The sequence below is a fragment of the Ovis aries genome, chromosome 3 (assembly GCF_016772045.2).
Source record: "Ovis aries strain OAR_USU_Benz2616 breed Rambouillet chromosome 3, ARS-UI_Ramb_v3.0, whole genome shotgun sequence".
Classification (NCBI taxonomy): domain Eukaryota; kingdom Metazoa; phylum Chordata; class Mammalia; order Artiodactyla; family Bovidae; genus Ovis; species Ovis aries.
The window spans coordinates 129,613,908-129,727,267 of record NC_056056.1 but is presented as its reverse complement, the minus strand read 5'-3'; the positions used below and the strand labels follow the sequence as shown (position 1 = coordinate 129,727,267).

The window sequence follows — 113,360 nt, the reverse complement described above, 5'->3', positions numbered from 1 at the left end:
AGCTCAGGTTCCCTATTGTAGAATAACTAGCGCATTTCCATTTTATATATTCCTGATCCATACTCACCCACCATGTGACTTATTGAAGTAAATAGTTCATGATCTAGATTGTGGTTGTCTCTCAGGCACGTCTAACTCTTTGCGGCCCTGTGGACCCCAGGCATGCCAGGCTTCCCTGTCCCTCGCTATCTCCCGTAGTCTGCTCAAACTCATGTCCATTGAGTCGATGATGCCATCCAACCATCTCATAAAAATGGAACACTTCATGAACTTGCGTGTCATTAGTAAATTCCAGTAGCTCTCTAAGTTTCATTATAGTCTAGTAAGTTCACCAAGTATACTGGTTTATGTTCTAAGAGTAGACTACTCAAGAAGACTTGCTTAGATCTGTCAGGCAGCTTAGATGTGATAGGTTGGTTGCACCAGATTTCAAGTTGGTGCTCTTTTCCTTATATTTTGGCAGGAAGTATTAGAACTGTGAGTAACCAAAGGAGTAGGACCAAATGGTTGCAATCCGTGTTTTTCATTCTGAAGCAGTAAATATTTTGGGCTTTCCAGGCCATGGGTCTGTCTCAGTTACTCAGCTCTGCCAGTGTGGTGAGAAGACAGTTATAAACAAATGGGCATGCTGTTCTCTGTTCTGACAAAACTTTAGTTTTCATGTCAGAGTATTTTTTCCCCAACTACTGAAAATGTGAAAAGCATTCCAAGTTTGTGGAATATACAAAAACAGGCTGGGGTCTCCATTTGTCTTGTAGGAGAAGGAAATGGCAACCCACTCCAGTATTCTTGCTTCTTGCCTGGAAAATTCCATGGACAGAGGAGCCTGGCGAGCTAGTCCATAGGGTCACAAAGTCAGACACAACCGAGCACGCGGGCACCAGGCTGAGTTAACCCCTACCTACTTGACAGTGACTGATTACTTGCTCTTGTGTTATAAGCAAGATATGTCTCCCCCTCCCCTTTTAAAAAGTGATGTGTGTACGTTAAGTTGCTTCAGTCGTGTCCAGCTCTTTGTGACCCCGTGGACCATAGCCCGCCAGGCTCCTCTGTCCATAGGATTCTCCAGGCAAGAATACTGGGTGGGTTACCAGGGGATCTTCCCAACCCGGGGAGTGATCCTGCATATCTTAGGTCTCCTGCATTGGCAGGCAGGTTCTTCACCACCAGCTCCATCTGGGAAGCCTTTTAAAAGTGATACGTTAACTGTCACTCCAGTAACAGGAATGATGTGTGCAGGTTTCATTTTTCTGCTTTGACATTAATGTACTTTGACAAGTTATACAGATTGGGCACTTATCGAGCCCTGATTTTTTCATTTGTGATATATTTTCATGCCAAATTTCTCAATGTTCATAGGAATGAACATTGAACTCAGAATGTTCAAAATTATACAGGATTTGATTTTTAAAATCTGTACAGGCTTCTTTAAAAGTGACCTTTAACAGGAAATTCTGTGTAGTGTTTTTCAATTAGCAATTACTGAAAGGAACTCCATCTCTGGCAGCACATTTCTTTGCTATCTATCAAATAGATGACTAACAACCCCACCCAATTTGTACATTTAAGTTGATGTGAGTTTTATAAATAATGCAGTACACACCTTTGACCATATTTTGATTGTGCAACTTGAAGCATTTTTGTTGACTAGGTTCCCAGAAGTAGGTGAGTTATATGCGTTTTTTAAAAAATTTTTGGCTGTGTCAGGCCTTTGTTGATACACAGACTTTCTAATTGGGGAGAGCATGGGCCATCATTGTGGTGGCTTTTCATGTTGCTGAGCAGTCTTTATGGCACGTGGGCTTCAGAAGTTGCAGCCCCCAGGCTCTAAAGCACTGGCTCAGTGACTATACGTGCACTTAGCTGCTCCATGGCATGTGGGGAACTTCCTGGATCAGGGATCAAACCTGTGTCTCCTGCACTGGCAGGTGGATTCTTCACCACTGAGCCACCAGGGGGGCCTGCATTTAAAAATTTAATAGTGGTACTACATTGCCATACACAGTTTATTCTGGCATCTTTAACCTGAATACCATTTTTATGTCTGTATAATATTCCACCACGTGGACACATTCCTAGTTAACCATCACGCCTTTGGGCCTGGGCATTTTATTTCCATGCCTCACCAGTTTGGTTCCCTTACCTTGGTAGGTACATTTGTGTCTGCATTCCTAGAGATGAGATTCCTGGTGTAGTAACTTGATCAAAAGGTATGTTTAATTACACATACCTCGTTTTACAGTAATAGCCAAATAAAGTATTTCATGGACTAGGGAATGAATTTGAGTAAAAATTGAGAAAAGCAGGAAGATTTACAGTACTATGCCTGCACTAGTGTTTAGAACCAGATAACGTGATGTCCAGAGGGTAGTACTCCACATATTGGGAAGAGTAACTTTTCGGATCATAATCAGTTGAAATCAAAGTAGAGAAATATAAGACTGTTTCTGAGTAGATTAGGGTCTTTGCCATAATGCAGTGCCAAGATAGCACTTGGGGCCTTCCCATCGTACTGCTCGAATTTAGCCAAGGGAACTAGTCAAGTAAAAGTGGAAGTTGCTCAGTTGTGTCTGACTCTTTGCGAACCCATGGACTCTACAGACCGTGGAATTACAAAATACTGGAGTGGGCTGCCTTTCCCTTCTCCAGGGGATCTTGCCGGCTCAGGGATCAAACCCAGGTCTCCCACGTTGTAGGCGGACTCTTCACCAGTTGAGCCACAAGGGAATTTAGTCAGGAAGGTACTAAAAGTAAGGAGAGGAGCAGCACCAGGGATGAGGTCACTTTTCAACCTGAGTTTTGTCCTACAGTTCCATATAAAATGTATAAAAGTATTTGATGGGGAATCACATTTTCAAATAAGGATTTTGTTTTTGAAAATGGTACATGTCTTAAAAAATAGAGCTTACATCTTCAAGGACATTTTCTGATGTATAAATAACTCATCTCTGTGCCTCACTAGAATATAAGCTCCTTGAGGGTAGAAACTTTTCTATGCTGTTGCACTAATGCTGGGCATAAAGCAAATGCTGACCATTGTGTAGCTAACGGTGAATGCTGCATTAAGAATTTATGAAACAAGGGACTGTACTGGATGGAAACTTCATTTGAGGACAATCAGCTACAACATTCCAGCTGTAACATATCTGTCACAGATCATACTTTAATAAACTCAACTAACTAGTTCTATGTAAGAGATCTATAGAAGATTCTTGTATTCCAATGTGAAGACATTAGAAAATGCCAGCCTTTTTCTTTTCTTCCAATTTAACAATCTTAATCAAAACCAAATGAGATCTGAGTAGAACTTTTATGTGAGGATTCTAAAGTTCATCTTACGTAAACAATTATTTTGGGTAAATGGCCTCACCCGTCACCTTTTTAAACAGCTGTAATAATTAACGTGACCATAGTGTAGAAAGTGTCTGCAACATAGTACACCAAAGTACTCAGGATAAGCCAAGCCCCTTGAAAATTAACAATTATTTTAACACAAACTCCATTAGGAAAGGAGAACAGCAATAAATAAGACAACCACAGTGGCATGACTGATGTCCTGTATAAGGGAAAACATAAGAGTGGAGAGTAATGGCAACACCTTACCGGTGAGCCCTTCCTTTTACGTTAGTTAATTCCACTAGTAAGAATCATAAAAAGCAAGTGTATAAATAAACGACTAACAAAATTATATGGCCATCAATGGGAAGACAGTGAGTAAAGCTGTTACTGTGCAACGCCAGACAAGTTTTCACTTTGACAGTGCTAAGCTGTGTTAAAAAAAGTTCATTTCCATTTTTTATTTGATGTTTCCAAATATAAAAAAGTCAAGATTCTTACACCAATTATCTCAAATGAGACCATGCAAAGCAAAGTGTATACAACAATCATTTCCCCTTCAGTTCTGTGTGATTGACAGAAAATTGAATGGCATATGCCTGGTTGAAAAATTTCACCAGTTTACAAAAAAAAACCCAACAACCCAGCAACAAACATGCAAGGCAGTTGCTACTTTGTGTCTACAAGTTACTTTATAAACTTCTTTAATTAGGAGGCACAATGAACTGAAAATTCTAGCTGCCCAAATTTATCCTGCTACCCCACAGAAAGCACAAGTGACAGCCCCAGCGCTCTGTAAGCTCTGGAGAGTTGAGCTAGTAGACACTATTTGTTATCTGCAGTAGGTTCAGCTCTTGAGTCTGCAGAAGTCAGCTTTTTCTCTTAACAGAAATAAGTCTCCTTAGGGCCTTTCCTCTAAGAAATTTTGCTAGGCTGGGTTCCAAAAGAATAGTGAAGTGTGAAATTTAAAGTGTGACAACTGAAGTATTTTGATGCATTATACAAATTTTTCCTAGTTGCACAGACTAAAGACAGGTGGTTTGCTAAACAGCACTGAAGAAAATCCTGACCCAGTGGTTCTACTTACTCCAAATGTTTCTGACCAAAGAAAATTATACAACAATATTTATAGGCTCACTTTTAAGAAATGGCTGACATTAATACTGTACATATTTTACATGTCAAATACATAGTCCAAGAGTTTATAAAATAAGTTCATGCATTATTACCTCTAATAATATCATATACAAGATACCCAGCCTCCCTCCCCCAGTACTTCTGACATTTCAGGTGGACACAAGTCTTATATACAAAAACAATCCAGTTCTCTCTGCTGTGTGAAGTATATAATTTAAAGAAACTTCAGAGATTACTGAGAAAAAACTACAAAGTGTCAATCTGTGGGATTTAAAATGCTTCCTTTAAAAAAAAAAAAACAAACACCCAGAATACATAACCTCTGTACAAAGAAAAATATAAAAATTCTGGATGATCATGTTTGATCACATTACATAATTTAGGATGAAATGTCATTGGTTAAGTTTTTTTACTTTACTCGTTCCTTTGACAGCATTCATTTGTGAACTAGTATTTATATTTAGTTCAGCTGCATTTACGGCACAAGATCTCATTTTCAAAACAGTGGCACCAATTTTCCTTAAGTGTAACAGTATTCTATTTTTAGCAGCAATCATGTTTTAAAGGTTGACAATTTAGAGAACAAATGTGTAACTATGCTTACTTTCTACTTTATATTCACCAGTTATGATGTTTACATATAGAATCATCTTTCACTTTGCCCCACCTCATTTCTTGCTTGGTCAGCAAAGTACAGAAAAGGTATTCATGTGTTTCTGTTAGATGGGATTCTTGGATTTAAGTGAATATAAAGACAAGTGTAAGACAAATTCTTAGTCCAGGTATGTTCCAGAGCCCCAGTATTTATATAATACCTACTGACCAGCTATAAAAGATGAGATGTTCTAAGGTGCCTTAACAATCTACGTCTGTAACAGCTGAACGAGAAGGCCATTTCACTCAACTGTGATGCAATCAGCACCGACTGGCCTTTACCAGCAAGTTTAACCGATGTCACTAAATTAGAAAACAAAATGTTTTTAAAATTAGTTTACATTGAGGGACGTATTAGTTCTCTTGTATTCTGTGTGAAGAGAGAGTATGGATAAAGGGAACTGGCCATGGAGCATGTTAACGCAAATTCTAGGAGTACAGTTTTCATGATAAGATGTTATCTACTACATGCAATTTGCTTATAGTACCTGCCTAACAATCACTAGCTCTATAGAGTTAAACTTTGTCTTAAAGTGACTGTTGAGTCCCTTTACGGGAATTGGCCATATCAGGTGATGTAATACCACTTGGGAAAATTGACACAAGTTGACAAATTCCTGAAAATAGGGTCATATAGAAAAAACAGTCCAAATCTGGGATCTATGAATTAAAATTGTGATCCTATGAAACAAGTTTTGGGGTTGATGGACTGCTTTAATATCAAGAATTATTGTCATAAATTCCCACAACAGGATTTGTTGAATATGTGAAAATGATTTTGTGTCTATGTGTGTGTGTGTGCTTTGTTAAAACAATTTGAGGGGGGAAAATGTACCCACAAATAAGCTGATGTGACAAAACCCACAGACTGATAGCAAATGGACAAACACTGAAAAAAAATGCTGTGAAAATGCCAACCAAAATAACAAGGTGGGTGGGTGGACTGGAGTAAGGGGGGTACAGTTAAGGCATCTAAAAAAAATTCCACATGGCTTTGGCTTATTAAAATATTTTACACTATCTTTTTTTTTTTTTAAAGAAGATTTGAAAGCATCTGAAAAACATGCAAATTGTTTGAAAATCCTGCATGGCAAATTCAGACAGTTTGCAAGTGTCATTCAGATGTTTGTGAAGGATAATAAAGAAGCCTCTGCCCACAAGACTGCACAAGGTGGAAGAGGTCTTTCCAATTCTCTCTTATCTTACACTAGACGGCAGCCCAGAGGTCTGTGCAGCAGTTACAAACAAGGTGTTACTGTCTGGAAGGGACGGGACTGTAGAGTTTCCATTGGTGGGAGAACAGCCCAGCTTTAGTTTTTCCAGATACTCTGCATGGACAGGCTTGTGGCACTGGAGCACTTTGATGGCATCTTCCACTTTGAACCACTCTCTTTTCCTTCCTAAAAAAACACCAAATGAAATAAAAATAAATATATAATAAAAATAAATGAAGTTAACTTACAATTGTAAGATAACTCAAACTGGCAGATGTGTATTGATCTTCTCTAAAAAGCAGCTAGAAACTAATTTACGATGCAAACTGAATATACACATGTAGTATGAATTTAAAGAATTCAGATAGCAAAAGGAAAGGGAATTTACCTATATTAACAGAATCTTCCCAGTCTTCTAGTATTTCAGTGACAGTAAGAACATAAACGTATGTTCTGTGCTTGCGGTCTTGGTTCTGCTTGAATATAAAAAGAAAAGCATTTTAATCTACAAGAGCTAGTCATGCACATGTTTTGAGTGAAGAATTCAGTGCGGCCTACGTTAGCATAGTTTTCTTGCCAACACAGGCAAGTATACTCAGTCATACAACCCTCAGCACCAGAGTGAATTTATGTTAAGACAAAACATGAGCAGACTTCCTAACCTAGACCAGGGCCTCTCAACCTCGACCATCTATTTCATCACCCAGGATGCAGTTTGTTTCTTTTTTTTTTAAAGAGACGCTGATTCAGTTAGTCTGAGAGGAGGCCTAAGTATGTAAAAGCTTCCTGGTGAACACAGCAAAAGTTGAGAATAGTATGAGGACAGTCCATTTCTAGAATGCCATGTCCTATATGCTCCAACTCAGTTTTTACTCCTATTAAAACTGCCACCTAACCTTGTGTCTAGGTTCAAAATTAAACACAATTGGCCTTAAAGGAAGGGGCTCATCTTCACCTTGACTAAAGTTAACCTTGTTTGCCATAGTCTAAGACGTCAGACAACTGCCCTAATTTTTTTTTTTTTTTACCACAAATCACCCGAGTAATTCACTCAATCAGTATCTTATGTCTTTGGGAATGAAAGAGAACGGGAATAAAACAGAGGCCTCTCTCACTTAAAACATTATGTTTAAGGATCTGTCATCTTAACTCTATGCCTGGAAAATCAATACACTTATTTGCTATGTTCACAAATTAATCAAAATCACCATGGTGACTAGGCAGGAACATTCTAACTTTCCCTTATATTTTTCTAAGGGGAAAGGTACACTGATTACCATTTTCTGTTCAGATTCTATGAAATTTAAATAGTAATTATAAAGCACTTATTACTGTTGCCTTCCCATGTTACACAAACATGAGAAGTTTTCTTTAAAAATCTTGTCAGCATATTCACATATGCACTAATGTGTACCTTGGTTACTCAGTTACAGAAGACTCAGTGTTTTTCAGTTTAACCAGGAGATGGTGCTATTTAACTGGGTAAGGCAAGTGGTGAATTCTGGAAAATTATAGTACCTTAAGAACTTTACTCTTCCAGTGTTACTATATTCTGGGAGTCATCAATTTTACCAGGTGCTGTACAATCAGAATTTTTTCTGATTTCTGAAAAAGGCTAAAAGATAAAATCTTTAAGGACTGTATTTATAGTCCTATCAGCAGGACTAAGCTAACACTTAAAGGGTATCTTGAAAAAAAAAATCACAATGTGTCTGATATACCATGTATCTAGGTCTGAATCTTGTATGAAAATATATTTGAGAACAGCTTGGGTCTCCTGACCTGACCTCATTTCTCCCCACCTTCCATGGAATACTTGTCACTTTCAAATTTCCTCTGCACAAATTCCATTCTGCCTCAAGCAGTAACACATTATAGCAGAGAATTCTATCCTAGTGTCTAGTCTGCGCATCTGAGTTTTGCATCCTCACGGTGTCCTTTCAGGATAAAGTCGTTATGCATATCATCCAGTGTTACATGCTGAAGGCAAAGGGTTCATTTCCAGGCAGTATCCATGAGAGACCTAAGCCCTTAGGTGACACGGAGAATATTGTCGTAATAGTGTATGAAAGTCAAACAGCTTCCACTTCCCTCCCTTCTAAATCCTTATGACTTCCTTGCCTACTGGTAGCTTCAGAGGAATATCTAGTTCAGGCTGCTGCCGATTATCTGGCCTGTTAGGAAGGAAGAAGTCATTAATTCTATCAGCAAGATGAGGATTACTTTTGTAACTCACCTCAAATATGCCCAGGAGTCTGCCCAATTTTCCTTTTACTCCAGCCTATTAAAAAAAAGACGAAATATAAAATTTTTACGTAACAGAATTTATGTGCAAGTTATTTTCTCTGTGTTCCCCTTCCACTGCACAGTCCTGTTCCTTTTACCTGGTACTGTGACAGACTGGAACTTCAGTGTGTGCCACAAACCCAGAATGAAAACTAACAGACTGGCACGTGCCTTCTCTGAAATTGCTTATCCCTTAAGACCCGTCCCTAGAAAACCTTTCCAATTACACACCAACACCCAATGAGAGCCTTATCACTCACTTCTCATTATGCTCTAACTGCTGTTCAAGAAGTTTTTATGGCCCTTGATCTATGCTGTTTTGCTCCTGAGTAAAAGTAAGTTCCATCTCCTATCAGTTGTGAGAAGACAAGCAGGCCAAGTGTGCTTCTGTGCATGTATGTGCCCTCATTTTACTGAACTTTAAGACAAAGCCAGTAAAATAAAAGCAACTGGCTTCCTATATGTATGTCTGAAAATGAATTGTAGCACATGATGAATTTTCTCTCTGTACATTTTTGCTCAGTTAACACTAACCTTGATTTGGGGCAAGGCCATCATGTTATATATTGATCACTGATGAGACTAACTGTTATATAACTGTGTTATTCAGCTCTGGGGGATTTTCACATTGATCTTTAACTATTTTACCAGGTAGAAAAAAATAATCTGCTTACCAAAGTGCTAGCTGTAGTTACGTGCTTTAAAATGTTGAATCAGACAACCAAACAGCACTGTGTGGCCTGCCTGTCTTCATGCCTCTTCCTCGGTGTATTTAGCAAACTGCCTTGTTTGTGAACCTTACCCAGGATGCCCTACTCTCCATCTTACCTCTTCATAAACCTCCCTCACAGCAGCGCCATCAGGCTCTTCCTCAGGCTCCATTCCTCCTCCGGGGACAATCCATTGGTCTGGATACCGACTGCTGCTCACCAACAGGACCTGCAAGCCCGACCATAACTGTAAACCCCAGCCCCAGAAGTACTACGGACATTCACATTTATTTGTTCATGCTACAGCAGCAGAGCTGGGCAATTTCAACAGAAACTGTATGGCCCACAAAACCTAAAATACTGTTTGTCCTTTATAGGAAACTCTGCAAATCCAGGTCAAGAACGGCATTAAGCTTGAAATGTGTACACAGTTATAAAACAAACGAAAAACCCCATACACTATTAATACAGAGTAGTATCCTGCCAGTTCACTTTTTAACAGTATCTGAAACAAGAAGTAAACATCCATCCTGTAAGTGAAAATTTGTGCACTAGGTTAGGTTGGAATTCACCCAAGTTGAGAGGACGGAGGTGGGGAAAGACTATGATAAATAACCAAATGATGTTTATGACAGTAACAGGCAGGCGTCTTGACCAACTTGAACAGAAATGTCTGCAAAATTACCTTAGTATATTGCCTTCAAGCAAATGCAAACAGTTCTCTCCAGAAATTAATCAGCTGACAGCAAAGCTTGATCCTCAGTGCGGATTCTGGTTTTCTGACACTGTGCCAACTGTCTGCCCAGCTTTGTCCCTATTGCCAGATAAAGGGCTGGCCCTTGGGAATTTACAGCCAGCCCAGGATTCACCTACAAGAGTAAGCTCCAGAACCCAATCTGCCCAAATGGAAACTTCCAGGCTGACAGCAGTTTACAAGTCCCACCTTTCCCCCAAACCTCAAGAAAACTGGGTTGGGAGATGAGGGAAGGACTTCAAATGCACAACTCCCCTCGATCTGAGAAGCAGCAGCACGCCTCGGCCTACAGACACACCATCGCCACACAGTGGTGGATTGACTAACACTCAAGAATCCTGAGCAGTTTCTCTCAATTCTGATCTGGACAGGACTTTACTACATCACTCCTCCGAGTATGTAACAGGCAGAACGGAGGGCACGTCTAGAGAAAGCACTGTAAATTAACAACTGACAGAGCCTTAGCTAAAGTACTAACGGGGTTTCCCAGGTGGCTCACTGGTAAAGAATCCACCTGCCAATGCCGGAGACGCAGGTTTGCCCTCTGGGTCAGGAAGATCCCCTGGAGGAGGAAATGGCCACCCACTCCAATATTCTTATTGGGAAAATCCCATGGCCAGAGGAGCCTGGTGGGCTACAGTCCACGGAGTCACAAAGAAATCAGACATGACTGAGCACCCAACTGGCTGACATTGAGGGCACCACCAAGTCCAAACATAGAAATTTTGGTAAAGTGAAATGTAAGACAGCCTTAAATTTAAGCTTTCTTAGTTACAGCATCCTCCTCTGCAAAAAGAAGTAACTAGCCTTGCAAGACTGTTGAGTGTTAAGGAGTATAACATACCTCAGATCCTAGCCCACGTGAGTAGGCCAAGCACAATGGGCCTCATTGTACCCACTACCGTGAGTACTGTTGGCCATCACAGTTGGATCTTCTGCTTTCCCACCAACTGAGTTGGATTCATCTGTCAAGACAAGTTTGTTCCCCAGATTTTGCCAGTTGCACTTGTTTTTGTAATCACTGAACGTTAATGATAAAATGAGGGCAGGAAGTAGTTATCAAAAAGGCTCTGCAAAAATTCATTAAAGATGGATTGTTAAAAATTGCTATCAAATTAAGTATGGCTAAGATTACTTTAAAAAAAAAAAAAAAAAAAAACCCAGAAGAAGGAAATTTTAAAAATCTAGAAAGTTAAAATCCTACTTTATACCAAGTGGAACTGCAAATCAGATTTCACCTTTGGATTTTATTCAAAAAGTATACTTGCCAATTGTCTATGGTATTCAAAGGCTGTGACCCTATATCAAGACTGGCAAATGAATATGTTTTTAAATTAGAACAAAAAAGGTTTAAGGTACAAAAGTGTTATATCCTGTATCATAGAAAAAGCAAATGGTAACCACCAGTTCTGACCACAGAGCTGGAAGCTTCTTTTCCTGGTTCCTAGGCATGAGTTAGGGATAAACTGGTTTCTAGTATCTGGATAAAATTCTTACTGCCTAATTCTATGCTCTAAAAGCAACCTCCTTGATCACCTTCATAATGGAACAGGGTGGTGCAGGGAACTAGCCACCAGAAAAGTACATCTTCATTGAGTAAACAGGGAGTTTCAAAACCATCGATATTCATAATGTTCTGAAAAATAATGAAATTCAGCGTCATGTATCTAGGTCAATGACTAATATGTTCCTATTTGACCACAACAGTCTTTAAGAATTAATTTACATAAGGTTAATAATCTTGAAAAACCATTAGAACAGTCTGTGTCTGTTTCTGAACTAACACCTAAGCTTCCAATTTAAACCCAAATCTTTATATACAGGACATCACTGTCATATGACTGAACTTCTCTTCCAAATGATTTAGCTGAGAAACCAAGAAATTGTGCTGCAAGAGTCCCTTGACATTCTAAAGCGATTAAATTTTATCAAGCCATTAACTCCAAATGTATCTTTCCAAAAATGATCAATTTAAAATGAGTAATACCTAAGGTACAACATCCAAATGTTTAGATAATCAGTATCTAAACAACTAGATTAAGAGATCTGATAATGAGGCTTTGGTGATGGTACAGATTTGGAAACTGGTATGTTATTAAGTACTTGCCTGCTCATCTTGAGTACCTGGGAGTGCAGACGAGGTCAAGGCTATGTGGTAGGGGAAGGGGGTGGGTGGGATTAAGAAAAGAAATCTAAACAGTATAAGCAGAGATAAGGACAGTTAAAACCCCTACTATAGACTGGAAGAATCTAAACCCACACCACAGAATATTATTATTCAGTATCTCCCTCTCAATTCCTGCAAAGCCATCTTAACATTCTATAACATCCCCAGTGTACCAGATCTACAATGCAGCTTTAGGATGCAAACTAATGCTCTAAGAAAGGTGTTACTAAAAACAGAAACTTCTAGAGAGAAGGGTTCTCACACTATCCACCTCTATCCATACTTTTGTCTCAAAATAATGCTTATCACAATTTTTAAATTCTACAGCTGCATTAGAACATCCCTGGTGGCTCAGAGGTTAAAGAGTCTGCCCACAATGCGGAAGACCTGGGTCGATCCCTGGGTCGGGAAGTTCCCCTGGAGAAGGAAATGGCAACCCACTCCAGTATTCTTGCCTGGAGAATCCCAAGGACAGAGGAGCCTGGTGGGCTATAGTTCACAGGGTCACAGAGTCGGACACGACTGAGCGACTTCACTCACGACTTCACTCTCGCTGCATTAACCTTTACAGACTTCTTTCTACTCTCAGACAGCTAAAAAGTATTCATAATTTTACTGGCTTCACAATCCTAGGTTGGCTCTTAGATGTCTGTGATGCAAAATCTGAGAGAAAGTGGTGAAATTTGCTGGAAGTTGTGCAAGACAAAAGGTGTGCAGCTGCTATGAGGTAAGTCTATTGATATTTGCCACTAAATATATATATGTGAATGAATATATTTATGTATTAGGTTGGGAGAAAAGTTCTTTCAGATTTTTCCATAAGATGGTACGTAAAAATCCAAAGAAAATATTTTTGGTCAGTATTTGTTGTTGTTCAGTTGCTAAATCATGTCTGACTCTTTGCAACCTCAGGGACTGCAGAACACCGGGCTCCTCTGTCCTCCACTATCTCCCTGTTTGCTCAAATTCATGTCCATTGAGTCAGTGATGCTATCTACCCATCTCATCCTCTGCTGCCCCCTTCTCATTTTGCTTTCAATCTTTCCCATTATCAGAGTCTTTTCTAATGTGCTCTTCACATCAGGTGGACAAAGTATTGGAGCTTCAGCATCAGTTCTTCCAACGAATATTCAGGATTGGTTTCCTTTAGGATTGGCTGGTTTGATCTCCCTGTAGTCCAAGAGACTCTCCAGTATCTTCTCCAGAACCACAGTTTGAAAGTATCAATTCTTCGGCATTCAGCCTTCTTTAAGGTCCGAATTTCACATGTGTACATGACCACTGGAAAAAGCACGGCTTTAACTATATGGACCTTTGTCGGCAAAATGATGCCTCTGCTTTTTAATATGCTGTCTAGGTTTGTCATAGCTTTCCTTCCAACCCCAATATTACTGTTATTTATGAAAGAAATGACCAAAGCTTTAAAATAAATGGTATTACTGAGGTAACAAAGGATAGGTTACAAAAACTCTTTCAATAAGAGGATACACTAACAGCTGACAGGTCCATACATGGTCATTCATAGGTTTTAAATTCTCTTTCAACTACTTTTCTAGACCTATTAGATTTTGTGCGTCGGACAAGATGATAAAGACGAAAGTTGACACTTAACTTTCCAGATAAGCCAGAGCTGAGACCACAGGAAAGATTTATAAAAAGGAGGCTAGTCAACCCACCAAGTTGCAGGATTAGACTTGAATCACACTCAAACCCCAACGCCAATGGCATTAGAGTGGTGAAAAGTGAAGACACTTCTTCCCCAATTCGACCTGGCCACCTTCATATCAGCATTCCTCCCACTACACTATCAGATCTTATCCCTCTTTTCATGTATTGGTCAATTATCAGAATAAAATACTATTCACTTGGCATTGTTGAGAAGTTATTTTTCATATGTGTTTTTCTTAGATACCCAATGTTTCAAGATTTGGAACAGAGGTATCTCTCACTTTTAGTAGCAACAGTATAGTGATAATCAACTTGGAACCAGCCCTGAATCTTGCTGGACAAAGGTTTGTCTGTGAATTGGAATAATATTCCAATAATATTCTATAATATTACTCTATATCACCCAAGTCCTCCTCACTGAGGGATGTGTAAAAGCGTGTGAACTAGGATATGCTGTTCGATGTCTACCTAATACAGCCATGCCCTCAGAGGTGGAAGGTACATGGGACTGTTGGTTCCCTACACCAAGGGGCCCCAAATTGCCCTGTGGTTCAGCTTTTACCCTTACGATGGCTCTTGGTCACAGCCTGCCTCCAGGAACAAGCGAAAGTGAAAGCTGCTCAGTCCTGTCCGACTCTTTGCGATCCCATGGACTCTAGCATACCAGGCTCCTCTGTCCATGGAATTCTCCAGACCAGAATACTGGAGTGGTAGCTGTTCCTTTTTCCAGGGGATCTTCCCAATGCAGGGATGGAACTCAAGTCTCCCACATCGCAGGTGGATTCTTTACTATCTGAGCCACCAGGGAAGTGAACAAGTAGTCACTATAAATTACCACATCTTTCTCAGAAAACACAAAGCTATTCAGAGAACCCCTTAAGTGATCCCTAAATATAAGAATAAAGAATTTTACTTTGCAAATTGTATCTGTATATTTAGAAGCTGTTTTGGGGTTGTTGGTCTTTCTTTCCCACATTATCACAAAGAAGAACACGAATGGTTAAAACTATCTCTACTGTACTTAACGGTTTTATAGGCGTTTGGCCAAAATTAGGGCAGCAGTATATTAGGAACACCCACTATGCACATATACATTTTAAAAGGTAGTAAGTTACAATAATAGTTAATATATCCACTAGCCACTACCAAGTTCTATTACTCACAAACTAGTACTACTTTTTGGGCTACAGAGGCAGAGTGCTGTAAGATCAGAAATAAAGACACATTCTGTGAAAATGTATTTAACCCAGATTATATGGATTGGTAGATAATGCTAAGCTGTGTTGACCATGACTTTTTTCTCCCAGCATGTTAATGTTCTGAAGTGGGATAAACTTCCCACTGGGGATGGGATAAAGTTTCACAAAATTGGAGAAAGCCTTGGTGATACACCAAAATCCGTAAGAATAAATACGGATGCAAATCGTACATGAGGGCCTTCCCTTGAAGAAGTGGCTGACTGGGTAGGCTAAGCAGCCCTTCTCTAGGTCTAGGAAAGCTGCAGGCACAGATGAAGGAGGCTGGTGACATCTCCCGGCAGTTAGAAAAGGCCACCTTTGGATAGTTAATTCTGATGAAAGTGGTTTCCATCTGAAGTAAGAACCTTCAAGGACTCAACGCTCTTGATACATGTCTGAAAAGGCTTATTGATTCTAAGGGTTAAAGTACTAGTAGAGAGAGGCCGTAATATTTCTTAGTAGTAGTGTTTGTTGCTCAGTTGTGTCCAACTCTTTGCAACCCCATGGACTATAGCCTGTCAGGCTCCTCTGTCCATGGGATTCTCCAAGGAAGAATACTCGAGTTATTTACCACTCCCTTCTCCAGGGGATCTTCCTGACGAGGATGTAACCGGGTCTCCTGCATTGCAGACAGATTCTTTACCACCTGAGCTACAGGGACGGCTTAGTTTTTGTTTATTAGAGCTCTGGTTTAGAGTTCCACAGGTTTCAAGGCTACTGGCTCAGCGAGCTTACAAGCCAATTACAGCAAAAAGTCCAAATGCAAGTTCTTAAGACTGTATGTTTCTCACTTGCAACTGTGCCTGGATTCCACCCAGGATCAAGTCATTTCTGTTTCTCTCTTTAGAATTCTATCCTATTTTGCTGCCAGATAATCCCCAAACTTGAATAAATCTAAAACTGAAATACAGCAAGCAACTCCTTAATCTTACACTGAAGGTGCTCTTCATTTTTCAGCCACTATTTTTCCTCTGTTCTCCTAAGCTACAGTTCAATTAGACCACAGCCCCAAGTCTTGCTCTGTTTATGCTGTTTGGTCCTTCCTTACCCACTCACTGAAATCCAACTCCAAATGACTCATGCTGGATCTTAACTCTGGAGCTCCTCATGGTACTTTTGCCTGCATGCTAAGTCGCTCAGTCATGTCTGACTCTTTGCGACTCTGTGGACTGTAGTGCTCTTGGCTCCTCTGTTCATGGGATTCTCCAGGCAAGAATACTAGAGTACTAGTAATACTAGAATACTAATTTTGCCCTTTCCTACTCCAGTGGATGTTCCTGACCCAGGGATCTAATCCATGTCTCTTTTGTCCCCTGCACTGGCAGGTGGGTTCTTTACCGCTAGCACCAGATGGGAAGCCCGACAGTACTTCACCAGCACTTTATTGCCTTTTATAGGCTTCTCTGATGGGTCAAAGGGTAACGAGTCTGCCTGCAATGCAGGAGACCCGGGTTTGATCCCTGGGTCTGGAAGATCCCCTGGAAAAGGGAATAGCAGCATCCCACTCCAGTACTCTTGCCTGGAGAATTTTTTTATGGAGCCTGGAGGGCTACAATCCATGGGGTTGCAAAGTGTCGGATACGACTTTTTTTCTTTTCATATCAGTCATCTGTCTAACCTCCTGCTATACAGAGCATGTTCCTTAGGAGCCGACACTTTTCATCTTGCAACCTGGTTCCAACCATCATATATGCAAATACGTTCAATGGAATCCATTTCAGGTTTCCTTTCGTGAATGTACTGTCCACTTTCACAGCAAAGGCAGAGATCCCAGCTCCTCTATAGAATACTTATTTGTTGTCTTGACTGGAAGCCCAACTGTCAAAAGGGTGGTTCCCTATAGAAACAACTAGTTGGAGAGGATCAAATGAACAAGAGATTTAGAAATAAAGGGCCTGGGCTCAAAATGATCTGTCAGCTTCTGTGACCTTGAGACAAGTTACTTCCATTGCCTAATTTCTTCCTTTACAGATGCTAATGTTTATTATCTACCTCACAGGGAAGAAAGAGATGCAATGGGAAAATACATAAAACCACACCCCAAAGAATAAAAACTGCTGCGAGAACACCCTTCTGTCCTACAAAAACCTATTCTAAAGTCTACTTAGAACCCCTTTAAGTAGAGAGCCAGACTGGAACACTGCACAGCTTGAGGGTCAAAAAGCAATTACTATTTTATTTCACTTTAAACTCTATAAACACAACAAGAGAAACGAAGATCCTAAAGATCCAAACCAGACGTTAAAGCTGGCTGTGCATTATTTAAAGAATTCCAGAACCTTCCCTCAGAGCATATTCTCTAACAAACTGATTGACTTGGTTTCGCAACCTCCGGGTTATCACATTTACAAAGTTTTACGTAATAAGCTTATCTAATAAATTCTTCAAATCTTGCTCTTTATTTTATAATGGCACTGGTCTCTTGATTCCACTAGAGGCTAGGAATCTAGCATTTATTACAGTAGCTGCTACTGCTAAGTCACTTCAGTCGTGTCCGACTCTGTGCGACCCCATAGACGACAGCCCACCAGGCTCCCCCGTCCCTGGGATTCTCCAGGCAAGAACACTGGAGTGGGTTGCCGCCTCCTTCTCCAATGCATCAAAGTGAAAAGTGAAAGTGAAGTCGCTCAGTCGTCTCCGACCCTCAGCGACCCCATGGACTGCAGCCTTCCAGGCTCCTCCGTCCATGGGATTTTCCAGGCAAGAGTATTGGAGTGGGGTGCCATTGCCTTCTCTGTTATTACTGTAGAAATAATTTCAAAGCAGAAAACCAACTCATTTATCTGCTACGATCAACTTCTGATGCTCTCCTCAGACTCTTGCTTTACCATTCACACAATACAAGCCATTTCAATTTCCTCCCATTTCCCATATTTTCCCCTGGGAACCTTCGTTTTCACAAAGCCTGAATTCCATGTTCACATTATGGCAAGACTTCAAAGTCACTACTTTAAAGTCTTCCAAACTCAGCCTTGGATGATCTCACTCATTCAGCAAACCTTGTGCACCCAACTGCTCTGGGCCTAGCCCTGTGCTCAGAGCCCAGCATCAGCAGGGACCAGATGCTGAATTCCAACTCTACCATTTCCTAATTACCTCATTTGGGCAAAGTACTTCTGATTTGCAACTGTCTCCTCACCTATAAAGCTGCAGTTAAGAGGAGTAAATGTAACAAACTTAAATGTCTTCAGGCAGTGCCCAGCACCTAGTTAGCACTCAACTAAGAAAATAATTATACAATAGTGAGCCAATCAGATAAGATTCTTGACCTATCTTGATCACTTCTGGTAAGTATTATTTTATATTTAAAGTTTGCTTTGTGCTAACGTGGTCCTTCCCTCAAGGACCTTCTAATCTTTTTAACAGAATGCACTTAAAAAACCCGTTGACTTTGTAAATGCTAAAAGCCATTCTCTACTTTCTGGCTCTCCTAAACAGGCCCAGCCCCAAAACATCAACTTCTCTAGAAAACTCCTTTGGAATTTAAATTCCAATAGAGACCCTCAACTGAGCACGAGATCAACACTAAAAGGCTTGGTTTCTTTTAAAAAAATTAAAGAGTTTGAAGAGCACCATTCTGAGGTACTTTGATTTTTGTTAGCATAACAATATAAGCCACTGAGAGTACACTATGTCATACTCATCCTAACTACAGGGACTAGCAATAAGGAAGCCATTAAATTCCTGCCTCCAGCTTTAGCTTAATATTTTATTGGACATAATTGGATATGGAAACAGAACTCAATGTTAATGCTTTTCCTGTCTAACCATTTAGAAGTGGCAATGCTACAAGATTTTCATCAGCTACCAATCGACTTTATTGCTCCACGCAAAATAAAACTAGTAAACCATTTTTAAATTAAATATACGAAACCGAAGTAAGTATAAACTGTTCTCCAGAAAAACCTCAACGGCCTTACTATCAACCCAATGCTGATGAGTGAATTAACAGAAGACTGCTGCTTCCTCTTAGAACAAGAAAGACTGCTCCTCGCCAGATGTCAAGAAAAACATACCAAAGAAGCTCTGATAAATATGCAAAGGTAGAGATTACCGTCAGAAAATGGCAACTTTGCCCACCTCTAGTCCACCTTCTCCCTTCTGGTGATTCCACGGTTTTCACTACTCATCATTCTATAGTCAGAAAACTTTAAAAGAGGAGGCTTTTTTTGTTTTTTTAATCCAGTATAAATACGCCAAGTGCTTGTAAACTAAAGGATCCACCAAAAAGTGGAACTGATAGAACCAGACCGAATGGGTTTTTAAAGCACGGGGACTGTCTGGATATTCCATAATCATGCCTACATTCATCTGAAGCCGCAAACTGCTATTTCAGGGGAGAGGAAAATATAACAAGAGGCAGAAGGGCTGGGGCTGCAACATTCACGCCATTTCTACCCTCTGTTAGTACTCAGCGTTTTATTTGGTTTCACGCTCCATTTGCAGGTTAAAGTGGTGACTCCCGCTAGGCGGGAGCAAGACGGCCCGGGACCCTCCAGGGGGCCAGGAGGCGTCTCGGCCTCCCGTCCTAACCACGGCCCCGTGGGAGAGCGCAGGGCTGGGTGAGCCCCTTTGTTTCCACAATCAACCCAGAGAAAGGAAGGAAGGAGAGAGGGAGGGCGGGAGGGAAGGAGGGAGGGGGCTAATCCCTTCCAGCCCTGAGGCTAGGCGGAGGGTCTGCTGAGAAGGGGATGGAGAAAGGGAAGGGCAAGCGCAAAGACATCCCATCCCGGCCAGCCCGGACTCCCACACCAACCCCGCCCCGGCGCCCTAGCGGAGGGGACCAAGCGCGCCGGCCGCCCTCACCTCGTCCTCCTGCTCGCTCCGGAAGCAGAGGCACGCCGCCCGCTTCTTGAAGCCCTCGCGGTCATAGGTCCGCGTCTGGTTGGGCTTGAACTTCATCATAGAGGAGGGTTCTTGCTGCCGCTGCTGCCCCGGCCGCCGCCACCCCGCCGGGCAGTGGGGTCGAGGGCGAGTCGGGGCGCAGGGAAGCGAGGAGGCGGCGCGGGGAAGGGCAGCGAGGCCGGGTCAGTCCCGGAGCAGACGACCGCTCCGACGCGGGGCAGAGCGCGAGCGTCGGTCACTGGAGCCCGGGAACCGGGGTGGAAGCGCCGCCTCTGCCCGGGCGTCCGCCGCTCTCCATGGAGCCCGCCGCACGCTCGCCTCCGCTCTCTCCTGCTGCCGCCTTCGCTGCCGGAGAAAGCGAGGCTCCAGGCTCGCGCCACGAGGAGACAGTTGCCGGAACTGGCGCCTACTGGGCAGCAGCGCCGCGGCAGCTTCGCACCGCCCCCTTCGCCGTATTTAAGGGGCCGCGCACGCCCCGCCCCCCCTCGGCGCACCGCCCTGCGCGCCTGCGCGCCGGGAACCGTTGCGACGGGGGAGGGGCGCCGGGGGCGGGGCCTCAGCCTTCAGGCGGCAGGATTTCGGCGGGGCGGGCGGGCTGGTGCTCCGCCCCAGCGCGGGAGAACCGGCATTCTAGGTAGGTGCCCTCGAATGGAAAGAAGCAAAGAAGTCTCCCCCAGTGTTTATAAGTCTCGTAGTGTTACCTGCGAGGACCTTAAATAGCCTCTCCGCGAGCGGGGCCTAACCACATACCTCCTCGGCAAAATCGCTCCTGGTCAGAAAACGCCTGGAGGCCTCGTTGCGCTGGCAGCCTCTGTAGTGACTGTGTAGACGTCCAGAGAGCGCCCGTCAAGTGCAGGGCGGACGAGTGAGGCCTGGAAAGGTGAAGACGTTGATGAAGACGTTTTATTGTTTTTGTTTTGCAGGGGAAGGGAGAAAGCACATTTCCTTTTTATTTTTTAATCTTTGGTTGGGGGTAGCATTACTTGTATTCTTTCAAGAGTCAACTGAAGCTTAGACGTTTGTTAGAAGCCCTGGATAACGGCTCCCATTTTATCCCGCCTTCCAGAATGCACTCATTAATGCTGGCTACGGCTAATATCTTCTGAGTGTATTTCTTGCTAAGTAACAGACATGGCCAGGTGTTGGGGCAGCCATCACCAAATAGAATGGAATGTCTGCTATCTAGGGGCGCTCAGTCTCTCGGGGACTTGGGACAAACGATTTTTGTGTTTTCTCACAAGCGCCAGGATAGGAGCCAGGAGACCTACCTTAATGTGAAGGAAGTTGGTAAGGACGCCCAGGGGAGCCCCTCACCCCGCTCCATCCTGTCACCTCCACAGGGCCCGGGCCGCCTAGGTCCAGCCCCATCTAACAGTTCAGTTTTCATTCCTGGAGGGCCTCCTGAGTGCCAGGCCCTGGCATCTCAAACCAGCCCCTGCCCTGCCCGGAGCGTAGGCACCTGAGAGCCGACAAATATTAAGCAATCACCCAAGTACGTGTAAAACGACAAATGTGACAAGGTCTCAGGTGGTAGAGGGTATTATGGGGAGATCTGACCAGATCTGCAAGTCAGAAAAAAGCAGCAGCCCAAGAGCTGAGGCTGAAGGAGGAGGAGGAGCTAAGTTGACCGGGAGCATTTTCAAGGCGTAGGGAACTGGGACTTACGTGAAGCACAGAGAGGGAGGGAATGAGGAGAGTCCTCCGAAATGAAAGAAAAAGACTAGTGTGCCTGCAGACGGTTTCGGGGAGGTGGGTTCCCCTTCTGGCCCAGGGAACTGTGAGGATTGACCATTCAGAGGAGGGGGAAGGCTTTGGAGAGCTCAGAGTGTGCATTAGTCTTGATTTTCTAGGCCTTGACCTCCTTTAGTTTAAGAACTACTGCATGTAACTCATCTTGCCCTCAGAACCTAGCAGGTGCAAGATTGTACAATGACTTAATGTTGAATAAGGAGAAATTAGGTTTTACTAAGGCACAATTGGAAACCTTATCAAGGCTGTGCAGAGACATTTTCTAGGCCTTAACTTTCTTAGAGAAGCCACTTGAAGTTTATTTCCAGATTTACAAACAGGGACAGAGCACAGCTAGGTAGGGACCCCAGTACAGCTAACATGCAAATATTATTTTTAGATCATTGGTTCAAATTGATAAAGTGATTAATCTCACTGTAGTCTTTTTAAGTGACAAGAAAGACTAAGTTTCTCTCTGCTTAAAACTCTTCAAAGGTCTGGTTTCTAGGTGGCGTTCAATAAATGCTGGTTGGGTGAATGTTGGTTCCCTCAAGTCCTTCCTATGTAGTAATTATGTGAGGTGAAACACCAATCAGGATTAACTGGGGAGGAAAGAGGAAGATGCACGGAATCAGCTCACCAAAGGCAGGAAAGGCAGCAGCATAAAACTAGTGAGTGTGAGCACAGGGTTACATGCTTCTGCCTCCAGACTGTAGGACTTGGTTGAAAACTTCTTGAGTTCAAGTCTCACATGTGCCTAACTACCATAGGTAGCTTTTCCTCACCTCTCAAATGTGTAGTACTTATACTGTCTTGGACGAAGCTTAACTAAGCTACAACCATGGATCTAAAAGTCCTTTAAAACTAGAAAGCATTTAAAGAAACATAAGATTAAGGTATTCATAAGGAAATTTTCTTTGAAGATCTCTTTCTCCCTCCTTTCCTCAGGGATTTGAGGATTAATGGAGAAGGCCTTGGGAAGGACTGTGGGTTTTTGCATTTGAGGGAGGGAACTTCATTTAAAAGGAATTCTGCAACAAATCATTGAATGATACTATGAATAGCAACTACCACCCCTTTTTGTTAACTGATTAACTTTTACCTTATTGCAATTGAGAGAAACCTAACAGAAAAGGAAACTTGTGTGACTGAAATGAGGGAGTAGAGAAAGGCTGAATCACGTGTTAGGTCTTCATTTCCCTGTGTCGGTTCCTCACACCCCAGCTCAAAGCTCCCTCCTTAGTGTTGTCTAATGTGTATTGTCCACCTGAAAGGCACTGTTCAAAGCTTAGATCATATCTAGCCAGATCATAGTTGAGATAGATGCAAGCTTGTTTTTCCTCCTCAGGGCCAGTTAGAACTGGGCTACTCTGGCTGGTTCCCTTTGGGATCAGAGTCCGATTTCAAGTTAATCGCTGTTTAGTTCGCTTACCACAGTATTGTCTTACCTAGAACTTATTATACCCAGAGCCTCTTCTTGTACTGTTTTCAAATGTTTGGAACCCCAGAGAGGGAAACAGTTTAACACTGCCTGTATAGAATACTTCTTTGACCTGGGTTCTTTTAAAAATGTCTGTGCAGCGAGCTTGCTGCCTTCTGTGGTAACTGACTCACAATGTTACCATGAAGTAAACTTTTGTGATAAAACCAGTCATGACAAAAGGTCCTTTCCTGAGTCTTTCTCATCATAATAACAGCCAGTCTTTACTGAGTGTTAGCCAGTGCTGGGTGCTTCTCATGATCTCATGAAAGTGACCCCAGCAGCAGCTCTTCTATGAAGCAATTCTGTTTATTGTCCCCATTTTACAGGCAAAGAAACAGAGGGCAGTGTTCTGTCTTTGCAGTCCAGGTTCTTAACCCCTACACTATATTACTGTGTGCTTATCTTGCTTCTATTACATGATAATTATTTTGTGTGTGTTGTGTTCTAACACTGAAGTTTCTTTCTGTTTTAAAATGAAAAGGGAGCTTTGTTTAAGGTGGAATCTGGAACAGACAGTCTTAACAATGAAAGTGGAACTCTTGGATTAATTTCTTGTCACCTAAAGTGATTTTTTTTTTCTTTTACCAAAGACAGACTAGAATGGAGTGAGAAAAGTTTGAAAATGGAAAAGCCTTAATAGGTTCAAGCTTTAGGATTAAAAATCCTAAATAGGATTCATCAAGCCAACCCCCATTTGCAGAACTTTAAAAGTAGACTGTTTGGACCATTTAGAATCTTCTCTTTCACTGAAATAAAGGAATGGTTTCCAGATTTGCAATCCATTTTCTATTTCCTCAATTCCTGCTTACTGTAGAGCACTTTGTTTCATGAGCATCATGTTTGTAATGCAGTTCTCTGTGGCTAATAAAAAAGTTTACTGGGAAGCACACTTCCTCCTTTCCGTCTTTATCACTCAGAGAAAGGTATACGCTGAGTGTTTATCTCCTCGGCAAAGGCAATGACTTGACATTTTCACCGACTCCTCCAGGACAGCATTTTGAACTTCTGCTTCATTTGAAGAGGGTTGTTTTTGCTACCCAACAATTTTACATTTGCGTTTGGGAATAAAGGTGAAAAAAGGATGTCTGCTCATAAGAGAACCCATATTAATCAGTTGCAATGTACAGACCTTGTTTTGCTCTAGAGTCAAACAACAAGGCATTTAGAAGACAATTAGGAAATGTGAACACTGAATATTTTATGATATTAAATAATTATAGTTACTTTGGGGGGCGTGATCATGTTTAAAAAGGGGAGTCTTTACCTCTTTGATCAAAAGTGACAGCAGGACTAACACAACACAGAAAAGATCACAGAGGAATGGAGACAACAACAATGTATGAATGGTCGTGGTGACAGCTAGCATCCGCCGAGTGCTTCCTAGAGAGTCTGCTCTACACACTTTCCAGGTGCTCGTTTACAGATGAGAATACTGAAGTACAGATGAGTTAAGTAATTGATCTGGTTCACAAAACTGGAAGATGGCAGTGGACACAAGAGTAGAACTCAGGATTCCAGAACTATAATTATCATCACAGTGACAAACATTGATGCAGAGCTAATAAACAGAAGACACAATAGCAGTCTCTTATGGATGCCTAACCTTTAGCTAAAGACCATGCTTTGTTTAGATAAAGATAACTGGGAAGTGAATTTGCACTCACAGCTCAAGTGTGCAGGCCTGGGACAAGTCCTAGACCACCTGGAAGTTTTGTATATGCCTGAATATTGAACTAAGCCTTTGAATGCAAAAAAGGTTCTTATATAAAAGTGAAGGAGAATTTGAAGGAAGGAGGTTGAGAAAGTCTAACAAATATAAATAAAAAAGACTGAAAATAGTACACTAAAATATTGACAATTGGGTGTCTTTATTGCTGGGATTGTGAGGGATTTAAAAAATTCTTATTTATGCTTTTCCTCACTTTCCAACATTTCTACAATATACATATATCACGTTGGTGACTTTTTTTAGGAGGAAAATCTTGGAAGTCATAAGGACAAGAACTAGCTTTTATCAAACTCCAGCAAAGGTTAATTGTATCTGTTTGTAGTGACTGAAACAGAGGAGGTCTTTGACCTTTTCTGGCTGTTTAGAAACTTGTAGGTCAGAGCCATATAAGTTCATTAATTTGGTTCTGCATAGCTGAGTTTATCTCTTCCTCCCTTATATCTGTAAGTCGAAAGGAACTTATTCATTGATAGATATGAAAACCAATCCTAGATTATACAGGTGTGCATTGTTTTTGTAGGGTTTGGTTTTTTTCTTTTACACTGTAGGTTTCTACCAGTAGATGTTCCATATAAGGAGCCTCTAAAGGATCATGAACCTCTTGAAACTGTATGCAAATCTCTGTGTGTTTGTGAACATATATATCTTTTTTAGAGGAGATGAGTTCACAGTGTTCATATATTTTCAGGGAACCCCTCAAAAAGATTAAGGACCACTATCTGAAGCAGACCCACCTATAAGTCCCAGACAAAGGCAAAAGGAGTCTGAATTTTTTATTAGGAAGCTAGAGTCAAAGTTGGAATCAGGTGACACTGTCAGTCCAGATGTGGCGTTCATTAATAAGATATTACAGTCATGAGTTGCTCATAAGATTGTAAATCAAAATTCAGATTGTAGGGACAGAAATTGTCTGGAACCAGATAGAACAAGGCAAAGGCAGTTTTAGTAAATACCTGTCACATGAAAAGGAATTGATTATAGATTTGAGTAAGACAAGAATTTTTCCAGTAATACTTATAGGTCAATATGAGTTAATGTGGCTGAGCTCCCAGATAACTATGTGATTATTCCAACTCTCCTTCCTAAGAGGTCTCTCCACATGCTGTGAACAACTTACAAGAGATTCAACAATGCTGGACTCCCTGCTTTCAGTTACTGCCTTACCATCTTCATTACATTTACAGATATGTCGAGGCTTTAAAACCTTCAGGGAATGACCATAGGAAAGTCATCGTCACTATCATCATCATACTTGAAACCATATCATACAAATGCAGATTACTGTAGGGTCAAGATGTTCCACAAAATAATAATGCCAACATTTGGTTTGGGTTTTGTAGCTTAGAGAATGAGAATAACTTATTTCAAAGACTGGATGGTTAGTTGGACTGGTTCTCATGGAACACTGGATGAATTTACTTCTTTAAATTCAATACTTTTGTGGAGGATACAAAAGAAATAGAAGACCGAGTTCTTAACCTGAAGACACTTGCAGTCTTTTCAGGAAACATGAAACAGTACAAAGTAGTATTTCCACATAGAGTACAGCATTTAATTCAGGGTGTTCAAGTGCTAAATTACAACTATATTCAGAGGCTAGCTGAGGGCTCTTGAAAATTGCTCTTTGACAGTAACACACACATGCATACACAGATACCCCCTATCTCTAGCGAAAGTAGCTTGCATGCTCAGTTTCCTTTCATTTTGGAAAAGAAAATTAGTAAGACATTAAAGTATTATGTTTAGAAGACATCTTCTGTTTCAGTTTTATATTCTTCAGGGGTCTTCTGTATTCCAGTTTTTTATCAAGTCACATTAGTTTAAAAGGCAAACATCCGTACACAGATGTGTTTTCTATTGATGAATTTTTCAGGCTGAACATTTATATAGCTAATCATCGAAAAAAAGTATTGTTCTACTTTATTTGACTGAGTCCGGTAATGTCAGGATAAATATTCATTTATTTAAGCCACATATAGTGTAGTTTTTTGGCGTTTAAGAGACACGCTTGCATTTCATAGTTTTGCTTACCATTTAAATCTCAACCATAGTTTTTCAAATATGGTACTGTATGTGAAGATTTGTCTTTATCTCTCTTAACTTTTTAGAAAAATTAATGATAAAATTATCTTTGGTTTCTACTTATAGGTGGGTTAATTAGATAAAAGATTTTTAAAATTCACATTTGAAGAAACTAGGGGAGGTTTGGGGCTTCTCAGGTGGCTCTAGTGGTAAAGAACCGCCTGCCTATGCAGGAGACATAAGAGATGCAGGTTTGATTCCTGGGTGGGCAAGAGTCCCAGGAGGAGGGCATGGCAACCCACTCCAGTATTCTTGCCTGGAGAATCCCATGGACAGAGGAGCCAGGCAGGCTACAGTCCATGGGGTTGCACAGAGTTAAACACAACTGAACTGACATAGCACATGTGCACAGGGAGGTTTTAAGACAGAATACATCAGTATGTACTTGAGAAAAATTCTCAGGGTTTATGTTAGGTTTGAAACTGTAGTACAAAACTGTTGTGAGATACCTGATCACAGAAGCACGAGCCATTTGTCCTTAGGTTTTCTAACAATGCCATTTGCCAAAGCCACTGTGACAGTCTATTCTATAGGGAAAGGCACACTGGGCTGAAAGACAAGCTGTCTGGGTTCTGATGGCAGTTCCTTTATTATCTCCAACTGTTTTCTTTCTGAAGTGGAAGTATTAATACCTGCCCACCCATCTCTCAGAGTTTCATGAGGACAAACTGTGATAATAATTAAAAATACTTTTGGCAAAACAGAATGAGTTCAAAATTTTAAGATAAACTTCTTTTTAAAAATATTTATTTATCTTTGGTTGTGCTGGGTCTTAGTTGTGGCAGGTGGGCCTTTCATTGCGGTGTGTAGTCTTCCTTCTAGTTGTGGTGCACAAGCTCTGCAGCATGTGGGGTCTTAGTCCCCCAACCAGGAATTGAATCCACATCCCCTGCATTGGAAGGCAGATTCTTAACCACTGGACTCCCAGGGAAGTCCCTTAAGATAACTATCTAAGAAAAAATTTGATTTAAGTGAAAATCAAATGAAAGTATAACAATAGTCGCATGTTTCCCCCAGACTGCTACAAAAGTCCAGGAAAATTTTGTTTAGGGAGACTCTAAATTCTCTATTCCTTTCAAAGCATTCTTTCCCACAGTAGTGATTCCAGCCACATGCTTTCTGTGAAACAACATCTGCCCCTTACTCCGTTGCTGGTAAAGTATAAAGAGCGTGGGAAAAGATGAATGATTTGGAGAAAAGACACTTAGGGTAGAAAGGAGATTACTGTTAACAAATGGTTGTTAAAGTTCTTTAAGAAAGGGTTCCACCTAAGGATTTGTGGCAAGCTTATCAGATAGTCTAGTCACCATCCAAGGCAGCAATGGGAGAAAAACTCTTCAGGGTGTCGCTTAAGAGCCTGTGTTTTCTTATTCCTAACTTCATATCTTTACACCACCTCTCATTTATCTGTACTCCTTGTTTAACATTCCTCTCTTCCCCCAAAGCCTTGCTAAAGGTGGGAACTTCAAGTCAATAAAGACTTAAGCACATTTTTCTTGAGGAAATTTCAGAGTATTTCCTGCTTTTGTCTGTAATTCATGATATTGTACTTGTTTTTCTTGGGTAAAAGAAACCAATGGCTAAAAGCTTTCTAAATCTTTCTCCTACTGCTGCCTACACCATCTTGGAGGCATTCTTGTTTACTCATTGCTGGTATTGAGGGTTTTTAAAAGGGTTAAATCCATATTGCTATTCCAGAATCTTTGAAAAAAAACAAGTCTAGTAATAAATGCTTATATAAATTACAATATCCACTTCAAAATTTGTAACTATTTAAAAAAAACTAGTTTCTAAAAACAAGGCAAGAGCTTGTAACAAAGTTAAAGTGTAAGAAGTACATACAATACAGTCATAATTATATACAGATCCTTGAGTATAGGTGGGTTTTTTTCCTGCATGCTTTTCTATATTTTCCCAATTTTCTTTTGTTAGCATGTTTATATTAGAATAGAATGCCTTTGTATTTTTTTCCCAGCCAAATCTTAATCACTTTCATGTTGGTTAATAAGAATAAAATCATGTATAATCTTAACAATAATTATTAAATAAGAATTCTGGGAAGATTTGGTGAACAACAAATGAATAAGTTCACTCCAGACCACTCACCTTTAAGTCAGTGCTAGAGCTCAACCTGTTATGTGCAAGGTAGAAAGTGGCGAGGTTACTGTAGCTTTGTAATAGACTTCATTTAACCTCAGCCACTGCAGGCATGGATACCTCGAAAGACCCCATTACTGCCCCCGGCTTCATCCTTTACTATCTCTTTCCTTTCCAACTTCCCATTTTATTTCTATGTCTCTCCAATGACTTAAATCAATGGGCAGGAAGGGAGGGAAACAAATGAAGCAGGTCAAACTTAAAGGTATAGGAAAGATTCTTTTTTCCTTACTTCTATCTCTGCAGGCAGGAGAGGTCCCTTTGGACAAGTTCTGAGAAATAGAACTATTTCATGTGACTGAGCACTCAACTGCTTCTGCCAATGGAGCTTGTGACCCAGTTGTGGGAGTGGAGTTGAGTTCCCTTTTATTTCTTCAAGTGACTTTTTAAAAGGCGCTGGAACTTGTAACAGTTTCTTTTTTCCTCTCTCTCTTTTGAACACTAAAAATTCACAATAATAATTAATATTATCCTGTTAACATTTTGTGAAACTGATCAAGGCCTAAAGCAGCTTTTCTGCATAAGATTTTTGCAATATCTAATGTTATGTGGCAGTCTGGATGGGAGGGGAGTTTGGGGGAGAATGGATACATGTATACGGTATCACTGAGTCCCTTTGTTGTCCACCTGAAACAATCACAACATTGTTAATTGGCTATACCCCAGTACAAAATCGGAGAAGGCAATGACACCCCACTCCAGTACTCTTGCCTAGAAAATCCATGGACGGAGGAGCCTGGTAGGCTGCAGTCCATGGGGCTGCTAAGAGTCGGATATGACTGAGCGACTTCACTTTCACTTTTCACTTTCATGCTTTGGAGAAGGGAAATGGCAACCCACTCCAGTGTTCTTGCCTGGAGAATCCCAGGGATGGGAGAGCCTGGTGGGCTGCCGTCTATGGGGTTGCACAGAGTCGGACAGGACTGAAGCGACTTAGCAGCAGTAGCAGCAGCAGCAGCAGTACAAACTAGTAAGTTTAAGAAAGAGATTGTTGCAATATCATATTCAATAAAGTCTTGTGGGCAGAGACTGTCTAAAGTCATAGAGTAGTGCATATTCAGATGCCCCTTAAATTCTCCATTAACTCTCTAAACATACTCAAAATTAACACCAAATAAAGTGTTCTGTGATATTCAAGCAATATTTTTTCAACCTTTAAAATATTGTGGAGGAAAACTGTCTCTAGAAAATTTTGCCTTTGCTGTTTATTTTGTAGCATATAATTTGTGCAGTTTAGACAAGTTCCCTAAGTACTGTCTAGTAGGGAAGAAAAATAAATATTTGTAAGTTGAGAAAGAAGAACAATAACAGATGGATGTCCAGAGTGCTACTCCCCCTGGGACTCCAGAAGGCCAGTAGCAGAGGTCTCAAAATGAGAATTTCCAGGCAAGATAGGGAAAGAAGAGGGGCCCAGGCTAAGCGAAGATCATATTCAAAGGCACTGCTGTGTGAAAAAGAATCTAGGAAAATGAAAGCTACTTACTGAGAATAGCTGAAGACAAGGCCGAAGAAGCAGATACTGGCTACCTCACAGAGCTAAATGCAGGGAGTTTAAGGAGTTTGGACTGTGTTGTATAGACAGGAGTATCAAAACCTCAGAAAGAGTTTTACTGGGGCAGCGCAGCTGTTGTAAAATAGCTTTAGGCTTGAATGCCTCTAAGTGGGATAGGTCTTTTCCAGGTCCATACTGCCTCCTGCTTGGCTATATCATATCATTAACTTTGCACATTTAAATACCTGGCAGTGAGGAGCCTGGTGGGCTGCCATCTATGGGGTCACACAGAGTCGGACACGACTGAAGCGACTTAGCAGCAGCAGCAGCAGCAGAAGGCATTGTCTCAAGAAACCTCCAGGTAGATGATGGAGAGCCGTGGAAAGACTGGACTAGGACAATGGCATGATCCAATCTGTAATTTAATAAGGTCAGGCATACATTAGAGAACAAGTTTTGTGACAGCTGGTGGCACAAACTGGAAGGAAATGCTGGTCAGAAAGATTATTTAGGAAGATAGAATCTATAGGACTTGGTAACTGATAGGTGTGGAAGATGAGGGAGGAAGTATAAAATGGCTTCTAGGTTCTTTCTCTGATAAAGCAGTAGATTGGGGTATCATTCACTGAGATGGCTTTGCAAAGGAAGTAGCGGGACAGAGGCAATGCAGGGATGTTCAATTTGAGACCAGGTAAATCTAAGGTCCTATGGGCAAGATGTCTAGCGGGCTAGTGAGACAGATCCTGTGGACATCCTGATCCAGACCCAAGCCACACTGTTGAGCCCAAGCTTCTCTTAATTCTGTTTGTTCACCAGCTTCCTTGGCTGTATCCCAAGGAGACGCTAGACTTCCATTCTCACTTGTCCCAAATACCTCAGTTCTCAATTTGTATCCATCATGTAGAGGTTTTAAGGAGGAGGAATGTAATTACATTTCATCTTCTTGTGACTATTCCCTCTGTCTTTCACCTGTCAACTAACTGCCCCAAGCTTGTTTGTGCTATTATTGCTAGGAGGCAGTTGTGACTGCATGGTTAACCACCCAGCAGCCCATGCTGAGAGTTGTGGGCTGCATGTGAACATGTCTTCCAGCAAGAAGTGGCAGACCCAGCCTTGGCCTTGAACATATCTGGCACAGAAGGCTTCCCTGTCTGGTAAAGATGGGCTAATTTGTCTGTAATAGGCCCCTCTAACTGGAGGGGGTGGAGCTCAGGCTCAGCTGTTCATGGTGCTGGAACTAATGGCAAAATCATAGTTAGAAGGTTGCGGAACACCTGCGAAAGAATTTCTCTGGGCCATAAAGCATTTGCATTGCCTTCAGTAATTTGAAGGTTTCTCCTCTGGACCTAAGAGGAGTTTGGGTTCTATTAATAAGATCTACTTAAAGCACGCCTCAAAATGACCAAATTCTTATGTGACTTGGGTATGTGAAGCTATCTGGAAGATGAAACAAATGACTGGCGAATGCAAACCAGGAAGGACCTCCACCCAGCAGGTATACCCAGTGGTATCCCTCCACAGAAACGTAGGGCTCCGTGAATCTCAAGTAGCTCCTTAATGCTTTGGGTAATCCACACACTACCTGTTGAGATGGTGGGAAGGAATATCTGGATTAAGGGCAAGAGAAGATCCCCTGGAGAAGGGAATGACTCCTCACTCTACTATTCTTGCCTGGAGAATTCCAGAAACAGAGGAGCCTGGCAGGCTAGAGTCTATAAGGTCGCAAAGAGTCAGACACACCTGGGTGACTAACACTTTCTCTTTTCAGGGTCATTGATGCTTATTTGAATACATTTGTATATTTGTGTTTATTTTAACTATTAAAATGCTGGTTGACAAGCTTGGAAAAAAAAAAAGAAAAAAGGAAGCTAAACAAACATAATTCCAGCACCCAAAAGTCCTCTCCAAATCATCATACCTTTTGATGAGTCTTAAGCCATATGTACTTACCCTGTTCCTCTTCTTCCCTCTCCAGCTATATTCCGAGGTTGGAACATTTCCACCAATCCAGAAAGTTCCCTTACCTCTTTTCAAATAAGTCTGCTTTCTTCACCTGCTCTCCACTTTCCTAGGCAAACACTCTTCTGATAGCTATTGCTACAGACTGGTTTTTCCTGTTCTTGAAATTCATATAAATGGAAGCATACAGTTACATTGAGTTTTGTATTTTTTAAAAAATAGTAACATAGGTGAGTCATTTTTATTTCAATAATATTTATCCACAATATCACTTTTAATGGAAAAATAATATTGATTTTTTATGAATGCATGGCACGATATTTATTTATTTAAGCAGTTCCTACTGATGGGTATTTTGATTTTTTTAAATTCTCCTCCTTCCTTTCTTCCTCCTTCTCTCCCTCCCTTCCTTCCTTCTTTCTTGCTATAATGAACACCCCAGATATTACTGTCACTATAAGCAAGACTTTGCACACAAGGCAACATAGGATCACATTCCTAGAAGTGGAATTGTTGTGTAAAGTACATATTTTTGAAAAAACACACTGTAAGGAATATTGCCAAATGGAGTCCAGAAAGACTGCCTTACTTTATTTCCTAGTATTATTAAAACACATAAACTTGTTTTCTCACACCCCCACCAACATAAAGAATTTGGGGCGGGGAAAGTCTTTTATCATTGTCAATTTCACAGCATAAACATGGTATCTCATTTTAGTCTTTTATTATTACTAATGAGGTTGAAAACTTCTGAGGATTTAATTTTGTCATTTTATAGTGATAGTAAATTTTTTCTTAAAAAATACATTTTCCAAATAACTAGTAAACTGGTTATGGGAAAAAATTATTCTGTTAAAGATGGAGGGATTAAAAAACAAATCAACAATAATTTTTAAAAGCCACTAGTCAAATTTTCTCTCTCTCTTACTTTTAGCCAATGATCTTATTCTTTTTTTTTTTTTTAATTTTTATTTTTACTTTATTTTACTTTACAATACTGTATTGGTTTTTGCCACACATTGACATGAATCCACCACGGGTGTACATGCGTTCCCAAACATGAACCCCCCTCCCACCTCCCTCCCCATAACATCTCTCTGGGTCATCCCCGTGCACCAGCCCGAAGCATGCTGTATCCCGCATCGGACATAGACTGGCAATTCGATTCTTACGTGATAGTATACATGTTACAATGCCATTCTCCCAAATCATCCCACCCTCTCCCTCTCCCTCTGAGTCCAAACGTCCGTTATACATATCTGTGTCTTTTTTGCTGTCTTGCATACAGGGTCATCGTTGCCATCTTTCTAAATTCCATATATATGTGTTAGTATACTGTATTGGTGTTTTTCTTTCTGGCTTACTTCACTCTGTATAATCGGCTCCAGTTTCATCCATCTCATCAGAACTGATTCAAATGTATTCTTTTTAATGGCTGAGTAATACTCCATTGTGTATATGTACCACAGCTTTCTTATCCATTCATCTGCTGATGGACATCTAGGTTGTTTCCATGTCCTGGCTATTATAAACAGTGCTGCGATGAACATTGGGGTACATGTGTCTCTTTCAATTCTGGTTTCCTTGGTGTGTATGCCCAGCAGTGGGATTGCTGGGTCATACGGTAGTTCTATTTGCAATTTTTTAAGGAATCTCCACACTGTTCTCCATAGTGGCTGTACTAGTTTGCATTCCCACCAACAGTGTAGGAGGGTTCCCTTTTCTCCACACCCTCTCCAGCATTTATTGCTTGCAGATTTTTGGATCGCAGCCATTCTGACTGGTGTGAAGTGGTACCTCATTGTGGTTTTGACTTGCATTTCTCTAATAATGAGTGATGTTGAGCATCTTTTCATGTGTCTGTTAGCCATCCGTATGTCTTCTTTGGAGAAATGTCTATTTAGTTTTTTGGCCCATTTTTTGTGATCTTATTCTATAATGGTTGATATTGGCCTTATTCTGTAACTGCTTTTGATTAGTTTTTGCTTTTTCAATAATGGTTTTATTTTCGATTACTTTTAGAAAGGGTTTGCTCTGCTTGAGAGAAAAATAAATTCAGTTTTGGACAACCAGGTTTTTTAATAAAAATTAATTCACTAAGGATAATTTAAACCAGGACATACCTTTGATAATTTCAGAATGATTAAGAGATAGCCAAATAACCTGTGTCCAGGAAGCCCCTTGATTTTTGTCATGTTGTTCAGCAACAAAGTTAGTTAATGAGCTTTGAAAACTTTTCAACCTTTTGTGTCAAATCCCAGAGTAAGCAGATACTATCCTGTTAGTGCATTGTCATTTTATTTCAAACTGTAATTATCATCATTATCAACAAATATAAACAAAGACTTTCACTTTGTCTAGCACTTTAATGTGAACCATTGGTGGTTTTGTTATTGTTCAATGAAACTTGAGATAGCTCAGATCCTTGTTTGTAGATTTGAGGGTTGATTAAATTTACCTCAAGGTCACTTTGAGACCTAAAGCTCTTAATATATATATAGAAATTTATCACATTCATAGTAATGTTAGTAATATTTATGTGATAATAAAGATTAGTAAATAGCACTTTGTTAAGTTCTTGTTTTTTGGAATGTCCACAGAGCCATTTAGAAATCCAGTTAGCATATAAGCAGTAAGAAACAGTGAAGTTTCTGGAGTTGTAGGCAGTTCTGGGTCTGAAAACCAGCTCCATCACTTACTATATGTGTGACCTTCAGCTAGTTACTTACCCTCTCAGTTTCTACATTTGCTCATTTTTAAAGTGGGGATGTAATACTGTCTATTTCATGGGTTGTTGTGAAAGGTAAATACTAAGCACTTAAATAATTTCCTGACACATAGGAAATACACAGGATATGGTAACTGCTATTATTTTCTATCATCATCACCACAATTAACACAATCAGAAATGTATAGAATCAAACAGAATAAACATCACTTTATCATTCATCATTCTATTTTAATTTATATTTGATACTTTTAGATTGCTTATTCATATTATCAAATATAAAATAAGTCTGATTCCCTCACTCTATCTGGAAGGTTATATTAACAGAAATCTTTCTCTACTCCCTTGCAGGTTCTTCTTTCTAACTAACCTACCCTCTTGAATTGGTGGTATCTAAGAACAACAGACTGGTTGTACTGTACTATGCAGAGTACATCATGAGAAATGCTGGGCTGGAGGAAGCACAAGCTGGAATCAAGATTGCTGCGAGAAATATTAATAACCTCAGATATGCAGATGACACCACCCTTATGGCAGAAAGTGAAGAACTAAAGAACCTCTTGATGAAAGTGAAAGAGGAAACTGAAAAAGTTGGCTTAAAGCTCAGCATTCAGAAAACTAAGATCATGGCATCCAGTCCCATCACTTCATGGCAAATGGATGGGGAAACAGTAGAAACAGTGGCTGACTTAATGTTTTTGGGCTCCAAAATCACTGCAGATGGTGACTGCAGCCATGAAATTAAAAGATGCTTACTCCTTGGAAGGAAAGTTATGACCAACCTAGACAGCATAGTAAAAAGCAGAGACATTACTTTGCCAACAAAGGTCCGTCTAGTCAAGGCTATGGTTTTTCTAGTGGTTATATATGGATGTGAGAGTTGGACTGTGAAGAAAGCGGAGCGCTGAAGAATTGATGCTTTTGAACTGTGGTGTTGGAGAAGACTCTTGAGAGTCCCTTGGACTGCAAGGAGATCCAACCAGTCCATTCTAAAGGAGATCAGTCCTGGGTGTTCATTGGAAGGACTGATGGAAGCTGAAACTCCAATGCTTTGGCCACCTCATGTGAAAAGTTGACTCACTTGGAAAAAAAGATTGAAGGGAGGAGGAGAAGGGGATGACAGAGGATGAGATGGCTGGATGGCATCACTGACTCAATGGACATGAGTTTGGGTAGACTCTGGGAGTTGGTGATGGACAGGGAAGCCTGGCGTGCTGCGGTTCATGGGATCACAAAGAGTTGGACATGACTGAGCAACTGAACTGAACTGAAGGACATTCATATTGTGATGGTCCAGCTGATCTGGAAAAGGCCTAGAACCCCTTGTGGCCTGAATGCACCACTTCCCAGACCACTCCCTATCTGAGTCCCTGTCATGATGTTGATGGAGGGACTGTCCCTCCAATTGTTGATGGAGGGTACAATTGCTCCCAGCTTCATATTCCTAGAGAGATTGGTGTGAACCACTTGTATGTGGCCCTGAAACCCACTGGCAGTGTCCTACTAATCCCTCTTTGACTTTATGTGACTTGACCTGAAATGTTCCCTGTTGTTTTCAGGGCCTCACCAACTGTCATCTCTAGCCCTTGCTTCACCCTTTCACCAGTGATAGCATCTGTGTATTATAGTTATATATGTATATATATACACATAGTTATATATGTTATATATATATATATAGTTGCATATATATATATGTATATATATTAGGGTTAGGGTTAGCCTTGCTAGCATAGATAAGAAGCTCAATAATTGTGGACCTAACAGATGAGTGAATGCATGAAAGAAAATAATTTCCATCCTTAATAATGGTGTTCAGGATTGGCCCAAGACAAAGTTTTTGGAGATCTCACAAATACTTTCATTGCTTCAGACTTTGGAAACTGTCTTACTTCCCCCATCAGGCGGGTTCCCTCATGCCTACCTTTCTCTGTCCTGTAACTCTGCCTGAAACTTTGTATGTGTTACCTTTACTACAACACTGAAGGCTCGTTTTATTTTCCTCATTTTACAGATGAGGACAGCTGAAACTCACAGAGATAGAAGGCAACTAGTAATCCCTTATGATTATACAGTGGAAGTGAGAAATAGATTTAAGGGACTAGATCTGATAGACAAAGTGCCTAATGAACTATGGATGGAGGTTGATGACATTGTACCGGGGACAGGAATCAAGACCATCCCCATGGAAAACAAATGCAAAAAAGCAAAATGGCTGTCTGAGGAGGACTTACAAATAGCTGTGAAAAGAAGAGAGGTAAAAACAAAGGAGAAAAGGAAAGATATTCCCATTTGAATGCAGAGTTCCAAAGAATAGCAAGGAGAGATAAGAAAGCCTTCCTCAGTGATCAATGCAAAGAAATAGAGGAAAATAACAGAATGGGGAAGACTAGACATCTCTTCAAGAAAATTAGAGATACCAAGGGAACATTTCATACAAAAATGGGCTCGATAAAGGACAGAAATAGTATGGACCTAACAGAAGCAGAAGATATTAAGAAGAGGTGGCAAGAATGCACAGAAGAACTGTACAAAAAAGATCTTCATTACCCAGGTAATCACGATGGTGTGATCACTCACCTAGAGCCAGACATCCTGGAATAAGAAGTCAACTGGGCCTTAGAAAGCATCACTATGAACAAAGCTAGTGGAGGTGATGGAATTCCAGTGGAGCTATTTCAAATCCTGAAAGATGATGCTGTGAAAGTGCTGCACTCAATATGCCAGCAAATTTGGAAAACTCAGCAGTGGCCACAGGACTGGAAAAGGTCAGTTTTCACTCCAATCCCAAAGAAAGGCAATGCCAAAGAATGCTCAAACTACTGAACAATTGCACTCATTTCACACACTAGTAAAGTAATGCTCAAAATTCTCTAAGCCAGGATTCAGCAATACGTGAACCGTGAACTTTCAGATGTTCAAGCTGGTTTTAGGAAAGGCAGAGGAACCAGAGATCAAATTGCCAACATCCGCTGGATCATGGAAAAGCAAGAGAGTTCCAGAAAAACATCTATTTCTGCTTTATTGACTATGCCAAAGCCTTGACTGTGTGGCTCACAATAAACGGTGGAAAATTCTGAAAGAGATGGGAATACCAAATAGGAAAAGGAGTATGTCAAGGCAGTATATTGTTACCCTGCTTATTTAACTTCTATGCAGAGTACATCATGAGAAAGGCTGGGCTGGAAGAAGCACAAGCTGGAATTAAGACTTCCGGGAGAAATATCAATTACCTCAGATATGCAGATGACACCACCCTTATGGCAGAAAGTGAAGAGGCACTAAAGAGCCTCTTGATGAAAGTGAAAGAGGAGACTGAAAAAGTTGGCTTAAAGTTCAGCATTCAGAAAACGAAGATCATGGCATCTGGGCCCATCACTTCATGGGAAATAGATGGGGAAACAGTGGAAACAGTGTCAGACGTTATCTTTTTGGGCTCCAAAATCACTGCAGATGGTGACTGCAGCCATGAAATTAAAAGCCACTTACTCCTTGGAAGGAAAGTTATGACCAACCTAGATAGCATATTGAGAAGCAGAGATATTACTTTGTCAACAAAGGTCTGTTTAGTCAAGGCTATGGTTTTCCAGTAGTCATGTATGGATGTGAGAGTTGGACTGTGAAGAAAGCGGAGCGCTGAAGAATTGATGCTTTTGAATTGTGGTGTTGGAGAAGACTCTTCAGAGTCCCTTGGACTGCAAGATCCAACCAGTCCATCATAAAGGAGACCAGTCCTGGGTGTTCATTGGAAGGAATGATGCTAAAGCTGAAACTCCAATGCTTTGGCCACCTCATGCGAAAAGTTGACTCATTGGAAAAGACCCTGATGCTGGGAGAGATTGGGGGCAGGAGGAGAAGGGGACGACAGAGGATGAGATGGCTGGATGGGATTACTGACTCAATGGGCATGAGTTTGGGTAAACTCCAGGAGTTGGTGATGGACAAGGAGGCCTGGCGTGCTGCGGTTCATGGGGTCACAAAGAGTCAGACACCACTGAGCGACTGAACTGAAGTAACAGTCCAAGACTCAACATTAGCAAAAGGATTGGATTCCAGGTTTGTGGCTTCCAGAGCCCATTGCTCTTGACCGCACTGCATCATCTCCAGGAGGAAGACTGGCTGGTGGTGACATCTGTTATCTGACTGCCTCATTGTGGCAGGTGTATATGGGTGGAACTCCAAAACTTTTGCAGGTACGTAGTACTGTTTTGAGGTGTGGGAGATGGGTGCTAGAGTTTGCTTTCCATGTGGCAGAAGAGTTTCAAATGTCATCACTAGCTTGTCATTGATATTTAAGTTCTTTTTGACTCAAAGGAATGTTTACTATTAAAATATGAAATTTTGGGGGGGAGAGTGGGGCATCTATGGTAAGTACTTACCAGTTCAAGTTCAAATGATGTAAGTTAGACAGTGAATATATATACATATATATATTCTTGAAAGTGGAAGTGAAAGTTCCTCAGTTATATCTGACTCTTTGGGACCCCATAGAAAGTCCATGGAATTCTCCAGGGCAGAATACTAGAGTGGGTATTCCCTTCTCCCGGGGGTCTTCCCAACCCAGGGATTGAACCCTTATATATATTTAATTTACATATATAATATAAATATATAAAAATACTTTTATGAATATATACTCATATATTATCTATACTTATATAAATATATAGTTACTTATATAATTACTTATATAAATATATCATTTCAGTTGCATGTATTCTATACACATAGAATATATAGTTACATATATAGCTATATATATTTATTTATATGGAGAGAGTTATATAGAGTTTCTGTCTAAATGTGTTAAATTAGTTTTTTTCATCTTTTGGAGCAAAATTTTAATTGTTATTGAGTCATCTCTTAAATATTGCCATTTAAGTGAATCTAAATAAGAATTATAGTATTTTAATTTTCTAGAAGATTAATCTTATAGATCTATGCTTTGATATTTTTATCAGTGTTGCATTTATATATAAGAGTAGCTTCTTTTCTCTTATTCTAAAGCAATACATTAAGTTAAAGCAATAAGATTCATACTTTTCCTTTTTGCTGTTTTAGAATGGTCACAGTGGGCTTGATGAAATATTTCTAGAAAGATGTAAATACCTTACTGAGTCTTTCTTAGTAAAATGTCAAAGTTCTAAAAGTTTCTTTTTTTTTTTTGACAGAAATGTCAAGATTAGAGTAAGATTATTATTGTTTGCATTTATGGGGAGAAATAATTTGTTGTTATAAAGGAGTTAATGACTGGGTTTAGTACTTTGAGGCCCCAAAGAAGGTATTTTTAAAATCAAGGGTAGCCTGACAGGAGAAAAATGCACATCATTAGATGCAATTGCTACATAAATGGTCTTTTTGTTTTAGAGTGCAGTTTATAGTAATTGAAAAAAATCCCATATGCCATTTTCATTGTTTACTCCATTTGTTTTCTTTCTGTATAATTGAATATCACACAAAAGAGAGAATGAAAACTTGAATACTGAAATACTGAGGCAATATTTTCAGGTGCATCATTGTATTTTCTACAGATTCTTTAATTTTAGAGCTTAGCTCTTGGTAAGTATTCTCCAGAGTGTATATTTATGTTTGTGTGTGTTCATGTTTTTTGAGACTCAAAGAAGGAGAATGACATCTCTTTTGAGACCAACCTCTGATTCCATTGAATGTTGCATTTCTTAAAACATCAAAAAATTGTCTTTCAGTCAGTTTTGGGTTTATTTCTGACCATTTGCCAAAGCAGGCCTTATTGAAATTAGGAGACAATTCTATTTCATGTATTATAGGGCTGTGTATCCAAAGCTACAGAAACACAGATATATAGGACTCTGCCAGATAAACACCATCAAAAAATGATATTTGAGATGCAATTCTATATCACAACACATTTTCCCATGTTTTTTTTTGTCAGTATTTAGGTATTTATACCTGGGTAAAATGAATTTACGGAAATATCAGTATGTCCTCATTTTGAAGCAGCAAATCTTTGCTACTGTTTCATTTTATGAATGATGTGGGGCATTGCATGTGGGAATAAATGGGAAAGTATAAGACTTAGAGCAACATTCAAAAGATTTAGAGAAATGACAATGAAAATGCCTTGCATGGAGTTCAGCTATAAACCTATGGATATGAGGAACAGAATGGTTTGCCTTTAAGCTTCATTGGTTCTAATTTTTGTAATTCAGGCCTGCTATCTAGAGTTATGGCAAGCAAAAGAAATACTTACAAGGAATGTTCTGAATACAGATCTCTGAACCTCGTTATATTAAGCTTTTAATTCTTGGAAGATGGTTCTGTGAGACTCAGAATCACGTGAGCCACTGGGAAGAAGGAACTAGTGCAGTTTTCTGGGTGAGGCTGGTGTTGATGGGTGAGAGGAAAAGAAACCAATATTCCTTAGGAAGAAATGGAGTAAGCAAGGTGTAAATGACAGAGAAGAGTGCTTATTCATTTGTATCAATATTTTTCCTCATTTGACAACTATCTACTTCAACTATGTGTGAGGCCCTTTACTGGATTGTGGTAAATCTGAAAAAATGCCAGTGGGACTGATAGGCTTTGGTATATTCTTACCATTATACATTCTATTTCTTTCTTTTTTAAAAACTGAGATATAATTGACATATATCACTGTGTTAGTTTTAGGTGTACAACATAATGATTTGATATATGTGTATAGCAAAATGATTACCACAGTAACAGTTACAATTTTTATCTTAAAAGGAGAACTTTTAAGATCCACTCTCTTAGCAATGTTCAAATGTGCAAAACAGCGTTGTTAACTATAGTCACCATGCTGTACATTAATTCCAATGTAATATATATATTTATCTTATGACTGAAATTTTACACCCTTTGACCACCTTCACCTCTCCCACCCCATGGCCTGACACTGACAACCACCATCTGCCTTTCCATGTCATTTTAACATGAATGTATTTTGCCCAAAATTTAGTTTGACTTGAGTGCAATTAAGAATCATCATTATTGGGGCTTCCCTGGCAGTCGAGTGGTTAAGACTCTGTATTGCTGGTGCAGGGGATGTGAGTTTGATCCCTGGCTGGTGAATAAGATTCTGCATGCTGTGTGGTATGACTTGAATAAATAAATGAGACTGTCAATACAATACAAGAAAATAATATTTATTTTATTCACTTGGACAAATATGTACAATCTCATCTATGAGATTGGTCTGTGATACTTTGGTCTATGATAAAGGAATAATATGTTTATAGTGTTCTTATTCATAATTAAGCATAATGATTGTTAAATGCAGGTCTAATTTCTGGTTCATATAAAGGGTAGAGTAGGCAATATATATCATAGCTCAAAATTTTGGATTCATATAAGAAAACTGGTCTTAAGAGAGGATACTCCTTTACTTTTAGTTGATCTTTCAAAAGAGATAATGAGTAGATGGGGATTCAATATGCCCCAATCTGGACTTTAAGAATCATACTTTTTAAAAAAGCCTCATGGGAACTTTCCTGGCAGTGCAGTAGTTGAGACTCCATGCTTCCTGTGCAGGGGGCACAGGTTCAATCTCTGGTCAGGGAACTAAGATCCCACAAGCCACACCATGGGGCCAAAAAGAGCCTCATCACTGTTTATTGAGACCATTTTGCTATTGAAAATTGTATACAACAGTCTTCTTGGTATAACCACCTACACTGTACATTTACAGCATGTTAACTTGGAATGTTCTGGGTCAGTTTCCACACTGCATTTGTGTGAGCATTTTATTTCTAGAATCCATTGATTCATTCAGTTCAGTTCAGTTCAGTCGCTCAGTCATGTCCGACTCTGCGACCCCATGAATCGCAGCACGCCAGGCCTCCCTGTCCATCACCAACTCCCAGAGTTCACTCAGATTCACGTCCATTGAGTCGGTGATGCCATCCAGCCATCTTGACTCATTAGGATCTGCATAAAATACAAGCGTAGTGGCGAAACAGACCCTTTCGAAAAGGAATAGTCCAAGAGCCTGGCAAATAATTTCTGGGTGCTGCAGCATTTAGAAAAGTCTGTGAGTCTAAACAAGATACAGCCTTCAAACATGTACTTTTGTAACAAGCAGAATGGTTGTTGTTGGGTGGTAGTTTCCCATGGGTCTCTCACATTTCTGCATGTCTTGTGAGCAGAGGCATTGATTGTACTGGTTCCAGCCCCTCTTTTCAAAGATATTTGTATAGTAAATGACCTTGGAAAATAGAAGTACTACTTCCTGCAGCAAAGGAACAGGTTTATTTGCTGCCACTTATGAAAGATTCTGGAAGCTCCAATGGCTCAAGAGGTAAAGAATCTTCCTGCAATGAGGGGATGCAGGAGACACGAATTCACTTCCTGTGTTGGAAAGATCCCCTGGAGAAGGAAATGGCAACCCACTCCAGTATTCTTGCCTGGGAAATCCCATGGACAGAGGAGCCTGGCAGGCTACAGTCCATGGGGTTGCAAAAGAGTCTGACACGACAGAACACACACATCTAATGAAAGGTGTGAAAGAGTCAGGGTTCCTCTCCTGTCATGCAAACCAGTGCTTGTGCAGATGTTATCTGGCCCCTTTCCTGTCATCCTGTGGGAACTCTGGGACTCTGGGAACCAGTGCAAGAATGTGCTGATACTTTGGTTAGCAGTATTGGTCTGAGTAGTAAATTCTTTTGTGTCTTACTCAGGAGTATCATGGTTTGTACCATCATTCATGAATCCATGGCAGGCTTACAGGTTAATTTGCAGGGCATAATCTCAGAGCCTTCACAGTCCTTGGCTGTCAGTACCATAATTCATAAATAAATTTCTTCATGTGTGCCTATCATTCTGATGACCTTACTGTTTTTTTAATTAAAATTAAAAATTTCTTTTCCATTATGGCTTATTATAGCATATTGAACATATCCTGTGCTATGTGGTAGGACCTTGTTGTTTATCCATTCTATATATAATAGTTTGCATTGCTAGTCCCAAACTACCAATCCACCCTTCCCTCACTCTCCCTCCCCCTTGGAAATCACAAGTCTCTATGTCTGGGAGTCTGTTTCTGTTTCATAGATATATTCATTTGTGTCATATTTTAGATTCCACACAAGTGATATATGGTATTTGTCTTTCTCTTTCTAACTTACTTCACTTAGTATGGTAATCTCTATGTCCATCCATGTTGCTGTAAATGGCATTATTTCATTCTTTTTATGGCTGAGTAGTATTCCATAATATATAATATATATAATATATATACATCTTCTTTATCCACTCATCTTTCAATAAACATTAGATTGCTTCCATGTCTTGGTTATTGTAAATAGTGCTGCTGTGAACATTGAAGTGCATGTATCTTTTTGAATTATAGTTTTGTCTGGATATATGCCCAGGAGTGGAATTGTTGGAGCATATGGCAACTCTAGTTTTAGATTTTTGAGGACTCTTCATACTGTTTTTTATAGTGCCTACATTCCCAACAATGTAGGACAGTTCCCTTTTCTCCACACCTTCTCCAGGATTTGTTATTTGTAGATTTTTTAATGATGGCCATTCTGACTGGTGTGAGGTGGTACCTCATTGTAGTTTTGATTTGCATTTCTCTAATAATTAGTGATGTTGAGCATCTTTTCATGTGCCTATTGGCCATCTATGTCTTCTTTGGGGAAATGTCTTTCTAGGTCTTCTGTCCATTTTTTGATTGGGTCTAATGGCCTTACTAGCTGTATAATTTGGAGAAGGAAAGGGCAACCCACTCCAGTGTTCTTGCCTGGAGAATCCCAGGGATGGGGGAGCCTGGTGGGCTGCCGTCTATGGGGTTGCACAGAGTCAGACATGACTGAAATGACTTAGCAGCAGCTGTATAATTAAAAGAAATGAAATGATTGCCAATCTCCTAAAATAATACTGAAGAATCTTAGCATCTTCTTCCTTTCCTACACCATCCCCCATCTAAATTGTTAACTAGGAGCCAACTTTGAATTTAAGGAAAGAAAAAATTGATTGAATCGTTTGCCCCTATGAATTCCTTGTTTGTTCAGACATCACTCATTTCAAAAAGAGAGAACTGAGAACGCCAAGGCTGGGATCTGCCAAGGGTAACAAAGTAGGGAGCCTGGCCTGTGATGGAAGATTTCCTGTAGTTCAGGTCGTTTCCAGGATGCTCATTTATGACTGCTGCATGTTTACTCTTCTTGTGAGATGAGGAAGTATTATTGTTATTTCCCCTTAAGATTTAAAAACAATAAAGTAGGATCTAGAACGGTAGTGTGACACCATGGTTAAGAGTAAGACCATGGAGTTAGCTATATTGGTTTGTGATCTGGTTCCATCTGTGTAAACTTTCAGCCAAATTTCTAATGTCTTCCAAGTTTCAGTTCCGCCACCTTTAAAATAGAAATGAGAACAATATTGCCATGTCACAGAGAATAGCTGTGATGATAAAAGGAGAGGAGGCCACAAACACTGCAAGACACCTAGTGTGTGCTCATCAAATGCTAGTTGTTACCATTAGCTCTTTGGTAAATATGTACCTGAAAATTAGTGAGTGACCTGGAAAGCTGATTGACAAATCATGCAATAGCATCCTTCATCCCAAACAAATTGTTTTCAAGATGGAGACAATTATGGATGGAGAGATTGGTGGTTAATGTCTTTGCTGCCATTAGTTTATGTGGTTTCCCTAAGAATTCTGTGTTCCTTTCTAGGTCTTGCTTGGAGTTAATTCAAGGTCTGGATCTTTCACAAATGATTTGGCTCTTAGGTGCTCAGGAATTTCATTTCTACTTCAAGAACTTTATAGGAATTTCTCTCAGAATAGAAGTAGCTTCTATTCAAGCTTCATGGTCAAAGAATGGGTTTAAGTTTCACTTTTATTTTCTCTTAGAACCATATAAAAATAATGTTTTTTTCTCTATTATTTGCATCTTGCAAAGTCACAAAGCTGACCTTATGATTCTATTATCTTCTATTTGCATAGTTCACAAAAGCTACTGTTTAAATCCTATGATTCATTTTTTTTTAAAGTTTAAAACCTTTAACTATGAATTAGTAAAAAAATAGAAATGTAGGGGTTTTGGAAAACATGGCTGTCCAGTGGTTCTCAAACACAGTGAACAAATAACGTATTCACTGCTCCATGGAGAAATGAGAAAAACAAGTATAAATAAAAATTTCATCTTAAAGTTAAATGTAAGAATAAAAGTCATTTATTCTGACATTGTGTTCTTCCTAAATTTTAGTGTTATTAAAATATAATCCTTTCTATGAAGTGCTGTTTATGTACTGGATTTAAAAAATATTTTGTGAGAGTTGGACCATAAAGAAGGCTGAGTGCCAAAGAATTGATGATTTTGAACTATGGTGCTGGAGAAGACTCTTGAGAGGCCCTTGGACAGCAAGGAGATCAAAGCAGGCATTCCTAAAGGAAATCAACCCTGATTATTCATTGGAAGGACTGACTCTGAAGCTGAAGCTTCAGTATTTTGGCCACCTGATTCAAAGAGCTTGCTCATTGGAAAAGATCCTGATGCTGGGAAAGAGTCAAGCAAAAGGAGAAGGGGGCAGCAGAGGATGAGGTGGTTAGATAGTGTGGTTGACTCAATGGATATGAATTTGAGCAAACTCTAGGAGATAGTGGAGGACAGAGGAGCCTGGCATGCTGCAGTCCACGGAGTTGCAGAGTCAGACATGACTTAGCAACTGAACAACAACAATAAAGGAACTCTGTGAGTTGAATACTGATATTATAACCAAGTTTCTCAGATGGACTTCCTAGGTGGTGCAGTGATAAAGAATCTGTGTGCCAGTGCAGAAGACCCGAGAGATTCAGATCCAATCCTTGGGTGGGGGAGATTCCCTGGAAGAGGAAATGGCAACCTGCTCCAGTATTCTTGCCTGGAAAATTCCATGGATAGAGAAGTCTGGTACCAGGGCTATAGTCCATGGGGTCGCAAAGAGTTCACACACACCCAATTTATAGATCAAGAAACAGAAACAGTAGAATTGAGTAATTTGACTCAAGTGACACAGCTAACAAACAGTAAAGACAGGGCTCAAACCCATGATTCTGGATCTAATATCTTCCTTAGAGGAATCCTAGAAACTTTCATTGAGCTAGAAATCTGAACATTGTGTATTTGAATATTTAGAGGACATTTTGGCAATATCTATCAAAAGCTTCAAAACTGTGTCTGTGCTTTGACCCAGATTTCTAGGAATTTATCCTAAAGAAACAATTATGCCAAAACCTATGTAAAAGGGCATTGATTATAACACTATATACATTGGAGAAAAATAGAAACTAATTAAATGCCCCCACTCCAGTACTTTGGCCACCTCATGCGAAGAGTTGACTCATTGGAAAAGACTCTGATGCTGGGAAGGATTGGGGGCAGGAGGAGAAGGAGACGACAGAGGATGAGATGGCTGGATGGCATCACGGACTCGATGAATGTGAGTCTGAGTGAACTTCGGGAGTTGGTGATGGACAGGGAGGCCTGGCGTGCTGCGATTCATGGGGTCGCAGAGTCGGACATGACTGACTGAACTGAATTGAACTGATAGAGGGAATTATTTAAATAACAGAACAGCCATGCAAAGGATAGTAATACATAATTTTAATTGTTTAAACTGTGTTGCACAAAACCCTGGGGTTTATCATCTGACATGAATTAGGGCTTTGCAGATATTTTGTCTGAACTTTATAGATGCAGATGAAGATTGATACATCATTGTCTCCAGTCATCCCTGATTGAAACTTTTTGTCTTTATAAAACATAATATCATGGGTTTATTTTAGGATGAATAAATGTTCTACATTAGACTAGCAATCCATCTTTATGGGCCGACAGATACCTTTTTTATTTGTTTTTTTTTTTTTTTTTATGAGGATGCTTTGTAGACTAAGTCTATTTTCAACACCAGCTCTCTAGATATGGTGTTATGAGTGTTCCCATTAGGGTTTTCTTGCTGCCAGCCTTGTCAGCCTATCTCCAGTGTGTTCCTTCTACTGAACACAACCAGATTCACTTCACTAAACTAGCCTGTGATCTGCACCTGAGAGGGAGATTCTTGCCATTGTATTTTATTCTGCTTTATGTATTAACAATCATATAAAAAGCTTCTTGGATCTAATCAGTAGTATTTTTCCTTGAGACTTCTGAAAGTGATTAGTGGATCACTGACTAGTGTGGACAACATGAATAGCTTTTTGCAATTAAAAAATCTTGAAAATGTTACTGCATCACAGTGTAAGGGAAGAGGCAGTGGTTTTAACAGACACTGTGAATTTGCTTTAGCTGTTCACTAGCTGTGGAACACGGCAGGTTATTTTATCTAAAAATGGAAATTATTATCTTTCAGGTTGTTATGAGGATTACTTAAGGTACATTTAAGCACTCAACAAATGTTGACATAGAAAGAGGACAGATAATTTAGATAGGGGAGTTGAGGAAGTTTCCATCAATTTGATTGTTTATGACCATCACCCTAAATACCAGAGATAATTTTAGACATTTCAAGTAATAGAGAGGGATGTATTAAACTCTTAGCTTTTAAAATGTTTTCTATTTTTTTACACTCAGAAAATCTCTAATTTATATCTATTTAGAATTTTACAACTTATGTGTAAATCTTGAAAAGTTCTGTAGCCAAAGGCAATAAATTTCACTCTGGCAACATCAAAGGCTATTCAAATAATGTGAATATAAAGTATTGCATAACTTTTTTAGTTTATGGTTCATTTGTACAAAGACTCACTTCATATCTACTTGGCCTTTTGGCTACGATCATGTGTAGTACAAAGATTCATTGCTGTAGAAGTATCTCAATTATTTTCTGGTAACGTCAGTAATTTTATGGAGTTCTCTCTCTCTTTCCTTCCCTGCCCCCCATCAGTTTTCCTTGGCTCTCTTTATTTGAGTTGGGTGACCTTCCTATAGGCTTCCATAGTTTTTGAATCCCAAAGGTAATCCGGGGTGCACTGTTCTGTCACTTTATATGGGTTTCCTCCCACAGATTATAAATTTGCAATGGGCAAGAACTCTGAGTGCTCCAGGCCAACCCTCATCCACTGGCTCCCGCCACCCACAGCTGTGCCACTACTATCAGGCCTGGGGTCCTGCACTGATCCACCTTGCCTTCCTCTCCATTTATGTCAGCCCCGATCTCCCCAGTCATCTCTCAGCCTTCGGACTCTGATCTCCACATGGCCTCATTATCCCTTTTCCTGTCTCTATATCTCACTCCTCAACTTTTGAAACCCTTCCACGGTAGCCTCACAACATCCCCTCTATACCTCACTTCTCTGAATATTCTCTTCACCTTCTTGCTACACTGGAGATCTGATTCTCCCCAGGACACTGGTTCTTTTGCAGGTGTTGGCCATTTTCTCTCCAACACTCCTTGTGTAACTAAAAGTGGGGTCTGGCTACTCACCACTCAAAAACTAATAAAGAGGCAAGGTTGGTGGAAAGGAAAGCTTGCTTTACTGTGGATGCTGGCAACTGGGTAGAGGAGGGCAGGCCCTGTCCAAAGGTTGACTGTCCCTACTGACAATCAGTAGGCAAGAGGGAAGGGGCTACATGCAGAAACAGCACAGTCAGCTCTGACAGTCATCTTGAAACTGGTCATTGGTGGTCTGACCAGTGACACTTTGATTGTTTTACGTGCAGTTAATCTTCAGTTCCAAGGTCAGTTTGTTTCCATTTCTTTGAGGCCAGTTCTCGGAATTGTTGCAGTTTATGTCATGGCTACAGTCTGATATTCTTCCCTGGTAGCTCAGCTGGTGAAGAATCCACCTGCAATGCAGGAGACCCTGGTTTAATTGCTGGATCAGGAAGATCCCCTGGAGAAGGGGTAGGCTACCCACTCCAGTATTCTTGGGCTTCCCTGGTAACTTAGTAAAGAATCTGCCTGCAATTCAGGAGACGTGGGTTTGGTCCCTGAGTTGGGAAAATTCCCTGGAGGAGGCAAGGCAACCCAGTCCAGTTTTCTTGCCTGTAGACTCTCCATTGACAGAAGAGCCTGGTTGGCTGCAGCCCATGGGGCTTCAAAGAACCAGACATGTTTGAATGACTAAGTACAACAGTCTGGTCACTGTGTAGTTAACTTCTTCCGCCTGGTTGGAGTTTCAGTATCTATAAGACAGCTCACAGGATATGGCTCAGAATATTATCTATGGCCCTTGAGAAGGAATTAAAGGTTCCTTTAGAGAAGGACTTTGTTTACTGACTAAACTATTATTATTTAGTCTTGTTGGACTAGTTTTCTTTGCTTCTGCATTTTCTCATTTCTCTGATTAAACTTATTCTTTGACTGAAGGTTTTCCACAGACAAAAAGTAGGTGGAAGACCTTGATAGGGAAGGACCACAGGGTCCCGCTACTTTTCACTTGGGCCTACAAGCAGGGTACATACTGTGGACTGAATGTGACCTCCACAAATTAGCATTAAAACCTAATCCCCAGTGTGATGGTATTAGGGCCTTTGGGAGAAGATTAGGTCATAAAGGTGGAGCCCTTATGGATGAGATTAGTGCCCCTATAAAAGAGACCCCAGAGAGCTCCCTCTGTCCCTTCCACCTTAAGAGGACACAGGAGAAGATAGCCATCCATGAACCAGGAAGCTAGTTCTCACCTGACACCGAATCCACTGACTCCTGGATCTTGGACTTTCAGACTCTAGAACTGTGAGACGTAAATTTTGTTATAAGCCACCCACGCTCTGGCAGTTTTGTGATAGTAGCCTAAACAGATTAAGACCAGAGGTATTCTCAGGACTACTTCCAGACCATTTTCCATCCCCATCCTCAGCTCTCCTCCCTGGCTCTCACTCTCAAGTCATCCGTCTGTTTTCCACTTTGTTGTCTTTTGCTGTATCCTCCTTCACACACACACACACACCTTCATTCCTTAAGCGTATAGCTCCAGATCCCGCTTTTCCACATCACTCCTGTCAGACTTCCTGATGGTTGTTTTAACCTCACGGGTTATTTTTTCAAATCTTTTCTTGTTTTATTGTTTTTTGGGGGGGGGGGGATTCTCTCCTCCCACGACCCTGCCCCAACCCCACCTCATGGCACTCACTCCCATGGTCAATCCTTAGACTTGTCCTCTATCAATAATTGTGACCTATCTCTCATTTCAGTTTCAAGTGAGTATTATAACGGTATTATCATTACCATTACTATTTGTACACAATTTGTTGAATTGAACTACTCATGAATTGGGTAACCACAGCAAATGAGTTACTTTCTTTCAACCTCCTTTCTTCTCTCTAGAGGCTGTTGTGTGGGGGTCGAGATCAGATTCTGGTGATAGAATATTGGAAATGGGGGAAAGGAAGTGAGAGGAACTGAGCCCTAAAAGGATGAAGGGCTTCGAATTAAGCCATGAAGAAATAAAGCCTGGGGGACAGGGAAGTATAGAAGAATGTTCTATTCTGAAGGAAAAGGATGGCAGACCTGCTTGTCAGGAGGTGGATGCTGGCTAAGAAACAGTAAATAGATTGTAGGCTAGAGGCTTGCAGAGCACATAGGGGTAGAACACAGAGATTAAAGGCAGCCCAGGGGATGCAAGGCGTAGGAAATATTCCAGAGCACACAGTAGGGGCTGAGTAAATACTGTTGAATAAATGAATAAGTTATATGACTACAGGTTTAGGATTTTGTTGTTTTCTCAAACTGTTTGGGTCTAGAAGTGCAACAGTGTCACATTTTAAGCACAGGGGTGGGGAAGGATAAAGCTGCCACTGGCCTAATTTCTTGTGCAAATTAGAAGTGGCTCCAGATCTGGGCTGATGGATTAGAAAAGGGCATCTCCTTTTTCAGGTTCTAAGCAGCTTTCTGTCAACAAGTGTATTCTGTCTTACAGCACTGCTGTCTTTATCCCTAGGTTGGGGGCAGGTGGATAACAAGAATGTGGTCAGGTTCTAAAGTCCACTCTTCTTTTTAAAAAACGTATTTATTTATTTGGCAGCACTTGGTCTTAGTCGTGGCGCTTGGGATCTTTAGTTGAGGCACATGAACTCTTCTTTGTAGCTTGTGAGATCTAGTTCCTGACCAGGGATTGAACTTGGGCTCCCTGCCTTGGGAGCACCGAATCTTAGCCACTGGAACACCAGGGAAGTCCCTCTAATGTCCATCCTGAAAGTTGTCTCTATACTTTATACATGCCAAATTGTCTTTATACTCTTTGGACTTGGGCTTCTGTAGTTTCTGAAGGCAAAAATTTGCTTCTTAACTTTTCTGCTGTGACCTCCCTTTTGCTGTTATAGTTGAGGTCAAGGTCTAGTTTGAAATGAAGATGTAGGAGACTGAGGGTGTAAGTAAGAGATTTCTATTTCTTGCTGGGGGTAAGTAAAGGAAAGCAACACGGATTTATCACAGACTCCTCTTCACTTTCTGTGTCAGACATTTGTTATAGACACTTAACTCATTTTCCATCCTTACAACAATCTTTCCAGGCGAATATTAGTCACCATTATTCTTATGAAGGTCCAAAGAGAGCCTACAACTCGGGCCAGGCACAGGGTGAGGAGTGGAGTGAAGATTCAAACTCAGGGTATTCCCTGTGCCACATGGTTGCTGGGTTTTCTTCTGGTGAAACACACTGCCAGGTGTAAACTCAGGAGGATAGGCAGTGTTTTATTTTTTTCACCTTTGCATGCTTCCCAGAGCTTAGCATCATCCCCAACACTAAGAAAATGCTAAATGAAGGTGTGTGGGGTTGAACTGAATGTAGATGAGCAAGGGCTGCTGACCAGCGTTCCACCTTCTCCCCCCAGTCATTTTCATGTCAATCATCAGAATGCTGTCTCCCTAATTTGCTCTTCCAGCTTCCCCTCGCAAGGAATGCTTCTCACTAGGGGAATCTGCCTGGTCCCGTGAGCTGTGGTCATTTGACCCTCCAAGGGAGACCTGGAAACTCTTTTCCTAGTGGGCCCCATTGATCCTAGGGGCTCACCATCTCCTTATTGTCTCTGCTTGCCCTTACTTGGTTCTTATTTCAAGATTCTTGAGAAAGGTAATTTTTAGCTCCCTTTTATTGACCTCAATAAAAGCACTACAGAGCCTGGGTATCTTCAAATCATTTAATTAAATTCAACTCATTGATTTTGAGATAATAAGCCGTTAACTGTTTAGTAAACTTAAGTTGATATGATGCAACTCTCAACAAACTTTAAAATTCACTCCCCTGTATTAGCTTTGGTTTGATTTCAAACTTGCTTAAGTCATAGAGTTAGTAAATGGAAACATTTTAGGGTTTGTTTTGAGTGAACTTCCCTGGTGGCTCAGACAGTAAAGAATCTGTCTACAATTTGGGAAGAATGGGTTCCATCCCTGGGTCAGAAAGATCCCCTGGAGAAGGGAATGGCAACCCACTCTAGTATTCTCTCCTGGAGAATTCCATGGACAGAGGAGCCTGGTGCTCTACAGTCCCCGGGATCATAAAGAGTAGGACATGCTGAGCGACTAACAGACTTAGAGTTACTCTGTTGCTCACAAGCTGACCTAATTTCTTAGCTTCTGTAGTTTAATAAAAAATAGTGCCTACCAGAAACTCTGGGCACTATCCTCAGTGTCTTTCTCACCTGTAGATTGGGATAACAATGGCACCTACTTAGTTTATAAGCGCTGTCTTGAAGATGACATGCAGGCGTGTGTGTGGCATCCATTGCATGGGGGCTGGAGTGATGACTGCTCAGTAGTATTAGTCATTGTGATCGTCATTAGTAATAACCTGTCTGCTGAGAAATACAACCAGCCCCAGAAATGCAGTGCTGCCCTGGCCGTTTCCATCTTAAATGATACTGTTCTGAAGACTGTTTGTGAACCTGTCACCAATACTCTTTTCTTTCTAAAAAAAAATTAAAATAACCTTTTAATTTTAGGATAATTTCAGATTTATAGGAAAGTTGCAAGATGGCATGGAGCATTCCCCTGTATCCTTTACCTGCATCTCACTCATTTGTCACCACAAAGAAGCCAACATTGGAACACGACGATTAACTAAGCCCCAGGCTTTTTCATATTTCAGACACGTCCTTTTTCTGTTTCGAGATCCAAGGTAGGATACCGAGTTGCCTTTGGCAAATGCTCCCTTCTTCATGAAGCAGTCACTTCTATCAGCCTTATCTTTGTCCTCTGTTCAGAAGAAATGCCACAGGGAGGCACCTGGCATGCTCAGATTCTGGCATTTGCAGCTTGTAGCTCTTCACCTTTTCTCACCAACCACTTTCTTACATTCTGACAGATCCATGGGACTGGTCTGTAACTGTGCCACTCTTTAGCTCTGTGACCTAACTTAATCCTCTAGGAATCTTCAATTTTCTCATCTGTGCAAGACAGGTAATAATAATTCCTTCAGGGCCTGGCAGAGTGACTTAAATGTTAATTTTTGCTTTTGTCATATCATTGTGCTTTCTGCTTCAGATCATAAACCAGCCTAGCTCTTGATTCTGCCCATACTTTTTCAATCCTCTGATGTTATCACAAATATTACTCAGGTTATTAGATGAGTTTGCTGACTCAGAGGCTGCTTAATTGCCAGAGTTTAAATGCCTCTCTTTAAAAGCTTTGCTACTTTCCTTCCCTAATAGAGAACTTAGGGATGTACACAGTACCATGAAAGAGAATCTGAAATATCAGATTCCCAAGCTTTCTTCTAAATCCTCTCCCACTCTTTATTTTGGTCTGTCTTATTCCTAGAACTCCCACCACACTGCCTGCAAAGTGGGGGAGGCCTACCCATCTGTCTGCCATGGGAACAGAACTGGCAGCTGGGGTCCAGGGTAAGTGATTTTGAGTATTCAAATCACTTGCAGTGGGATGCGCTTGGGTCACATGGTATAATCAGGAAATTTCATGCAATTTGACATTTCCCATCAGAGTTGCTTAGGAACCTAAGGAAGGCACTGGCTCTGAATGGCAGGACAGTAATAAATTAAGCAGTCACAGGTCCAGCCATCTGCCGTAAGTAAATTAAGAGCATAACCCATATGGGATTTATCTAAAATAGCGATTCACATTTTTTCCCCTGTCTTCTCATTTGTATTCCTCTTTATGTGGGCTCTTTAAATTGACTTAACTTTGCATAGAATATCCCAGCTGTCTTTATCTCCCACCCTCTCCTCCGCATTCAGGCAGCCAACCTCAGATTCTTCTATAGCCGACTAGCGATGTCCTTTGTAATGGAGGATGATTTTGACATTTTATTTTGAGAACTGCCCGATTGGAGGCTGATGCATTTTAACTGGGAGTTCTTAGCTATGCCTCTGCAATGTCCTCCACCCTTCCTCATTTATCACCTGCTTTTAGTCTCTCCCCATCTCAGGCCCGACTGCCTTTCATCTGTCTTCTCGTCTTGATTTTTTTTTTTTGCTCTTTGTCCACTAGTCATTTTTATAAACCATTTTCATCATGCCATCCTCCAGCTCAAAAGTTTGCACTGTTTACAGAATGAGCCAAATGTTTCTACCTTAAGTTCCTCCCTCAAGTTCAAACCTGCCTTTAAACCTCATCTACTTCTTACCAGTTATTACTCTCACTTCACAGTCTGTTCTCCTGACTTCCTCCAGAGCACATCCACTTTGTCCTGCCTCATTTAGTCTAGTATTTTAAAATTACAGCCTGCTTTATTTCTTTGCTTAACTGTTTGATGTTTCTAATTCAATCGTAAGCTCCTTTTTTGTTGTGGACTCCATTCTATGCTTATCACAGTTCTAGATACCTGGAGGTATTTGCTGAGTACTGAATGAATAAATGCTTTGCCACAGTTTTGTTCTGTGGGATGAGATAAGGCAAATAAGTAAGATATATAGTAGGTGAGATGGCTGTATGCTATGAAAAGAAGTAGAGGAAGAAGGGGGTTACAAATGTAAATAAGATATTCAGGAAAGGCTTCCGGAAACAACCTCAAGGGACAGTCGGAGTGGTGAAGCTGAATTCTGTAAGGCAGAGATTTAATCATTAAAACAAAATCTTTCCTTGGTATAGCACAGTAACATGCACATGTTGGAAGAATGCAGTGGGAATGGCATGTATCACGGTGTCACCAAAGACACAGAATATCATTCAAATGGTATTTTTTAATATAAAGGGGCTTCCCAGGTGGCAGTAGTGGTAAAGAACCCTCCTGCCAAATTTAGGAGATGTAAGAGATGCCGGTTTGATCCCTGGCTCAGGAAGATCATATGGAGGAGGGCATGGCAACCTACTCCAGTATTCTTGCCTTTCCTCCCATGGACAGAGGAGCCTGGCAGGCTACAGTCTGTAGGGTTGCAAAGAGTCGGACACGACTGAAGTGACTTGGTGAAGTGCAAGTGAAAGTCGTTCAGTCGTGTCCGACTCTTTGTGAACCCATGGACTATACAGACCATGGGATTCTCCAAGCCAGAATACTGGAGTAGGTAGCCTTTCCTTTCTCCAGGGGATCTTCCCAACCCAGGTATTGAACCCAGGCCTCCTGTATTGCAGGCAGATTCCTTACCCAGCTGAGCCTGATGACTTAACACATACATAAATTAATTTGATGTGTATGTGTGTTCATAAAAACAAAGACTACGAGGAAATACTCCAAAACATTAACAGCAGTTCTAACGATTTACTGTAATTTTAGCTTTAGCCTTTGTATTTCCTCTAATTTCCATACTTTCTGCAGGATGTACATATTTCTCATAGATTGGATAAAACAAACATAATAATACCTGCTGGGGCACCATTAAGTTTGGGGATTCTCAAGTAAACAGAACCACGAGGATGCCCTTTCCCTCTGTGAACGTAAGGTAGAAAGCAGCCTGACCTTAGGATAGGTTGCATTTCTCTGCAGGCAGCTCCACAAGACCCACAAAGCACTCCTCCCCCACCGGCGTCTACATATTTCTCCTTTCAGGAGGAGGCCAGCCTAAACCAGCAGAGCAGGTTTGGGGCAGCGAGGTGCAGCATGTGGGGAACTGAGTAGATTTCCATCCAGGCTTATTATGCCTGCAGTCAGACAAACGACCACTCCAGTGGCCTCACCATGCCTGCCCAGAGGATGATCTGCAGTTTCAGATCCAGGAAGACGTAGAATCTGATACCCCAGCGTGGAAACAAAGAAACAGAAGGGAAAAAAAGAGATGCTTTTGTGCCAAACAAGGTTTCTAGGCAACTACTCATGTAACTACTTCAGTGTCCCCAATCCTTTAGCTTTACTGACCTTTAGCACCTGTCTGATAAGTTCATCAGATTTCCTTAACAAAAGAGCTGACATATGGGGAGGAGATGGTCAACATCCGACTCCTGATTCATTTTCTAGCCTCATGTCCATCATTTCTCCCTGTGTTCCTGTTTTAACAGAAGGCGATCTTGGTGTCCCTAGACTTTGCTGTCTCCAGCTTCTGCCCATGCTGGTCCCTCTGCCCAGAACACTTTTCCTGGCCTTGCAGTCTATTCCAGGTTCAGCCCAAGTTTCCCTTCCTTTGGGACCCCTTTCTTGTACCACTATCCCCTTTAATTCTCCCCCACCTCCTTCAAAGAAGCACAGAGTACCACATGTATATGTTCATGACAAGGTCCTTTTTTTTCTTTAAGATGTCTAAAGAAACGTGTAACATATTGAAAAAAAAAGAGAAACGTGTGAGCTCCCTGGAGGAGAGGATTTTTACCTTATCCACCTTCATTTTCAGTGTCTAGTCTGTTTCTGGCATACAATGGAGGCTCACAAAATGTATATTTGAACCAGTGAATTTTCAGTGTAGGATATACATGGCTGCTTAAGAGTCCAAAACATATGTTGAGTTCCATCTAGCCATCCGTCCACCATTCACCCATTCAGCAACCCTTATCAAATGCATACTGTGAACTAGCATTGAGACAGACATGGCCACTGTCATCATGAAAGTTATAACCTAAAGTGAAGACTGATATTGAGCAAATAATTACAGCTTTATTTTTCCCTGAACTATTATGACCCGAGATCCAGTTTTATATATTTTTGTTTACCGCCTATCTCTGACATTAAATATAATAAGCTCTCGGAGAGCAGGGGCTTTATCTTGTTTACCGTTGTGCCTAAAACAGTGCCTGCCACTTTGTAGGTACTTGATTAATATTTGTTAACTGAATAGACTACAACTAAGGATGGGAATTTCTGATGTGTTTACAACATGCATTAACACCACCCACCTTCAGGCATCTTCCAAATGAAAAATGATTAAGTACTAAACCTAGTGTGATGCATTGTGGTGACAATGATTAATGTCTTATTCCCAACTTTGGTTAGAATGTCTGAGAGACTCAGTCAGGGTGACACCAAAGAATTCTGTGATAGAAACTCAATGACTGCTTTTCAGCTTTCAATTAATTTTGTGATTTTCCTGGTAATTTCAGGGAAAGGCTTTGTTGGAGCCTGACCATGTAATAATAATAGAGGACACAAAATAGAAGATTTTAGGTCAGCAAGGAACAGCTAGGATAACAGTTTCTAACCTGTTTAAGAAAAGGGCATTTGCAGTGGTGTCTGCCTTTCATTTTTAATATTAGTTAGTTGAAACATATCAAAATGTAAAAAACAGGTGACTGTTCTGCTGCTGTCCAGTCTCCCTTCCCTTGGAACCTCCTTCCTAACTAGGGGCCTGGGTTTGACCCTGGTGTGCTGAGAGCTTGCATCATTGATGGGGAGGAGCAGGTGTCCCTGGGGGACTGTTCTGTAAGATGGAGAGACTGGGAGGCCCTATCAGTGAGGGAAACCAAACCCTGGCCTGGGGAATCCATGGAAACCAGATCAGGGAAAGTTGGGGAGAGAGAGACAAACAGAAAAATAAGGGAGAGAATATATCAGAAACTTGGGTCTGCAATGACACTGAGTAGCTTAAACAAAAATTTATTGTCTCACAGGTCTAGAGGTTGGCAGAATTGGTTTCTTTTGAAGATCATCAGGAAGAAAAGTTCCAGCCTCTGTCTTAGCTTCTGGTATCCTCAGATTCTCCATGGCTTATGGATAGCATCCTCCCTGTGTTTTCACATTGTCTTTTTTCTGTTTGTGTTCTGATTTCCCTTTCTCATAAGGACATCAGTTGTGTTGGATTAGGGCCTACCCTAATAACCTTGGGCTTCCCTGATATCTCAGTTGGTAAAGAATCTATTTGCAATGCAGGAGACCTCGGTTTGATTCCTAGGTCAGGAAGATCACTTGGAGAAGGGAAAGGCTACCCACTGCAGTATTCTGGCCTGGAGAATCCCATGGACTGTATAGTCCATGGGGTCACAAAGAGTTGGACATGACTGAGCGACTTTTACTAACAACTTAATTTGGGCTTTCCAGGTGGCTCAGTGATAAGGAATCTGCCTGCTAATATAGGAGATACAGGTTTGATCCCTGGGTTGGGAAGATCCCCTAGAGAAGGAAATTGCGACCTACTCCAGTATTCTTGCTGGAAAATCCCATGGACAGAGGAGCCTGGTGGGTTACAGTCCAAGGTGTTGCAAGAGTCGGACATGACTTAGCAACTAAACAACAAGTGACTTCATTTAAACCTGATTACCCCAAGGACTGTATTTTCAAACAAGGTCACATTCATAGGATTTCAGTATCTTTTGAGGGGATAGAATTCAACTCATAGTGGGGAAAGAGAGGTGAAACTGCATGGGCGGAGGTAGCCTGAAGAATTTCTAGAAGAGCTGGAATATAACATAGCATAGCACAACACTTTTCATAGGGCCAAGGCAGCCCCAGCCAGGGTGGAGGAGGGCAGAGCAAGGGAGATGCTCAGCTTGGACACATATCAATAATGAAACCAAAAAATTCTTTTAATTTTAAGAAATACAACACACAACCTCAATACTGTTTTATTTCTGGAAAAAGAAAAAATCGAATGTCAGATCTGGGGCAAGTCATCAGAGGAAATTTGGTGGCTTGGGAAGTATATTGACTCACAGTGGATCACCTGCCACTTCTCTAGTGCTGGCTGGGTGACCTTGCTTAGCCTGTCAGAACCTCGGTTTCCTCATCTGTAAAATGAGGCCAATGAGCTCAAACTACTGGGGTATCTGTGAAAATTACATGAGATTAGATGTGAAAAGCACCTGCTCTCAGAAGGCAGAATTCACCAGTTACCCATTTTCCTTTTCTCTAGAGAGAGCTTCTGTTCAGGAAAATGGTTTCTTGTTTTCAATATAAAGTTAAAGGGAAAAAAATCCTTTTAGAGAGATGTGGAAACAGACCTCTGAATGCCTTACAGTTGGTTAGATTCCCCTATCTTGATCAGGGTGTTAGAGAAAATGGTAAGATGGAAATGTGGCCAGAATCATCCTATATTACTCTAGTCATTCGGGCAGGAGGCCAGGAAGATGGGGTTATAGGGATGTTCCTGGTGAGTTACTATTTTCAGATGGAGCTTTTGAATGACCCAACATATAGTATAAAACCTCTCCAGATCTGTAGACCAGAAAACAGTAAATTAAAGTAAAACTGTAAGTGTTTATAATCATAAAGGATACAATACCCATAAGCCTTAAATGGTTTTATACAACTCACAACATATAAGGTAGATTCATTTGTCTAATATTAATTTAGGCCTCAAAAGTAAGGTTTTCTTTCAGCATAGATTGGCTGATTCAAGTTCTATGTTGCCTTTTTTTTTTTTTGCACAAACTTTTTCCATAAAGTATTAGGCATATTTTCCAGTTTTGGGTGTAGAATCTTAGTAGATTTTTCTCCCCTCAAACTTTTAGTGTTTACTAGCTCAGCCCTAAACTGAAAATATTTTTAATGATTTACCTTAAACTTTTCCTACTACATTCAAGTTCATTTCTAAAAAGTAACAACTCTTGTTTTGTATTCCTATTTTATCAGCTTCTAGAGCATTAAATTAAACTGAAAATTATAATGGCCATTACAATGGATGTAAGTGTGAGTGGGAACAAAGTCAACTGAGTCTTTGGAACCATGCAGCTGAGCTGGTGGGAGCCTAAGCAGACAGGCAAATGAAGGCTCTTCTGGCTGTGCACTTTGAGTGAGTTTAGAGAAGAAATGGAGATTTACATCAACCCAACGAGTTGGTCAAATAAAGAGGAGTTGATGTATTTTCACTGCATGACCTGTAAACGGTTCAACTCTTGACAGACTTCAGTATCTCTCTGGTAGTGTTTTGCTGTAAGTTAGGAGCACCACCACCATTACTCCAACAACAGATCACAGATGTCAGAATAATCTTATATTACTCTTCAGAGCTATCATTATATGAATAATTGCATATCATTTTTATATCTCAGCACCTTTCATTTTATTTATAGTTAAACTTATTTGTTATACGATCAACAACTATTTATGGTCTGCCTACTATTTCTCGATGTTGGGATACAGTATGAATAATATGTGGTCCTTTGCTCTGGGAAAAATCACAGTCTTGTGAGGCAGAAAGGTCAGTAAATGGGAAGTTACTGAGCAGCTGGTTGGCACGAGGGACAAACCAAGAGAACGACATTGCATATTCCAGGCTATGAGTCTCTTAGTTGAAATTGGAGGGGAAGTGTGGGTTCAGTAGTTACCAACCTCTCTGGAGCACCTTCTGAGTACCAAGCTCTGTTTTAGGCACTGGGGTTACAAAGATGAATAATTCGTTGTCCTGTACTCAGGAAGTGTGTACATGTAATTATAGTTCCCTGCAGGAAGTGCTGTCTTTTGGATCAGCACTGAGTCTTCAGAGAGCAGGGAAAGGCAAGCTTCCTGTAGGACGTGAAGCTCCTCTGGCTTGTAACCGTGCCTCAAGCAGAGGCCTAACTTGTCTTTCCTGCCCTGTTCCTGGGAACATTTTTAGTACACCTTGTGTGCTCGATTAGCATCTGAATGAGTAAATGAACTGCATGATGATTAGGAGTTAACTAGGGGCCAGGCCCTGTGCTCTGGGCTGGGAATACAAAGATGAATGAGCCATGGCCTTTGCCCTGATTGAGGAGATTATAATAAAATCGAAATTCTGACTGAATCCTGATAACATATCAGCAATGTAAGACACTTGCAAACTTGGGCACACCTTTCTAATAAGTTGTGCTCCACATTGGACCATTTACTGGCTTTGGCAACACTTGTCAAACATACTCTTGAGCTTACTCCAGGGAGGACAGTGGATGGTTAAGGAAGCTGGCAACTGAGCAGGCCAGCTTCAACCCTGGCAAATAAAAAGGCATCATTCAGACTGGCTTGAATGACGTTTGGGCTGGGAAATCATCAGTACTCAACCCTAGAGCATGGGTAATACGACTGATAGCAGGCTATTGGGCTTCCCTAGTGGCGCAGTTGGTAAAGAAGCTGCCTGCAATGCAGGACACCCAGGTTCGATCCCTGGTTGGAAAGATCCCCTATGGAAGGGAAAAGCTACCCACTCCAGTTTTCTTGGCTGGAGAATTCCACAGACAGAGGAGCTGAGCAGGCTATTGGTATCGTGAGCAGTTTCAATGGAGGATCCCCCAAATGCTTTTTCAGAATGTTCGTCTGCACCATCCCTACCCCTCACCACAAGGGAAGTAGCAAGTAGAAATTCTACTTCAACATCTAACACAAAGCTTGGAGCTGTTGACTGGTGGTTTGCTCCAGATAACCAGCAGGTCTCTAGGAATACATGAGTTTGAATAAGGTCTCTTGGTTTATTACAGCTGCTACAGCCTAACTACTCAAACTCTCAATTCCTGAACCACCAAAGGCAGCTAAACTTGGTCAAGCGGCTAGTAGAGCAGGGTTCACCAGGCAAGGCAGGATGCCATGGATATGTAATTTATGTCCTGTTATATGACTAAATGCTGCAATTAGCATGACAAAAATCCTGCAGCTATGTCATTTCTCTCCAATATTATGAAAATACAAGTGCAAGGAGATATAGGATTTTGTCTCAGGACACACAGTAAGTTAGGGGCTGAAAAACTCCATCCTGCCATAACCAGCAAGTCATATTGTGAGTCTATCCCAGAAAAAGAAAAGCCAAACATTTTCCTAAGTGGGGCATATTCACATCTTTGCCATTTCTTAAGAATGCTCTTTTTTACCTCCCTCTTTTTGTGACAGCCTTTTCCAAGTTCTCATTGCCATAGATTCTTGGGAATCCACATGTCAGACTCAAGCAGAATTACAATTCTAATATCTACTCATGTCCCCCACATGCCCTCAGCCCTGCCAGATGGAGGGTCACATTCCAGTTTAGAAATAGCATCAAAGAGAAGTCACTTCTGGGGTAGAGAGCAAGCGAGTAGCTAGAAGTTAAGAGACATTCAATCAATGACTAACGCAGCAGACAGGCTTCCCTTTGTCCATTGTTAGCTACGAGTGAATGGATTTTCCAGCCCCTGTTGCTACCTCTAGAGAAGGGAGGAGGTGGCAGTGAGCAGAAAAAGGTTCTTTCAGCCTGACTCTGCCTTGAGTTATTGCTTTATCATTCTCCAACTTTAGTGAGATTTAACTGATAAAAAGTAAGATATTGAAAGTGTTCATCATGACAATTTGATGTACATATACATTATAAAAGAATTCCTCCCAATTTAGTTAATTAACATATCCATTACCTCACATTTATCTTTTTTTTAAGTTGGGGGAGGACACTGTGAGTTATTGTCTTTTGCACTTTCTCCCATAAATCACCAAGTCCAGTCACGAATTTTTGGCAAGTGGGAACCTCTTACCATCAGACGTTTTGGCTCTGGTGAGTGTTCTAAGAAATGTCCTAAAGGTCTGAGTTAAGGACCTCGGGTCTAGTTCTGTCTCAGACACCAGATAGCCACATGCAACCGCAGGCTTGTTGACTCTATGATCTGGGTTTTGGTTTCCTTGTCTGCAGGATGAGGGTATTGGATGCATATCAGGTCACTAAATGGAGGTCTCTAGGCCATATTTTGCTTGAAACTGTGTATTTTGTCTATATAGTAGTTTTTTTATGTTTACAAAATTTGAATTAGTGTCTACCATTTAACAATTGACTCAACAACAATAAAACAACCTGATTGAAAAATGGGCAAAGGACTTGAGTAAACATTTCTCTAAAGAAGGCAAGAATACTGGAGTGGGTTGCCATGCCCTCCTCCAGAAAGAAGACATACAGATGGCCAACAAGCATATGAAAAGATGCTCAAGACCACTAGTTATTAGAGAAATGAAAGTCGAAACTACAAAGATGAGATACTACTGCATACCCGCTAGGTATACCTTTCTGTATAAAGAACAGAAAAAAACAAGTGTTGGTGAAGATATGGAGAAATTGGAACCCTTGTGCACTAGGGGTAGTAATGTAAAATGGTACAACTGCTATAAAAAATATAGTGGGTCCTTAAAAATGAAAAATAGAGCTACAATTTGATCTAGTAAATCCATTTCTGAGTATACATATACCCAAAAGAACTAAAAGTAAAGTCTTGAAGAAATATTTAATACCCATGTTCACTGACTAGTCAAAAGTCAACCCAAGTGGCCAATGATAGATAAATGGGCTTAAAAATGTGGTATACACAAATGTAGAATATTATTCATCCTTGAAAATAAAGAAATTCTGACGCATGATACAACATGGATGAGCCTGGAGGACATTATGCTAGGTAAAATAAGTCACAAAATGAAAACAGTTTATGACTCCATATATATGAGATACTTAGAGTAGTTACGTTCATAGAGACAACGTATAATAGAATGGTGGTTGCCAGGGTCTGGGAGAAATGGGCAATATTAAGTTGTTTAATGTGTACTGTTTAAGTTTTGCAAAATGATAGAAATTTTGTAGACTGACTACACAATATAAATGTACTTAACACTACTGATGGAGAAAGCGATGGCACCCCACTTTCACTTTTCACTTTCATGCATTGGAGAGGGAAATGGCAACCCACTCCAGTGTTCTTGCTGGGAGAATCCCAGGGACAGGGGAGCCTGGTGGGCTGCAGTCTATGGGGTTGCACAGGGTCGGACACGACTGAAGCGACTTAGCAGCAGCAGCAACACTACTGAACTGTAGGCTGAAAATGGTTAAAATGGGAAATTTTATAAGTATATTTGACCACAATTAAAAAATATTTTTGAGAGACAGCTCATGAAAATTTGAAGTCATCTTTTTTGGGGGGGAAAGTCCAGAAGATCGTGACTTTGGGCCTTAGACATCAGTTGGCAACAGCCAGCTTGAGCTGAGTATCTGCTCTTCTCTTCAGATGAGCCTATTCTTTGCTGTTCTCCCCAGGCTCCACCTCATTATCTTTTTTTCCAATTAAATAACCCATCTGGCCCCTATAGAGCTTTGAATTTGCAACCCCTGATTAGACTATCTCTACTACCTTTTATAGCATTAATACCTATGAGTCTAAAATGTTAGTCATCATGAACACTCTGTAAGTAAACAAGATGAGTGAGACATAGGCAGAGAGACATTCAAATTACTTTCTTGACATATCTTCTTTCAGGTCCATGGGAGGGTTAGCACTCATGTCCACAATGGGCAGTAAAAACAGCTGGGTAGTGACATTGGTTTAGTTGTTCCCTAGCACTGAAGAATTGATGTTTTGAACTGTGGTGTTGGAGAAGACTCTTAAGAGTCCCTTGGACTGCAAGGAGATCCAACCAGTCCATCCTAAAGGAAATCAGTCCTGAATATTCACTGGAAGGACTGATGTTGAAACTGAAACTCCAATACTTTGGCCACCTGATGTGAAGAACTGACTCATTTGAAAAGACCCTGATGCTGGGAAAGATTGAAGGCAGGAGGAGAAGGGGGTGAAAGAGAATGAGATGGTTGGATGGTATCACTGACTCAATGAACATGAGTTTGAGTAAACTCTGGGAGTTGGTAATGGATAGGGAGGCCTGGCATACTACAGTTCATGGAGTTGCAAAGAGTTGGACATGACTAAGTGACTGGACTGAAGTGAACTGAACTGACTTCTGTATAAACCCCAGTCATGGCTGGGATTTATATTCTGAACCTGAGCCTTTAGTATGACTCAGGTCAATGAGGCTTACTGATCCAGACAACACTATTGTCACTAAAATAGATGAAATCTTTAAATGTTACAAAATGGAGGACCCTAATGGCATGGGGAAAATTAGGAGAGAAATGATATAGGCAACTGGAAGCTTTGCTTTCAGAAAAAGAAGATGATTTAAAATTGTCTAAAGGAAACAAAGCTGGCATGGTGGTTAAGAATCTGTCTACCAAGGCAAGAGATGCAAGAGATGTGGTTTGATCCCTGGGTTAGAAAGATTCACTGGAGTAGGAAATGGCAACCCACTCCACAATATTCTTGCCAGGGAAATCCCATGGACAGAGGAGCCTGGCAGGCTATAGTCCAAGGGGTCGCCAAGAGTTGGATGAGACTGAGCATACACACACAAAGGAAACAAAGAAAAAATAGATCTCTTCCTTCAACAACACTTATAGTTTGATATCAGTAATGCTGCAGATAGTGTGTACGACATCATGATACATACCTCTACTTGTGATCTTGGGAAACAACTTGATTATTGAAGTTTGAGATAAGGTAATTTTGAAATCTTCCTCTATCCCTTTGTGTTGAGGGGAATGAGATCAGCTCGAATAAGAGCCCACATTATAAAGAGCATCCTTGTCTTGGTCCCTAATTCATTCATTCATTGTAACTCATTCATTTATTCAACCAATATTTATTTAGCACCTACTAGTTATACTGTTCCTGGCTTAAAGCATGGCAGTTAAGATTCCTACCTTCGTGGAGTTTAGGTAGTAGGAAAGGACAGAACAGCTTATCAATGTTTGGTCAATAGTTTCCTTGAGGGCATTATTTTGTATATTTTTTCCCTCTCAATGTGTACTAGGCACTTTGGTAGTTGCTCTGAGGTCAGCTTGGTGGAGAAGACAGGCATTTAACAAGGTTGATTATAGAAGGTTTTAGAGTTTTTATTAGTTCTGAAAGCAAAGGACATGGAAAGCTGCTGCAGAAGTGTCTGGTGTCTGGTCTTGGAGGATGTCTAGTTCTCAGTAGTCAGAGGCCGAAGCTTTATTCGAGGCCAAAGGCAAAACATAGCCAGAGATGGAAAGTATGGAATGGCAAGAATGTTTGTGGAGAACAAGACTTTCTGAGGAGCTGAATGAGCTGTATTTCTTTCTGTAACACTGAAAATTGTCCTGAGATATAATTATAGAGAGGATCATTCCTAGGGGTAGCCACACACTACCCAGAGGCCTGCCTGAGGAGGGGCTGCTGCAGGCTTAAAGAGATTCAGTCTGAAAAAATTTGATGTTTTGTCAAGTTTGTTTAAGTTTGGGATGGTAGGGTTAGTGTGCTACATGACAGAATTGAAACTTCTACACATTACCTGCACCAGTTCATGGATTGCACTTTATAGAACCAGAGTCAAGCCTTTGGACTGTACTAAGCAAATTTATGAAGAATGTTTTACCATTCATGAAAAATTGTATTTGCCGAAAGTGTCTGATGACCTTAACCTAAAGAAATTGTCTTTAAAAAACTAGGGATCTTACATTTGGCAGGAATATAAAATGTATTTATTTAAAAAGATGAAATATGTTCTATGCCATTTTAGGCAGCTGAAAGAAGGAAGTTTTTTGACCACTTCATGCATATATACTTCCTACATATGTACTATAATCATAATAGCTAATATTTATTGAGTTCTTCCTGTGTGCTAGGCACAAGTGTGAAAGTGTTAGTTGCTCAGTCGTGTCTGACTCTTTTGCAACTCCATGGACTGTAGCCCACCAGGTTTTTCCATCCATGGTATTCTCCAGGCAAGAATGCTGGAGTGGACACCCATTCCCTTCTCCAGGGAATCTTCCTGATTCCCAGGGATTGAGACCAGGTCTCCCACAGCATGAGTAGATTCTTTACCATATGAACCATTATACTTCTAGTAATTAATATATATATATATATGGATATGTATATGTATAAACTCAGATGACTATTCTAATAACTCTATAGACACTATCATTATCCCCATTTGAAAGATGAAGAAGTACAGAGAGGTTGAGAACTTGCCCCAGATAGCCTGGCTAGTAAAAGGAAAAGTTGGGTTTTCAACCCCGGCTTGGTTCCAGACTCTGTGATGTAAACACTGCCTCTGAGAGCAAATTAAAAACAAAACAAACCTAGGAAACCATAATCCTTGGCAGTGATATCGGAGTTAGGAAGTGGATTGGATTGGATTTGCATATTTGTCCAGTATTTGTTGAGTACCTGTTACACTGTGCCAGGCCCTGTCCAGGTGGTGGGACATACAGGTGCACAAAGCAGATGAAAGCCCTGCTCTCAGGAGGTTCATGTCCTAGGAGATTCACTCCTTTGTTTTTCTAAGGTTATTGATTCTCTCTTTGAGTGCTATTTGTGTTAAAGGCCAGTTTTTTTTTTTTTCCTCAAGTTTTCCAGTATGTTGTGGACTGATATTTTAATAAACTACAGAAAAAATTAATAACTAGAAAAGTAAAATTTAAAAGACCCCAAGTACATACAAATTACACAGCTTGTTTTTTTAAGTATTCAACTCAAAGACAAAAAAAAATCACTCAATCAAATTTCTGTATGCTTCTAAGGCTTACTCTCAATGATCTCATTATGAATCACCACAGTTCACCAACTGGCAGTTGTCTAAGGCCCACATTTGGGGTAGCTGCCATATGCTTTGTTTTTGCCAGCTATTTAATTACTACCCATCACAACATGTGATCTGAAAATAAAGATGAATTGGATTTATAATATGATTGGCTCTTTTCTGTAATGGGCCAGATAGTAAATATTTGAGGCTCTGTTGACCAGACCGTCTCTGACACAACTACCCAGCTCTGCTGTTGCTGTGTGAGAGCTGCCATAGGTGATGCGTAATGAATGAGCAGGGCTATGTTCCAGTAGAACTTTATTTCTAGTCAATGAAATCTGGATTTTGTAAAATTTATTTGTATCACAAAATATTACTTTTTCTTTTAATTTTTTTCAACTATTTTTATAAATTTAAAAAGCATTCTTAGCATGTGGGTCCTACCAAAACAGGCCCAAGGCTGGATTTGGCCCATGGGTTTTAGTTTTAAGACCCCTTCCACAAAGACAACAGAAATATCTTGGAGTAGCTGATGTCCTTGAATTTGCTAAGAAAAAAATGCAAGTTACTATATTTTTAATGCAATTTGTAATGAATGTTAGTGATAGTGTCAATAAACATAAAACTGAAAAAGCATATTATTACATATGGCTAATAATAGTACATCATGCGAAATGCTGGGCTGGATGAATCACAAGCTGGAATCAAGATTGCTGGGAGAAATATCAACAACCTCAGATATTCAGATGATACCATTCTAATGGGGCTTCCTAGGCAGCACTAGTGGTAAAGAATTTGCCCATCAATGCAGGAGACGCAAGAGACACGGGTTTGATCCCTGGGTGGCAAGATCCTCTGGATGAGGAAATGGCAACCCCCTCCAGTATTCTTGCCTTGAAAATCCCGTGGACAGTGGAGCCTGGTAGGCTACACACCATGGAGTTGCAGTCAGACATGACTGAGCACACACACCATACCATATCATACTACACTACTCTAATGGCAGAAGTGAAGAGGAACTAAAGAGCTTCTTGATGAGGGTGAAAGAAGCGAGTGAAAAACCTGGCTTAACATTCAGTATTCAAAAAACTAAGATCATGGCATCCAGTCCCATCAATTCATGGCAAATAGAAGGGAAAAAAGTGGAAGCAGTGACAGATTTCATGTTCTTGGGCTCCAAAATCACTGCAGACAGTGACTGCAGTCGTAAAATTAGAAGATGGTTGCTCCTTGGAAGAAAAGCTATGACAAACCTGGACAATGTGTTAAAAAGCAGAGGCATCACTCTTCCAGCAAAGGTCCATATAGTCAAAGCTATGGTTTTTCCAGTAGTCATGTATGGATGTGAGAGTTAGACGTAAAGAACTGAGCGCTGAAGAACTGATGCTTTTGAATTGTGATGTTGGAGAAGACTCTTAAGAATCCTTGGACTGCAAGCAGATGAAACCAGTCAATCCTTAAGGAAATCAACCCTGAATATTCATTGGAAGGACTGATGCTGAAGCTGAAGCTCCAATACTTTGGCCACCTGATGCGAAGAACTGATTCATTTGAAAAGACCCTGATGCTGGGAAAGACTGAAGGCAGGAGGAGAAGGGGGCGACAGAGGATGATATGGTTAGTTAGTATCACTGATTCAAGGGACATGAATTTGAGCAAACTTTGGGAGACAGTGGAGGATAGAGAAGCCTGGCATGCTACAGTCCATGGAGTTGCAAAGAGTTGGATATGACTTAGGGACTAAACAACAATAACAACAAATGATAATTAAAAACGTAGAGATTAAAACCCTTTTAAATTATAGTGGGAATGTAAAATAGTGTAGCCAGTTTGGAAAACAGTCAGGCAATTCCTCAAAAAGTTAAGTATAAAGTTCAGTTCAGTTCAGCTGCTCAGTCGTGTCTGACTCTTTGCAGCCCCATGAATTGCAGCACGCCAGACCTCCCTGTCCATCACCAACTCCCGGAGTTCACTCAAACTCACGTCCATCGAGTCAGTGATGCCATCCAGCCATCTCATCCTCTATTGTCCCCTTCTCCTCCTGCCCCCAATCCTTCCCAGCATCAGAGTCTTTTCCAATGAGTCAACTCTTCACGAGGTGGCCAAAGTATTGGAGTTTCAGCTTTAGCATCATTCCTTCCAAAGAACACCCAGGACTGATCTCCTTTAGGATGGACTGGTTGGATCTCCTTGCAGTCCAAGGGACTCTCAAGAGTTCTCCAACACCACAGTTCAAAAGCATCAGTTCTTTGGTGCTCAGCTTTCTTCACAGTCCAACTCTCACATCCATACATGACTACTGGAAAAATCATAGCCTTGAGTAGACAGACCTTTGTTGGCAAAGTAATGTCTCTGCTTTTAAAGTTATCATACAGCTAATAATTTCACCCCTATGTGTATGTGTGTATACTCTGTGTATGTGTGTATACATCCATATATGTATATAAGCAACAGAATAAAAAACATATGTCTGTAAAACACTTGTACGTGAATGCTCATAGCCACATTATTCATAATAACTATAAAGTAGAAATTACCTAAATGTCAGTCAGCTGATAAATAAATAAAATATGGTGTGTCCAATAATGGAATATTATTTGGCTATATAAAGGAATGAAGATGAAGTCCTGATACCTACTACAACAGAGATGAACCTTGAAAATGTAAGTGAAAGAAGCCAGATGCAAAGTCACATGTTATATGATTTCATTTATATGAAATGTCCAGAAAGTGTACTCCATGGAGAAAGAAAGCAGATTATTGGTCACCAAAGGCTGGGGACAGGGAGAGGGTAATGAGAGTGTTTTTGGGGAGTTATTCTGGAACTTGATGGTAGTAATGGGTGAATAACCTTGTGAATAAGCTAAAAAATAGTAAATCATATACCTTAAAAAAATAAAATTTATGTACATGGTTTATAAATCAAAATATTTAAAAAGTGATATTTTAAAAAATTGTCAAAAGAATCAAATACTGTCAACAACATTTAACCTGGAAAATTTGACGTTGGTAAAACTAATAGTCATAGCAGGGATTTTATAACAGGCTATAACTGATAAAATTTTGTATTGACCAAACACTAACCAATGAATTTTTGTTGGGAAATATATGCTGATTAAAATTATTCAGTAAAAATGATTTCAGCTGAACAAAGGTTAAAATAGAACAAAACTGGGTATAATTTAACTGATTTCCATAGAAAATTGACAGTGAAATTAAGTTGGCTTAATGGTATTCACCCTCAAATTATTTCTTATTGAAAAATCAGTAAATACTGGTACTATTTAAATTAGAATACTTGTTTTAAAAATGCAGAATCAAAGCATCCTAATCAAGAATGGCAGATATATACATGCACTGGGCTTCTAGTATGGCTCTGCTGCTGCTGCTGCTGCTGCTGCTGCTAAGTCGCTTCAGTCGTGTCCAACTCTGTGTGACCCCATAGACGGCAGCCCACCAGGCTCCTCCGTCCCTCGGATTCTCCAGGCAAGAACACTGGAGTGGGTTGCCATTTCCTTCTCCAGTGCACGAAAGTGAAAAGTGAAAGTGAAGTCGCTCAGTCGTGTCCGACCCTTCGTGACCCCATGGACTGCAGCCTACCAGGCTCCTCCATCCATGGGGTTTTCCAGGCAAGAGTACTGGAGTGGGGTAACATTGCCTTCTCCCAGAAAAACATCTATTTCTGCTTTATTGACTATGCCAAAGCCTTTGACTGTGTGGATCACAATAAATTGCGGAAAATTCTGAAAGAGATGGGAATACCGGACCACTTGACCTGCCTCTTGAGAAACCTGTATGCAGGACAGGAAGCAACAGTTAGAACTGGACATGGAACAACAGACTGATTCCAAATAGGAAAAGGAGTACGTCAAGGCTGTGTATTGTCACCCTGCTTATTTAACTTATATGCAGAGTACATCTTGAGAAACACTGGGCTGGAGGAAGCACAAGCTGGAATCAAGGTTGCCGGGAGAAATATCAATAACCTCAGATATGCAGATGACACCACCCTTATGGCAGAAAGTGAAGAGGAACTAAAGGCCTCTTGATGAAAGTGAAAGAGGAGACTGAAAAAGTTGGCTTAAAGCTCAACATTCAGAAAACTAAGATCATGGCATCTGGGCCCATCACTTCATGGGAAATAGATGGGGAAATAGTGAAAACAGTGGCTGACTTTATTTTTCTGGGCTCCAAAATCACTGCAGATGGTGATTGTAGCCATGAAATTGAAAGACGCTTGCTCCTTGAAAGAAAAGTTATGACCAACCTAGACAGCACATTAAAAAGCAGAGACATTACTTTGTCAACAAAGGTCCGTCTAGTCAAGGCTATGGTTTTTCCAGTAGTCATGTATGGACATGAGAGTTGGACTGTGAAGAAAGCTGAGCACTGAAGAATTGATGCTTTTGAAGTGTGATGTTGGAGAAGACTCTTGAGAGTCCCTTGGACTGCAGGGAAATCCAACAGTCCATCCTAAAGGAGACCAGTCCTGGGTGTTCATTGGAAGGACTGATGCTGGGGCTGAAACTCCAATACTTTGGCCACCTTATGCGAATAGCTGACTCATTGGAAAAGACCCTGATGCTGGGAGGGATTGGGGGCAGGAGAAGAAGGGGATGACAGGATTATGGCTGGATGGCATCACTGACTCGATGGACATAAGTTTGGGTGAACTCCGAGAGCTGGTGATGGACAGGGAGGCCTGGCGTGCTGGGATTCATGGGGTCGCAAAGAGTTGGACATGACTGAGCAACTGAAATGAACTGAACTGAAAGTGAAAGTGAAGTCACTCAGTCATGTCCTACTCTTCGTGACCCCATGGACTGTAGCCTACCAAGCTCCTCCGTCCATGGGATTCTTCAGGCAAGAATGCTGGATTGGGTTGCTATTTCCTTCTCCAGGGGATCTTCCCAACCCACGGATCGAACCTGGGTTTCCCGCATTGGAGGCAGATGCTTTATCCTCTGAGCCACCAGGGAAGCCTGAACTGAACTGAACTCAAGGCCTTATCTTATCTTAATCACTGCTTCAAAGGCCCTATCTCTGTCTCTCTAGATATAATCACATTCTGAGGTACTGGGGGTTAGGCTTCAACGTATGAATCTTGAGGACACAATTTGGCTTACAACATCCATTTAGTAACAACACACACTTTATGACTTGACAGGCTCAAAGTGGAACCCTCAGCTGTCATCTAGTGTAGTTCTTACCTTCTCTTTTTCAGAAAGAGGAATGAACTTAACATTACTCAGGCACATTTCTCTAACTTTCAACTTTCTATCCTATGACAGGAGTCTATGTTCAAGATGTACACAGTTCCCTCAATATTTGTTATCAGGAGTGACATATTGTGGTGTGATTGAGGGAGTGCTCTTGAGGAATCATGAAAAGCTTGTTTGCAGAGTTTATCGATGACAGAGGATCACTTGTGAAAATATAATGAAACAGACAGCATAGTTATACCCATGAAGCTGGACCACACCCAGATACTGTTTTGAAAAGTTCTCGATGATTATATTCACCTTAGAGGAGTATCAAGAGGCTTCAGTTGGCTTCAAAAGTCTCCCGGGTGCCATCTAACAACAGATGTTTGGGTTCAAAGATAGAAAGAGGAGAAGGAAAGCCTCACATATCATTCATGCTTAATCCTTGGAATCCCTTCTCTCACCTATGGAAGTCTAGGGGTTTCTTAGGTTGTTAGAGGGAGATGTCAGTAAGGCATCAGTTTTTGATGAAATCTTAGAAATTCTTTAGAGAATGTCTTAAAAGTGTCCTGTCTAGAAGTGATGTTGTTTTACTGTTTAGTTGCTAAGTCACGTCTGACTCTTTTGTGATGCTGCGGACTGTAGCCTGCCGGACTCTTCTGTCCATGGGATTTCCCAGGCAAGAATATTAGAGTGGGTTGCCATTTCCTTCTCCAGGGGATCTTCCCAGGGATCCGACCCAGGGATCGAACCTACATCTCCTGCTTGTCGGGCGGCAATGAGCCACCACAGAAGCTTGGTCTAGAATTGATAAACAGCATTTCTTCAATTCATTCATTTTTATATTTCTCCTTCCCTCAAAGATTTATTAAGTGTCTACCATAGTCAAATATGTGCAAGGTATTTGATTATGATTACATGTAGACCACAGTTAAGAGACAGGCCATTAAAACAAGTAATTGCCATTTAGTCTAATAAGGTCTGTGATAGAGAAAATTAGGATTGTAGCAGCATAAGGGAGAAAGGCATTCAACTCAGGCAGGGAGGTCAGGAGAGCTCTCTCCAGAGAAAGTGAGGGCAAAGTTGACACCTGAGAAGGACCAAGGAGTCAGTCAGGTGAAGAGAAGGAAGGGGAGAAAAGTCTTAGTGGAGGAAATGCTAAGAATGTGCCTGCAGGCAAGAGATGCTGATGGAACCAAGACACTTTGGCTGAAGTGTAGACTGCAGATGGTGAGAGCATAAAGCTTGGAAGGGTGGGTGAGGTGGGAACGATAGATGGGGTGTGGGGATGCCGGTCCTAAGGAACCTTGTGAAATATGGTAGAAAGAGGAGAGTATTCTGAAAGCTCCCTTATTTACTCCTGATCTGTTCCTGTGATTCTAAGGTGTTCTGAGGGGGCTCTACTGTGCCCTAGCTCTGGGCTTTAGAGCCAGACTGTCTAGTTTTGAAGCTCCACTGAGCTGCTCCCTAACCTCATCACATCATCTGTGTTTCAGTGCCCCACCTCATCTGTAAAATGTGGTCATAATAGTACCCACTCAGAAAGCTATTGTAAGAATGGAATAAGATAGACACATAAACTACTCTAGAATAAGGCCTACGCTGTAATAAATTCTCACAGCATTGCAGCTATTAGCAAAATCCTTAGTGTGAAGTCCATCTCACCAAATACTATCCCCTCTTTGTTCTAGAATGAAATTACATTGTTTTGGCTATTGAAGAGTTCCTGCCCTTCACACCTTGAATCCTTGGTTTCAAAGTAATGGCAGGAATTTGTTCTAATTGCTCTATGACACATGCTTGGAATTATGGTCTTTCGACTGTCATTATGCCACAAACGCTTTGAGCCTGAAGCCTGGTACATTTATGAACAGATGAGTCATGGAGCGGTATACAAGTCCAGACTGCTGTAAGGAACTTCCTGTCGGTCAGTGGTTGCAGGAGCTGGGATGATCACAGCTAGAGTCATCTGCATGGCTGTCCATCCATTGCCCAGGGAAGCTTATGGAAGTCCAGCCGTCTTTTGTGCCTTGTTAATCAAGAGACAAAGGTTTTAAATGAACCTTGGGATTTGTGTTCTCTCAGCAGGAAATCGGGTTAATGACTTCTTTGTGTTCTGTTTAAAATTTTCTTTCCTGGGAAGCTAACAATAATTCCCTGATCTGGTGATTATTGTAAGGATTGGGCTTGTACAATATTGTCTTAACAATGTAAGAACAGTAAATGAATTCACTTAGTCATTGACTTGATTAAGTATTTACTGTGCTTCATTAAGAATGGAATATGAATATGGTGAGTACTCATGAGAGGGGAGTTTGATGTGTCAGCTGATAATTGAAGCAATATAGTAAATGCTAAAATAGAGTTTTATTTGCGATGTTACAGGATCACAGAAGGAAAAATCCTAATCTTCCTCACGATTGTGATGGTTAATTTTGTATGTCAACTTGGCCATGCCATGGTGACCAGACACTTGGTCAAACATTATTCTGGGTCTTTCTGTGAGGGTATTTTTGGATGAAATTAATGTATAAATCAGTGGACTTTGAGTAAACAGGTTGCCCTCCATAGTGTGAGTGGGTCTCATCCAGTCAGTTGAAGGCCTGAGTAGACAAAAGTCTGACTTCCTCCAAACAAAAGGGAATTCTGCAGCAGGTGGCCTTCATGCTTGAATTGTAACATTTGCTCTTCCCTGAATCTCCAGCCTGCTGGCCTTCTCTGTAGATTTTGGGCTTGCCAGCTTTTATATCTACATAAGCCAGTTCCTTAAAATAAATCTCTTGCTATCTATATACATCTTATTGGTTTGTTTCTCTGAAGAATCCTAAATAATATAATGGTAAACAGGAAATGCTTTAGAGAATAGATGATATTTAAGCTGAGTCTTAAAGGATGAATCAGAGGAGTCCATTTAGGGTAAAGACAATCTAGGCAGAGAGAACTGCAGGTACAAAGGCATAGAGACTTTCAACAGCATGGAGCTTTGGGAGAATTATATACAACTTGGTTTTCTTGAACTTTGAATTTGAGAGGCATGAAGGGAGATATGGTGGAACTTAAAGAATTGGAATCAGAGAAGGGATAAAAAGGGGCTGAATAAGGTGGTGGTGGTGAGGAAGGAGCATAAAGATGGATTTGAGAGTTATTTGAGAGGTAGATTTGATAGGACTTCATTTATTAGACCCAGGTGGGGGTGATGAAAATAAAAAGGTGGAGTAAAGACATCTAGTTTCTGATTCAGGCTATTGGTTGGGTGGTGGCACTCTGACTCATATATTACAGACTTTATGATATGAGGCTGGGTTATCCTGGATGACTTCCAAAAGGGTTTAATTAGCAAAGTGCTAAAAAGGTACTAAATCACTGCAACAAGAAGAGCAAGCTAGTGAGCTTCCAGAGAATGAGAGAATTAGAACATGCCTTCCAGATTCACAATTCTCATCAGTTTCACTATAAACTGTATGTAGGACATTCCCCACTCAAGGTGGAGCCTATGAATTCCAAGGGGACAACATGAGCCTAAGGTAAAGACATTTCAATGCCAGCTTCTATATTCCATGTATGAAATTGTCCCTCTTGCCTGTATAAAAAGGAGAGTATGGACTTACATCAGTTCAGTTCAGTTGCTCAGTCGTGTCCAACTCTTTGTGACCCCATGAACCGCAGCACGCCAGGCCTCCCTGTCCATCACCAACTCTAGAAGTCCACCCAAACCCATTTCCATTGAGTCGGTGATGCCATCCAACCATCTCATTCCCTGTTGTCCCCTTCTCCTCCCACCCTCAATCTTTCCTAGCATCAAGGTCTTTTCAAATGAGTCAGCTCTTTGCATCAGGTGGCCAAAGTATTGGAGTTTCAGCTTCAACATCAGTCTTTCCAATGAACACCCAGGACTGGTCTCCTTTAGGATGGACTGGTTGGATTTCCTTGCAGTCCAAGGGACTCCCAAGAGTCTTCTCCAACACCACACTTCAAAAGCATCAATTCTTTGGCACTCAGCTTTCTTTATAGTCCAACTCTCACATCCACACATGACCACTGGAAAAATCATAGCCTTGACTAGACAGACCTTTGTTGACAAAGTAATATCTCTGCTTTTTAATATGCTGTCTGGGTTGGTCATAACTTTCCTTCCCAGGAGTAAGTGTCTTTTAGTTTCATGGCTGCAATCACCATCTGCAGTGATTTTGGAGCCCCCCAAAATAAAGTCAGCCACTGTTTCCCCATCTATTTGCCATGAAGTGATGGGACCGGATGCCATGATCTTTGTTTTCTGAATGTTGAGCTTTAAGCCAACTTTTTCACTCTCCACTTTCACTTTCATCAAGAGGCTCTTTAGTTCTTCTTCACTTTATGTCATAAGGGTGGTGTCATCTGCGTATCTGAGGTTATTGGTATTTCTCCCGGCAATCTTGATTCCAGCTTGTGCTTCTTCCAGCCCAGCGTTTCTCATGATGTACTCTGCATATAAGTTAAGTAAGCAGAGTGACAATATACAGCCTTGATGTATTCCTTTTCCTATTTGGAACCAGTCTGTTGTTCCATGTCCAGTTCTAACTGTTGCTTCCTGACCTGCATATAGTTTCTCAAGAGGCAGGTCAGGTGGCCTGGTATTCCCATCTCTTTCAGAATTTTCCGCAATTTATTGTGATCCACACAGTCAAAGGCTTTGGCATAGTCAATAAAGAAGTAGATGTTTTTCTGGAACTCTCTTGCTTTTTCCATGATCCAGTGGATGTTGGCAATTTGATCTCTGGTTCCCCTGCCTTTTCTAAAACCAGCTTGAGCATCTGGAAGTTCATGGCTCACGTACTGTTCAAGCCTGGCTTGGAGAATTTTGAGCATTACTTTACTAGCGTGTGAGATGAGGGCAACTGTGTGGTAGTTTAGTGGCCTAGAAATAGCTATGGTAGTTCCATCAGGATACTGTGATAAGACTGATTTCCCTGTGATGCCCTTCCTTTCCTGTTCATTCCACTTAATAAATTCCTGTGTGTGACTCAAGGTCCAGCTCACATTAGCTCATACCTTCAGGAACTTGACCCATGTGATGTCAATCTGCAGTTAGCTCCCTTGCCCCGACCTTTGTTTGCAGCACTTTGGAGTGGATTATAGACTGCCTTGAATATCTCACTTTTGTATTCTGTGAATCCCCAGACCTCATCTTATTTACCTGCTGCATAATTCTTTCAGTTTCAAGGTTCTAGTCTTGAATTTTATTTGCTGATCACTGTGCTTTTAAACAAGACAGCAAGAATTACATGCTCCCCACCCTTCTGACTATTTATTGAATATTAATGATGTGCCAAGTATTTGATCCATCCCAATCACCATCCTTGGCTCCCTCTTGCCCTCAACTCACTCAGTTCCAACTATAGGGACTTATTCCCATCTCAGAGCCTTTCCATTTGTCTTCTGGCTACCCGGAGTGCCCCGCCCCAGAACCTCCCACTGTTTAGTTTCCTTAATCTCATGTCCTCAGAGAGACTTCTTCTGACCCAGCTCTCATATATTTGCTCTGTATCTTATCCTTCACTTTGCATAGAGCACACGATTATCTAAAATCAACTTGTAACTTGTGCACATGGCACGGTGCTTGGTTTTTCAGTAGGTGCTCTGCCTTTTGAATCAGTGAATCAACTGTCAGGCTAATAGGCACCTGCCCTACTTAGTCTTTGCAGAGAAGACTAATAGTGAGCACCTACTTGTGGCCTACTTTTAAGGAATATACTGAGTGAAACAGTGCATGTAGAAGTATAGTAACTTATCATGGGGAGTTAATTGAGACTGTGGATTCAGAGAAAGACCTCCCTGAACCCAGTGAAGTTTAAGTTGAGACTGAAAAGGTTTCACAACCTCTTTTATACACTACTGAATATGTCCCAATTTTCTTCTTTTTTTTTTTCTTTTTGGCCATACCACGTGGATCTTAGTTCCCTGACCAGGAGTTGAACCTGTGATCCCTGCAGTGGAAGCGTGGAGTTTTAGCCACTGGACCACCAGGGAAGTCTCTGTCTCTATTGTCTTGATCTTTATGCTGCCCAGAGCTCCTTCAGTTTTGACTTACAGGACAAGACCTTTGATTACTGATGGGGTAAAGAAGTAATCGACCTTTCTAGCTATTTTAAGCTATTTTTAAGATGGGCTTCCCAGCTGGCTCAGTGGTAAAGAATCCACCTGCCAATGCAGGAGATATGGGTTCAATCTCTGGATAGGGAAGATCCCCTGAAGAAGCAAGTAGCAACCTACTCCAGTATTCTTGCCTGGGAAATCCCATGAACAGAGGAGCCTAGTGGGCTACAATCCATGGGGTCAAGAAAGCGTCAGACATGATTTAGCGACTAAAATAAGAACCCCAAATTTTAAGATAGATCATAAACAGTCCATGTTAGTACATAATGAATAATAATACTCCATTCCAGTCTATGTCATCATCATATTTATTAACGGAATTCAGCATTACAGCTGTTCATGCATTTATTTAACTACCATAAACATTAAGCTGATGCCACCATTTACTTGATAAATCTCTTTATTCCATCTTCTCTTTTACACAGATGCAGTTAACCTTCACTCTGTCTGCAGCTGTTTATTCCATCACTAAAGCACTGGTGTGTTACGACTTAATTGAAGAGAGTTTTTGTCCCCTGCCTACTGCAACATTGCTAGTGAGGCACTCTCTGGTATGCATTTCTGGGTTGCTACACTGATGATATGTTTTGATAAAAAGAGTACCTTTGGATATTATTACCTTGATCTTACTCTTGATATCAAAATTGTCACTGCTACATGGCTGATGGGAAAATGTTCCACTGCTGGGAGCAGAGCCACAAAACCCTTAATCACAGCTTTCCCTTTCCCTGTTTTATAACCCACCACAACTAACTCTCTCCCTATATATTTATTTAGTTGCTGCACAAATGGATGTTTGTTGATTCAGTGGCTAGTTAGGGCTTATTTCTACAGTCAACTACAAAGGTCTTTGTGTCTGGGAAATCAAAGTATAATTTCAGTTGGTTTCTCCATCTCTTTAGTAGGAAAATGGGTGTGTGATCAGAATGTCCAATATGTAATTAGACTGGAAGATGAGACTCCATTATTCCAAAGCTTCAACCAGGCGCCAGAGGACGAGAACTGGAGAAGGAATGGGTATTGTTGGAACCCGGTCTTCTTTATGTCTGTGTGACTGTGGACAAATCCTGCCTCTCTACACTGTAATCTTTTCTCCTATGAAACCACAAGATTGGGTCTTGGGCTCCTTTTGGAAGGAAGCCCGAGGGCTTATTGACAAGATGTTGAAATGTCTTGCTATGGAAAACTTCTATTTGGTAAGGTTGCTGGGGACTCATCAAGGGGAGGGTGAGTTTGTGGCCTGTGATTTTCTCTTCTAGGTTTTGCTGTCTTTGAAAGCAGCTGAAGAGAGAGAGAGAGAATAGAAAATTGTGCTTACTGTGTAAACAGTTAATAACACTCAATTTCTACCTCATTGCCATATAATGGAGATAGGAATCTCATTCAGACACATGGAAATGTAACAATTCTAGTCTTTATATACAGCCTCTTAATCACCATGCCACTCACACTATGTAATTTGTTCTGTGAACTTGGGCACATAAAACACATTACCCTAGTCACCGCCAGTCATGGCACCACTGAAGACAGAACCAGCACAACAGGTGCTTGAAAGGAGACATGCTGCGGACTGCGCTGCTGCAAGGCAAAAACAGGTTGCCAAACCCAAGGGCTTGGATTGGCTTTGGAGAGCAACTGGCTGGAATCGGACACAGCTGTTCCCCAAGTGGCGGCAGGGTTTGAAGGTGGCCCCCAAAGACCTGTCTTGAGATTGGATTAGTAGAATGGGAAATAAGGTCTCTCTGTGGTTTGGAAGAATGCCATCAGATCTGGCCTTCAACTACATCACTCACTTCCAGTATGCCAGAAATATAGACTGTTAGGAGTTTGTTTGGCTCAGGTATGTGCTGTCTATTATGGCAGCCACTAGCCACATATGACTGCTGAGCATTTGAAATGTGGCTAGAGCAAAGGAGATGAGCTGTATGGGTAAAATACATATGGAACTTAAAATCCTTTGCAATAAAAAAATGAATGAAAAGTAGCTCATTGATAATTTTATATTGATTAGATGTTGCAGTGATGCTATTTTGGATATATTGATTTAAATTAAATATAGTATTCAGATTAATTTCTCTTGCTTTTTACTTTTTAATTGTGAGTACTTAGAAAACATAAAGTTACATGTGTGGCTCACATTTTAATTCTATTGGACAACACTTGCCTAGAGTAATCAGATGCTTGTTTACTCCAGCTGCTGTGATTCTACCTTATTTATCTTTCTCCTTTTACAAACTCACATCCCTTTAAAGATTTTTCACATTGATACGAGGAGCCTGCTTCCTCACTCCTACTGGGGAGCAGAGTTCCTTTCATCATTCTGCCTGGCATCTCTCTACCTATCTCCTGGTGCAGACAGCTTGAATGAAACATGTTCCTCTGGCTGTGAAGAAAGCCCTGTTTTCAGGGACATCTGGGTCAGAATTTTAGACAGACATGGGAGTTTAAACCTGACATAGGTCTAGCCTTCTGATGAGGTTTAGGTTTTGTCCCAGAGGACCTAAGTGAGTGAAAAACCACAGCACATCAAGGACAGTATGCAGTGTAAAGAGAAGCAGGAGTCCTGGACTGATGTTAGAAGACATGGATTAAAATCTCTGGTTAGCCACTGGTTAGCTGGCTTTGATTTGGACAAATCATGGTATTTGAGCCTCTCTTTCTTGCTCTGTCAGATGCCTATAAGGTGAACTCAACAATGCTTACTTCAGAGGGATGTTGTGTTGTGTTAGTTGCTCAGTCATGTCTGACTCTTTGTGACTCCATGGAATGTAGTCCACCAGGCTCCTCTCTCCATGGGATTTCTCGGGCAAGAATACTGGTGTTGGTAGCCATTCCCTTCTCCAGGGGATTGCTGAATATCAAATGAGATGATGTATAAGAAAATATGTGTGACTTGGGAAGCCCTGTTTATGGTGGCAAATTTATGGCCAGAGGCACAGGTCCTGGGGACAGATGGTTTTGTTTGGAAAAAAAGAAAAATGCATTTTCTTTAGCAGAATTGGAGTATCTGCAGTGGAGGGGACACTCTTCTGTTTCTCATAGACTTTACCATTCTTGTTGTCTTAATTCAGTTGATTTGTGGCACCTGCCTGTCTGCTTAAGATGGATGTGTTCGTGTACCTTGCAAGATGGGATGGGCCACACTTAGTAACACAACCATGCCTGTTGCTGGCTGGCACAGTTCCTGTCCCCAGGAGCTCACAACAAGTACATAAGTTATAGCATAACCAAGTCTGGATGAATGGATGTTTACCAAGCAGCTGATCACTGCTCTAAGATCTAGGGATGAAAATTGAGAGGAACAAATAGCTGTGGGTATAACAAAAAGTCCAGGTGACTAACTGAAAGATATTTAAGAGGAGGTGGGGTATAGGAGGCAGGTATAGGAGGAAGAAGGGTAACATTTTTGAGCCAAGACTGGGCCATACATAAGACTGAGCACTTCTCATCACTAACCATTTCATCTACTCAAAGCAACCATCAGAGCTAGATACTGTTATCTTTGTTTGCAGATAAGGACAGGAGGTTCATGAAACCCTCCCAAGGTCACACACAATGGATAGAGCTAGGATTTGAATCCAGGTCTTTCTGAGTGGATTAAAACCCAGAAACACAGGGCTTAAGGCCATGACGTGTCCATTGTGTTCCCCTCAACCCCTCCAGAATTAATGAAAGGATGATGTATAGCCGGGAAAAATATCAATAACCTCAGATACGCAGATAACAACACCCTTATGGCAGAAAGTGAAGAAAAACTAAAGAGCCTCTTGATGAAAGTGAAAGAGGAGAGTGAAAAAGTTGGCTTAAAGCTCAACGTTCAGAAAATGAAGATCATGGCATCCGGTCCCATCACTTCATGGCAAATAGATGGGGAAACAGTGGAAACAGTGTCAGACTTCATTTTTGGGGGCTCCAAAGTCACTGCAGCCATGAAATTAAAAGACACTTTGTCCTTGGAAGGAAAGTTATGACCCAACCTAGATAGCATATTAAAAAGCAGAGACATTACTTTGTCAATAAAGGTCTGTCTAATCAAGGTTATGGTTTTTCCAGTAGTCATGTATGGATGTGAGAGTTGGACTGTGAAGAAAGCTGAGCACCAAAGAATTGATGCTTTTGAACTGTGGTGTTGGAGAAGACTCTGGAGAGTCCCTTGGACTGCAAGGAGTTGCAACCAGTCCATCCTAAAGGAGATCAGTCCTGGGTGATCTTTGGCCACCTGATGCGAAGAGCTGACTCATTTGAAAAGACCTTGATGCTGGAAAAGATTAAGGGCAGGAGGAGAAGGGGATGACAGAGGATGAGATGGTTGGATGTCATCACCAACTCGATGGACATTGGGTTTGGGTGGACTCCAGGAGTTGGTGATGGACAGGGAGGCCTGGCATGCCTGCGGTTCATGGGGTCACAAAGAGTTGGACACGACTGAGCGACTGAGCTGAACTGATGCATAACAATTATTTTCTTTCTGTTTGTTGGGCCTCTTTCTTACCCACTAACCACCCCTTTCTAAGAGAGTTGTATTTTTAACCCCAAAATGATTTTTTAATTAAAGTTACAGTAGTATACTTTTGAAAGCATGTTGTTATTTATTCACTAAGTCGTGTCTGACTGTAGCCTACCAGGTTCCTTTCTCCCTGGGATTTCTCAGGAAAGAATACTGGAATGAACTGCCATTTCCTTCTCCAGGGGATCTTCCCAACCCAGGGATAGAATCTGTGCCTTCTACATTGGCTGTCAGATTCTTTACCCCTGAGCCACCAGAGAAACCCTTTGAAAGCATACAAAACTGCATAATTACCCGTGATTTTTCAACAAAGATACTAGATATATTTAATGGCAAGATAAAGGTAAGTCTAATGACTTTTGTTCTGTTCTAAAGTGAAGTCAATCAGTCATGTCTGACTCTTTGTGACCCCATGGACTGTATGTAGCCCACTAGGCTCCTCCATTCATGGGATTTTCCAGGCAAGAAAACTGGAGTGGGTTGCCATTTCCTTCTCCAGTGGATCTTCCTGATCCAGGGATCGAGCATAGGTCTCCTCCATTGCAGGCAGGCTCTTTACCATCTGAGCTACAACAGAAGCTCAAGTTCTAAAGTCATCATGAATTCAAAAGGTGCACATTTAGGAAATGTACTGAGGGAGATTTCTTCCATGGTCTGTATATTTTAATCCATCTCATGGGAGTATCTCTTCTGTTTTGGTCATTGGCTAGGATCCAGGGATGTTTGGAAGATGGCACTAGGAACTCATCAGCATCATTAACTCTTCTAAGAGGAGAAGGAGCACAGATGTCAAAGAGAGGCAGGAGAATGGCACATGCTAAATCCATCATTGTGAGCTTGTTCACCTCCTAAGTGAAAGTGAAGTTGCTCAGTCACGTCCGACTCTTTGCAACCCCATGGACTGTAGCCCACCAGGCTCCTCTATCCATGGGATTCTCCAGGCAAGAATACTGGAGTGGGTTGTCATTTCCTTCTCCAGGGGATCTTCCCGGCCCAGGGACTGAACCCAGGTCTCCCACACTGCAGGTAGACGCTTTAACCTCTGAGCCACCAGAGAAGTTCACCTCCTAAGGAGACTCTGAAGAATGTCTATCCTTGGCATCCTGTCTTCTCTTTCCTTCTTCCTGGAGGGTGTATTTATGGACAGTCAAATTTGTTGTCTGGGGAATCTGACCAGCCTGCAGGGCACTCTGGTCCCAGCAGTGACTGGGGCTGTTTGATTATAAAACCTCTGGTTCTTGTCTGTAGTAGCCTTTAGCATTGATTCTTCAGTGATAAGCATCTGTGCCCCACCTCAAACTGGTGAGGCTTTCTGTGGCTATCCCAACCAAAAGGTCTCCTCCCTACCCCTTTGCTCCAAACTCCCTTGGGATTGGCTCTTCACGTGTGCAGAGGTCAGAGAGAGTTGCAAATGAGCAAGCCAAGGGTGATGGCCTTGGTTATGGGCTTTCTGTGCATCATGAGACAGTGGCCTTTATCAGCTTGTGTTTGACTTCCCTCTGCTACAAGTTGGGGTAAAGGTCATCATGGGCTCATTCAGAGCCCAGGCTCTGGATTCTGACACACCCAAGTTTCATTTCTTACACTGCTATTTTCTGGGTGGGTCACCTGGCACAGGTTGGCTTAAAATGTAAGTCATCTGCATAAAAATGTATAATAACAATGAGGATGTTATGATATTTTAATAATAACAGCAAGCACTTCTATTGCTTTTACTAAGTGCTATGCACTACTCTGTCTTGTATATATTAACTTAATTGATCCTACAACAACCCTATGAGGTATGTACAATTATTATCCCCATTTTACTGATTAGGAAACTGAGACGGTGAGAATTGAAGAAATGTCTCAACATTCTATAGGTGGTAATTACATACCTGAGATACCCAAGCAGTGCAAGTCCAGAGTCCATTCCTAAGCACTAGGTTATGCACAAATATTAAACACATGCAAATTTGGAACACAGTAGATGTTCCATGCTGCTGCTGCTGCTAAGTCACTTCAGTCATGTCCGACTCTTTGCAACCCCATAGACGGCAGCCCGCAAGGCTCCCCCGTCCCTGGGATTCTCCAGGCAAGAACACTGGAGTGGGTTGCCATTTCCTTCTCCAGTGCATGAAAGTGAAAAGTGAAAGTGAAGTCACTCAGTCGTGTCCGACTCTTAGCGACCCCATGGACTGCAGCCCACCAGGCTCCTCCATCCATGGGATTTCCCAGGTAAGAGTACTGGAGTGGGATGCCATTGCCTTCTCCATAAATTCTGTCTATTAATCCAATTATTATTATCTTTAATGGTCCTGGTTTGCATGGCTTCCATGAGGAAGTCTCCACTTCTTAGAAGTGAAGTGAGACTTGAGGCGTTTTTGTAAAATGATGACTTTTTTTTTTCATCATTTTGAGCTTAGGTGAGGGTATGGGGTCTGAATTCCGTTCCTCTGCTTTTTTTTTTTTTTTTGGATCAAACAATTTTGTTGAGGAGCTTTAGGGGAGGGTCGATGGCCTTGGAGGACAATAAGATCTGATGTCCTCAGCCCGACTGGGATCTCCCCAGTTTCACAGTGGCCAAAAAGCAGAAGCAAATATTTCAGAGAGGTGAGGTGACAGGCTTGATTATTCCTTTTGAATCTTTTTTCTTTGGTGGCACAGCATGACATTTAGGATCTTAGTTTCCCAACCAGGGATTGAACCTGTGTCCCCTGCAGTGGAAGCATGGAGTCTTAACCACTGGACCAGCAGGGAAGTCCCAGTTCCTCTGTCTTTTAACTTTAACTTATTATATGTTAATATTTTTATCACACTTTGCAGTTTACATATTACATTGTACTCTGATGAACACTAGCATCTTTTCATGGGCATAAGCTAAAGTGAGTTAATATGTGTAAAGTATTTAGACAAGGGCTTGGTACCGAGTATGTGCTATATAAGGAGAGGATATATAGAGGGTCATTTCAAAGACCTGAATATGATTTCACCCCAAGCTCCACTATCTGTCTTTCCTTGTAGGGATGCTTCTGTCCCCAGATCCTATTAGGACAAATAGAGACCATGTGCCATAGTTGTATGTTGTGTTCCCAGCTGCCAGTACAGGAGCTCCTTGAGGATAGAGATCTAGCTGGGTTTACCCCTCATGGCCAAGGCCCACCACATGGACTGGTGCACCAAAAACAAATAGGAGCCTGGCAAGAAACATTTCTTTGTACCAAACTCCAATAAGGAGCAAGGCAAAAAGAAATAAGAGGAACATATCTTCATTTCCCAAACTTGCCATTCTACCTTTAAGGGTCTAGATTTAAATGACTATTTCATGACACAAGGAGTTAATAACTCCCTTCAGGTGACCCAGCAGTGAAGCCAACATCACTTTATGCAAATTGTCAGACATGGGAATTATGTCACAGAAGACAGGGGCTGCAGGTACAGAAAAAAGACTGGCTTTTTGCTCATACTGTTTCTGTAACTATGAAGTTGCTCTGTATACAATTTCTTTGTATGCATATATATTTCTATATTATATAATATTAACTGAGATTCAACTAGGGGTCAGGTGTTGTTTTAAAAGACTTATATGTATTAACTCATTTAATTCTCATGATAGCCCCATGAGGTTGATATATTTATGATCTTCATTTCAAGGACACTGAAGCATAGAGAGGTGAGGCTCGGCTCCCAGGGACACACAGCTGGTATGTGGTGGAGGTAGGATTTGAACCCAAGAATCTGGTTCTGGTATCTTACTCATCACATGAAACAGCTGATTCCTTATTTTGATCCAGTCCTTCCATCTAATATGTAACTAATACAGAAAACGCTATGTTAGTTATGTCAAATTAACACATCACAGAGATTTTAGAAGGGTTATCAATGCCCCTACCCACCCCAGAGAGAGCTCCCCAAGGGTTACCTCTCCTGATGGCCAGCAACTGCTTTGCCCCTATAAAAACTCTTTAATGACAAAGGGCCTATAGAAGTGTGAGTTCCTAACTCACACTCTGCTACTGAAAGTGTCTGAAAGTGACAAACTCTGCTACTTTAGTTAAGTGTCATTTACTATAGAGGTAACACACTTCCAAATGGTCCATCAGAACTTTCATCTGCTGCTCCCATATCTGCCCCAAGGACCTGGCCTGGGAAGTGAATCACTTGTAAGCCTAACATTTCCACTCCCCCATGGTCTTGGTCTGGGCTTCCCTGGTGGTTCAGATGGTAAAGAATTCACCTGCAATGCAGGAGACCTGGGTTTGATCCCCAGGTTGGGAAGATCCCCTGGAGGAGGGCATGGCAACCCACTCCAGTATTCTTGTCTAAAGACTCCCCATGGACAGAGGAGCCTGGTGGGCTACAGTCCATGGGGTCACAAAGAGTCGGACAGAACTGAGTGACTAAGCACATGGTCTTAGTCAAGGGATGCTATAGCAAAATACTGTAGACTGGGTGACTTAACAAACTAACATTTCTCATGGTTCAAGAAGTTGAGAAATTCAAAATGAGGGTACCAGCAGATGTAATCTTGATGAGGGCTCCCCTCCTGGCTTGGAGATGGCTGCCTTCTCACTGGGTGCTCACAGAACCTCTTTTTGCACTCTCAAAAAGACAGAGAGCTCCTCTTCTTATGAAGGCACTAATCCCATCATGACCTCACCTAAATGTAAGGCTACTTTTTCAAATACCATCACATCACATCTCTGGGGGTTACAGCTTCAACATATGAATTTTGGGGCAACATACATACAATCTATAATGCTTTTCCTCTTTCTTGCAGATAATAAATACCAGAGCTACTGATTTCAGTGCAAAGTGAGCACCAAGTAAATACTTATAATAAATACTTGTTGAACTGAAAGAAGATGAATGATGCCCTGGTATTTAAAAGTTTCTAAGGACTAAGACTTTTCCTTTTTGTCTGGAAGAGGGACTGCAGAATATACTAAAACTGCCAAAGCACCCAGAAGTTAAAAGAGTGATGGGAGCTGGAGTCACTTGGCAAGTGTCTGATAAAACAACTTAGGATAAAGAGAGAAAAAGAATGGGTGTCAGAGTGGGGAAGCCCCTCGTTTGTGTCTTGGTGCTGCCATGGAGAGGCTGTGCAACCTGGGCAGGTCAGGTAGCCCTCTTCCTCACTCTTCTGCAGGATGATACTGACTTCATGGAAGTGCTGCAGCAGCGTTTATAAGTCAGCAACACACCTCCTGGCTTGGAGAGGTGCTAGAAAACGTTTCCCCTTCTTAAATTAATGCTTGTTTGTGCCAAGTGAAGCCTTCGATGGGACGTGGGTGATCTAGAGAGCAGATATGGGAGAGCTATGTGTACATGAATCACAGGCTCGTAGAAGCTAATGTTAGTACATGACCTAAAAGAGATATGTCATGGGAACCAAATAAACTGTTTATATCTCGGAGGCCACCCATGACATCTGAGGTTACCTATTAGCCTTACCGTGAGCTCTTGGATATCACAGATGGGGAGGGAGAGAGGGAAATGGAGAACATTACAGGTGAAATTTACACATAGCTCTTTTGTAGCCCTTAAAACCCCTATCCCCCAGTAAGTTTAAAGGGACTGGAGTAGTAGATTAAAAAAAAAAGCAAAAAACCAGCTTACTGAAAAGGGCAGACTAGACACTCTTTGCAAGGAATGGGGCTGGTAATATGAAGCAAGCACCTGGAAGCAAAGGGATCTTGCTTCACTAAATTGGAGCTAAACTTAGCCACCTGGTTAGCTTTGTGTGTAATAAGTAAGCTTTCAGGTCCTCTGTGTCCCCAGGTTCCCACTGGTCATCTACCTGCAAGGTCTGGCTGCCTTTCTCTGCCACCAGCTTTCTTTCCTCGGCCCACCCCAATTCTCATCACAAAGCCCAGGTTTTGAGCCAGATTACTGAGAACTACAGTGTGATAGAAGTTTAGAGAAGGTTGCTGATTCCCCTTCTTCAAGAGTAATGTCCAAGAACATGAGCTTTAGCTGCAGAATCATCTGGGTGTGTGTCCAGGCTCCATTGCTTATTGGTTGTATGACCTTGGGTACATTTCTTAACCTCTGTATCTGTGAAATGGGCATAATCATACCTATTTCACATGGTTGAGTGAATTAAATGATATAAGCGAAACACCTACAACCATGCCTGGAAAATGAACACTCAGCAGAGAATAGCTATTATCATTCTTAGTAGCGGCGTTTTTACAGATTGGGAAAAAACCATTGTCCTTCATTCTATTTCCTCTCTGATCCTGATGGTTGTGGACTAGTGGAGAGAGCAAGACCAACAGGGGCCTCTGCCGCCAGCTGACGTGCAACCTTGAGCAAGCCCGTCTCCACTCTGAGCCAGACCTCCCTCCTCTCTTAAATAAAGACAACAACAGTGCACCCCGTCACTGCACTACCTGAGTGCTGGGAGGCATGCAAGGGACACCACCAACCAAAGTTCAGCGAGTCTACACAGAGGGGAGAGGTAGGATGATGCCATCTATGATGCCCTGGAGCCCCACACACTCCTCCATGTGTGGCCCACAGCACACCCTGTGAAAAATGTAAAATTTCAGGTCCTACCACAGATCTTGTAAACCCAAAAACTCTGGGGGTGGAGTGTGTGATCTCCATCCAGCCAGCATTCCAGGTGATACTGTTGCACCTTCATGTGCGGGAAGTACTGTGTTAAGGTCATCCAGAGAAGGGCAGAGATGAATTACCCACAAGAAACTGTTAAACTTTGGAAGATATTTAGAAATAGTAAAACGATCTCCACCCCTCACCCACCTTCTTATGTAGAAGGACATTCAGATATATTTGAAGTTTAGCCATTGTTATGGGATGAATCGTGTCCCACTAGAATTCATATGTTGAAGGTCTAACCTCAGGACCTCAGGATGTGACTGTATTTAAAGAGGTAATTAAGGTAAAATGAGATCATGTGCATGCGTGTGTGCTCACTTGTGTCTGATTCTTTGTGACCTCAAGGATGGTAGCCCACCGGGCTTTCTGTCCATGGGATTTCCCAGGCAAGAATACTGGAGTGGGTTGCCAGTTCCTCCTCCAGGGAATCTTTCCGAACTAGAGACTGAACCTGCATCTCCTGCATTGCAGGTGGGTTCTTTGCCACTGAGCCACCTGGGAAGCCCCCTACACTGAGGTCATGTGACTGTGTCCTAATTCAATATGACTGGTGTCCTTGTAAGAAGATGAACTTTGGCTGTAGACAGGTAGAGAGGGAATACCATGTGAAAACATTTGGGAATGCAGCTATCTATAAACCACAGAGGCTTCCGAAGAAACCAGTTCTGCCCACACCTTGATCTTAGAATGTCTAGACTCCAGAATTGTGAGATAACACATTTCTGTAGATAAAGCCACCCAGTCTGTGGTATTTGTTATGGCAGCCCCAGATGACTAAGACAGCCCATAGCCAAGGTGGAGCCCTGAGTAGAGCGAGCTCTGCATAGTTGAGGCTGGGAGCTGCTGGCAAGGAGGTAAGTACAGGTTTGAGAGCTTGATATCCCCAAGGGGAAAGCCATTTTTAGATGCCTCTGTTGATGAAAGCAAAATAGGTGCAATACTTGCTCTCTTTAGAAAGAATTTTTTACTTTGTAAGTGACACACTTGTCACAAGAGATAGATGAAAAGCGATGATAAAGAAAAATCACTGGAATCAGAGTGAAAGTCAGCAGAAAAGTATTAACTTTTTCATAAACAACCCCGTCACAGAGTGCATTTACCTCAGGAAGGCAGACACCTGGGGCTATGTGCAAGGGATTAGGTAGAGCCTCTGGAAGAAGTTAGTTGGAAGGGCCAGGAGAGCCTGGCCATTTTCAGCCCAGACCAGAGGGCAAGAACACTGCACTTGTATTTAAGGGTCAGAGGTGTGCAGGACCTTGATGCCTTGCTTATTTGCTAAGTGGGTTTACTTCCCCTATCTTTTGAGCTTCACCTGCATTAAATTAGAAAAAAAAAATCATTTCCCCCCTGAATATTTAGACCTAGAAGCGTGGCCAGATTCTACAGGGGTTCAGTAAACCTGGAGGGGTGAAGCCAAGGGATTTGAGAGAACATCTAAAACAGGTTTGTCCATCTAGCGACCTTCTCTAGGGTGTGAGCACAGGTGTCACATGAGACAGAAGTACACACGAAACTTGTTTTCATAGGGCTTTCTCTGAGGTCACTATTCCAGGGTTGACATTTTATCTGTCAACATTTGAAAACTGCTTCGAAGAAACAAGCTTTTCCTCTGAAACCCCCACCCTCTAAGCTCATACCATATGTTTTTAAAAACACTTTATTTTAAATGATCACACTGTCATGGGGCAGAAGGCTGACTTTCCTTATTTAAACGAAGGGTCACTTTTTTTTTTTAATATTCAATAGGTGAAGCAGAAATTCTTTCAGGTTGTAATGATTCCTTTCTTTTCTTCCATTAAATAAACCTTCCAGGGGGTTTCCAGCATATGCAAAACACGATGACTACACAATCAAAATAACAATTTGACCTTTGAGCTCTGCTCCAGGGACATCCCCACTGATAGACCATTGCTTCTCATAAAGATTTCCATGTAAAACTTTCTCTGTCCATTCTGTTTCTTAGCATTCATGAGAAAACCAATATGCCGAAGTCGCATGGAGTAAATCTAGTAGGCTTGCTTTCATAAAATGCATTTCCCTTTGCTTCATTTGGTGTTTGGGAAGGTACTGTCCATGCTGGGCGTGGGCAAAGAGAAGAGTGGGTGACCGGCATGAGATTTACTGCTGGGATGCTGTACATTTGTTGCCAAGAAACTGGGATCAGTCTTGTACTGAGTATAGGATGCTGCCTTGTCTTGGCAGTGACATGAAGGCTTAGCTCTGGGTAAAAATTCCATGGTGCATCAGTTTTTTTCTTTCTTCTTAAGAGCACAGTCTTTCTTTAGGAAGTGGTCTTTCTTTAGAAAGTGTAGACCCGTCTGCTGGGTCTACAGTGACATTTTCCCAGTCAGAGTTGAATGAGTATGTGATTTACACTTGTAGTAGGCACTGCAGTGCACTGCTCAGACACCCCACTTCAGGACTGCAGCTGGCACTTGTGTCCTTCTGGTCTCCAAACCCTCATGAAGAGAAGCACCTTGTTTAAGGTCATGTCCCTTTCCTGGGAGCAGCCAGGATTCAAGGATGGGCTGATGTGGGGGGTAGGAAGGTCCAGTCCCCATTCTCTATTTGGGGACATCTCTGCAGGGTGATCCCAGCTCCAGAGTTCCCTGTGAAATTAACAGACACCTCTGGTGTGACTGCACTGTAGCTCAGCTTCTCTCTCTGCCTCAGTCTGCAGCTTGTTTCCACACAGGTATCGATGCCAAGATCATTCCCCAATGAACCACCTGCAGGCAATTCTCCATCTCTGAATCGGTTTCCCAGGAAACCCACACTGCAGCAAAAACTTTTCCCTTCAACAGGATTGTTGTTTTATTTCTCATGTAGTTTATTGCTAAGAGGTAAATTTATATTTTCATTCTAAAAATTAGTAGGTATTGCTTTTCAGAGACTTCGTTTAGAAATTTTTCTGTGCATGCAGTATACAAAAGAATTGAAAATGTTTTGAACTCCGTTGGAACAAAATAGCAGTGCGAGAGCTCTGTTGGTTAACTCTGAAATTTTGGTCATCAGGTTTTAACTGATTGTCAACCACAGAGCATGGCCATGTGGTGGAGGGGAAAGTCTGAGGCCAGGGGTCTGGATGAAAAAGGTTAAAGGGTCAGTCTCTGTATTTGTGGGTTTGTTTTCCATTTTTTCCTTGTCTCAACCTGTACTCTAACATAGCCAGTCCTATCAAAAGTGTTGTCTCGACCTGCCTTTGGAATGGATGAGAGAGCGTAGATAACCACTGCAAATCTGTCACCATAGTTGGAAAGACAGTCCCTGGCACCTGCCCTGCCATGTATGGAGAGCAGAATATATATTAAGAAGAAGCCAACTTGGGATTTTTCCCCAAAAGGGAAGAGTAGGTAGGTTTCCACAATTTGTTTTTCTCAAATTTAGAATAAACACGATTTTCCTTATTGAGTAGCTTGTTTTACCAACGGGGAGAACTGATGACTAAGGTAGAAGGGAAATAGGATAAAAATGTTTTTAGCTTAAATATCTTGTTAGGTTGAGCTTGATGACTGTAAATTTATCAGAAACATTGCAGTTTTTGGAAATGAGCGGGATGGGGAATTAGTGAAAATTCAATGTAAGCACTGAAAAGTAATGGGTATTTGTATCTATTTCATTATTATATTATAAAATGTATGCACACATAATACATATATGTTTTATAATATAACATAATATATATACATACATTTGTAAATGTGTACATTCACATACGTGTGTATGTTTGTATATATTTTTATACCTATTTATCTGACATATCAAGATTGCTGGGAGAAATATCAATAACCTCAGATAAGAAGATGATACCACACTTATGGCAGAAAGTGAAGAGGAACTAAAAAGCCTCTTGATGAAAGTGAAAGAGGAGAGTGAAAAAGTTGGCTTAAAGCTCAACATTCAGAAAACGAAGATCATGGCATCCGGTCCCATCACTTCATGGGAAATAGATGGGAAACAGTGGAAACAGTGGCTGACTTTATTTTGGGGGGCTCCAAAATCACTGCAGATGGTGACTGCAGCCATGAAATTAAAAGCCGCTTACTCCTTGGAAGGAAAGTTATGACCAACCTAGATAGCATATTGAAAAGCAGAGACATTACTTTGCCGACTAAGGTCCATCTAGTCAAGGCTATGGTTTTTCCAGTGGTCATGTATGGATATGAGAGTTGGACTGTGAAGAAAGCTGAGCCCCGAAGAATTGATGCCTTTGAACTGTGGTGTTGGAGAAGACTCTTGAGAGTCCCTTGGACTGCAAGGAGATCCAACCAGTCCATTCTAAAGGAGATCAGTCCTGGGTGTTCTTTGGAAGGAATGATGCTAAAGCTGAAACTCCAGTACTTTGGCCACCTCATACAAAGGGTTGACTCATTGGAAAAGACTCTGATGCTGGGAGGGATTGGGGGCAGAAGGAAAAGGGGACGACAGAGGATGAGATGGCTGGATGGCATCACTGACTCGATGGACATGAGTTTGGGTGGACTCCGGGAGTTCGTGATGGACAGGGAGGTCTGGTGTGCTGCAATTCATGGGGTTGCAAAGAGTCGGACACGACTCAGTGACTGAACTGAACTGATATGACTTATACATACTGACAAAGTTTGGAAGCAATGTTGTGCTGAAAGTAAAAAGAAATTATTAGAATGGTGGAATTTGAATAATTAGAACATTTTTATTAGTATTTTAATTGTTTGACCAAATTAGTGCTTAAAAATAAGTATCATGGAAAGAATGAAACAGAATTTAATAAGATAAAAATGGAAAATTATAGAACAGGCAGATCTTGACATTCGAAATAAGAACCTGGTCCAGAGAAATACTTAGGTGGAATGAAAATTGATGACAAATTCTATTATTGTGCCTGTAATTCTATTTTGTCTGTGTTGGGCATTAGCCTGGATTCAAATGCTTTGGGCAGGTACAGTAGTGAGCTGGTGGGCCTGGTAACCTGCAGACATCTATTTTCATGAACTGATTTGCTTGGGTTGAAAGGTTCTGCTCAGTGGAGGAGGAAGGAAAAAGAAGGATAATTTTGTACCAGTCTCTGATAATGACCCTGGCCTGGCCCCAGGGACTCCTAGAACAGATGGGGCTCTTTAAATGAGGGGTGGAAAGTATATATGTGTGTCTCTGTGTGGGGTGTGTTGGGGGCCAGCAAAGATGGAAGGAAAGACACCGTGGTGTGAAAAGATTGAGGCAGGTGAACTAAATTGTGAACACTTGTGAGCTGCCCTGTCCCTGATGCTCAGCCAGTCCTCGATGAAAATTTAACCAGGGTCTGAAAGCCTGAAAGAGCAGATGCCAGTTGAGACAATGAAATTTGAGCAACTGCTGTTATAAGTTAACATTTACCACAGCAGTAGACTGTGCCCAGGGGTCTTCCCTGGTGATTCGGTGGTAAAGAATCTGCCTGCAATACGGGAGACTTGGGTTCCATCCTTGGGTTGGGAAGACCCCCTGGAGAAGGGAATAGTAATTCACTCCAGTATTCTTGCCTGGAGAATTCCATGGACAGAGGTCACAGTCCATGGGGTTGGACATGACTGAACAAGAAACACAACAAACAACTGTGCCCAGGACTACACTCTTCACAGTCTTAGCTCCATTAATATCTCCAGCAATCCTATGACAGACATACTTCTGCCTTTTTCTAACAAACGGTAGCAACTGGGACTCGAAAAGGTTAAATAACTTGCTCAAAAAGTGGCTGAGCTACAAATTGTTTCTCAATTTTGGGTAACTGTTGGCTTTAATTTCTTAATGGGAAGCATTCAAGTTGGTAAAAACTTGAGATCTGAAGAAAAATTTGGGTTTCTGTGATGGCTTTGCTGTTACCTGCCTGTGTGGTCTTGGACATGTTACACAACACCTTTGAACCTGCCAGAGTGGGAAGGATCAGAGATTATAGACACAAAGAAAAATACTTAGTTAATGATAGTATTATCACTCAAGGTGAAAACTTAATGACTATTAATTCATTGATGAATTTGCTGCTGTATGCTTTTCAGCCAAAAGATAAAAGTAAACGCTGACCATAGGCTATTATATTTAATAGATTATACAACCAAATCTTTTTTTGTATATTCATTTATTGTTAATATGATGGTTAATTTTATGTGTCAACCTGATTGGGCCAGTGAGACCCAAGATAGTTGGTCAAATATTATTCTGTGTGTTTCTGTGAGAGTGTTTCTGGATGAGATTAACTTTTAAAATGGTAGACTGGGTAAAACAGTTTGTCCTTTTTAGCGTAGGTGAGCCTCAGCCAGTCAGTTGAAGGTGTAATTAGTACAAAAAGTCTGGCCCTCCTCTAGGTAAGAGAAAATTTTTCTCTTGCCTGCGCACCTTAGTTCTGGGACACTGGATTTTTCATGCCTTCACACTTGAACTGAACCATCAGCTCTTCATGAGTCTTGAGCCTGCCAGTCTTCAGACCTGGACTGGAACTATACTATCAGCTTCTGGTCTCAGTTTGCCAACTCAGCCTATGGATCTTGGAAATTTCCTGAGCCAGTTCCTTATAACGACTCTCTCTCTCTACATGTACACACACACTCACACACACACACTCACACACACCTTATAGGTTCTGTTTCTCTGCAGTGCCTTGAGTGTATATTCACTCACTGTTGATCTAATGGTGTCTGGATCTCAGGTACTGGGCTCCAAGCCAAAGACAGGGAGAGAGAGAATAGGAAGTCTGATTTCCTACCCTCATATAGTTTACAGTTTTCTAGACTAGACTAGAGGGAAAGGCAGACCTTAGACATTATTGTAAATGATGAATTAAAATGCAGTAAGTGCCACAGAGAAAATATACCAGGGGCTGTAAGTTCATAAGACAGAGCCCTCCTCTACTTTGGGCTGCTTGGATCATCGAAAAAGCAAGAGAGTTCCAGAAAATCATCTATTTCTGCTTTACTGACTATGCCAAAGCCTTTGACTGTGTGGATCACAATAAACTGTGGAAAATTCTAAAAGAGATGGGAATACCATACCACCTTACCTGCCTCTTGAGAAACCTGTATGCAGGTCAGGAAGCAACAGTTAGAACTGGACATGGACCAACAGACTGGTTCCAAATAGGAAAAGGAGTACGTCAAGGCTGTATATTGTCACCTTGCTTATTTAACTTCTATGCAGAGTACATCATGAGAAACGCTGGGCTGGAAGAAGCACAAGCTGGAATCAAGATTGCCAGGAGAAATATCAATAACCTCAGATATGTAGATGACTCCACCCTTATGGCAGAAAGTAAAGAAGAGCTAAAGAGCCTCTTCTTGATGAGGGGGAAAGAGGAGAGTGAAAAAGTTGGCTTAAAACTCAACATTCAGAAAACGAAGATCATGGTATCTGGTCCCATCACTTCATGGCAAATAGATGGGGAAACAATGGAAACAGTAAGATACTTTATTTTCTTGGGCTCCAAAATCACTGCAGATGATGACTGCAACCATGAAATTTAAAAGACACTTGCTCCTTGGAAGAAAAGCTATGACCAACCCAGGCAGCATATTAAAAAGCAGAGACATTACTTTGCCGACAAACGTCCATCTAGTCAAAGCTATGATTTCTCCAGTAGTCATGTATGGATGTGAGATTTGGACAATAAAGAAAGCTGAGTGCCAGAGAATTGATGCTTTTGAACTGTGGTGTTGGAGAAGACTCTTGAGAGTCTCTTGGACTGCAAGGAGATCCAACCAGTCCATCGTAATGGAGATCAGTCCTGCATATTCACTGGAAGGACTGATGTTGAAGCTGAAACTCCAGTACTTTGGCCACCTGATGAGAACTGACTCATTGGAAAAGACCCTGATGCTGAGCAAGATTGAAGGCAGGAGAAGGGGACAACAGAGGATGAGTTGATTGAATGGCATCACAGACTCGATGGACATGAGTTTGAGTAAGCTCCAGGAGTCGGTGATGGACAGGTAACCCTGGCGTGCTGCAGTCCATGGGGTCACAAAGAGTTATAGATGACTGAGTGACTGAACTGAACTGAGCTGAAAAAGGTGACCAGTTCAAGTTCGATGCATGAAGCAGGGCACTCAAAGTCGGTGCTCTGGGACAAAACAGAGGAATAGGGTGGGGAGGGAAGAAGGAGGAGGGGTTCAGGATGGGGGGACACATGTACACCTGTTTCTGATTCATGTCAATGTATGGCAAAAACCACCACAATATTGTAAAGTAGCCTCCAATTAAAATAAATAAATTAATGTAAAATTTTAAAAAAGAAAAAATAACAGGAAATTGATATTAATAATTCTTTAAAAAATACATTTATGTATACTTCTACAGAAGAGATCCTTGATTTTCAGTGTTTTAAAACATGAAAGAAGAACTTTGTAATGCAGGTTTGTACAGATGTTGAGGGTTTCCAGAGGCTTATTGGTTTTGGTCATGATTTCACACCATGATTGTTCATCATCATAGCTGTCTATATCTGCCTTACTTTGGACATTTCACTTTGAAAAGTAAGCATGTTAGTTTTGCCAGTTTAAAATTTTTTTCTTTCCTTTGACACTTTCTTATTACTCTGAAGTATTTAGAAATGTGTTGTTTAGTTTCCAAGTGTTTAGAGATATTCCTGTTATCTTTCTGTTGTTGGTTTCTAGGTTGATTGCATTGTGGTTACAAAACATACTCTGCATAATTTTATTTCTTTAAAAAATTTTGAGGTTGATTTTATTGCCCAGAACATGGTCTATTTTTGTTTACATTCCATGGGTAATTGAAAATAATGTAAGAACTTCCTTTAACTATTCTTTTAAAGTATATCTGTTGGTGACAAATTCTCTTAGCTTTCCTTCATTTTGTTGTTCAGTCAGTCATGTCTGACTCCTTCAGACCCCATGGACTGCAGCATACCAGGCTTTCCTGTCCTTCACCATCTCCCAGAGCTTGCTCAAACTAATGTCCATTGAGTTGGTGATGCCATCCAACCATCTTGTCCTCTGTCATCCCCTTCTCCTCCTGCCTTCAATCTTTCCCAGCACCAGGGTCTTTTCCAATGAGTTAGCTCTTCACATCAGGTGGCTAAAGTATTGGAGCTTCAGCTTCAACATCAGTCCTTTCAGTGAATATTCAGGACTGATTTCTTTTAGGATGGACTGATTTGATCTCCTTGCAGTCCAAGGGACTCTCAAGAGCCTTGTCCAACTCCACAGTTAAAAAGTATCAATTCTTTGGCACTCAGCCTTCTGTATGGTCCAACTCTCACATCCATACATGACTACTGGAAAAATCATAGCTTTGACTATGCAGACCTTTGTTGGCAAAGTAATGTCTCTGCTTTTTAATATGCTGTCTAGATTGGTCATAGTTTCCACCTCCCCCACCCCCCATCACCCCTCGCCAAAGGAGCCAGTGTCTTTTAATTTCATGGCTGCAGTCACCATCTGCAGTGATTTTGGAGCCCAAGAAAATAAAGTTTGCGAATGGCTAAATTTTTTATTTCTGAAGGCTATTTTCACTGCGTACAGAATTCTGGCTTGACAGTTAATTCCCTTCAGTATTTGAAAAACATTAGACCACTTCCTTTTAACCTCCATGATTTCTAATAAGAAATCTACTGTCATTAGAATTCTTTACCCCCTATGGTTAAGGTGGTGTTTTTTTTTCTCATTTTTCAAGATTTTTTCTTTTTTTTTTTTTGTCTTTCAGAAGTTCAACTCTGATGTATGTTGGCACAGATTTCTTTGGGTTTTTCCTGTTGGGTTCACTGAGTTTCTTGAGTCTGTCGGTTCATGTTTATCGCCAAATTTGAGAAATTCAGCCATTAATTATTTAATTCTCTCTCAGTTTCACCCCCCCTTTTTTCTTGTGAGACTCCAATGACATGAATGTTAGATTTTTTTTTTTTTAATAGTCCACAGGTCTCTGTTGCTCCATTCATTTTTTTTTTTTTTTCCAGTGTATTTTCTTTCTGTTTTTCAGGTTGAGTAGTTTCTGTTATTCTATCCTAAGTTCACTGTTTCTTTCCTTTGGCCCCTCTATTCTGTTGTTGAGCCCATTCACTGAGTTTTTAGTTTCACTTACTGTATTTTTCAGTGTAATATTTCCATTTCATTCTTCCTTAAATTTTCTATTTCTTTGATGAAGGCTTCAATTTTTTTCATTTATTTCAAGTGCATTCATCATTGCTCACTGGAGCATTTTTAAAATCATGCCTGTTTTAAAATATCTGTCAGATTAAGTCTGTTATCTGTCACTTTGGTATTAGCATCTGTTGATTGTCTTTTAAATTCAAATTGAGATTTTCCTGGATCTTACTGTGATAAATGATTTTTGACTAAAACCTAGACATTTGGGGTATTATGATATTCTGGGTCTCATTTAAACCTTCTGATTTAGGTGACATACTCTAAGACCACTTTGACTGGAGTAAGGGGGTCATCTCTTTATTAAGCCCTGGTGAAGGTAGAAGTAGAGGTTTCCCACTCAGCTTCCAGTGACACTTAAGGACAAGAGGGCTTCTTACTGCTGGATGTGGGTGGGAATTCCAGCTCTCCGTGTGACTTCTACTGATGCTGCAAGGGTTGGAGTGGCCTTGTTACTGCTTAACAGCGATCAAAGTCTTGCGTCTCCACTAGGCCTCCTCCAATACCATCCTAGTAGGGGGAAGAGGTGTCCCGTTACCACAGGTAGAAGTCCAGACTCCCTGCTTTATCTTTGCCAGCATGAATGGATACGTTCAAAGCTTCTTCTGTAGTATTGGCTGGAGCAGAGTGGTTATTGTTTAAAGTTTTCTTTCTTTCTAGACTTCTCCTTTCCTGGTCCTTTGGCTAGAGACAGCAGGACTGGTTTGTTTGTTTTTGTGTTATTGTTGTTTAGACGTTTTCTTTTGTACCCATTGGCATTCTGTGTGTCCAGCTCTAAGTCTGGGATATATAAGATAATAAGGAAAGCCAGAGAATTTACCATCATGTTGTTTCTTGCGTCCCAGCATCCCTAGTGGTTTGCCTTCTTCTTTCCACCTTTCAGAGTCTTATGTTTGATTTATTTATAAGAGCTAGGGTTTTTAGTTGTACTTATGAGTAGGAATAGGGAAAAGTAATTCTCCACTTTTTTGGAAGCCAAAGTCTTTAAGGTATAGTCAGACTATTTAGTCTTTTTAATCCTGTCGCTCCAAAAGTGGGTATAAATAGCCATCAAAATTGAATCTGAATGAAGATTGCTGATTTTGAGTTCTTTGAGACACAGCGTGGCAGTATTTTTTTAGGAGTAAACCTCATGCCCTGGATTTTCCAGGAAAATCTGGGTTTCAAGTAATTTCACTGTTTTAAAATAAAAGAATTTCATCAACTACAGATGTGATTTTTTATGAAAATAAATTCACAAATATGAGGAAAACCTCCTGTATCTGGCTTCACGTCCCATTTGTATATTGAACATGAGATTATCTTGTCATGAGATAATAATTAAGCCATGGGTGACCAATATTTATTTTGATGTGCTCTTTCATTTTGCTAGTGGTAAAGAACCTGCCTGCCTATGCAGGAGACATAAGAGACTCAGGTTCAGTCCTTGGGTTGGGAAGAGCCCCTGGAGGAGGAAATGGCAACCCATTCCAGTATTCTTGCCTGGAAAATCCCATGGACAGAGGAGCCTGGAGGGCCACAGTCCATGGGGTTGCAAAGAGTTGGATACAACTGAAGCAACTTAGCACAGCCCAGCACTCTTTTGCTAAGTATTTGGATGATAGAGAGTGATGATGATGACAACAATAATAAAAGTGAACATTTACAGAATATTTTACTATAAGTCAGGCACTGTGATAAGCTTTTTGTTCATTGTCTCATATAAAACCCACTACTGGCCTATTCAGAAGATAATATTTCTTCCAGTTTTCAGATGAGTAAACAGAGGCTTAATGAGGTCAAGTATTTTACTTAAGGTCATACATCCAGCAAATGGAGGGAGCTAATTCTGTCTGACATCTTTGCTCTTGCTATAGACCAGCACAGATAGAAACAATGAGAGCCATACATATAATTTAAGATGCTCTAGTAGCTACACTGAAAAAGTGAAAAGAAACATGTAAAATTATTTTTAATAATATATACATTTCAACCCACTATAGCCAAAATATTATCCTTTCAACATACAATTGATTATTAATGAGACATTTTACTTTCTTTTTTTGTATTGTCTTAAAAATTCGATGTATATCTAGCAGTTAAAAGACATCACATGGAAAATATCTGATATACATTTGGATTTCAGAAAATTTATAGTTGGAAAAAGTAGATTTATATATCCAAGTTGTTCCAGACATATTCAGGGGACTTCCCTGGTGATTCAGTGGTTAAGGCTCTATACTCCCAATGCAGGGGGCCTGGTTTAATCCTTGGTCAAGGAACAAGATCCTACATGCCTCAACTAAGAGCTGGTGCCACCAAATAAATAAAAAAAGTATTAAAACAGAAACAAGCATACTCAGAAATTCATCAATAACTAACTTTTGTATAAATATTAAAGTTAATATTTAAATAAATTAAGATCAAATGCAATTAAAAACTGAGTTTCTCAGTCACTGTAGCCATACTTCAAGTGCTTAACAGTCATGAGTGAGCTTTATAATCACTCTATTACCCTGCCTGAATTCAGTTTTCTATTGAAGGATGAATCTCAAGGAGAACAAAACCTAAGCCATAGCCAGAAAGAGGGAGAAAATTCATGGAAGTAAAGAAAAGATCAGCCAAGGGTCAAGAGAAAAAACTTTCCTTTTGGCTGCTGTTGAAGTTACAGTAAGTTCTAGAGTCTTTGGGAACCAGGAGAGGAAGTAAAAGTGTTTCCTCCATTTCTGAGAACGTGTCACATGTGCAGTCTATTAAACCTGACTTTTCAGAGAGAGCTGCTGTGTCTTGACCTGTGAAGGATTCAAATCAAATGAAAATGGCATTGAGCTCCAACACAGTAGTTCATCAGTCGAACACATCCACAAAGTCCTGAGCTGTGTCCCTATAGTGGTTAGTCACAAAGTAACGTATACCAGTCAAATTTGAATGCTCTACCACAAACACTGGAATGGAAAAATTCTCAGACTTTTTCTTATTATAGTTGTTCATGGAGGTTTCTTGGTTATGAAACATGTCTAAATGGCAAAAATATCTTGGTGCCAAGCAGTAATTTCTGACCTATTTGAAGTTAAACCCGTTTCACAACAATACATATTTTCACAAAACCTCTTAGGAATTAAAAATAAATGTATTATTTTTGCAAAGTAACTAGAAAGCAAAGAAGTTATTATTTTTTAAAATCAATATGAGTGGTATATTACTAAAGATTATATAAAATGAAATATATTTTAATATGTCCTGTAATAGTACTATAATACATATAGGGCACAGTTTAACTTTTCACTATTTAGCAAATGAACATATGCTGTTTAATTTACTCTCGGTAAATAATATAAAAAACCATGGCTTGACAAATGAATATAAAAATATCATTATGTCTTGCTCGCTTTGGAGACTGGATGTGTATTAAAATCCAGATTGAAATTTAACTGTATTAAATCACCAACTATAATGACACTCACGATCTCATGGTTGAAATTCTTGCATTTTGTGTGTAAAATCATCACTTTCATGCGATTATTTTTTGAGTTCTGTTTCTATGAGAAGAGATGGGGGAGGAATCCTTCACTGTACGGCAAATACATGTCTACATATTTGCACAGAGATTGAGAGGGGGGATTTAGAGCTAGATGGTCTGGGTTTGAGTATGACTCTGACACTTACCAGTTTGGGAACTTATTTAAATTCTCTATGCCTTATTTTTGTTCTCTAAAAAAATGGCCTTAATCATTTTACAGACCTCACAGGGGCTGTTGTGAAGATTAAATGAGTACATATGTTTAAGGGGCTTAGAACAATCATAGCCCACAGGAAGATCTCAGTAAATGTTAGCTATTGTTTATTTCCCCCTGGGTATTTCACTCCATGTGTCCAAAGCCAAACTTACCAGTTTCCATTCTACACTTGTTCTTCATGCACTTTCCATATAAACTGCTCAAGTACTTTGTCATCCTAAAAGTCCATGATTCAGTTTTTCTTCTGCTTAGACTCCTTATCTAATTACTAGCCAAGTGCTGTCTGTTTAAATTCTGATTTCTCCAAGTCATTTGCTCTCTTCTCCTCCCTAGGACCATAGACTTTTTAACTGTTTGTCTGTGTGTGTCATTTTTTGTCTTCCTAAATTAATTTTCCATATAGCATAGCATCTATTAATAACTATAACCTAAGTCTGAGTAAAGTCATTTCTCATTGGTGAGTCTCCATTGCCTACAAGCACGGAAGAAATCCAAGTTCCTTAGCATGGAATGAATTTAGGGTCCTATGTGATCTGTTCCTGCCTACTTCTCATTCATTTATTTAACAATATTTATTGAGTACTTATTACATATTAGCCTAAAATCTTGCCTCTCTACCTGATACTCTTATTGAATATCACGCTGCTTACTGTTTCTTGAACTTATATGCCGTTTCTTGTCTCTCTGGGATGGCTCACATATTATTCTCTGCCTGGAATGCCCTTCCCCAGAGTTACTGAATGTCAGTGCCAGGGTTCAGATTCATGCTTCCCAGCTCTTCACCCAGTTCTCCCTGTCTGCCACACTACAGTTCAGGACCACGCAGCTGTCCTGTATTAACTGGGAGGTGGATAGTAGACTCTCAGCTGCTGCTTCCTGAAACAATGAGTGTCGTTCACAACGGTAACCAGATGTGGTTAATGACCAGGATACTTTTACCAGTTCTAATGGAAGCTATTGCATATCATGTTCTCACTTCTCTTTCTGTTAGTGAGTTTTAGCTTCTTTAATCTCAGAAAGCCCTAAAATTTATGTGGTCTTTATTGTGAAAGACAGGAGGAGAGATGACATGTCTGATATTGATCTAATACACAGGTCTGGACCATGGGGCTAAGATCCCCAATGTAACCTCTAACCTTTGATCCATATTTGATTGAAACTAGAAAGGATAAGAATAAGCTTCTGGATGGTCAACTCCCTATCTTCTCTTTCCTTGAGGCTGCTTAGCTTATGCACACTTTGGCTTAGGCTAGTTCATATGTTGGGAGAAGGCAATAGTAGCCCACTCCAGTACTCTTGCCTGGAAAATCCCATGGATGGAGGAGCCTGGTGGGATGCATTCCTTGGGGTCGCTAAGAGTTGGACACGACTGAGTGACTTCACTTTCACTTTTCACTTTCATGCATTGGAGAAGGAAATGGCAACCCACTCCAGAGTTCTTGCCTGGAGAATCCCAGGGGCGGCAGAGCCTGGTGGGCTGCCATCTATGGGGTCGCACAGAGTTGGACACGACTGAAGCGACTTAGCAGCAGGAGCAGTTCATATGTTTATGAACATAGTGTTCATATGTTTGATCCAATCAGCAAGCCTTCATTCAGTCCTGTTTTGAACCAAGATTTTTCTAGAAGTACCTATAGGCCCCAAGTTTATAATCTTTTTCTTTATCCCATAAAGATTCCACCCATAGGATGTAGTTTGTTTCTTTTTTCTATTGTGTCCCATCTTTGTATTGCACTGAATTCTGGCCACTGATTGTCTTATCCCTACTCCTGCCCTTCCATCCTTCAGGCTGATTTACAAGTCTCCCTCCTCCTCCCTCCATAGTTCTCATATCTCTAGAGAACCTGGGCACAGACGGTGTATGTTTGGGGGGTGATGGTGGTAAGAGTATTGGAATAGAATTTAGAGGCTTTATTTAGAAGTTAATTTGACCAAATCTTAAGATAGAGCATGCTGGGACCACAGAGAGAAACAGGAATGAACAGGGCATAGAATAAATTCCGTAAGCATTTTTAAAATCCCCTAAGGATTAGTTTGGATATGAGACTAGGAAAAAAAGTCAGACCAGTCCTGGCTTATAAGAAGAATATATCATGTATGCCATCCAGCTGCTCTGCAAAGATTTTGCTTGGGAAACACTGCTGGATGTAAGAGGCAGTGAATTTCAATTTGCAGGGCGTCACAGTCTTTTCTAGGAACAATTACTCTATTATCTCTTGCCGCATCCTCAAAAGCCACCTGTGACAGTGACAGAGCGAAGTCGAAAGTACAAAAAGTTTCATTAGTTTAATTCTTTTGTTTCTGAAAATGATCATTTTACAGCTGGATTCTTCCTAGTTTATAGAGGAAAAGGAGGTTCTAAGAAAAGCTTTGAGCTGTTTTAGCTTTTCCCCCAAAGCTGTCCTAGCTGAAGTGGAAATAATAGCGCTGGAGCCCTGAGTGGCACTGAGAGACTCTGGATTATCGTGAGCTCCAACTCCTTCCCTATCTCCGCCCACTCCCCTCTCCCTGTGTTCCTCTCTCCGCCCCATCCTGACTCCTTCTCAGGGCCTGAGTTTTGACCCTCCGTGTCTTGAAGCCACTCGTGGGAATAGTGACACGAGCATAAAATCTCTCTTGCTGGGCTGTCTAAGAAGAGGTGGCAAGAATGCACCGAAGAACTGTACAAAAAAGATCTTAACGACCCAGAAAACCATGATGGTGTGATTACTCACCGAGAGCCAGACATCTTGGAATGTGAACTCAACTTGGCTTTAGAAAGTATCACTATGAACAAAGCTAGTGGAGTTGATGGAACTCCAACTGAATTATTTCAAATCCTAAAAGATGATGCTGTTAAAGTGCTGCATTCAGTATGCCAGCAAATTTGGAAAACTCAGCAGTGGCCATAGGACTGGAAAATGTGTTTTGATTCCAGTCCCAAAGAAGAGCAATGCCAAAGAATGTTCAAACTACCACACAATTGCACTCATTTCACAAGCTAGCAAAGTAATGCTAAAAATTCTCCAAGCTAGGCTTCAACAGTATGTGAACTGAGAATTTCCAGATGTTCAATCTGGATTTAGAAAAGGCAAAGGAATCAGAGATGAAATGCCAACATCCATTGGATCATAGGAAAAGCAAGAGAGTTCCAGAAAAACATCTACATCTGCTACATTGACTATCCTAAAGCCTTTGACTGTGTGGATCACAACAAAATGTGGAAAATTCTGAAAGAGATGGGAATACTGGAAGGACACTATTGTTCGAACAGCATGCGAAATGCCAGGCTGAAGAAGCATAGGCTGGAATCAAGAATGCTGGGAGAAATGTCAATAATCTCAGACATGCAGATAACATCAGTTTTATGGCAGAAAGTGAGAAGGAACTAAAGAGCCTCTTAATGAAGGTGAAAAGGCAGAGTGAAAAAACTGTCTTAAAACTCAACATTCAAAAAATGAAGATTGTGGCATCTGGTCCCATCACTTCATGGCCAATAGATGGGGAAATAATGGAAGCAGTGACAGACTTAATTTTCTTGGGCTCCAAAATCATTGCAGATGGTGACTGCAGCCATGAAATTAAAAGACACTTGCTCCTTGGAAGAAGAGCTATGACAAACCCAGACAAGGTATTAAAAAGCAAAGACATTACTTTGCTGACAAAGGTTTGTGTACTCAAAGCTGTGGTTTTTCTACTAATCATGTATGGATGTGAGAGTTGGACCATAAAGAAGGCTGAGTGCCAAAGAATTGATGCTTTTGAACTGTGGTGTTGGAGAAGACTCTGGACAGTCCTTTGGACTGCAAGGAGATCAAACCAGTCAATCCCAAGGGAAATAAGTCCTGAATAGTCATTGGAGGGACTGATGCTAAAGTTGAAGCTCCAGACTTTGGCCACCTGATGTGAAGAGCCAACTCATTGGAAAAGACCCTGGTGCTGGGAAAGATTGAAGGCAGGAGAAGAAAGGGACGACAGAGGATGAGATGATTGGATGGCATCACTGACTCAATGGACATGTGTTTGAGCAAGCTCTGGGAGATGGTGAAGGACAAGGAAGCCTGGCATGCTATAGTCCATGGGATTACAAAGAGTTGGACATGACTGAGTGACTGAACAAGAGCAGGATGTGTAAGGTTCTTAAAGCCCCAGCCCGAATCCCTTCTGGATCCCTAGACCACCTTCCTGGCATCTTGGGACCTTAGCAGTTCTCTGCTTGGGCTGGCCCAGCCTTTCTCAAGCTTCAGTCATTTCAAATCCTCTTCACAATTTTGATATATCCAAATGTGGAAAACTCAGCAGTGGCCACAGACTGGAAAAGGTCAGTTTTCATTCCAATCCCAAAGAAAGGCAATGCCAAAGAATGCTCAAACTACCGCACAATTGCACTCATCTCACACGCTAGTAAAGTAATGCTCAAAATTCTCCAAGCAGGCTTCAACAATATGTGAACCATGAACTTCCAGATGTTCAAGCTGGATTTAGAAAAGGCAGAGGAACCAGAGATCAAATTGCCAACATCTGCTGGATCATTGAAAAAGCAAGAGAGTTCCAGAAAAACATCTATTTCTGCTTTATTGACTACGCCAAAGCCTTTGACTGTGTGGATCACAATAAACTGCGCAAGACAGCAAAAGGGACACAGATGTATAGAACAGTCTTTTGGACTGTGGGAGAGGGAGAGGGTGGGATGATTTGGGAGAATGGCATTGAAACATGTATAATATCATATAAGAAATGAATCGCCAGTCCAGGTTCGATGCAGGATATAGGATGCTTGGGGCTGGTGCAGTGGGATGACCCAGAGGGATGGTAGGGAGAGGGAGGTGGAAGGTGGGTTCAGGATGGGGAACCTGTGTACACCTGTGGTGGATTCATGTTGATATATGGCAAAACAAATACAATATTGTAAACTAGCTTCCAATTAAAATTAAAAAAAATTAAAATAAACTGTGGAAAATTCTGAAAGAGATGGGAATACCAGACCACCTGACCTGCCTCTTGAGAAACCTGTATGAAGATCAGGAAGCAACAGTTAGAATTGGACATGGAACAACAGACTGGTTCCAGATAGGAAAAGGAGTACATCAAGGCTGTAAATTGTCACCCTGCTTATTTAACTTCTATGCAGAGTACATCATGAGAAACGCTGGGCTGGAAGAAACAAGCTGGAATCAAGATTGCTGGGAGAAATATCAACAACCTCAGATATGCAGATGCTGCTGCTAAGTCGCTTCAGTTATGTCTGACTCTGTGCGACCCCATAGATGGCAGCCCACCAGGCTCCCCCATCCCTGGGATTTTCCAGGCAAGAACACTGGAGTGGGTTGCCATTTGCTTCTCCAAAGCATGAAAGTGAAAGTGAAGTCACTCAGTCGTGTCTGACCCTTCGCGACCCCATGGACTGCAGCCTACCAGGCTCCTCCGTCCATAGGATTTTCCAGGCAAGAGTACTGGAGTGGGGTGCCATTGCCTTCTCTGATGAAGAAAACTGAACACCGAAGAATTGATGCTTTTGAACTGTAGTGGAGAAGACTCTTGAGAGTCCCTTGGACTGCAAGGCGATCCAACCAGTCCATCCTAAAGGAGATCAGTCCTGGGTGTTCATTGAAAGGACTGATGTTGAAGCTGAAACTCCTATACTTTGGCTACCTGATGCGAAGAGCTGACTCATTTGGAAAGACCCTGATGCTGGGAAAGATTGAGGGCGGGAGGAGAAGGGGACGACAGAGGATGAGATGGTTGGATGGCATGAGTTTGAGTAAACTCTGGGAGTTGGTGATGGACAGGGAGGCCTGGAATGCTGCAGTCCATGGGGTCGCAAAGAGTCGGAAGTGACTGAGCAAATGTACTGAAATGAACTGAACTGTAGTAGTACTCATACTATCAATTCCTTCATAGTCTCAATTTGACTCATTTTAAAAAGCTTAAATAAACTTATTTCTAAAAGAAATATAATTTATCAAATAGTGGAAAACCACTATCATTAACATATTGGAAGGTAACTACTAGAGTCTGGCTGTTTGTGTCCCCCCACAAATTCATAGGTTGAAATCCTAAAGCTGAATGGATTGGTATTATGAGGTGCAGCTTTTGGGAGGTGATCATGAGGGTGGCTCTATCATGATTGGGATTGATGTCTGAGAGCTCTCGTGTCCCTTGCCACCATGTGAGGATTCAGAGAGCACCCTGCAACTCAGAAGAGGGCCCTCACTTGACCATCAGTTCAGGTCATTTCAGTCACTCAGTTGTGTCTCACTCTTTGCAACCTCATGAATTGCAGCACACCAGGCCTCCCTGTCCATCACCAACTCCCGGAGTTCATTCAAAGTCACTTCCATCTAGTCAGTGATGCCATCCAGCCGTCTCATCCTCTGTCGTCCCTTTCTCCTCCTGCCCCCAATCCCTCCCAGCATCAGAGTCTTTTCCAATGAGTCAGCTCTTCCCCTGAGGTGACCAAAGTACTGGAGTTTCAGCTTTAGCATCATTCCTTCCAGAGAACACCCAGGACTGATCTCCTTTAGAATGGACTGGTTGGATATCCTTGCAGTCCAAGGGACTCTCAAGAGTCTTCTCCACCACAGTTCAAAAGCATTAATTCTTCGGCGCTCAGCTTTCTTCACAGTCCAAATCTCACATCCATACATGACTACTGGAAAAACCATAGCCTTGACTAGACGGACCTTTGTTGGTAAAGTAATGTCTCTGTTTTTGAATATGCTATCTAGGTTGGTCATAACTTTCCTTCCCAGGAGTAAGTGTCTTTTAATTTCATGGCTGCAGTCACCATCTGCAGTGATTTTGGAGCCCCAAAAAACAAAGTCTGACACTTTTTCCGCTGTTTCCCCATCTATTTCCCATGAAGTGATGGGACCGGATGCCATGATCTTCATTTTCTGAATGTTGAACTTTAAGCCAACTTTTTCACTCTCCTCTTTCACTTTCATCAAGAGGCTTTTTAGCTCCTGTTCACTTTCTGCCATAAGGGTGGTGTCATCTGCATATCTGAGGTTATTGATATTTCTCCCGGCAATCTTGATTCCAGCTTGTGCTTCTTCCACCCCAGCGTTTCTCATGATGTACTCTGCATAGAAGTTAAATAAGCAGGGTGACAATATACAGCCTTGACGTACTCCTTTTCCTATTTGAAATCAGTCTGTTATTCCATGTCCAGTTCTAACTGTTCCTTCCTGACCTGCATATAGGTTTCTCAAGAGGCAGGTCAGGTGGTCTGATATTCCCATCTCTTTCAGAATTTTCCACAGTTTCTTGTGATCCACACAGTCAAAGGCTTTGGCATAGTCAATCAAGCAGAAATAGATGTTTTTCTGGAAATATCTTGAATTTTTCTATGATCCAGCAGATGTTGGCAATTTGATCTCTGATTTCTCTGCCTTTTCTAAATCCAGCTTGAACATCAGGAAGTTCACTGTTCACGTATTGCTGAAGCCTGGCTTGGAGAATTTTGAGCATTACTTTACTAGCATGTGAGATGAGTGCAATTGTTCGGTAGTTTGAGCATTCTTTGGCATTGCCTTTCTTTGGGATTGGAGTGAAAACTGACCTTTTCCAGTCCTGTGGCCACTGCTGAGTTTTCCAAATTTGCTGGCATATTGAGTGCAGCACTTTCACAGCACCATCTTTCAGGATTTGAAATAGCTCCACTGGAATTCCATCACCTCCACTAGTTTTGTTTGTAATGATGCTTTCTAAGGCCCACTTGATTTCATATTCCAGGATGTCTGGCTGTAGGTGAGTGATCACATCATCATGATTATTTGGGTCATGAAGATGTTTTTTGTACAGTTCTTCTGTGTATTCTTGCCACCTCTTCTTAATATCTTCTGCTTCTATAGATCCATACCATTTCTGTCCTTTATTGAGCCTATCTTTGCATAAAATGTTCCCTTGGTATCTCTAATTTTCTTCAAGAGATCTCTAGTCTTTCCCATTCTCTTGTTTGCCTCTATTTCTTTGCATTGATCCCTGAGGAAGGCCTCCTTATCTCTTCTTGCTATTCTTTGGAACTCTGCATTCAGATGCTTATATCTTTCCTTTTCTCCTTTGATTTTCACTTCTATTCTTTTCACAGCTATTTGTAAGGCCTCCCCAGACAGCCATTTTGCTTTTTTGCATTTCTTTTCCATGGGGATTGTCTTGATCCCTGTCTCCTGTACAGTGTCATGAACCTCCGTTCATAGTTCATCAGGCACTCTGTCTATCAGATCTAGTCCCTTAAATCTATTT

General features: G+C 41.1%; 1 protein-coding gene and 1 long non-coding RNA gene across 3 annotated transcripts; one reads left to right on the top strand and one right to left on the bottom strand.

Moving 5' to 3' along the window:
* Window positions 1-3,768: 3,768 nt before the first annotated feature.
* Window positions 3,769-20,438, bottom strand: NUDT4 (nudix hydrolase 4). Of its 2 annotated transcripts, none has more exons than XM_027967201.2 (5): window positions 19,971-20,438; window positions 9,456-9,566; window positions 8,578-8,622; window positions 6,730-6,817; window positions 3,769-6,527 (listed from the first exon to the last, which is right to left on the bottom strand). In XM_027967201.2, exons 1-5 carry the CDS (start codon window positions 20,067-20,069, stop codon window positions 6,325-6,327), a joined length of 546 nt encoding a protein of 181 aa, XP_027823002.1. In that variant the 5' UTR covers window positions 20,070-20,438; the 3' UTR covers window positions 3,769-6,324. The 2 variants fall into 2 exon arrangements, with proteins under 2 accessions (XP_027823002.1, XP_014950084.1); XM_015094598.3 differs by having other exon boundaries at window positions 6,730-6,814.
* Window positions 20,439-20,567: 129 nt separating this feature from the next.
* LOC105607931 (uncharacterized) lies at window positions 20,568-84,785 on the top strand. Its single transcript, XR_001039073.4, has 3 exons — window positions 20,568-20,643; window positions 35,719-39,560; window positions 80,634-84,785. It is a non-coding gene; the product is annotated as an uncharacterized LOC105607931 (long non-coding RNA).
* Window positions 84,786-113,360: the final 28,575 nt, after the last annotated feature.

Excerpts from the sequence above, each read along its gene's own strand:
- NUDT4 (XM_027967201.2), bottom strand. The coding sequence starts at position 20,069 with ATGATGAAGTTCAAGCCCAACCAGACGCGGACCTATGACCGCGAGGGC. Across the intron at positions 9,567-19,970 it reads GGAGCGAGCAGGAGGACGAG|GTCCTGTTGGTGAGCAGCAG; the intron begins GTGAGGGCGGCC and ends TCGGGCTTGCAG. Across the intron at positions 8,623-9,455 it reads TGAGGGAGGTTTATGAAGAG|GCTGGAGTAAAAGGAAAATT; the intron begins GTAAGATGGAGA and ends TTTTTTTAATAG.